Source organism: Camellia sinensis, chromosome 15 (assembly GCF_055761805.1).
Source record: "Camellia sinensis isolate YWXY chromosome 15, ASM5576180v1, whole genome shotgun sequence".
In the NCBI taxonomy this organism is placed as follows: Eukaryota; Viridiplantae; Streptophyta; class Magnoliopsida; order Ericales; family Theaceae; genus Camellia; species Camellia sinensis.
The window spans coordinates 7,943,779-8,087,957 of NC_138975.1; the positions used below are offsets into that span (position 1 = coordinate 7,943,779).

Here is a 144,179-nt window from a genome sequence, read left to right on the forward strand (position 1 = left end):
TATAGCAGTCTTGCTTACAACAAATGAAAACCCAATTTAAAATTGAAGAGAAACAGCAACAATAACAAGATGTTTTTACATATCTTTCTTGTTTTGATTAGTTTTTATACTTTTTTTGGTACATCCCAAAGTAATGTTTTTGGGAATGGTTCAGTTGTGTTTCAAGTGGGTGTGGTTCTTGATTTGGATTCAAAAGTAGGGAGAATGGGACTGAGCCACTTAAATATGGCTCTTAAGGATTTTTATTCGGTTCATGAAAATCACAAAACCAAGCTGGTCCTCCATGTTAGAGACTCCAAGGAACAGGTTATCGACGCTGCAGCTGCCGGTATGTATACTTTTACACATACATGTATAGCTTCTTTTCTTTCTTTTTTTTTTTTTTAAATAAAAAAAATGTTTTCCTAACACATAAGGTTATTCAATTGTTTTGTTTTGTGCACGGATATTGTATAATCATAAGTGACAAGTGGCCTTCTCATCAACGATCTATTGAGCTTCAGCCTTGTATCGCTTAAATTTGTGGAAAAGAAAAAGAAAAAAAAAAGTTCAGCTTTTGATTACCTTAAATGTTGCCCAAAATTGGCTCTTTACATCTTAAGTTTAGGTGTATTGCTTTAATTTGTGGAAAATTAAAAAAAAAAAGAAGTTTAGCTTTTGATCACCTTAACCCAAAATTGGCTCTTTACATCTTAAGTTTAGGTGTATGGTCTGGGTTCGAGCTTTATTCCAGCTTCTTGCTCTTATCAAAATAATAAGATAAAATAGATGTTCTAGAAACATGACAACGTGGCATGAAACCTAAAATTACCTATTAAAAAAAACCATTGGAATAACCAAAGAAGATGGAATAACTCCTACATTACAAGTGAGGCCCTTATGAGCAACAAGATACATTGTAAGAATCGACTAACAAATCCCTTTTGTTTTTGCACAAATTCGTTTTAAAAAATAAAAATAAAAATCAAAAGTTAGAGCTCTAGTTGCACTCTAGGCTGAGTAAAACTACACAAACTAAAATATCTTTATTTATTTATTTATTAATTGACGTGGCACTAATAGTTTTGAAATAGGTCCCATTTTAGTTTCTAAAATTTTATTATTATATGACACATCAATTAATAAGATTCGTTAATTTGTACGAACATTTTCCGTAGGCTAGGCTCCTCTTCGTGACCTGACTGTGATGAATCATATGATCAATTTAGAGCACACTAACTATTACTTCAAAAAAAATTCACCAAAATTTCATCCTTAAGTGTTATGTAAATACATGCAGCTATTGATTTGTTGAAAGATGTGGAGGTGGATGCAATAGTTGGTCCACAAAAATCAGCACAAGCCAATTTTGTGATGGATCTAGGAGATAGAGCTCATGTGCCTGTCATTTCTTTCTCTGCAACAAGTCCTTCTGTGCTTTCCCGAACTCAATACTTTGTCCAAACAGCTCTTAGCGATGACACTCAAGTTGGAGCCATTGCTGCCATCGTTGAGGCCTTCCTGTGGAGGGAAGTTGTCATTATAAACGAGGACACTGATTATGGGAACGGTGTAATTCCATATCTGTCGAACGCATTAAAAGAAACCGCGCGAATTTCCTATAGAAGCATCATTCCTCTTTCAGCGAGCGATGATTTTATTGAGAAAGAATTGTACAAGATGATGACAATACAAACGAGGGTATTTGTGGTGCACATGTCGCATTTTCTTGGCACTCGCCTATTCCTAAAAGCCAAGGAAATAGGAATGTTGAGCGAGGGCTATGTGTGGATCATCACCAATGGGTTGATGGACCTACTCTCTATGGATTCCAATGTCATAGAAGCAATGCAAGGTGTCTTGGGGGTCAAGCCTCGTGTTCCTCAATCCAGACGACTCGATTTCTTTCAAAATAATCCTAATTCTATGATCAAACGAGACGAGTCAAGCATTTTTGGGCTATGGGCATATGACACTATGTGGGCACTAGCTATGGCAGCAGAGAAAGTTGGATTGGAGACACCAATCAACAACATAGAGAACATTAGCACAAAGAATTCGATAAATCTATTTAATTTTAGAATCTCTCAAACAGGTCCTAAACTTCTTGAGGCAATGTTGGGGACAACATTTGAAGGACTAAGTGGTAAATTCTCTCTTCTTAATGGTCGCCTAAACCCATCACCATTCCAAATACTAAATGTAGTTGGAAACCAGGGTAGAGAGGTCGCGATATGGACACAATCCTCTGGTATTTCAAAGGAACTTAATGAAAACGAGACAAAAAATTGTTTCTCACAACCGAAGCAAAACTTTCACACAATTATATGGCCAGGAGGATCAACAAATGTACCAAAAGGCTGGGAATTTCCGGTGAGTGGTAAGAAGCTAAGAATTGCAGTGCCGGTGAGAGGATTTAATCAATTTGTGAAGATGGAAATAGATCCTCATACAAATACGACCATATTTGGTGGATTTTGTATAGAAATATTCAGGTCGGTAATTTCAGCATTGCCTTATGCTGTGCGATATGAGTTCGTTCCATTTGAGATAGCTGATGGTTCGACCTCTTTGAGTTACAATGATATGGTGTGTCAAGTTTCTCTCAAGGAGGTTAGTTCTACACTTACTATTATTGGGTAAATTACACCATTAGTTTCTGTTGTTGAAGTGAAGTGCTACTTTAATCCTTATAATTTCAGTTTGAATCTTAGACTTTCAATTTTGTTATAATGTGACCCCTCTGTCATGCATCGTTAACATTTTGAACTAAAAAAAAAAAAAACTGCAAGGAATAGTGGTGTAATTTATTCATTATATCAGTAGTCTTTATAATTTGTTTTGAATTTTATTTTAGTTCCTATAGTTATCATTCTTTTTCGTTCAAAATTATAACGGCAAATGACAGAGGGATCACAGTGCAATAAAATTGAAAGTATATGATTTAAATTGTTTAAATTAAAATTATAAGAACTAAAGTGATAATTCATGTAAACTAAAGGAACTAATCGTGTAATTTATCCTTAATTATTCTTCTAGGATATAACAAGGGTTAATAACAGTATGGTCCCCAAAATATATAATTTAGCACACTTCAAAGATCAATTAGTTCATTCACGTGGAATTAATTGTTGAAATTTGGTTATTTTTATTTTTTTTTTTAAATTTTTTGTTGGAAGTAGAAATATGATGGTGCAGTAGGAGACATTACAATCACAGCGAACAGATCATTCTATGTGGATTTTACATTGCCATTTACAGAAGGAGGGGTAACAATGGTAGTACCAATTACATATGAGGACACAAACAGTAAATGGACATTCTTGAAGCCTCTCAGTTGTGACTTGTGGCTAACCAGTATAGCTTTCTTCCTCTTCACTGGATTTGTTGTTTGGGTTCTGGAACACCGAGTCAACACTGATTTTCGAGGTCCACCTTCCCATCATGTTGGCTTGATCCTTTGGTTCCCCTTTTCAACTCTAGTTTTTGCTCACAGTTGAGTATTTTGTTTTACTTGCACAACGCAATTCAATATTTATAGTTTCTTAATTTTACCTTTAAATTTTTTAAATTGTGCCAATTTTAGTCTAGTGGATATTATCTGTTTAAAAATTGGACTGAAATTAGAAGACAAAACAATTTATTTGCTCTCCTCAAAGTGATTTAGGGTTGTGGTGAGTTTCTATTTATACAATAAAATTTCTCTCAGTCCACCTACATACAATTTTGATTTTTCCTCATTTCACACCACTTTAATCTTCCTAATATATCCTCATCTTTAACTTTCAAATTCCAACTCTAATCTTAATTTGTCAGTCATCACCACCTGTCAACTACCACCTCAGTCCCTCCCCTTCCCTCTTCTTGCCCATCCCCCTCTTGCCTAAAAAAATAAAATAAAAAAAAAATAAAAAAAATAAATAAAATTAAAATTTCTCACGAAGGGTGGCAGCCAGTGGTGATGGGATTGGGAGAGAATTTGTACCTATTGTTCTTAATGGTAATTTGCTTAAGAGGCACAATTATAATTCAAAGATTTAAAAAATAATGTGAAGGGAAGAAACACTATGATGTGCAAATAATTGATTGACGACTATTTCTTCAAAATTTTAATAGACCATTATCTCTGCCTAATTTGTCAATGATGTTATCAATTAAACTAAATTATCGCATGAATAAAATTGATACAACTGAAATTACAGATTCTAAATTAACACAAAAAACAAAATACAAAAACTACGAGTACATGTATTGCTTTCTTCCCATGAACCTCATATATATAAATGATTTTGTAGGAGAGAAACTAGTAAGCAACTTGGCTAGATTGGTGATGACAATATGGTTGTTTGTGGTGCTGATATTGAGCTCAAGCTACACTGCAAGTTTGTCAGCAAGATTAACGGTGCAGAAGCTTCGACCCACTGTGACTGACGTGAATGAACTCATCAAAAATGGGGACTACGTTGGGTACAGATCTGGATCGTTCATTGCTGATATCTTGAAGGACATGGGGTTTGATAAATCAAAGATCACACCTTGCAAATCTCGTGATGAATGTAATGAGGCTCTATCCAAAGGTAGTAATAATGGAGGCATATCAGCCTTGTTTGGTGTGGCTTCTTACAATAAACTTTTTGTATCAAGATACTGCGGTAAATACACCACAATTGGACCCGTCTATCAAACTGGCGGGTTCGGCTTTGTAAGTTTCTCTCTCCTCTATATTATATATATATATATATAAGTCTACATATTAAAAAACCAAACATAAAATTAGATACACAAAATAAATGGATGATGGTTTGATTTGTGTTTTCTATGTCATGTTCTGTGTTTAGCATGGAACTAAATCTTGTTAAAATTAATGTCATATTTACATTAGATACATTGGATATATTGCATGCATTGGATACATTGAGTTTATACATTCTTGGTATTCATGTATTTTATATTTATTAAGTACATTGTCTAGATTATATTAATATACATAGTTAATTGCAATGTTATTTAGTTTCATGAATCTTATTCATTGAACTTTTGTATAACCTTTTCTATATAAAAGGATGTAAGTCTATGGCCAAAATATATGAATCAATAAGTGAGAGAAAAATTCAATACATAATAATAGTTCATTTTAGAGAGAGTTTTATCAAAAGCTAATAAATCTTTCAATTTTTTTGGTTGATAAATTGAAACTTATCACATATTATGGCTCGATTTTATCAATTTGTCACAGGAGGCTTTAAAGGTTTTATAAAAACGAATGGAATTTCACATTGGGAAAAATTAGGATAGAGTGCGGGAATTATCTTATAATTGACTCAATTCTTAATTTTTATTGCACAATATGTAGTATTAGTCACTTATTTTCTAATGTTCAAATATAAAAAAATATTTTAATCACTATAGTTAAGGTTAATTATATTTTTTAGTACCCAAAGTATAAATCTTGTGTCAATTTGGTTTCAATATACAAAAATATTTCAATTTAGTTTCTAATGTTTAAATTGTATCAATCTAATCCCCAATGTATAAAAGTATTTCAATTAAGTCTTCCAATTTAATTGACTCTATAATTACCCATGTTATTCACTCTTACATTAATAGGTTTTCCCCAAAGAGTCTCCATTAGTAGCTGATGTCTCTAGAGCAGTAATCTCCAAAACAGAAGGTCTCAAGATTTTGGAATTTGAGAGACAGTTATTGGGAAATCCCGCCACATGTATAGTTCCAGAAATCAATACCAGCACCTCAAACAGCCTAACCCTCCAAAGTTTTGGAGGCCTCTTTGCTATTACTGGCTTTGTCACTGTTTTATGCCTTGTTGCATACATGTCCAAGTACATTTTTCAAAACAAAGATCTTTTCAAAACAGTATCAGATTCATGCCCACCAACTCCTTGGTCAAGATTTTGTGCACTTTGTAGACAATTTGATCAAAGAGACCTCACATCTTATCCCTTTAGCAAGAAGAGAGATAACCCAGATCATGATTTGGAATTTAATCATGTTGGTGATTCATCAAGTTGTAGTGATATGCCAAGCTTATCGAGAAATTGTAACTCCAATGGAATGGTTATTCCATTAGAAGTGGAGATGGAAAGTGCTAGTGAGGTTGTCGATTCGAACGTAGAAGATGCAGTTGTGGTGCATTTGCCAGAATAGCTATATTTCACACCAAGATGTACTTTTAGACTGTATTTAAATCTTGAATTTAATGTGAGATTTTAAGGAAAAGGTAATGGAAAAATGACAAAATTTTGAACTTTTTCCTTAACTTTTTTTTTTTTTGTACAAATTTCTATTTGAATTTAAAGTCTTATCGCTTTAATTTAGTAGAAAGGGAGAAAGCAGTGCGAGAAATCTAAGCAGTACAATGTGTAATGCCATTTTCCATGCATGATTGCAGATTGCTATATTGCTTTCTACATTTTGTCAAATTGTTTAGGTTGTTGGCAAATTTTTTCATTCTAATTTACACAGCCAACATTGCAAATAATTAAAGTGCATATCATGTAGTTTCTTGCATTTTAAATCTTTTGAATAGACAAGTAAAGATTACAAAAAAACCAAGCAAATTATATATGTGGTTCTTGTAATTTATTTTTGGGCAAATTACACTAACAGTTCTTATAATTTGGAATTTGTATCACTTTAGTCTTTAATTTTTGGAAAAATTATTTATAAGTTTTATTAGGAAGACTTATGCTACATATAGTCCTACTAAAAAACTTATGTTCCCATAAGTTCTGTGAGAAGTTTGTTGACACATTTACCCTCAATATTAGTTGTTAATATCATAAATAATAGTAAAACCATATATAGAAAATTGAATGTTACCATAGATCATATCTACATAAACGTAACGAAACGTGACACCTACATAAACGTAACGTGACACCTATGATTTATGGCAACATTCAACTTCCTATATAGGAAACTGAATGTTGCCATAGATCATATCTACATAAACGTAACGTAACGTGACACCTACATAAACGTAACGTGACACTTATGATCTATGGCAACATCCAATTTATTATATAGGAAATTGAATGTTGTCATAGATCATATTTATATGAAACGTAATGTGACACCAACATAAACCAGCAACATTTTCACATTCAATTTAAAAAAATAAAAACTCATTAAGTTTGCGAAACGTAACGTGACACGTTACGTTATGTTTATGTAGGTGTCACGTTACGTTACGTTTATGTAAGTGTCACGTCACGTTACGTTTATGAAGGATCTTGTGGAATACATTCATATCTAAACATGACTTGAGACTCTATAAGAAATTACACAGGACTTAGCCTTCCATAAGTGTTTGAAAAAGGACTTATAAATAAGTCTCCCTTAATTTTTCAATTGCGACACATTTGACGTTAAATTTTGAATTTTATTCCAAATAAGGATAATAGAAGATATTTCCTTTGCAAACGGTCAATTTCAAGGGTAAAGTTATCATATAACTTATTTTGTGTTGGTTAACTTCTATATTATTTGACATTTAATGGCCTTTTTTTTAATAAATAATACTGAAACTTTATTGGTTATAAAATTATATTTGGTTTGGTTTCAGAATCTATTTTTAGAATTTTTTTTCTATGAAACTAAAAATTAAATTAGTGAGAAAAATTAAAAACACATCAATTTTTTTCTTAATAATTTTATCTTTTGAGAGAGTAGAAATAATTTTTTAAAATTTATTTTTTGTTAAATTAATTTCTATTTTTTCAAAAGTCAAACGTGATGACAACTTTGATTTCATTATTAAACCAATCCTTTAAATTAAAAAAATTCAAAATAAAAACATTTCATATATCATACATATCAATTACATATTAAAAATCTAATAACCATTGATAACCATCCAAACATATCTATCACCAACAAATACGACCATTTATTACATGATAACCATAAAAAAAATCAACAAAAACAACCACCTATTACATGATTTTCATCAAAATACATACTAAAAATTAATTTGGTAAAAAAAATAAAAAATAAAAATATAACAAATTGATCATTTTTATATAATTTTATGTTTGATGAGTAGAAATAATTTTTAAAACTTCAAAAATAATTTTTTGACATTTAATTTTGTCAAACTATTTTATATTTTATCAAATTGATGACTTTGCCCTTGAAATAGAGCGATGGTGTCTTCAATTGTCATTATTTGAAATGAGATTCAAAATTTTGGATCAAATGTATCACAATTGAAAAGTCAATGACTAAAGTGACACAACCCGCAAACTACAGGAACTGTTAGTGTAATTCGTCTTTTATTTTTTGTGTAATTTGGTCCATACATTTTTAATTATATTGATTTTACGTTAATTTAGTTCAATTGATAATATCACTAAAAATTAGATATAAAAATTTAAGAAAAAAAATAATGCATTCAAAAAGGAGCGGACCCGCTTCAAATTAGACGTACATGATTATTATGGCCATTGATTTCATTCAAGTTTCTGAAAGGGCATTATTAATTGGACTAAAATGTGTCAATTTTTTTCTGTTTAATTTTGAATATAATTTAGCTTTTTGAGTAAAATTTGGAAAAAATTAAAATATGAAGGACCAAGTGAAAAAACAAATAAAATTTAAAGGTTAAAGTAAGAAAATAGCCAAATATAAGTGGGACAAAATGTAACTTACCCTTACAAAAACAGATTGCTTATTCTTATTACGACAACAACATAAAGTTGTTCCCCTCCCTCCTAATTTAATTTGAAGCAATGTTAGGAATACAAATTTTTTAACCAAAATTTCTAATAAACACTAACATGGGCGTGGACACTCCCCCACAGTCATACGAGTGTTTGATAGAAAATTTAGAATTTAACATTTTTATTTAATTTAAGGATTAGCATGACTCCATTCCACTTCGTGGGTTAGTTCGGTGAAGTTTGCGTATGTTAATTTATTTATGATTTGTTCATTTTACAAGTCTTTCTCAGAAACTCACAAAATTAATAATAAAAAATTAATAAAATTTGTTTAATTAGTAAAAAATTAATTAATTAAAATAATTTTATTTAATAATCAAGTGTCTAAACTAGCTTTTGTATACGTCATCTTTTTTTTTTGATCAGTAAAGAAAAATTTCATTAACAATATAAAATTAAAGGTACAGGAAGATGACATGCATCGAGAGAGATTCGGAAGTATAAAAATACCCCTACTACTACTACTCGCAACCATACAACCAACCCCTAAGCCTCTCGAATTTTTTTAAACAAAGTTAAGAAGAACTTAACTTAAAAAAAAAAAAAAAAAAAAAACATGAATCTCCAACAAAATCAACCCACCAAAAAAGAACCAAACTAGACTAACTAAACCAACTCCCAAGGCAGCCCGAACTAAAAACCCAATTAATCAGCCACCCAATATTTTAATCACCTACATCACTTCCAAAGCTGCTGTACACCACGCCTAAGCTGCCCACGCTGCCCACGCCTATTCTGCTCACACCTAACACCTATGCTGCTCCAACGCCCTCCTGCTGCACTGCACGCCCACCTGCTCACGCTCCTCTACTGTGCACGCACCACTGCTTCAGCCGAGGACCTCGCCATGGCTGGACATCACCAGGCTGGGCATCACCACTGCATCCTCATTGCCGAGACTCCACTCCTAACAGATACTTACTGCAAACTCATTGCAATCTCACCCACAGCACTCAATGCGAACTCACCCACTCCCGACAGAAACTCCACACCCAGCCACCCCTAAGATGCTGCAACTCCATCGGCTGAGTAGACCCCAAACCACCACCGGGAAGCCCGATGCTGCTCCACCTTCAGTCTCCTTAACTCACACCCACCGAACTCCACACACCCACCGAATACCGAATCTTCTTAACTCACACCCAGTACCCATGCCAGAGCCTCTGCTGCAGTCCACACCCATGCTGCTGCCAAAACTCCATAGCCAACAGGGCTTCCGCCAAACTCCACACACCCACCGAACACCGACCACCCGCTGGGACACCTCCATACAAATGATAGAATTTCACCCCTCAAACTCTCACTCGAGAAGGAGCGCTCGAGTGAAAACCGGAAAGAAGACACCCCTCAAACTCCTACTCGCCAAAAGCGCTCGAATGAAATTCATGAACGTCACCCGCAGCAACAAAAACACACCTAGATCGGAAAATGGGAGATTCAAGTTTATTGAAAGAAAAAAAAACGAGGTTATTGACAGAAAAAAACTAAAGAAGGCAGCCACGGAAATGAGCTAGGCCAGCCGACCGCCATAGCCAAAGGGGGCGGCCGGCCAGCCCAAAGAGAGGCCGGGGAAGGAGGTTTTTAGAGAGAGAAAGAGGGATGCGAGGTTTTTAGAGAGAGAAAGAGGGAGCTTTTGTATACGTCATCTAATCTCAGGATTTCGAAATTAATGACCGGATAAATATCCAGATCTCTTGGAATGATTTGAATTTGAAACACTAACCTCAATTAATTAATTATAACATCATAATTTTATGTGAGACTCATGGGATGTGTGCTACATATGAAGAGACAGTAAATAAAATATGAAGCAATAGTCATTCTAATATTATTGATAAATTCAATGATTTGAATGATCAAAGCATAGCCTGTTGTGTGTGCTGTTTTCTAACCACACTGCCAGACAGGTACTCAGTTGGAGAACACCGGCAGAATAGATTGCACCCGAACGACCTGTCACAGAAAGATGAGACTCTGGCGGTGGTTCGTCCATCCGGGGGCACTCCGACGATTAAGTCAATAATCAATATCTCTCAAAGATAGCCAATTGTGTTTAACTCATAAGCCATAATACAAAAAGTGTACCTTAGACCCACGAGGGTGCTTTTCTTTTATAGTCAGCACTGACATGATTCTCGTAGAAGCCTAGCTTCTCTTGGATTCTGGCTCAATGCTCATCCTGGACTCTCCAATAGATAAAGGTAAACTCCCTAAGAGTTTTATCCTTATCTAGGCTGAAGTCCTCTTCCATTCTAGGGCTCTTATAGCTTATCTGCTTATCCCGAATTCCAGTATCTCCGCAGATAACCTCGGCCTAGCCGAGATCATCTTGGCGTCATGACCAGGACACGTGGCACCTTAGCTGGCACTTCGATGCCACCTTGGCCACGTGTTGTCATTAACAAAAAATATATCCCCACAACTGCCCCCTAAGTTCTATTACCTCGGCATTCTGAGGTGATGAAACCTATATCATTCAACCATATAGCACGTCGGCTAAGCTTACTCTATCTTTCATTACCGAGGTCATCATCCGTAGGCTCCATATGATGAAGACCTGTAGTCTGTTTTGTCAATGCCTTAGAACCAAGAGCCAAGTTTTCCAAGTTTCTTAACCGAGATCGTTCCCTTAGCCGAGGTCTTTGCTTCATTAAATCAAGAACTTCAAGAGTTTCTACACGAGTATAAGCTGTCATGCACAGTAACTCAACCATTTTCGCCACGCGTCTTTTCCCTATTGAACCGTACCTGACATGCGGCATCAAGTCGCGTCGCTTCTGCGTGCGCCGCCTGACAAGCATGTTGTCTTAGGTACATTCAATATCACTTTGCTGCCTTTTCATGTTTTGATTAAAAATATCCCTCTCTCTCCGTCTTTTCACTTTTGCATCTTCGTTCTCACTCAAGCTTTCTCTCTCAAATCCTCCATTTCTGTTTTCGCGAAGCTTTCTGCGACTACTTTCATTTTTCCCCTTCGGCGAGGCTTGCAACGTTCTGCCACTCGTACCACCATCGTTCAACTTCGGCGTACCTCACACCGGCATCATTCCCTCTGGTAATTCACTGCTTTCCTCCTTATCAATTTATGCTTTACCTAAAAAACTCAACTGCATTATTTGCTGCCATTGCGAACCTGTTCATGTTCTTGATTATTAATTTGTGCATTGAATTCTATCATGTATTGAGCATGTTTGGTTCATGATTTTGCTTTTGCCCAATCTCTTCCTAAGCACACACACTTTGCTCTCATACTTGTTTATTTTGCCACTGTTCTTGGCCTCGCACCCTTGTACACATTTTGTTACAGTGTTCTTTGAATTCTTGCTCGTCTTCTTGAGTCTGAATTACTGCTGTTTTCTGTTTTCTTGTTGCATTTTCCAGATTTCTTGCCTTCAATTTTCTGCTTCTACATAGATTAGGCTTGGGTTTTGGTAGAGAAACCACAAAATTTTAGGAAAACTGAAACAAATTCCCTTTGATCTTGAAAAAACCCTTGCCCCACTTTCTATTTTGAGTTTAGCCAAGGTCCCTCAAAACCATACAAACCATTTTCTTTTGAATTCTCTCACCTTGCCCCTCTTAGCTGACATCATGGGTATGTTTAGGTGGAGGGTAGACACCCCAGAGAAGCTTGAATACTTTAGGCAAGAGTTCTCCATCCCTGTCGACGTTCATATTAGGTTGGCTAGGGAGGAGGACTCCATCATGCCTAAAGACAACTCCATGCCCTTCCCAGTAGTAGCCTTCATTGAATGCGGGCTTAGGCTCCCCTCTTAACATCCTTTTCCGCCAAGTCCTTCACTACTATAAGCTTAACCCAATGCAATTAGCCATTAACTCTTACAGAGTTATCAACAGTATCATTGTCTTAGTTAGCCGAGAAAACGCTAGGATAACCCTAGCCGATATCCAATACTGATATACAATGTGTGGCTTGAAGTCAGAAAAGGGTCTACCTTAAGTCGAGATCCACAGAATATAAACTCATCGCCGACCTCCCAGACTCCAACAAGGGTGCTGGAGACGATTACTTCATCGTCTCGGGCAACTGGGAGTTCCCACCAGATGATGATCTTCACCTCTACCCCTTAAGCTGAACAGTTTTAAGAGAGGGAAATGGTAAGAGCCAAGTGTCTCTTTTCTTGCTTTCTAGCCTTTGTTATCTTTTTGATAATTTTGTATGCTCTAATATTTGTTTTTTACTTGTAGTACTTCCTTAGCCTCCCAAGGACTTCAAGAAGCTGCTGGACTTGCCTGTTAATCAGCGCAAGGCTCCTCTGCTCCTGAACTACATCCCGACCTACAAGTCCATCCTCCCCGACGTCCCTAAGAAGAGCAAGTCTCCACCTTCAGCAACAACTCCCCCAACTACCTTATCACCAAGGCCTGACCAAGCCTCCACATCCATCCCAGCAGAACAACCATCAACTTCTGCCCCGCAACTGATTCCATCTTCTCAACGTCAACGCCGACGTCGAGCTCCGCTTCTTGCCCCCGCAAGCAGAACTCGTAGCCGAAGACGCCGAAGTACTGAGGCATCAGCTTATGATCTAGCCAACCCACCTACCGCACTTCTAGCGATCCGCTTTGGCACTAAAGTTACTGTTGTCGTTTCTGTCAACGCGATAGGGCAAAAAAAGGCCATTGCTAAAGACCTTCTTGCCAACATCCCCAATGTCATCACAGTGCAATTTTCACCTTCTCAGTCCCAACCGAAACCAAAGCCAAAGAGTTTTGAAAAAGGCCTAAACAAAGGCAACAGTGACTCAGATCGACTCTAAGGACACCTTGCTGATCTCAAAATGGCTGAGGCAGAAAAAAGTTCCTCTGCCGCCAAAAAGAGGCCCGCCAAGGCTGAACCCTCTGAATCCATCAAGTCAAAGAAGCCGGGTCGGACTCAGCAGCCACCTCGGGTTCTCTCAAATCAGATGACCCCTGGGCCCTCTCCATCACAATTGAGGATAAGCCAGTCAGAGCTGGTGACAGCGCCTCTGATATTGAGGTCGGCGTCGCCCTCTCCACTGCGTTGCTCCTTCCCAATGACCTCAACCGAATGGCCGAGGTCAGCGAATATGAAAATTTCTCTTTGATGGTTTAGTATTCTGTATAGGTAAATCTCTAACACTTGGTACTCTTCATTCTTTGTCTTTAAACTTAAAGATTTTACTACCTTTGTTCCTTGTATTTCTTCTAGGCAATCCAGCTTGCCCACTCCTTTGCGATGCAAGCAGAGGTAATGAAGAAGGAGCTAGTCCACAAGACCAAGGAGGCTGTTGGTTTGCTCAAGACCATAAATAAAGCCGAGGCCAAGATGAAAACATTGATAGATCAGGCCAAGGTAGCCAAACAAGCCCAAGACGAGGCCGAGGAAAGGGCAGGGGCTGCTGAGGCTGTCGCTGAGGTCCTCAAGGCCGAGAAGAAAGAGGCCGAGGCAAAAATGATCGAATCCCAAGCCAAACTCTGAGATGCCCTGGCCACAAAAGCCGCTAAGATCAAAGCGGCGAATGAGAAGGCCTATACCGAGGGGGCAGCCGACGTCCGTGAGGACTATAAAAAACAAGTCAGAGAGGCATGCAACAAGGGTTACACCCTTGGTTGGATGGCTACTCTGAAGGAGTTGGCTGTCCCCGAGGACTCTCCTCTTAGAGATGTAGGCCGACTTGCGCTGCCGTTCCTTTCCGCTTCAAGCCAATCCGAGGCTAAGGCTGGGAAAAAGAAGAAGAAGAAGAAGGAGAGGAGGCCGAAGACGAAGAGGCCGAGGTGGCTGATGCTAAAGTTCTTGCTGGGGCCAAGTTCCCAACTCTGAATGGGCAAGTCCTAGACTTGACTCAAGATGAGGAGGACGAGGTTTCAAAAGGTCCCTCACCCCAGAAGACAACAGCTGAGGTGCCAATCGCCGAGAGGAGCATTGATCAAACTCTGCAAGAGATTGACGCCGAGCTCGAGGCTGAGAAGGCTGCCAAGAAAAGTTCACAGTTGTTTTCTGAGGCTAAGACAAATCTTGCCGCCGACGCCGAGTAGTCTAGATACCAGTTGTTGCTTCTTTACTTTGTATTTCTTGTTTTTGGAGTTTATTGTAACTTTTTGGACAATGTTTTAACTTTAGTTTGGCCGACGTGCCCTTTTGTATCTAAACAACTTCCTTATCTGAATGCAAGTCCTCTTCCTTGAGTAAGTGTTGCTACTTGTCTTTTCTTTACTGTCTTGTATGATTCTATACTTAGAATAATTTGCATGTCTTCAAAGTACACCTTAACTGTGCAATTTCCTCGGGGTAAAATATTTTGGATATACCCACTGACTGTTTATCTCGACCATGGCTTAACACTTGAAAACATTTGTAAAAATATTTTCACAAGTGTTTATTTAAAACTTGCCACTTCACTTTCAATTATCAAGACTTCTGTCTTCAATTATCTCAAAGCTGGGTAATATGGTCATCTCGGCAACCAGGAATGTATTTCTTTGTAATATGACCTCGGCGTATCTTTAACTTGTAAATTTTTCTGAACTTTCAACAAGTCTTTAAGCCAACTCTTTTCAACAAGTGTTTAAGCCAACTCTAGCTTGTAAGATGTTTGACAAGCCTTCCCTTGTCCGGCTTTTAAACTTTCGTTATCATTCTCCAGCTCTCTGCTCCCTAATGTGAACTTAAGTTTCACTTATGTTCACATTAAGCATGTACCTATGATCTTGTTGCCGAGGTCAGATTCAAACAGAGACTGGCCGAGGTTATGAACCTCGATTTTTCTGTTAATCTAACTGACATGTACTTAGTATCATTCAAAGTTTTAATTCTGTTGACACATCAAATCTAGGTTAATCCAACTTAGTTCAACTCCATTATATGCAAGTATAATTTCAACTCTGCCCTATAATAAGTCTAAGTTATTCGTCATGTTTTCAATCAGAAACATCGCCAACTTAGTTCAACTCTATTATATGCAAGTATAATTCAACTCTGCCATATAATAAGTTTAAGTTATTCGTCATGTTTCAATCAGAAACATCGCCAACTTAACTCAACTCTATTGTATGCAAGTATAATTCAACTCTGCCATATAAGAAGTCTAAGTTATTCGTCATGTTTCAATCAGAAACATCGCCTAAGGATTGGTTAATCATTTTGCACAAGTTTGAAATTAAAAATCGAGCTAAAATTTTATTATTACTTTGGTTAATAACAAAAAAAATTAAAAAAAACAAAAAGAAATCTAATGATAGAAAAACTTCAGGTTGCAAGTATTCCAGGGTCTTGGCAACTCTTTGTCTTTACTGTCTTTAAGCCAATATGCTCTATTGCCCAGGACCGAGATGATTCTATAGGGTCCTTCCCAATTTGGGCCAAGCTTGCTCTCTCTGGGATCCTTTTTGTTGCCGACGACCTTTCTCAGGACGAGGTCCCCGACTTGAAACTCTCATGGGTTGACCTTCTTATTATAAGCCCTGGCAAGCTGCTGCTGGTATGCCCCTAGCTGAATTGCTACTTTCTTCCTTCTTTCTTCCAACAGATCCAGATCTCGGGCCAAGAATGCTTCATTGGTCCCATTTTCTACTCCCTGGGTTCTGATCCCTAGGATGCCGACCTCAAATAGAATAACTGCTTCTGTGCCATAAGCCATGGCAAATGGGGACTCCCCAGTTGATCTTCTCGGCGTAATCCGATATGCCTAGAGTACATTGGGCAACTCATCAACCCATTTTCCCTTTACAGCTTCCAGCCTCTTCTTGATCCCATCCAAGATAACCTTATGGGATGCTTCTGCTTGACCATTACTCTGAGGAAAGCTTGGAGTAGAGTAATAATTCTTGATTTTGTACTTTACACAGAAGTTTTTGATCAGCTTACTGTCAAACTGTGTTCCATTGTCTGCTATTATTGCCCTCGGGATCCCAAACCTAGTGATGATGTTCTTCCATATGAAGCTCTTTACATCAATATCTCGAATCTTTGCAAGGGGTTCAGTTTCCACCCACTTGGTGAAGTAATTTGTTGTCACTAGCAGGAACTTTCTTTGTCCAGTTGCTTAAGGCAATTGTCCAACAAGATCCATGCCCCATTGGGAAAATGGCTAAGGGCTGGACACTGGGTTCAAATCTGCTGTTGGTTGTTATATCAAAGGTGCAAACATCTGACACTTCTCACACTTTCTGACATAAGCTTCTGCATCTTTCTGTATGTAGGGCCACTAGTACCCCTGAGTAATGGCCCTATGAGCAAGTGACCTGCCCCCAGTGTGGCTTCCACATATTCCTTCGTGTATTTTATATAGGAAGTCTTCAACTTGTGAAGGATGTACACACCTCAAAAGGGGGCCAGTAAAAGATCTTCTGTAGAGATCTCCTTCTGCTGTCAGACTGAATCTTGCCGACTTCAGTCTGATCTTGTGTTCTTCTTTATGATCATCTGGTAGTTTCCCATCTCTATGGAATATGATTATCGCATCCATTCAACTTGGTCCTATCTCCATACACATTGCCTCATGCTCTATGTACAGTGGTTCTACACTTGGACCAGACAAGTAGTCAACCATTATTGTCCTTGTCTCTCCTGATTTCATTGCACTAGCCAGGTTGGCCAAGGCATCAGCATGGCTATTGTCATCTACAACAAGTTAGTCGAGATGACAATAGCCATGCTGATGCCTTAACCAACCTGGCCTCGGCAACAAGATCATAGGTACATGCTTAATATGAACATAAGTGAAACTTAAGTTCACATTAGGGAGCAGAGAGCTAGAGAATGATAAAAAAAGTTTAAAAGCCTGACAAGGGAAGGCTTGTCAAACATCTTGCAAGCTAGAGTTGGCTTAAACACTTGTTGAAAAGAGTTGGCTTAAAGACTTGTTGAAATTTCAGAAAAAATTACAAGTTAAAGATATGCCGAGGTCATATTACAAAGAAGTACATTCCTGGTTGCCGAGATGACCAGATTACCCAACTTTGAGATAATTGAAGATGGAAGTCTTGATAATTGAAAGTGAAGTGGCAAGTTTTAAATAAACACTTGTGAAAATATTTTTACAAACGTTTTCAAGTGTTAAGCCATGGCTGGGATAACAGTCAGCGGGTATATCAGAAGTATTTTACCCCGAGGAAATTGCATAGTTAAGGTGTACTTTGAAGACATGCAAATTATTCTAAGTATGTAATCATACAAGACAGTAAAGAAAACACAAGTATCAACACTTAGTCAAGAAAGAGGACTTGCATTCAGATAAGAAAGTTGTTCAGATACAAAAGGGCACGTCGGCCAAACTAAAGTTAAAACATTGTCCAAAAAGTGACAATAAACTCCAAAAACAAGAAATACAAAGTAAAGAAGCAACAACTAGTATCTAGACTACTCGGCGTCGGCGGCAAGATGTGTCTCAACCTCAGAAAACAACTGTGAACTTTTCTTGGCAACCTTCTCAGCCTCGAGTTCGACGTCAATCTCTTGTAGAGTTTGATCAATGCTCCTTTCGGTGATTGTGTAATAATCCCGATCCACAATTAGCCACTAATCGGTAGTTAAGAATGTTAATTAAGTGAATAAAAGAAATTATAGGTTTATTATGTGATTTGCATGATATTTGGCTTACTTTTTGTTACTTGTAAAAATATCTGTCTGGAATTCTGCTTTAATATGTAAATTGAAAGCCTTATCGGCATCTGAAATCGAAATTGACTCCACCAATATGTTATTTGGAATTTTTAGAACCATATGGCAAGTTTTATTAGAAATTGATTCAGAACGATTCATTAAGTTGCGTTTGGCAAGCCTTATGTTTTAATTAATGTATTTTAGGATCATAACTATCTATGTGAGCCCTTAAGCTCATTTGAGCTCATTCCTCTCATTCTTGAGTGCAAAATTCTGGAGATTCATCTTAGAGAGAGAGAGAGAGAGAGAGAGAGAGAGAGAGAGAGAGAGTGCAATTCTAGAGAGAGAAAGGGAGAGATTAAAGAGAAATTGAAGGTTATAGCTTGAATTGGTCAAAGATTGTGCTAGAACAAGAGTAATTCAAGACTCTAGGTAAGATTACAACCTCTAGATTGTGTAACTAAGTCATTTAACATGAAATTTCTTCAAGATTATGAGTTGATGTGTATATTGAGCTTAGAATAAAGATTTGAGTTGCAATTCATGCATGCATGTACATTTTCTTACAAATTGAGCATGATTTCCATGAATCCTCTCTTGCATGTTTGAAATTCATCTTCATTTAGGGAAATCATCAAGTTTCAAGTTGTTTTGTGGTGTTTGATCATGTTTTGAAAAGTTTGATACAAGAAAAATTCATGCATGCTGTGTTCATGAACATTCATCATGTTTTAAGTTGAGATTGTGAGTTTTTAACAAACTCTTGGGCCATGATTTTATGAAATAATTCTTAATTCATCATGTTTTACAAGTTTACTTTGTTATCTCAAGTTTTGGGGCCCAAGAGATGAGTTTTGAAGGTTGGAATTTGAATTTTGAGTTTGAAGGTGCAATCTGAAAATTCTAGAATTTGCATCTACGCTTGGGCGTGGGAGTTCACGCTCGAGCGACCACTCTGAGTGCGTGCACTCTGCTCGAGCGACCAAAAGTCCGCTTGAGCATGAATTGTAAGCTCCCAGAAGTTTCATGTTGTTTACAGATCACTCGAGCGAAAGAATGTGCGCTCGAGCGACCATTCACATTTTGCATGTCCGCTCGAGCGAGGAAAGCTACGCTCGAGCGTGGGCCTTATTTTCAGAAAATTTGACTAAGTGTTCCAAGACATGTTTTGGCATCCTCATTGCATCTTAGGCATTCCTAAGCCTTAATTAAGCCATAATAATGAGGTTATGAATTAGAAACACACTAAGAAAAGAATGTACTACGTTCCGAGACTGCAAGTGTGTGTGTTTTAGGCAATGTGTTAAGAAAGAATGAGAACCAATGTAATGAAAGCTAAGCCTTAATGGCCACTTGAATGTGTAATGATAAGACATGCTTGTGTTATGTATTTTGTAATTGTAGGTCAAGACTCGAGGATTGATTGACCATTGCTGGAACCACTGTGAGTAACATTTCTATAAAGATATGTTGATATGAATTATGTTCCAAATGAAATGTGATAAGCTATGATTTCTGAAATGATATCTGTTTACGTGAACTAACATCCCAAGTTTGAAATCTATTTTGGCATCTATAGATAGTCCCAAGTCATGGGGGACAGCATGAAAATGAGGGTCCATGACATACAAGTAATTACGAGATCTCGTTAGTCACTTCATTGTGGTGATATGTGTTTAATCGGTATCTAGAACCGATTACTCTAGTTGGAAGACGTTCTGTGATGTGTTCTATGGGATGTACCATTATTATGTTCTGATATGAGAATGATCATGCTTTGGTCTGTTTTCTGCTTATGATATATTTGGATTTCGTTCACCAAACCCTTTACTTTAATGTTATTCATTGGGCTTTAGCTCATTGTGTGTATATATATGTATAGGTGAGCATTCTGGAGCCCAAGCCTGAAGGCTTTTGTCTGGATCTGTGTTCTGTTGTCAGCCAACCATTGTACTTCACGTAGAGGTTCCCGAAGCATCCTGTGTTTAAGTTCTGTGGTTTCTGTTTATTTAAGACTTGATTTGATGTCGTTGGTTGTACTTAAAATACTGTAATGTGTGTGGGTATAATGTATGACTACCGGTTATGTATATAAAGTTTTAAATATTCTGTTTCATATAAGTCAGTACAGCTCATTGGACAACTATATTTTATGTATTTGCTTCCGCTAGCCCCCTTAATCTTGTTAATCTGTTCAGAGGCCTTCGGTAGTCCAAGGATTACTGGTCGGTTACGATGCTAAACCTATAGGGGCGCGTTTGGGTCGTGATAGATTGGCACATCGGCTGTTGTCTTCTGGGGTGAGGGACCTTTTGAAACCTCGTCCTCCTCATCTTGAGTCAAGTCTAGGACTTGCTCATTCAGAGTTGGGGACTTGGCCCCAACAGGAACTTCAACATCAACCACCTCGGCCTCTTCGTTTTCGGCCTCCTCTCCTTCTTCTTCTTCTTCCTCTCTAGCCTTCGCCTCGGATTGGCTTAAAGCGGAAAGGAACGGTAGCGCAAGTCGGCCAACATCTCTGAGAAGAGAGTCCTCGGGGATAGCCAACTCCTTCAGAGCAGCCATCCAACCAAGGGTGTAACCCTTGTTGCATGCCTCTCTGACTTGTTTTTTATAGTCCTCACGGACGTCGGCTGCCCCCTCGGCATAGGCCTTCTCGTCTGCCGCTTTGATCTCGGCTGCTTCTGTGGCTAGGGCATCTCGGAGTTCGGCTTGGGCTTCGATCATTTTTGCCTTGGCCTCTTTCTTCTCGGCCTTGAGGACCTCAGCGACAGCCTCAGTAGCCCCTGCCCTTTCCTTGGCCTTGTCTTGGGCTTGTTTGGCTGCCTGGGCCTGATCTATCAATGTTTTCATCTTGGCCTCGGCTTTATTTATGGTCTTGAGCAAACCAGCAGCCTCCTTGGTCTTGTGGACCAGCTTCTTCTTCATTACCTCTGTTTGCATCGCAAAGGAGTGGGCATGCTGGATTGCTTAGAAGAAATACAAAGAACAAAGTTAGTAAAATCTTTAAGTTTAAAGACAAAGAATGAAGAGTACCAAGTGTTAAAGATGTACCTGTATAGAATGCTGAACCATCAAAGTGAAATTTTCATATTCGCTGACCTCGGCCATTCGGTTGAGGTCATTGGGAAGGAGCAACGCAGTGGAGAGGGCGACGTCGACCTCAATATCAGAGGTGCTGCCACCAGCTTTGACTGGCTTATCCTCAATTGTGATGGAGGGGGCCCAGGGGTCATCTGATTTGAGAGAACCCGAGGTGGCTGCTGAGTTCGACCTCGACTTTTTTGACTTGGTGGATTCGGAGGGTTTAGCCTCGACGGGCCTCTTTTTGGCCGCGGAGGAACTTTTTTCTGCCTCAGCCATTTTTGAGATCAGCAAGGTGTCCTCAAAGTCAATCTGAGTCACCGTTGCCTTTACTTAGGCCTTTTTTAGCCTCTTTAGCTTTTGTTTGGGCTGGGACTGAGAAGGTGAAGATTGCATTGTGATGACATTAAGGATGTCGGCAAGAAGGCCTTCAGCAACGGCCTTTCTTTGCCTCATCGCGTCGGTAGAAACGACAACAGTAACTTTAGTGCCAAAGCGGATCGTTGGAAATGCGCTAGGTGGGTTGGCTAGATCGTAAGCCGATGCCTTAGTACTTCGGCGTCTTCGGCTACGAGTTCTGCCTACGGGGGCAAGAAGTGGAGCTCGACGTCGGCATTGACGCTAAGAAGATGGAATCAATTGTGGATCAGAAGTTGATGGTTGTTTTGCTGGGACAGATGTGGAGCCTTGGTCTAGCCTTGGTGATGAGGTAGTTGGGGGAGTTGTTGCTAAATGTGGAGACTTGCTCTTCTTAGGGATGTCAGGAAGGATGGACTTGTAGGTCGGGATGTAGTTGAGGAGCAGAGGAGCCTTGTGCTAATTAATAGGCAAGTCCTGCAACTTCTTGAAGTCCTTGTTGGAGAAGAATGTCTTGCGAAAGTCCTTGGGAGGCTAAGGAAGTACTACAAGTAAAAAATAGATATTAGAGCATACAAAATTATCAAAAAGATAATAAAGGCTAGAAAGCAAGAAAAGAGATACTTGGCTCTTACCCTTTCCCTCTCTGAAAACTGTTCGGCTTAAGGGGTAGAGGTGAAGATCATCATCTGGTGGGAACTCCCAGTTGCCCGAGACGATGAAGTAATAGTCTCCGGCACCTTGTTGGAGTTTGGGAGGTCGGCGTTGAGTTTGTATTCTGTGGATCTCGGCTTAAGGTAGTAGACGTAGCCCTTTTCTGACTTCAAGCCACATATTGTATAGCAGTATTGGATATCAACTAGGGTTATCCTAGCGTTTTCTCGGCTATCTAAGGCAATGATACCGTTGATAACTCTGTAAGAGTTAATGGCTAATTGCATCGGGTTAAGCTTATAGTAGTGAAGGACTTGGTGGAAAAGGATGTCAAGGGGGAGCCTAAGCCCGTATTCAATGAAGGCTACTACTGGGAAGGGCATGGAGTTGTCTTTGGGCATGATGGAATCCTCCTCCCCAGCCAACCTAATATGAACGTTGGCAGGGATGGAGAACTCTTGCCTAAAGTATTCGAGCTTCTCTGGGTTGTCTACCCTTCACCTAAACATACCCATGATGTCGGCTAAGAGGGGCAAGGTGAGAGAATTCAAAAGAAAATGGTTTGTATGGTTTTGAGGGACCTCAGCTAAACTCAAAATAGAAACTGGGGCAAGGGTTTTTTCAAGATCAAAGGGAATTTGTTTCAGTTTTTTGAAAATTTTGTGGTTTCTCTACCAAAACCCAAGCCTAATCTATGTAGAAGCGGAAAATTGAAGGCAATAAATCTGGAAAATGCAACAAGAAAATAGAAAACAACAGTAATTCAAACTCAAGAAGACGAGCAAGAATTCAAAGAACACTGTGACAAAATGTGTACAAGGGTGCGAGGCCAAGAATAATGGCAAAATAAACAAGTATGAGAGCAGTGGGTGTACTTAGGAAGAGATTGGGCAGAAGCGAAATCATGAAACAAACATGCTGAATACATGATAGAATTCAACGCACAAATTAATAATAAAGAACATGAACAGGTTCGTAATGGCAGCAAATAATATAGTTGAGTTTTTAGGTAAAGCACAAATTGATAAGGGGGAAAGCAGTGAATTACCAGAGGGAGTGACGTCGGTGTGAGGTACGCCAAAGTTGAACGATGGTGGTGTGAGTGGCAGAACGTTGAAAGACTCGCCGGAGGGGAAGAATGAAAGTAGTTGCAGAAAGCTTCGCGAAAACAGAAATGGAGGATTTGAGAGAGAAAGCTTAAGTGAGAACGAAGATACAAAAGTGAAAAGACAGAGAGAGAGGGATGTTTTTAATCAAAACACGAAAAGGCGGCAAAGTGATATTGAATGTGCCTAAGACGACATGCCTGTCAGACGGCCCACGCAGAAGCAAAACGACTTGATGGCGCGTGCTAGGTATGGTTCAATAGGGAAGAGATGCGTGGCGAAAACGATTGAGTTACTGTGCGTGACAGCTCATACGCACGTAGAAACTCTTGAAGTTCTTGATTTAATGAAGCAAAGACCTCGGCTAGGGGAATGATCTCGGTTAAGGAACTTGGAAAACTTGGCTCTTGGTTTTAAGGCATTGACAAAACAGACTACAGATCTTGGTCATATGGAGCCGACAAATGATGACCTCGGTAATGAAGGATAAAGTAAGCTTAGAGGACGTGCTATATGGTTGAATGATATAGGTTCCATCACCTCAGGATGCCGATGTAATAGAACCTAGGGGGCAGTTGTGGGGACATATTTTTTGTTAATGACAACATGTGGCCAAGGTGGCACCGAAGTGCCAGCCGAGGTGCCACGTGTCCTGGTCATGAAGCCGAGACTAGGACACGTGGCACATCGGCTAGCACTTCGGTGCCACCTTGGCCACGTGTTGTCATTAACAAAAAATATGTCCCCACACCTGTATACTTTGGACACAATGAAACTATGCCACTGACTAATCAACCATACTATTCCCTCCAGCAAGCAATCACAATATTTCTGGCACCACTTGGCTATAATAAATCCATGATACCACATCCCAAGGGAATAGTGACAAATTAAATTTTTTTCGTTATGTTTGGTTGAAAAATTTAAAAAGAAAAAAGAAAAAGTTAAATAAAATGTGAATGAATACTCACATTTCATCTAATTTCACATACATTTTTTTTTTCCCTTTCCTTTTTCAAATCTTTTCACAAATCGCTCAGCCAAACACAATTTTAAATTAATCGTAATCATAAAAATAGGAGGCTATCTTTTCATCTTTTTGCAAGACCAGATTGATAGATAACATGTCATTTGATTTGTCAACGTAGAAAAAGTTACTTTGTAAATACTGTTGGTTTCAGTTTTTTAAAAATTGATTTTTTTTAATTTTATATATATATATATTTTAATTTTAGTAAATATTTTTAAAATTTTGAACATTTTTTTTAGATGTGCCTTACTTAGATGTATTTAAAAAGTAAAATATTTGTGAAAAAATATTTTAAAAAATTAATAAATACACAAAAATATGAAAAATATATTGGATTTATATATCTATATAATAAGGGAGAGTGGTTTTTGAATTCTGATTGGACTGTTGTCCCTTTGTCAAAATATGAACCGTAGGATTAATTCAATCCAACAGCTAAAAAATGTCTAAGAGACATTATATTTCAATGGTGGATTAACAATGGTGATTCAATCCTACGGTGTGCAAGAGACAACTACATTTTCAAGAGCAGATAATTTTCAAGAGCAGATTCAATCCTACGGTGTTTCTTCTTCCCTTCCATCCATCTCTCTCTCTCTTTCTCTCTCTCTCTCTCTCTCTCTCTCTCTCATTCAAGAGCAGATCGGCGACTTCGCAGATGGAGAGTTTGTTGGGTGCTAGCCTTGCTAGATCGGTGGGTTCAAATTGGCGACATCCTAGCAACAAATCGGTGAGGTTTTCCGAATTCTTGACTGTTAGGTTTTTATTCTTGGCAACCCCGTTTGACAAAACTCCTTTCAGATGTATTTATTTTCGCACTTTTATTTCAGTGAGGCTATGAGTTTATTAGATGCAAATCCAAACCCGAATCGAACCATGCAGAGAAGTTTTGCGATGTTAATGCTTTCAAGATTGCCACTTCGCTGATTATTACGGGGGTCGAGCTGCCCGGTCAGCTCACGGCCGAAGCAAAATGCAAAATTGCATTCAAAATTGCATGTCCGTCGTTGCTCGCTCGAGCCAAGGAGTTCTCACTCGAGCTAGGGCTTGCTCGCTCGAGCCAAGGAATGCGCGCTCGAGCCAAGGATTGCGTCCATACAAAAACCTGAAAGAGTGTATTCCTCGCTCGAGCCAAGGATCCGTCACTCGAGCCAAGGCACTAGTAGAAATCATGAAAAATACACTCCTCGCTCGAGCCAGAAAAGCTTCGCTCGAGCGAGCCTCAGAATCCGAATTTTTCAAGGAGTTTGTTTTCTTCCAAATCTAGGATTACTTTTGGTTCTCTATAAATACTTGGTTTTCTCCCAAAACTAGGTAATTGATTGAAGTCCTCCAGATCTTCTTTTTGGTTCTTAAAGTTTATATCTGGGGATATTTTGTTTGTTTTCTTTGATGTTTTTATTGAGTCTTCAACTCATGATTTAAAGAGAGTACATCAAAGGTTTGTTTGTTATACACAAAAGAGAGAGTTATTCTTTAGTTGTGGATTCTGAAGAATTCGAGCCTGAAGCTTTGGTGGAATCCGGAGTGGCTCATCAGAAAGAAAATTCCATGGTGAAGATGGGGTTGGAAGAGGCACATAGAGGTTGGTTCAATTAGGCGTTGTGGATTTGCTAGGTAATTGAGAGTATACCTGTGTAATTCCTTTATATCTTCTTAGTGGATTGTTCTTGTGGCTGTTGCCCGTGGTTTTTTGATCACAGTTGGAGGTGTCCAATTGTGGTTTTTTCCACGTTAAATCGTTGTGTCTCTTCGTCTTGATTGTTTGATTGTTTGATTGAGATTGTTATATTCTGCTTAAAATTGATACATAATCACAAATTAACATCTAGGGGATTTCTAGATTTTTCAATGACTATATTTGTTCATTCCTCATGAAATCGTTTTTTTGTGAAATAAATCTATTATTTGAATGAACATAATTTTAAAAAAGATGTGTATTTGATGTATTTTCATTAGCAACAGTCCCACACAACATTACACACCTGATTTGATGGTCCAGGAGTTTGTAAAATAAAAGTAATGATGAGAGCCCCAATCCTTGAAGAAGATTACAGAAATGAGGGGACCCAAATCCAGTCTATATTCACTATGAATAAGCCTAGGACCCAGGGTCTCAAATTATGAAAAGAATGAGTGCGTGGTGAAAATTGAAATATCTCATTATGAAAAGAATGAGTGCGTGGTGAATAATCCTAATTTCTGAAAATTTTCACCCACCTTTTTCTTGGTGATCTTTCCAGAAAGAAAAATATCTCTCAGAGAACATAGCATTTTTTTAAACAACAAATACCAAGCAGAGAATCCATCAAATACACATCTTTTTTTAAATTATGTTGTGTGGGACTGTTGCTAGCAGCTGGAAAAGAAGAAGAGAACAAAGGGTTTGGAATCTGAAAAATTATTTTGTGTGGGACTGTTGCTAGCAGCTAGAAAAGAAGAAAAAAAAAATACAGGCAGGTTGGGTGCTCTCTGTTCAAGGGCTGGTTGAACTGTCAACCGACCTGCATTTTTTTAATTATCGCACCACCCCTATCCTTTCGTCAAAAATCATGCATCCGTCCAAAACTATTCAGGTCAGACCCAATGGTGAGATAGGTCGAACGAATCCATGATCGCCTAAACAGATTTTTTTTTTGTTTTTTTTGTTTGAAGCCACAGAGATCATCAATTGAAGAGTTGGTTGCACTTTTATGGATAATGTTTTCTTTGTGTGTATATATATGATTACAGATTTTTACTGATTTTTTTCTTTGTTTTTTTTTTTCCTGTGAGTATTGTTTTTCTTTAATTTTGGGTGCACTTTTATGGGTTTTGTTAATTTTGGGTGCACTTTTATAAACACATATATGAAGAGTTGGTTGGGTTTCACGAAACCCATTTACTTTGATTTACTCTATTGAATGGTTGTTACCAAAATGTTCGATAACCATTCTATATTCCTTACTTATTAAGTGTTTGATAAAATGCTTCAATGGAATTTACACACAACAAATCCAGTTGATGGTATCCTCTCTTATATTTTTGTTTTCGGTTTGATTTTGTGAAGAAATGGGAATCATCCCAATAATTTTTTAACTTGCTTTTGGATAATGGGAATCATTCAACTACCAATATTATTCTTCTGGGTCTGTGTTCTGTTATTTTTTTGCGATTTTTCTATGTGGGTTTTCTAAGTTTAGGCTTAAGTTACAATGATGTTGTGTATATTTTTTCTTTGTTAGGAATAGACATCATTTCTTCACTTTTCTAAATTCTATAAGTTTCAGATTCACTTTTGCTATAGAATTGTTGGTTTTCTTCTTCAACATTACCTTTGGTCAGGTAACTAATTACAAATTTTGCTAGAAAGTTGTGGCGGTTGTTTTTGATGGTCAAATTTTGGATGTTCTGTAAAATGCCTCAATTAAAATAGTTTACTTTCTTGTATAATTATACTTTTTTGTTGTTCAAATAGTCAGTGAATCTATCAAGCCAAGTAAATGACTAAACAATCTTTCCTATAGAGTGTTTGATTAACCATGCTTGAATGGACTTGGTGTTGGTAATGTGAATGTCCTAATTGATCAAAATTATCTTATAGTTTATTCTACATCCCCCCCCCCTCCACACACACACACACACACACACACACACACACACACACAAAAATAGTGAGTGAATCCATCATAGTTTATTCTACATTCCCCTTAAATAGTGAATGATACATGCCTTAGATATTTGGTAAGGTTAACAAAAATATAGGTATATTCAAATTGGTGAATCAATCAGTGGGAGTTGGATCTTATTTTTAATAATAAACAGTGGGTAATTTTTAGGGAGTTGATTTTAGATAATGGATATTGGATAATGGAGCTTGCTTGCTTATATTTTTTATTCTTCCTTTTGCTTCAGGTACATATGCTTTGGCTTGAAGGCGTGTTTGATTGGCTTTGTTTGCTACAATGGTTGATTAGGTAATTGGTCTTCCTTTCATTGATGGATTTGTAAATAATTTGTTACTTATCTATTGTTTAACTTGGCTTCATTTTACATGTTATGAAAATTAAGAATCTTAAATTTTTACTAGCTAGGCTTCATTTTATATGTTGGCTATCTTCTGGATTATTAGCTAGATGCAGTTTATGTTTTTTGTTCACAGACGGTAGAGAAGCAAGAACCAAGAAGAGCGAGTACTTGATTTTTTTATGCTAATAATTTGGGTCTTCTATTTTAATTTTTGAATTTCATACTATTTTGATGATAATCATTGTTTGATTTTATTATTTTTCAAAAACAAGATGTTTTATTCTTCCCTTTACTCCTGTGACTCTTAACTCAATATATTTTTGTTTCATTGGGTGAAAACCGTCTGTTATTTTTCACAGGAGCTGAGCCTATTCTTTCCTTTCTTTCTTTCTCTTCTTCTTATTTTTTTCTTTCTTCTTTTCCTCTCATTTTTTATTTTACTTTCAGAGTAAGGATTGTAAGTTCTGATAAAAAAATAAAACAAATTATGCTTTCAGCTTTGCCAGTTAAACAATGCTAAGATTGGCTCAATGAGGTTTAGAAAGAATTTGTAAAAAAAAAAAAAAAACAATAAAGATGTCTAGAGTAACAAAAGTCAGTTTTAAGCCAATTGGCTGTTTGATTTTTCTTCAAATATTTGGTTTTGGAACTACATTAATTCAGTAAACTATCTATGCTATTAGTTAGTCATCTTGGAGTAATGAGTGATGGCATAAATGTACTTTATGCTTGAAGCAGTTTAAACCTGCTTTATACTTTTAATTAGATGATTATGCATAATGGTACCTCATAAGTGAAGAAGAAGGTGGTTTCACTTTCAATTCTTAATGTTTTTTTCAACTATTCACTTCTGTATTTATTTATTTTATTTTATTTGGGTTAAAAAAATAAAGTTATCTGAAAATGATACTGTAGAAAATGATCCTGTACAAACATTATGGTACTTTGATTAATTGTTTTATTTCTTTTGTTTTGATTGCTATATTTCTATAAATCAATTTCTAATATCTGATTTCCCTCTTGCTGCAGTTCATCAATTTTTGACGCAGTTCATCAGTTTCTATAATGAAAGGTATTCAATTTTTTTTTTTATTTCTTTCATAATATTTTTCATTAAAGTTTTGATAAATATGTCATTTCCTTTCTCCCTCTAATCATTAGTTTTCTCCCAAATTTTAGTTTGTTATTTTCTGCTATTTTCATATTGTGTTGTGTTTTTTTGCTGGTGGTCATCAATTTCTAGGTTCTCAATATAATCAAAGGTATAACTCTCTCACACAATTTTTCTTTATTACATAAAAGATAGGCAAAATGGGACTAATGAGCAGTAAACCATGATAAAAAATAAAAAAAAAGTATTCCTCAAACTTTTTGCTTTCATTTGCTTTTTCCACTAGATTATTTTTCTTAATCTTTCTTTCTTTCTTATGGAGCTTAGTAAAGGGTGTTGTAGTAGTCTTTGTAGCTTTTCTGTTAGTGGTTTTGGTGAATGTTAAACTAGTGGAATGAAATTGAATGGATTAGTATGACCTATGCACTGTACACCAGATTTCTTTTCCCCTCATAAGAAAGTGTTGGCTTGGCCATTACATATTTTGGTGATTGTTGGGAGTATGTGTTGAAGATTTAAACCAAAAAGAAAATGTGCATAATGAGGATTGAAAAAAGAAAAGAAAAAGGAAGATAAACATAGATAAATCTCTTCTTTTTTCTTTTTTTTTTGGTGAACACACAGACTAATCTTAGTAACAAAATGCCTTTCTTAAGACAATATACGTTGGTAAATTTTGAGTTACTTTGGAAATAACTTTGTGCTAAGTTTTGGAATCCTCCATTGTCAAAATAAAAATTGATGTCTAATTGTCTTTTAAATTGGTTTTTCAGGATTTATAAATTTACATTTTATTTAAGAGAAAACTAAAGTTGTAAGTTCTTTTTTCCTCTCTATTTCTGTCTTCTCTTTTTTAACCTCTTGGAATATGAGGACAACAAAATCGTGGTGTAGAGTTTTTGTTGTCCCATTGTTCTTCTTGCCTGGTTTAGTTAGTAAAGGAAAACAAGTGTTTTCATTTTTTGTCAAGTACATAATAAAGGTAGTAAAACTAGACAAGGAAATATGTGAAGAAAGTGAGTTGGACTGTGTGTGATGGCAAGTGGTGTTTGATAAATGATAGATGCTTTTGAGCAGTTAGAAAGTTTATTACATACTATATGACGTTGATTTGAAAATAATGAACATTAGACATTTTTGCTTTAATCCATCTAATTAACTTTATTATTATTTTTCAAATTCAATTATTATTATTTTTAATTTCAGGTATCGATATTAGAATGGCTATTGAACGACTTTCAAATCCTTTTAACTTTGGCCAATTTTTAGGGCAACAATTTCATTTTTAAAATTTTCTTAGTTAATGTAATTGATGCCTTCTTACAAAAAGTACAAAATAAAGGAGAAATAATCTTGGGATTAATCTTCTCCTGTCCAATTTTATTACGGGTATACACTGTCATCCCAACATTAATCTTGGGACAAAATGTTTGGAGATATTCAGATTAATCTTGGGATTAATCCCAACATCAATTTTATAGCAATTGTCATCCCAACATTAATCTCAAAATGTTGTCATTGGGGTTTGAAGTAATATTTTCATGTCATAGAGGAGATATTATATGAATTTTTCTTTCCTCTTCGCAATGTTTTATTGATTTTGCAATGCTTGTTTTAATGATAGAAGAGTTTTCTTTTTCAATGATCTATTGTTTGATTGTTTTACCTGTTTTAATGATAGAGCTTTATTTATTTTCTATTTTTTTTAAATTAAGGTGTGAATTGTTTTACCTGTTTTAAGATATTATATAAATTTTTCTTTCCTCTCATTGCAATATACAATTGTTAATTTATGAAATTCCTCACTCTTTCATTTTTGATTTCATTGTTTTTACCAGTTACCAAACAAAAATTTCTGACTCTAGAGCAGGAACTGAACTGATTCTCACCAAGGTAATCTCTTTCTCCTTCTCTTTTTGCTCTGTTTTGTTACCCAAAAAAGGTATTATAGGTTTTTAATTCTTGGAACTCTAGAAAATGAAAACCTTAACATCATTTTGATAGGTAAGAAAACCCACCATTTTGATAGCAATTTGTTAGAAACCTTTTTTTATTTTTCAAGTCACTACCTCACTTCCTAGGGGTTTGTTTGGTTGCTCACTTCTAATTCTGTATAATCTGAACTGCGAACCCCAAATCTTGGCAAAACTTTACCTTTATGAAACATTCATATATGTGGATGTATGCTTAAGTATTTGGTTATAATCTTTGTTTTAAAAAATAGTATAGTTAATTTTATTTAATGAACCTTGGGTTTAATTTTAGTTAGATTTTGCCATTAACATTGATTTCAAAGAAGCAATTAGAACCTGTTTTTGAGTTTTGAGATCCTTGGGTTTCATTACTTTGGTTCTTCTATGTTGTGTGCTTTTGGATGATTCATGTAACATTTTTTTAATTAAGATAGTATTGTGTTATGTATAGTTCACAAGTTGAGGCTCAATTTTACCATCAATTGGCCAACTGACTTGACAAGAACGGATGAAAAAAAACTCACCCGCTTCTAATTGAATTATGATTTGCAACCTGTTTGGGATTTATGGTTTGAATGAGAGTGAAAAAAAATTGAGTCGACTCAGCCCTTTAGCTCTTTAAGGTGGGTGTGTGAATGAACTCTTTGGGGGTGGGTGTGTAAAAAAAAAATAAATTAAAATCTGTTTCGAAATTATAATTCTTAATTAAAAATTTAAAAATCACTATAAAATATTTTATCATTTTTTTAGATTTCTTTTTTGGTCAAAAATTAGAAAATTAACTAAGTTAGCAATTTTCAAATAGAGCCTAAATATAGTTGAGAAGAGTTTTATTGGGATATTTCAATGGTTGAGATCAGTTTTATTTAGTTGGGTTAGGTTAGGTTTTTTTTGAAAGAGAGTGAGAATCAAGGAGTTTTATTTGGGTTTTCTATTTGTGTAAAATGTGATATGATTTGTGTAAATGTGAGGGTGTGAGAATCTAGCATTTTTATTTGGGTTTTGATACGATAATCTATTTGTGTAAATGTGATATAGTCAGGATTTGAAACTCCAAACAAAGCCCCTCCTCTGCAACAAAGCATATAGCCTTACAAAGAAACCCAGGTAATATTTTATTTTTTTCTTATCAGCCCAGAAACTTTTCTTGCTGTAGAAACTTTTCATCCCATAAACTTTTCTTGCTGGTCTTCTCTCTCTCTCTCTATTCCAAGCTCATCATTGGTTAGTTGTGTACATATGTGTCAAAACCCTTTAATAGTATTTCTGCTAACTGTGTGTCTCTGTATCTAATTTTTTTGGCTTGCTAATCAGACATGCACACACTTACCCTTTTTTCTCTCTTTCATTTGCAATATTTTTTTTTGGTTCGGCAACCCCATGCTTTGCCATGCAGAAATCTGCAACTGACTAATCTTCCTCTAATTTACAGCAATTTTAGTATAATAGAAAAGAATTAGTTTCAACCAAACTATTAACATACAAGATAACAAAATTCATCCACTTTTCATCCACTAATCATCCTCTAATCTTCATCCATTTTTCATGAGATAACATGCAAGATAACAAAATTCCAAGAAATTGTTAAGTAATTGAAGGTAACAAAAAAAGGAACTCATATCCTATCGCGCTTCCATTATAGAAATGGTCAAATTATTTAGTGAACAATCTTTCGACGTGCCCTCATTTGAAGTCATCGTGAATAATCAAGCAATGTATTCACTGTGTATATATATAGATACTAGAATTCTATGCACACACAAAAAATGTATAACAATCTTGCATGGGTGATTTAAGGATAGTTCAAACTCCAAAAGACAATCAATTACATGTTTAAATTACAAGATTATTACGCTAAAAATTATTACAGAGAATGATAGATTGGTGGTTGGCATTTGAAGGGGTAAGATGAAAATAGCAAACATACATAGAAGAGGAGATTGAGAGATTACAAATATGATGGTTGAAATGTTTGCATAGAAGAAGGCAATAGGTGAGGTGAGAGATGGACACACATAGATGGACATGAGTGATGACCCATCACTATTGATTGTCCATATATAATGCAAAGGACTCCTAGATTGGGGACACACTAATAGACCTTCTTGAGGCTCCTTTAGCTTTACCATTCTATGTCAATAACTCAAATTTTTTTTAATGTTTTTTAATTTCCCAACAGTGGCTTCAAGACCCATCGTTCAATACCAAAATAGAGGTATTTTACATTGTCTCTTGAATTTCCCTTTCTTTGCTCTTGATCGCTGTTGTTGGTTAATTATGTTGTTTGGATTTGTTATTTGAATTCTGAATCATGAAGGATTTGTTGTTTGGATTTGTTGGCTGATAATATTTTGTATTACTTTTACGATTTCATGTACAACACACAGTGCTTCCCTTTTGCAATAGTCAGCCTTCTATTTGACATGTAACTTTATAGAGATATGTCCAATTTTGGAGTTAATAATAATGTAGTTTGGAGTTGAGCCCATCTCAATCTCAATTAAACAATGGATGTTTTATTTCTAGGCTTTTTAGTCTGCCAAAAATTTGCCAAATAGGTCTTTGTTTTCAAGCTTCTTTTTTTCTCCTTCCTTGAAAGTTCAAACATTGAGTTTGCATTTGCTTTGATTGTTTGAAAACTTTGTCCTTTACCTGCTCGCAAAACTTTTTTCTTTATTGTTGACTGTAAATGAAATAACATAACAGCAACTTAAAGATCGCATAAACACGTAATTAAACTAAAATAAAACTATTTGGGCATTAATTGAATTTCATTTGAAAACTCGCCTATGTTCTTATAAAGTTTAATTTCAAATGACTTCATTTGATTGGAAACTAACACAGCTTCTGTGAACTTAGATAGATGTTTTTGAGTTTGTTTCATGGTGGGTCACCAAAGCTCAACAATGGTTGTTTGCCTATGCCATTTTCTTGGTATAGAAATAGGGATTTTCAGGTTGAAGGCATAATTTCATCTCTATAATTCATAATTTATTTTTAAGACAAGAAGGGTTGGAATTACAATTATATTAAATTAATAATTGATAATTTATTAAATAGTATTGGGATTACAATTACATTCTAATCCCAACATTATTTACATCGTGCCTTCAGGCACGGGTATACGCTAGTATATATATATTTTCTATATATTTTTGGTATTTATTGAATTTTTTTAATGATTTTTTTACGAAAATTATATTTTTTAAGTGTATTTATGTTAAGTGTGTCTAAAAATTAAAGAAATACTTAAATATTAAAAAATTTCATTAAAACAAAAAAATACAAAAAATAAGAAAATAATTTTTTTAAAAAAACTGAAAACAAACATCGTGATTATTATTATTTGACTGCGAAAGAAGAAGTTCCTATGATGATCACCGCATAATTAATTAGTTAATCAATGTAGAGCATCTTTCCCAAAGCAAGCATGCATAGTGAATATATAAGAGCAACTCCAACCATACTCTTTATTTTTCACTTGCTAAAGTGCAAAAAAGTACACTATTTATTTTACCTAATTAGTTTAGCTATTGTGTGTTCCAACCATACTATTTATTTTAACTAGTCATTCAAACTAACTTAACCAATTTTCAAAATAAAAAATGATATATATATATATATATATTACTGTATTTTTCATACAATGCCACATACGCACCAAATGTTAATATGGTTGCCAATGTGACATTTGCGATAATATTTTTGAAAATAATATTTTTTAATATTAGTTTTAAAAATATTATAAAAAATAATTTTTAACTAATATTTAATTTCTTTTATAAAATGTATAGTATGTGAATATATACCAACATATGAATTTTGTGGAACCATCTGAAAGGGGAAGGAAGGGAAAAATAAAAGAAAACAATAAAGAATTTAAAAAAAAATAACAATACAAAGGAAGTTCTTCAATAATTGTAATTTATCAAATTAAGAACCGAAAGAACACAAATTAACTAATCAAAAACCTTACAAAGGTCAATGAATAAAATAAGGGGAAAAAAAAAATCATAAATAGCAAAGTTAGGAATAAACTTAAAAATAAATGAACTATTTCCAATTCAAGTTGTTACAAATCTCCATGTTGATGCCACAAATGCTCAACTAGGTCTGCTTGGAGTTTAGAATGAGTTTGTCTATCTCTGATGCGATGATGATTTTGAATGAATTCATAAAGCTCGGATGTGTGCTCGTGGGACACTGTTGGAGGGAGACTTTCCTCGATTGCATCATAATTACAGTCTATATTTTGTTCATTTCGCTCATCCTCAACAATCATGTTATGCTATATTATACATGCCTTCATAATAACTTTAAGGGATTTCAACTTTCCAAAAACGTGCAGGTCCTTTCACAATTGCAAAATAGGCTTGGAGCACTCCAAATGCTCGTTTGACATCCTTCCTTGCCGACTCTTGAGCTTTAGCAAAATGTATTTGCTTATTGTCTCGTGGAGATGGGATTGTTTTAACGAATATTGACCATTGAGGATTGTAGACATCCCGTTTTTGACTGTTCTCAAGACTCGGACATCATCATTTGTGCACTTGATGATTAGGATTGCATGTGTTCGTTTTGAGTGCTCGAAGTCCTTGGCGGAGTGCCCTGCTTTGAGCCTTGAAACTTTATCTGTTTTATGCCTTGTTTTGGACCAAAACCTTGTTATTTCTTGCCTAGAACCTTTGGTGACCTGTCGGCCACCACCATAGGCTGTCGGCCATGGATAATGGTTGTCGGCCAGGGGTGTGGCCGGTCGGCCACCAATGCCTTTTTCTAGATATTTGTTGACAGCTGTGCCAACTGTTGGCACAATGAGCTGCATCTCCCTACACGTGTATAGTGGGATGTTTCTAAGCTCAAATGGTGTTTTTCTATAAATAGGGGGGGTTCCTTCCCCATTTTGGAGGGTTAGCAATTTTGGAGCAAAATTCTCCATCTCTCTCTTGCAATTTTGTATACATTTACTCACAAATCCTTAGCTTTTGCCTATACCTCATAAACCAAATCTCCTTACCTTTGAGCTGAGTTTCTTTGGGACTCTCTTTGAGCTCTACCAAATGATTTTGGCTTGGTTTGGTGCCTAAAATTGAGCTTTGCTTCAAAGGTATAAAACTTGTCTTGTTTTCTTTGTTTCAAGATACTTTTTTTGCCATCTATTTAAATTGTTTTTGGCCTAGTTTTGAACTGTAAGAAGCTCTGTTTTGTGACTTAAAAGTGGTGGTTTGAGCCCTTTTTTTAGTTAGGGGTGGTTCACCCTTCTTATTTCTTTGCTTGTATAGCTTTTGTGCCTTTTATTCGTCACTTTCAAATTAATTTTCATTGGGACTTCTAACAACTGAATTTCACAGATTTTTTAGTGGAAAAAAAACTTATTTTGAAGTCCAAATTTGGAGGGGTTAACCTCCCCTCCTTGTGTCTTGTTTGCATGCCTAGTTAGCTTCACGTGTCAGCATATTTTTCTAGCTTAACTTAGCTCATGTCTAGCATGTTTTAGCCTCTGAAATAACCTGTTTTAGCTCTGTTTTGGGTTGGTTGGTTTGTTTGAGTCTTGCTTTGCATAGTTGTAGTGTAAGCCCATGTATTAGCTTAATGTTTTGGCTTTTTGTGACTTAAGTCCAGCAAGTTTTAGACCATATTTAGGACTGTTTTGCCTATATTTTTGGTTATTTGTTTCATTTGAGCCTTGCATGGCATGGTTGTAGTGTTAATTCCTTTACTAGCTTAGTGTTTTAAGGCTTTAACTATCATTGGCTTGAGTTGGTTGCATGTTTTGGTTCTTTTATCATTCATTTCCAGCATTTAATCAATCTCTGCAACCCCCCTCAATTCTTTACTTTTGATTTTCTTTGAAAGTGGTTTCAAACCACTTGTTTGCCTAAGTGTGAAATGGAGGTGATACACCTAATGGTTTAATCCCTTTGGGGGTTCATTACCGACCGTGTAGTGCCTCTTTCATGCCCAAAGAAAGTTGGGGTTTGACCCTCTTTCCTTTAGAAGACACTCACCAATGGACAAATGGATTAGTGAATGGTTTGGTAATTAAAATGAGTAAACAAAATTAGCAAGTAAAAGTGTGCAAGATAAGTGTTCTTTGTGTTGCATTGCAACGTTAATTTGAACACAAGGAAAATGGGACATTTCATACTTAAAGTGATGAAGTGTGTCATTTTCCTAGGTCACCACTACCCTTGATCATGCATGATAGGGCAGTGGTCATTTTGGTCTTGTTTGTGTATTTATTGAACTTGTACAAACTTGGTCCCTTAGCCATCATGCATGGAAATTGCTTGATTGATGGTTAGAGGGCCAAGAGTTTCTCTCCTTTGAGCTTGTGTGATGATAAGGAGGGCAAACAGTACAAACAACCTGTGAGAATACACTGTTTTGCTCTATTTTGCTCTCTGTTGTAGCATGGAAGTGTAAACCAGCAGTGGCTGACCGGCCACCAATGGTAGCCGACCGGCCACCATTGGTAGCTGACCGGCCCCTTGTCCCTCTTGTTAGCCATCAATGATTTTTGCACAATGTGATGGTAAAATGAAGCAGATGTGTTCTGGAAGTTGGCAGAATTTTCAGTGATTAGATGTGCAAACAGAGGCTTGCACTGGCAAAGCAGTGACTGTTTGGGTGTAGAATTGAGCATGCGCATGCATATCCACCACTTCCTAGGGCTAAGTAGTTGATTACTTAGTTTACTTGCAATTGACTTGTAATCCATTAATTAGTTAAGTAGTTAATTAGATGTGATGTAATTATTTAATTAATTATCTAGAATAGTTAAATACTTCGGGTTTTGTAATAATTAGCTTAATTATTAGTTTAACTAGCTAGTTAGCTTTTATTCATTCGAACCCTCTTTCGCGAGTGCGTAATGTTGTAATAAGTGTGCGTACGTGTGTGCATGTCTTCCAATCCCATGTCTTTCTCCCTTTTATTTAATCGCTTTTGATGGTTACATTAGGGATCAAATTTCAATTAGCATATCGCATGCTTGCATCCATTCATTTGCATTGCATGCACCCAGGCTCGCGCATCATTCAAACTGCATTGCCGTTTTAATATCTTCTTTGAATACGTGTTTAAACGCATGTTGTTCAAATCGATTCATATGCCATATTAGTAGTCGAGCCTATTAATTGCATTATTGCATGTGTTGCATTAAGCATATTGTATAGTTAGGATCATGCATCTTTCTAACTAGTTTCTGTTTTGGCCTGGAGTACTAGGTAAGTTTTTATGCTTTAGCATGCTTGTATGAGTGTGAATATTGCCATGATTAGCATGCTTTCCATGAGGCTATGTGCTTAAATGCTAAACTGCATGAATGCTTATTGTTTGAATTGGAACAATTCAACGAATGTGCGTTTTAAGCCCACTTTGATGAGTGGCAAATCATCATGTTTTAAGCCCACTATACTTGGTGGCAAATTCACAAACTCTAAGCCCACTTGAGGTGGCAAATTCAAACTATTTTCGCAAACAAACATGAGTTGAATTGTTCCAAGTCTTGCAAACTAGTCCATATTTGCTTGTGCGCATCACATAGTAAAGTTAGCTAATAACTGGAATAAGAACACCTAATGTTTATAAAAAATCATATCATGATTAGTAGAGGCCGATCTTTGATTGGGGCGAGCGAGGGTGCTCAATTCATGACCTTCCCCTCTCGTACCTAAGTTCCCAAGCTGAGGCAACTTTGGTGATGACAGACACGTGGCCTTCGGCATAAGTCAGGGTTTCCTAAATTTCTCGAAAACAAAAAATATTTAGGTGGCGACTCTGTATCTGGCAAAGCAGTCTAATTTTGGCACTTTTTGATTCAAAATCAATTTTCCAAAACGATTTTCCGGATTTGGACTCTTTGGTGATTATCAGTTTCATATTGCACTTGTGAGATTAGATTCAGAACCGCGGGAGTCCGAACTGTGAGGCCTTTCTTTTCAAACCTTCTGAAAGGCGAGGCACGAAAAAAGGCGAGTCCACAGTTTCTGGCGACTCTGCTGGGGATTTAGAGAATTTGACTCGAGCTCATAATATGTTGTTTTATCCACACTTTTGTGTTTCTTTGCATTTGCATTTGCATCAGTGCGCCTAAGTCACAGTGTTTGCCATCTGCTATTCCTGAGCGGTTTGTCGAAGGCTTGTTTGGAAAAGCTTGCCAAAAGGCTGAACAGTTGCGGGCTTTGCCACGATGGGAACACAACCCTTGGATCTGGACTACCATTGTACCGTTTGATCCTCCTTTCACTTTTCGGTGTTAGGTGTGAGAATATTAGGTAGTCTTTGTAACGCCCTCAAAATAATAACATTAAACCCATCAAATAAGGCATGCATTTGCATATAAACTAACCACATTCCTTTATTCCTTAGAGTTTCATTACATAAGTATTACATGTTAACATCATATCAAAATGCCCTACAGGCTTACAGCTTTCCAAGTTAACACTTGGTTACAACAAAAGAGTACTAACTCGTTTACACATTAAGCCCTAGGCTTGAAGTTACATGTAATACATCAAAAGTTAAGCGACAAAAGTATGTCCGCCACTAGCCTCCCAGCTATGTCCTTGGAGGTGGCATGCTTCCTGCACCTGAAAATGATATTCCCATATAGGGTGAGCCACAGCCCAGTAGAAATACACTAAACCAACCATGGACAATGACTAAAATATTAGCAATTGATAGATGGTCAACGCTGATACACGCACATAAATTACACATTTATGTCATACAACTTATGAGTCTAAGTTACCTTTCATTTTTCCCCTTTTCAACAGATAAGCATGCTAGCTCTATCATTATTTCCACAGATATGTATAAAAACTATATCTCACATTCAGATAAGCATAAAAGCTATATCCACATTCTCAACAGATATGTATAACAACAATATCCCACATTCACAGATAAGCATATAAGTTGTATCCACACTTCTCTAGACAAGCATATGAGCTGTGTCTACGGAGTTCATCCCCTATCTTCTCCCAACACTATCCGGTTTAGAGGTACATCCCCTATCTTCCCCTAAACCGCGGAGTACATCCCCTATCTCCTCCTCTACACATAACGTATATAAACACATTGGTTCTATATACAATCACCCAATACATACAATTAATGTATTCTATCAACCGTCAAATTCCATGACTCATTTCATTGATTAGTTTCAGTTTGCCTAATCATCATGCATTGTCTACAACAATCACGACTATCCTCCACCGATAGCCCAAAGCAGTTATTTCTAAACAGGAAATAAATGCACAAATAGATATTCAATCAACATTTCATTTCTTCATTTCTCCCAATTAATTATCCCAATTAATTAAACAATGTAATTAGGCCATTATCCATAATTACCATTTCAACCCTTAGGTCCCATTTTCATCAATGATTTAACATTCATTCAATTTCTCTATGCCAAACATGCATTCAGGTTTATTATGAATAAAACCCCAACTTTTGTAAAATTACACAAAAGCCCCAAATTTTCACAAAATTACCAAACCAAGCCCAACATCTCAAAATACTAAAATTTAAAGACAAAATCCATAGAGAGGAGTAGGATATCCCTACCTCGAAGTTTAAGCCCCAAAGGAGATGAAGACTCGAAGATCAACTTGCTCCAAATCCAAACTTTTTCAGATTAAATCGAAGCTCTCAACGCCCTCTATCTTTTTAATAAAGGCCCTAGGCTAGATTCACACCCTAGGGAGATCAAACCTTAGAGAGAGTGCAAGTTTAGAGAGAGAGAGGCTCGGATTAAGGGTTTAATCAAAGAAAGGGACTGAAAAAGTGATGTTTAAGACGCTGCTGTCCGCTGATATAAAACACGCTCGCTCGAGCGAAGGCTTGGTCGCTCGAGCGACCAGACACAGAAAACTCTCGCTCGAGCCAAGAAGTTCTCGATCGAGCGAAGAAAAATCCAGACCGCTCGAGCGAAGGAAGCTCGCTCGAGCCAAGAAAGACAGCTCTCAGGTCCAGAACCAGGTGCAACCGCTCGCTCGAGCGAGCCACTCTGGCTCGACCCACCAAATACGAACCCCACTCTCGCTCGAGCGACCAACTCCTCGCTCGAGCGAAGGTCCAAAATTCTGGGCAGCAACATTAGGCTCCCGAACACAACCAACCTGTAACAAACCTGCCTAACACATCCTATAACTCAAATACAAAGTACAAAGGATGCAAACACGATAATAAACAACAACCAACATCCACGGACACATGTCCGGATCACTGTACAACAAGGGTAAACCCGGGATCGCTATAACCTCCCCCCCTTAAAGAATTTCGCCCCCGAAATTAAGCACAAGTTTTCAAAAACAAGTTTTCCTTCATTTTAGACAATGTTAATTCAACAATTCGACCCATTACCGGTCATCCCATCCCTTTAACAAGAGACATATCACAATATGTAAACAACATATGTATTTTCAACATGCATCAACATTATGCACTATTTTTCCAATTTCAACAATATAATCAACATATATAATGTCACATTCAACTTCCATATGAGGCAAGTTCCAAAACATACTTCCAATAACCAAAACATTTTCAATGTTTCACAACTTAAGACATATATAAAAGCTCTTAAGTTCAACAAAATGTAAAATTTAAGTACAAGATTACATATCAACAAACAAGTCCGGATATTTCTCTCGGACTTCCAACTCACGTTCCCAAGTGGCTTCCTCCACTCCGTGATGTTTCCACAAGACTTTTACCAAAGGAATGGTCTTGCCACGCAGGACCTGATCCCGCCTATCCAAGACCCGAACCGGTCTCTCCTCATACGAGGCATCCTCATCTACCTCTAAATCAGTCCAATCCAACACATGTGATGGATCTGGCTCATACTTCCGAAGCATACTCACATGAAACACGTCATGCACTCCGGACAACTGTGGTGGTAAGGCTAATCGATAAGCAACCTCACCAATCCTCTCAAGGATCTCAAAAGGACCAATAAACCGAGGGGATAACTTCCTACTCTTCCCAAACCTCATCAAACCTCGCCTAGGTGATATCTTCAGAAAGACATGGTCACCTACCTCAAACGCCAAAGGCCTCCTCCTACGGTCGGCATAACTCTTTTGTCGACTCTGGGCTGTAACAAGCCTCCTACGGATAAGCTCAACTTTCTCCGTCGTCTCCCTAACCAACTCCGGACCCAACAAAGGTGCATCACCCACCTCGGCCCAACAAACTGGAGACCTACACGGTCGGCCATACAAGGCCTCAAACGGTGCCATACCGATGCTAGACTGAAAACTGTTGTTGTAGGCAAACTCTACCAAGGGCAAGTGCCTCTCCCACGTCCCACTGAAGTCCAGGACACAACCCCGAAGCATATCCTCGAGGATCTGAATAGTACGCTCGGACTGCCCGTCAGTCTGAGGATGATAAGCCGTACTAAAGGTCAACTTAGTGCCCAAGGCACTCTGCAAACTCTGCCACAACCTAGGAGTAAAACGAGGATCTCTATCTGAGACGATCGTCACTGGGACCCCGTGCAATCTCACTACGTCCCGCATATACAAATCGGCAAGATGATCTACCGAATCTCTCACGCGCATAGGAATGAAGTGCGCCGACTTAGTCAACCGATCTACAACCACCCAAATAGCATCACTACCCCGTTGAGTCCTCGGAAGACCTACAACGAAGTCCATAGTGACATGCTCCCACTTCCACTCGGCAATAGGCAAGGGTTGAACAAACCCGCTGGCCTCTGATGCTCGGCCTTCACTTGCTGGCAAGTAAGGCACTTGGATACGAAAACAGCCACATCTCTCTTCATACCCCGCCACCAAAACTGGCGACCCAAATCCTGATACATCTTAGTACCTCCCGGATGCACCGCAAGGCGCGAATGGTGAAACTCTCGGAGTACTTCCTCTCGGCAAGACTCCGGTACAAACAAACGGTCTCGGTATCTCACACTCAGGTCGGGATACACCGTCAAACCCTTCTCAACTTTCCCACTGGAGATCTTCTCTCGGAGGGATTCTACCTCAAGGTCACCTCTCTGTGCCTCTAACACTCTAATCACAAGTGTAGGCTGCGCAACAACAGAAAACAAGGCCGCAGCCTCAACAGATTCGCCCAGTAGCAAATCAAACTCGCCAAGCGCTCCCAACATCTCCCATTCCCGGATGGCTATACTAGCAAATCACTAATGGTCTTCCTACTAAGGGCATCGGCCACAACATTGGCCTTTCCCGGATGATAGTGCAACTCAAAATCATAATCCTCGATGAACTCCATCCACCTCCTCTGCCTCAAATTCAGGTCTCTCTGTGTAAACAGATACTTCAAACTCTTGTGATCCGAGAATACCTCGAACCTCTCACCATAAAGGTAGTGCCTCCAGATTTTCAAGGCAAAAATCACTGCTGCTAACTCTAGGTCGTGTGTGGGGTAATTCTTCTCGTGTATTTTCAACTGACGTGAGCCATAAGCTACCACTTTCCCTTCTTGCATCAACACACAACCCAAACCCTCTCGTGAGGCATCACAATAAACCGCATAACCCAACCCTCTCTCCGGAATAATCAACACCGGAGCGGTGGTCAATCTAACTTTCAACTCTTGAAACGACTTTTCACAAGTCTCACTCCACACAAACTTGACTCCCTTCTTAGTCAGTCTAGTCAACGGTGACGCTAGCCTGGAGAAATCTTTCACAAACCGACGGTAATACCCCGCTAATCCCAGAAAACTGCGGATCTCAAATACACTCTTAGGCTGTGCCCAATCTTGCACTGCCCCAACCTTGGATGTATCAACAGACACCCCTTCCCCGGATACCACGTGGCCTAAGAATTTGACTTCCCTCAGCCAGAACTCACACTTCCCAAACTTGGCATACAGCCTATGGGCTCTAAGCAACTCAAGCACTACTCTCAAGTGTGCCTCGTGCTCCTCCTTAGAAGGCGAATAGATAAGAATGTCGTCCACGAAGACGACCACAAATCGGTCTAAGAACTCCCGGAAAACCCGGTTCATCAAGTCCATAAAGACTGCCGGTGCATTGGTAAGCCCAAATGGCATCACCAGAAACTCGTAATGGCCATACCGCGTACGGAATGCCGTCTTCGGAATATCCTCTTCCCTGACCCTCAACTGGTGGTAACCCGATCTCAAGTCTATCTTAGAGAAACAACGGGAACCCTTCAACTGGTCAAACAAATCATCTATACGGGGCATAGGATACTTATTCTTAACCGTAGCCCGATTCAACTTCCGATAGTCAATACATAATCTCAAGGCACCATCTTTCTTTTTAACAAAGAGGGCCGGTGCTCCCCACGGCGAAACACTAGGGCGAACAAAGCCCTTATCTAGCAATTCCTGGAGCTGAACTTTCAACTCAACCAACTCTGCTGGAGCAAAACGGTAAAGTGCCATAGAAATCGGCGCCGTACCTGGCATTAAATCAATAGAGAACTCTATCTCTCGGTGAGGTGGCAAACTAACAAGATCTTCGGGAAAGACATCCGAATACTCACAAACCACCCTCGGCAACACAAGCTGGGTCTCACCACTCTCACCACTCTCAAAGCTAGCAAGTAGACTACTAAGTTCACTTCGCCCTCGCGAATCATACCCCGGTGGCAAAACACTACCAACCCGGTCTCCCAAGAAATGGAACCACTCCCCGCTCAAGGTACATAACGTAACCCTCTGGCGGTAGCAATCAATAACAGCCCGGTATGACGATAACCAGTCCATACCCAAAATAACATCAAAGCCCTTCATAGGCATGACAACAAACGGAAAAGGAAGCCTATAGTCGGCGACCTCTATATCACATCCTCTAACACCCTGTTTCAGGATCAACTCACCACCCAAAGGCGATACCACACAAATAGGAGATGCTAACTGTGCTAACTCCAATTCCAAAACCGATGCAAATGCAGCAGATACAAAAGAATGAGATGCACCCGTGTCTATCAACACACTAGCAACTGAGTTGCAAAACAGAAAAGTACCTCTCACTACTGATGGAGCCGGTACTAAATCCTGCGCGGTAACAGCATACACGCGCCCCGTAGGCCCCTGGTCTACCTGCTCACCTCTCGGAGCAAAAGACTGCTGCACAGACTGGGATGACGAAACTCCCGGATTGGCCCTCGAGGCCTGCACAGACTGAGCTGGCTGAAAACCCTGCGTCTGCCTAGAACCAGACGCTCTCGAAGTGACACTCAACTGTGGGCAAAACCTCTTCAGGTGCCCAGGTTGTCCACACTGATAACAAGTCAAGGGCTGTCCCCTGCCCAAACCCTGACTCTGCGATCTAGCTGAAGAAGAAGCAGCTTTCTGACCCCCACCCTTCTGCGGGCAAACTGAAACCTTGTGACCCAGCTGGCCACACTTGTAACAAGTGAATTCCCCCTGACTGCCTCTCCCCGAGCCTACACTCGGCACTGGAAAGGTTGATCTAGAGACTGCACCCTGAGACTGCTGAGGGTTATAACCCTTCTGTCTCCTGCCATCACTTTGACTATCCTGGCTCCTCTTGGAGCCCCTCTGTTCTTCCTCCTCCTCCTGCATCATAATCTCCATATGAGCAGCAGCATCAACTAGGTGTCTATACTCTCGAATGTAAGACCCACCAACTCTCAACTTGAGGCCCCGCCTCAACTTCCGCTCAAACTCATAGCAACGGCGTTCCTCAGACGCCACCAGTTCCGGTGCAAACCTGGACAGACTGGTAAAAGTAGCCTCAAACTCGGCCACTGACAAGCCCTGCTGTTTAAGCCGGCTAAACTGATCCCTCAGCTTCTCCCTAGCTGCTGCAGACAAAAACCTCTCCTGAAAAGCATTTATAAACGCCTCCCAAGTACCACCAACACGAGCCTTCTCGTACTTCCACCATTGACCCGCATCTCCCTTCAGCTGGAAGGATGCCAAGGTCACTTTCAGTGCTTCGTCCTCGATGCCAAGCATCTCGAACGTCTTACTCATCTGTTCTAACCACTCATCAGCCTTCAGTGGCTCCTTCGGATCCCCGATAAACTCGTCAAGATTAGACCGGAAGAACTCCCTCTTCAAGAAAGAAGGCCCTGTCTCAGCTGCCTGATTCCCAGCTCTAAGAATACCCAAAGCTCCTGCTATCTCTCTGGCCAAGGCACCCATAGCCTGCTGACCTACTGGCTCGACCACATTGGCCTGACCAACCCCCTCCTGTACTGCCGGAATCTCACCCGGTAACGGTGCTTCCTGCCTCGCAGGTCTACCACGCCTAGCTCCTCTTCCTCGTCCTGACATCCTAATAAAGGCAACACAGAACGTTAGCACATTCATAAATGTGCCGAAACTAAACACTCACGTCCTAATGCATGGACAACTGTAATTCACTCCACGTAAGCACATAAACACATAAGCACTTACGAATTTCATTTCCGGATAATGATAGTCCCGAGACGTTACTAGAGTTCCGATTAGAAACAGCATTGATCAAGTGCTTTTCCAACAAGACTCCCAGAAACTCAAGGATCCAATCAACATCCCAGAAATTAAATCCCATACCCACATAGTCACATAAGCATGTTATCAAATAAGCACATAGCATATGGTACTACATCTAAGTCTCTATCAAGCGAGACAAACCCATTGTGATACTAATCACTTCCCACGTACCTAAAGTATTCGAACCCGGTACGCTCTGATACCAAGTTGTAACGCCCTCAAAATAATAACATTAAACCCATCAAATAAGGCATGCATTTGCATATAAACTAACCACATTCCTTTATTCCTTAGAGTTTCATTACATAAGTATTACATGTTAACATCATATCAAAATGCCCTACAGGCTTACAGCTTTCCAAGTTAACACTTGGTTACAACAAAAGAGTACTAACTCGTTTACACATTAAGCCCTAGGCTTGAAGTTACATGTAATACATCAAAAGTTAAGCGACAAAAGTATGTCCGCCACTAGCCTCCCAGCTATGTCCTTGGAGGTGGCATGCTTCCTGCACCTGAAAATGATATTCCCATATAGGGTGAGCCACAGCCCAGTAGAAATACACTAAACCAACCATGGACAATGACTAAAATATTAGCAATTGATAGATGGTCAACGCTGATACACGCACATAAATTACACATTTATGTCATACAACTTATGAGTCTAAGTTACCTTTCATTTTTCCCCTTTTCAACAGATAAGCATGCTAGCTCTATCATTATTTCCACAGATATGTATAAAAACTATATCTCACATTCAGATAAGCATAAAAGCTATATCCACATTCTCAACAGATATGTATAACAACAATATCCCACATTCACAGATAAGCATATAAGTTGTATCCACACTTCTCTAGACAAGCATATGAGCTGTGTCTACGGAGTTCATCCCCTATCTTCTCCCAACACTATCCGGTTTAGAGGTACATCCCCTATCTTCCCCTAAACCGCGGAGTACATCCCCTATCTCCTCCTCTACACATAACGTATATAAACACATTGGTTCTATATACAATCACCCAATACATACAATTAATGTATTCTATCAACCGTCAAATTCCATGACTCATTTCATTGATTAGTTTCAGTTTGCCTAATCATCATGCATTGTCTACAACAATCACGACTATCCTCCACCGATAGCCCAAAGCAGTTATTTCTAAACAGGAAATAAATGCACAAATAGATATTCAATCAACATTTCATTTCTTCATTTCTCCCAATTAATTATCCCAATTAATTAAACAATGTAATTAGGCCATTATCCATAATTACCATTTCAACCCTTAGGTCCCATTTTCATCAATGATTTAACATTCATTCAATTTCTCTATGCCAAACATGCATTCAGGTTTATTATGAATAAAACCCCAACTTTTGTAAAATTACACAAAAGCCCCAAATTTTCACAAAATTACCAAACCAAGCCCAACATCTCAAAATACTAAAATTTAAAGACAAAATCCATAGAGAGGAGTAGGATATCCCTACCTCGAAGTTTAAGCCCCAAAGGAGATGAAGACTCGAAGATCAACTTGCTCCAAATCCAAACTTTTTCAGATTAAATCGAAGCTCTCAACGCCCTCTATCTTTTTAATAAAGGCCCTAGGCTAGATTCACACCCTAGGGAGATCAAACCTTAGAGAGAGTGCAAGTTTAGAGAGAGAGAGGCTCGGATTAAGGGTTTAATCAAAGAAAGGGACTGAAAAAGTGATGTTTAAGACGCTGCTGTCCGCTGATATAAAACACGCTCGCTCGAGCGAAGGCTTGGTCGCTCGAGCGACCAGACACAGAAAACTCTCGCTCGAGCCAAGAAGTTCTCGATCGAGCGAAGAAAAATCCAGACCGCTCGAGCGAAGGAAGCTCGCTCGAGCCAAGAAAGACAGCTCTCAGGTTCAGAACCAGGTGCAACCGCTCGCTCGAGCGAGCCACTCTGGCTCGACCCACCAAATACGAACCCCACTCTCGCTCGAGCGAAGGTCCAAAATTCTGGGCAGCAACACTAGGCTCCCGAACACAACCAACCTGTAACAAACCTGCCTAACACATCCTATAACTCAAATACAAAGTACAAAGGATGCAAACACGATAATAAACAACAACCAACATCCACGGACACATGTCCGGATCACTGTACAACAAGGGTAAACCCGGGATCGCTATAGTCTTGCTGAGGTACCCTTTTTTGACCAATCGACCTAGTTTCATATCGGAAACCGTAGAGACTGTTCCAAACTAGGACAGGTTGCTTACCCTAGTGTAGGAATTGTGTGAAATCACTTGTTTTGCGTAGTGAACCCCTAGCTCCTAACGAAATTAGGACAGGGTAACGTTACCCCATCATAGGGATGTTTTGGAGTGAAACTCTACAGGAATGTAAGTATCAGTTGCAAGTTTGGGTATCAGTTTTGGGGCAGAAATTAGTGTTAAGTATAGTTCTCCAGCTTATGATTGCAACTGCGTGTTGTTTGTGTCTGAGCTGAGGTGCTGTGCGGTTTCTGATTTTCTATTTCTTTTGCTTTCTTTTTTTCTTTGCAAGGTAGTTATTCACCATTGCTTTAGATGATTTTGTTACCCTCCAAGCACTTTGGACCCAAGTAAGGTGACTTTACCGATCCGGGGATCTTGTCAGAGGATAGCCAGTGTTTGCTTCACTCCCACCGGTTACCAGACAGAGGAGGGTTAGGCATAACTTACCGGTTCAACAGTCACCAATTGAGCAGTCACCACTTACTTCGCCTGTGCTTAGTCAGGCCCAGTCATCTGCTTATACTCCGGAAAGAGAGTATACACCAGTTTTGATAGCTCAAGATTCTGCAGTCAGCATGGAACATATGCTCCGTCAGCTCCAGCAGACTATTAAGACTATGCAGCTAGATGCTACCCGCCAAGCTGAGGTCACAGCCCACCAAGTCGAGATCACAGCCCGTCAAGCGGAATTGATAGATATGCTTCAGCAATAGCAACCGTAACTGGCAGTAGCCTCTGCGTCCCATGCACCCCCAGTGGGAGTTTTGGCACCCGGGGTCATGATTAATGTCCAGAAAAATGTGGGCATTCAGGCAGATCCGATCCCACCTCATCCAAGGCACCAGTTTATCAAATGGAGGAGCCATTTGAATTCGAGGTTAATCCCACAGCACTGAAGGTCAACAAGCTAGAAAAGCTCTTCAAACAGGGTCAGGGCGTGAATTCAATCCCTGATATTGAGGATGGCTATATAGATTCCGCAGTAACTCTGTCAGACAGATTCAAGATGTCGCATGTAGACCGGTTTGACGGCTCTGGGGATCCTATGGTCCATCTACAGCTATTCTCTGACATTTTACGACCAATGGGTCTTTTTAGACTACATAAGTTGTCGCTTTTTGGCAGGACCCTATCGGGTATAGTGGCCATCTGGTATGCCAAGCTTGAAGACTCTGTGAACAGAAACTGGGAGGAGACGGCTGAGGCCTTCATAGCACAATACTCTTACAATACTCAGATCGAGGTCACTACTCGTGATCTCAAAGCGACTCCTCAGGAGTCGAAGGAGGGTTTCTCGGATTTTGTGACTCGGTGGAGGGCTAAGGCCCTTATGATGACTATTCGACTGTCTGAAAAGGACCAAACCAGAATGGTGGTCCGTAACTTGCAAAGAAGACTATTACAGAAGATGATAGTCTTGCTTTTGTTTACATTTGCTGAGCTCCACGAAATAAGAGTTCAAATTGAGGATGCGATGAGGTAGGGGCTGATAGACCATGAGAAGGAACAGCCCAAAATGCCCTTTATACGTAGCTCCAATGCATCCACTACTGGTGGCACCTTTGCACGACCTTCGGATGTAAGCATGGTCACCACCACACATAAAACTGCCAACTCATTGGCCAACACCTCCAACACAACTTCCCAAACCTCAAGCCATCAAGCCCAAGGCCAGAGGGTCTTCACCCCACTCTATATGTCTCTATCCACAACCCTGAGGGTCCTAATCAAAAAGGGACATCTTAAGTCGTTAGAACAACGTCCACTGTTTGATCCTCTCCCTCCGAAACACAACTCAGCCAAATATTGTGCTTTTCACCAACAACATGGTCATGATATTGATCAGTACTTCAAATTATGTCATGAGATTCAAGATCTCATTGACAATAAGGTGATAACACCTCCCAAAAAACCCAACGTCACTACAAATCCTCTCCTACCACATAACCAAGCCCCTTCACCCAGGCAAATAAACCTTATCCATACACTGGCTGTCTCTTATGACCCCAATATATACATCACCCTTTCCCATCTATCTAAGTCGGCGTTGTTCATCCCAGACAGCCCAGACTTGTGCATGATGAACACGTCAACAATCCAAACTGAACCCATAGTGGTGACAGTGGAAGATGAAGGGAGGTCAGTCTTGGTGGAGAATGTCAGTCCGTTGCCCAAGGGCTCCGAGGACTTATCTAATGGGGTGCCAATCAATGAAGCAGAGCCGGAGGTGGTGTTGCTGACTGGGATGGAGGTCAGTGTAGTTCATGAAGATGGACCAAGTCAGGGATCTAGCTGACCTGGAGGAAGCTATAGACAATTTGCAGTTCTTTGATGAGCAAGATCAAGGAGATGTGCATATTGATTGGTTTGATTTGAATGGGTCAACAGACAATTCTGGGTGGCTAAGCGATGAACCCGATATAAATGAGAGAACTGAATCGAAGCTTGGAGAGCAAAAAGTGGGAACTTCAGCAATGGTCGGAACGGCCGAGAGGAAGGGTAAACTACCGGAAAGTACTGGTAAAGAACAATTGGCTAAGGAATTGGGCATTGTTAGCATTGTACATACAGAACAAGAACCCGCGCTGGAGCGGTTTGGGCAGGAAATGAGTGAAAGTGATCAGAAAGCTAGAATAGCTCAACGCCCTATGGGGAATGTTACTGCTGAGGGAACACTTAGGCTGGAACTGGAAAATTGCTTGTCGGTTGCCGGAGGTATGTGGTGGGAAGATGATGATCTGCATCTTGCCCACACTGATGAGGATTGGGGCCCAGAAAAAAGATGCTATTGGAGTTCTTGGTTTGTCTTCCCTTCAAAAGATGACAGCTGCTATGAGCATGCTCGCTTATGTAATAGCACAACGTTGACATCCTCCATTTCCCAAAACGACAAAAAGCCAGCAAAAGTCACCGGCTGTGTCATGTTATTGATGGTAAGTACCCATGTTCTCAAATAATAACATTCACATGTCCTTTAGTGTTGTCCATCTATGCCAACTATGAACATTCACATCTGTACCACTGATGTGAATGTCCATATGCACTTATGTTTTACAGATGTGAATGTTCACATCTGTACCACTGATGTGAATGTTCATATTCACTCATAATATACTACTGTGAATGTTCACAACAGTGCCACTGTTATTAATGTTCACATATGTTGACATTCCTATGTAAATGCTAAATAACATATGTCTTCGTTGTTTTGTTGAAGTATTGGTTGTGTGAGCACACAACCATCCTACAACCTCACAAGCCCAATGCCATTCCTCGCTGTGTCAAGTGAGATCTGATTGCTTTACAAAACAAGATGAAAACCACTTTTTTGGTTGATATTGGTTTTAATGAGGTGTGACCTCCAACTATTGATCAAAACATTCACATTATGACACCACCCAAATATATACGTTAAGTAACATAACTTTTTCATTTCAGGTTAATGCCAGTGAACTCTTTGCAACCCCAACAGAATTACAAAAGTTCAGGCATACAACATTGAAGGCGGAGCTCGAAATTTATGAACCAGCCACCACATCTCCCAACCTCTCTAACATCAAAGAAGAACAACACAATGGTAGTAACTCCCAATTTTTTAGGGATGGAGTTGAGCTAAATGACAGTAATGAGGACATTCACATTCCGTTTAGTAGCCCACATGATGAGAGAGCTATTGTCATAGCAAACACAAGCCAACTTGATATCATCGATGAGTTTGTCAGAAAATCGGAAGGCTTGGGACATCATAAGGCAATGGGAAGCAAAGTACAAACACCTTCAATTCTCATGGGAGTTAAGGGCAAGTGTCATAACTGATCTTGAACATAAATTGTTCAACTAGTCAAGCCCACCCAACATGAATACTGAAATAAAAAAGTGCATGGAGCAGAAGGATAAAGAAACTAAGCGCTTAAGGCAGCTGGTCATCGACTTAGAATGCGAGAAAACAATTCTTCAGGACCTTTACGATGACCAGTCAGTCCACATTGTCACACAGGCTGAGGTGCAGAAACAATCCCCTGCCCCAATGCAACACAATCTCAGCCTACTTTCTAGGGTGAAGCGTATAAAGGAGAAAGATCGAAAAGAACATCGCTTGCCTGACTTCCAGTACCCAGGCTTACCTAGCCAAAAATAGCCCCATATAGTCGAAATGGTTGAAGATGTAAACAAACACCCACTAGTGAAGGACCCAAAAAAATTATTGACCTTGACCAACAAGGTCAAAATATGGAGCAAGATGTCCAAACAAGACAAGCAAAAGGTCTAGGCTTTACAAAAGAGTGGATGTGATGAGTGAGTGACGGTACAAACACCTAATGTCAACATTCACATTCCATAATTGTGAATATTCACCACTGTGCTTATTTATTTGATTTGTTCAAAACTGTGCAATGTTAATATTCACATTGGTTTGTTTAAAATGCATAGGCTGCTTGTGTGGAAAGGAGACTCGAAGTCTACACACGTGTATTTTGATGACATTGTGAACCTTATCAAGAAGGAATTGATACACAACGATGTATGTCATTACGAAGATGATTCACTCTTCATGCATATACACACAGAGAAACACACACACACCTACAGCCACAGACACACAATGTTCACCCACCGTAAATAATATAATACGACCCTATGTTTGTGCAGCTCATAGATGCATATGCCGAACTATTACATGAACTACAAGAGGTGGTCAACCCAACTTTAGATGAAGCGCCATTCATCTTCACGAGCATGTGTTTGGTAAAATCTATCATTCCATTTTTGGTAATGTGAATTTAAAACTTCACAGTCCATTAATTATTTGTCCAATGTGTACAGAAAGTGACACGAGAGTACCATCCTCGCAAAAGAAGTAAACACATTGATGCACATGTGAAAAACTACCAAGGAGAGAGATACCTACTATTCCCATTGCACCATGACTTCCACTGGATGATAGTTGTGTATGATGCTAAAGACAATTTGTGGAGGCATTATAACTCATTGCGCCCAAGGATAGGCATACATGACCTGCATATCGACCAAGCACAGAAAGTTGTAAGTGGCTCTTTTTGTACATAAATATGACTTGTTGTCATGCGTTAAATTCCAAAAAATGAATATACACACACATATGTTCGTTGGTGCCTAATGTGAAATTCCCTACACAGAGGAAGTACATCGAGAACGTTGTGCGCGTTATTGGCGAGTCATCACCGCTATGCACTAAGTTAGCAGGCCAATATCCGTCACAACCAATCATATCAGTTGATGTCTATCCTCGATAGGGCGATGACTCGTACGCCTCACTACATTTTTTACAAATCCTTCATAATCATTATGCAAACACACATGTCAAGTGCTAAGCAAAACCATTTTGCATTTACAGGGTAGACTGCGGACCTACAGTATGTTACATCATGCGGGCGCACATATACTATGAAGAAATTGTTGGCAACCTCACTAGTTCTGAATGGTGTGGACTAAGAGACTTGTTAGTACATAGTTTTTTAAATCATAAGAAATCAGAATGTCACTAAAACCTATAGGTGGGGGGTGTCCACCTACAAACTAACCAACATTCGATATGAATGTTAATATCAATTGCTTTGACATGTTGACACAACAATTGATTGTAAATCAATGATATAACATCTATTAATGGGAAAAAGCCACTTGTGAATTTTGATCTACCTTTGGTGTTGTTATGTTATTTTATGCGATTATTTGAACCTGATTGTTCTATAATACACATATTTTGTGCAAGAATGTTCACATTATCTACATGACATCATTACGGATAACAATCACAGGTGTGGATATTCACATTTGTTCTTATTCATAATAGTTGTGAATGTTATTCATCTCTGCCAAATGTGAACATTCACTTATGATATTCATATGCACTAATGTTTTACAGAAGTGAATGTTCATAGTTACACCACTGATGTGAATGTTCATATTCACTTATGATATACTGTTGTGTTGTGATGTGCATAATTTATGCGATTGTTTGAACCCGATTGTTCTATAATACACATATTTTGTGCAGGAATGTACACATTGTCTACATGACATCATTACGGATAACATACACAGGTGTGAATATTCATATTTGTTTTTATTCATAACAGTTGTGAATGTTCACACTATGTCAATCTCTATGCATGTGAAAGTTCACATCACAGTTTTATATTCATGTCAATATTGACAGCAATAATGTAAAAAAGTTCAACCCATGTGCTAGTTTTCACATAATATGATTTTTTTACGCAAGTGTGAATGTCCATATCATGTATTCATGATTAAAACTACAACAAAATATTAGTTTGGCACCCAACAAGAAAAAGAAAAAACACAAATCAAATACTAAGTTTGCCAACCCATTATTATGTTTGCCAACACAACGTAATCTTATTATAACACAATGTTTGCCAACACAACACAATCTTATTTCAAAATTCAATATAAGAATCTCATGTAAAATACAATGTTGAAATGAAAAATGTACATCCTATATGGGCTTTTTGCATGATTTGCGATTATGGCTTCCCAACTTATCACATCTCCCACACCTTATTTGCTTCAGTTTCTCACCCCTTGATGGGATTTTATTCTTTTGCAGCCTTTCGGGTGGTCTTTTCATTGTTGATGGGTATATAGTGAAGTTCGTGGGATCAAAAGACGGCTTTTCCACCAATGGTATAGGGAATATGGCACCCGAATAGGCTGCACGATATGTCTCTACATGAAAGTAATGTTCCACACAATCATTGAGATTGTAACAGCTCTTCTGAATAGCAATCACAACATGGTCACATGGGAATCCGTTGATTTGCCATTTGAAGCAAGAACACGTACGCCTTGCAATATCAACTGTAACAGATGGTATCGAATGAACTTCAAACACATCCTCATTGGCTTTGCTAACTTGCCAAGACCTGTTGTCATTGAACGAATCAATAAGCATTGTTTTGAATGTAGGACAAATAAGCTCATTCTATTTGTTTGATTGGTCACGCCGTGTAAACATTTGCCGCATCAACTGAGTACTAATTGTGTCCACCATTTGAGTGATAGGAAGATGGCGTGCTTCTTTAATCCAATTATTAAATGACTCCGCCGCATTGAATGTCATCTCCCCATAATGCATGCCCCGGCACAACATCACAAATATTGTATAATACGAAATTTAATTTCTTCGAGACTGAATATGAAATTTCACATTGCCACAAAACATAACTGAAAATTCACATTGCTACCATTCTAAACTTGATAAGTGGAATACATTAGGAAACTACTATTACCTGAAGTATGAATTTGCCCAGTGCTCAGGTGCCAAGTCCTTGAAAAAATTATGTGCTCGTTGCTTACCCTTCTCTTTTAATTTCTCAAGCTTTTCATGGAACCCTACCACAGTTGGCTCGTAAGCATAGTCACCCAAACTACTAACTAGGTGATCCCTAAATCCATTATCAATTCCTTTCATCCAGTCTCTTAAATTGCTCTTTAAGTGTTGTAAGTAATAACCGTGGTGAGCCGATGGAAACACCTTTGGCATAGCTTCTAACAGACCAAGTTTGCGATCCGAAATAAAAGTAATCTGGCACTTACCATCAACAACCTTCCCAAGTTCGTGCAAGAACAACGATCAATTGGCTGTGGTCTTTGAATCAACAATCGCAAATGCAATAGGAAATAGACCTACAACACAACACCATTAAACAACTGTTCACAATATTCCAAAGTGAATAGAAAACAATATGAAGGAAACAGGTCATGTGAATGTTTATATCTACATTGTCCTATTACTATTGTTGTTTTTGGATTTGGGTTCGTAAACATCAATGACATTCACATTCATGTCCATTAATGGATAAACTCACATTAGTAGACACTGGTGTGAACATTCACATCAATGTATACTAATGTGAATGTTCACATTACTGTTAATTTCTCAATCAGTCATATTATGTTGTTGTTCACATCAATGTGTATTGATGTAAACATTGACACTAGTATAAATATAGAACACACTGTAATCATCTGTCATATGTCCACACTATGCTACTCAATGTGAATACTTACATGAATAGACAACTAAAAAAAATACTAACCATTGTTTCCATCTTTTGCCGTTGCCGCAAGTAGTTGACCTTTGTACTTTCTTTTGAGGAATGTTCCTTCCAGGAATAATAAAGGCCGACAAGAATTGAACCCAGAAATACACGCAGCGAATGATACAAAGAAACGACAAAACTGTTGACTACTCGCATCATAGTCAATGTTGACATAACTCCCTGGATTGTAACGCATCACAGCATCTGAATACCACCGCAACTGGCCAAACGATAATAAATGATCTCCATGAATAGTAACCTTTGCTTTCTCCACGCCCAACCATATCATGTGGTAACTCACATCTAGCCCATTATCCCTCTTCAAAATAGTCACCACCTCACATGGCCAAGTCAACGACTTGTCCCTCACAATTTTAGATATGGTAATCGACACCAAATCAAAACTAACTCGCAGATTCTTCGATGTTCGGACATTCGTACCACAACTATGCACATCACTGAACCTCTTGATGCAAAAAAAACCATTTGCTCGTTGTGCTCTACAATGTATAGCCCACAAACAGCCTCTCTCCTCGCTCATCGCACACACAACAGTAACCCTTGTTGTCTCGTTCTTGACATACGTAAACTGAAACCCATATTGGATAGCATACTTACATAAAACATCATGAAATTCTTGTGCACTTCTAACAAACCGTTGTCCCGCATACGTAATACCATTTGCCCAAGGGGCTGACAACAACACCTTCTCCTTATGGTGGCAAAATCTCCGTAGTGCATCAATTTCTTCCTCACCTCCCACACGCAACGACCCAGAGCTACTCGACTGACCAATATCACTTTTTAACTCAACGACAACTTCTACATGTTGTACCCCCATTGATTTAGCAAGGAATAACATGTTCTGAAATTCTTCCTCATTGTCCAAATCACACCTATTAATCCCAGGTAGCCGACAGAACAATGAAATAGAACCAGCAGACAACTCACCCCATTTTTCACACAAACACTCCACCAAACGCGAATAACACAATGCGCGGGCAACATTTATTACAGTTATATTGCAACCATATGTACACACCAACATCATAAAGGTATCCATCTCCTGTAAAAACACAATAATACAACAGTCAACAATAATATAAACGATATGAAAATTCACATTGTGCAAAATTAAATGCCTATGTGTATAGTTCAAGTGCTAAATCCATAATGAAAACTATCACCACCATCTTTACACAACATAAAACATTTTATAATATCAAAATAACACCACCACATTAAGGTGACAGTACACAACAAGCAAGCAACCCTCCATAACTTCACATTAACAAGATGTGAACATTCACATTGATACATATACTCTGAATTATATCACCTACATAGAGCCTCATTAAGCAAATATCAAAGTACAATGAGAACATCCACATTCTTCACATAGTATTAACAAGATGTGAACATTCACATTGATACATATACTTTGAATTATATCACCCACACAGAGCCTTATTAAGCAAACACCAAAGTAAAATGAGAACATCCACATTCTTCACATAATCTGAATGACCTCCCGTCCACAGGACCACGCAAAATGCATATAATTGAACAAACAGAACATCGGATCCATATCAATCAAAAAACAAAGCATCTGATCCATCGTACAAATCAAAACATAAGCTGAACATGTATTCATAACCAAAATGATATTAACCTTAATCATGTAATTCTACACTCATCGTGTAACTCGAAAACAACTGATTTGAACTAGTTATACTCCAGAAAATATGACAACCGAACACCGTCCAATTCGTCGTCTTTACTTGAAAATCTCTGAACCATACTACAACAGCAACAATGAAACCCTAGCACATCAAAGCCTTGAAACGAGCATGCAAAATAGAAACGTATCCATCTGAATTAGAATGATGATTAAAAGCGTGAAGATAGAAACTACCAAAACTGAATCAACGAAAGAAGAGGCAATGTGCTATGTGTATTAACACAATATATATATATATATATATGGGCATAATAGTCCAGGTAAAAATACAAAATTTGTAAAATGGACCTTATGGAATAAAAAGAAAAGTATATGGGACTAATCAGGTTATAATAATCCTTTGTGGACCTAATGGGTTATAACAACTCTAAAATGGATTTATCAATAAAAATCCCAATTAAAAATTAAAAAAAGGGACTGCTTCAATTTTTTTTATGCACATCTTAACACCTTGAAAAAATTTCTACTTTCGCCCATGTCGCGTTTAGAGAAAATTCTAAAACATAAAATAAATAAATAAATAAATAAAATTTAAAAAGGGGACTCTTTCTCATCAGGACAACACCAATAAGTTGCTCCCCTCCTAAGTCTTCGTTTAGGAAATGAGTTGATTTTTTAATTTTTTAACTTTTAGCCCGAGGCTAAAAAGTTTGTTTGGATTAGACTTTTTGGTTTTTTTATTTTTATTTTTGTGAGAGAAAAAGTGAAATGATTATGATTTGAATGTAACATTTTGTCTTATTTACTTTTAGCCTATTTTGTCTTTTTATGGAGATTTTAGCCCCAAATTGACATGTCAAATGAAGCCTAATTTAATTTAAGGATTAGGTTGTCTCCAACTGAGTTCGTTGGTTAGATCGGTGCAGTTCAGGTTTGTAAATTTATTGCAAGTCTCACTTTAGTAATTTGATTAGTTTGTTTTATACGCCTCTCTATGTACATCATCTATAAAAAAATATTTAAAATATATTTTTTAATAACTGAGCGTTGGAGTTAGCTCATACCTTAACTAATTTTGAGACCTTAAATTAATAACCCAACAAATCTCTAGTGATCCTTTAAGATGATTTGAACTTGAAACATCTTAAATCTTATCATCAATAAGTTAAGTGTAATTAGAAAATATTATGTGGACCCGACATATTTAACAAGTGTGTATGTGAAGATATAGTAAACAAAATATATGAAGCAATAGTCATTCTAATATTATTGATAAATTGAATAATTTAAATTATTAAAATAGTGCCAATAATGAGAAAAATTAGTATGTGATTGGGGCAACATGAAACTGTGTCATCCACTAATCACCAACACTATGTTTTCTTCTCTGGTACATCAACTCAAAATCGTGATCTCCTCCTCTCAACCAATCATAATAGCTCTAGATACCACCTAATTATAATAAACCCATGACACCAAATTCTAAAGGACTAGAGGCAAACTAATTCCTACAAATAAATCCTAATCATAAAAAAGGGAGGTTATCTTTTTGTGTTTTTGCAGAAGACCAAATTGATATCATATCATTTAATTTGTCTACGTAGAGAAGAAATTGCTAGGTAAATACCATTGTTATTGACTCCGAAATAACAACTTCCTATGATGTTCACCACACAATTAATTAATCAACGTAGAGAACCTCACCAAAATCAAGCATGCATAGTGTATATATATAGCAGTCTTGCTTACAACAAATGAAAACCTAATTTAAATTGAAGAGAAACAACAACAATAACGAGATATTTTTACATATCTTTCTTGTTTTGATTAGTTTTTATACTCTTTTTGGTACATCCCAAAGTAATGTTTTAGGGAATGGTTCAGTTGTGTTTCAAGTGGGTGTGGTTCTTGATTTGGATTCAAAAGTAGGGAGAATGGGACTGAGCCACTTAAATATGGCTCTTAAGGATTTTTATTCGGCTCATGAAAACCACAAAACCAGGTTGGTCCTCCATGTTAGAGATTCCAGGGAACAGGTTATCGATGCTGCAGCTGTTGGTATGTATACTTTTACATATACACGTATAGTTTCTTTTCTTTCTGTTCTTTTCTTCTTCATTTTTTAATAAAAAAAAATGATTCCCGAACACGTAAGTTTATTCAATTGTTTTGTTTTTTGCACGGATATTGTATAATTGTAAGTGGCAAGTGGCCTTGTTATCACGATCTATTGAGCTTCAGTCTTGTATTGCTTTAATTTGTGGGGGGAAAAAAAGGAGAAGTTTAGCTTTTGATCACCTTAAATGTTGCCCAAAATTGGCTCTTTACATCTTAAGTTTAGGTGTATGATCTGAGTTCAAGCTTTATTCCTCATTCTTGCTCTTATCAAAATAATAAAATAAAATAAATGTTCTATAAACATGACAACATTGCATGAAACCTAAAATTACCTATTTAAAAAAACCATTGGAATAACGGAAGAAGATGGAATAACTCCTACATTACAACTGAGGCCCTTATGAGCAACAAGACACATTGTAACAATCGACTAACAAATCCCTTTTGTTTTTGCACAAATTCATTTTAAAAAATCAAAATCAAAATCAAAAGTTAGAGCTCTAGTTGCACTCTAGGCTAAGTAAAACTATACAAACTAACAATTCTTATATATTTTTTTATTAACTGATGTGGCACTTAGTATATTTTTGAAATAGGTTCCGTTTTAGTATCTAAAATTTTATTATTATATGACACATCAAGTAATAAGATTTGTTAATTTGTACAAACATTTTCTGTAGGCTAGGCTCCTTTTCATGGCCTGATTATGATGAATCATATGATGAATTTAGAGCAAACTAACTATAACTTTAAAAAAATTTCACCAAATTTCCCCCCTTAAGGGTTATGTAAATACATGCAATTATTAATTTGTTGAAAGATGTGGAGGTGGATGCAATAGTTGGTCCACAAAAATCAGCACAAGCCAATTTTGTGATGGATCTAGGAGATAGAGGTCATGTGTCAATCATTTCTTTCTCTGCAACAAGTCCTTCTGTGCTTTCCTGAACTCAATACTTTGTCCAAACAGCTCTTAGCGATGACACCCAAGTTGGAGCCATTGCTGCCATTGTTGAGACGTTCCTATGGAGGGAAGTTGTCATTATAAATGAGGACACTGATTATAGGAACGGTGTAATTCCATATTTGTCGAATGCGTTAAAAGAAATCGTGCGAATTTCCTATAGAAACATCATTCCTCTTTCAGGAAGCGATGATTTTATTGAGAAAGAGTTGTACAAGATGATGGCAATGCAAATGAGGGTATTCTTGGTGCACATGTCGCATTTTCTTGGCACTTGCCTATTCCTAAAAGCCAAGGAAATAGGAATGTTGAGCGAGGGCCATGTGTGGATCATCACCAATGGGTTGATGGACCTACTCTCTATGGATTCCAATGTCATAGAAGCAATGCAAGGTGTCTTGGGGGTCAAACCTCATGTTCTCCAATCCAAACGACTTGATTTCTTTCAAAATAATCCTAATTCTACGATCAAACAAGACGAGTCAAGCATTTTTGGGCTATGGTCAGATGACACTATGTGGGCACTAGCTATGGCAGCAAAGAAAGTTGGATTGGAGGCGCCAATCAACAACATAGAGAACATTAGCACAATGAATTCGATAAACCTATTTAATTTTAGAATCTCTCAAACAAGTCCTAAACTTCTTGAGGCAATGTTGGGGACAACATTTGAAGGACTAAGAGGTAAATTCTTTCTTCTTAATGGTCAACTAAACCCATCACCATTCCAAATACTAAATGTAGTTGGAAATCAAGGTAGAGAGGTCGCGATATGGAGACAATCCTATGGTATTTCAAAGAAACTTAATGAAAATGCGACAAAAAGTTGTTTCTCATGTCCGAAGGAAAACTTTCACACAATTATATGGCCAGGAGGGTCAACAAATGTACCGGTGAGTGGTAAGAAGCTAGGAATTGAAGTGCCGATGAGCGGATTTAATCAATTTGCGAAGATGGAAGTTGTTAGGTTTTTATTATTGGCAATCCCATTTGACAAAACTCCTTTCAGTTGTAATTTTATTCGCTCTTGTCTTTCAGTGAGGATATGAGTTTTAGATGCGAATCCAACCCGAATTGTGCCTTGCAGAGAAGTTTTATGATGTTAATTCTTTCAAGATTGCCACTTCGCTGATTATGACCAGAATCGAGCTGCTCGGTCAGCTCGCGGGGGTCGAGGGGCCAGCGCCCCTTGGTGGGTCCGGGGCAGTGCCACGGCGGGGTTGAGGGGCAGCGCCCCAGAAGCAAAATGCAAAAATGCATTCCAAGTTGCCTGTCCGCTCGAGCGGACATTCCCCCGCTCGAGCGGAGAATGCTGAGTTCTAGAAGTTTATTCGCCTGCAAAAATACTGGATGTTGTTTTTTCCCGCTCGAGCGGAACTTTTCGCGCTCAAGCGTAGGTCCGCTCGAGCGGCCAATCCGACGCTCGAGCGGAGATCGCGGGACAGGTTTCTATAAATACGTGTTTTAGTCCAAATCTAGGATTACTTCTCCAGATCTTCTTCTTGAGTTCTAAGGTTTATATCTGGGGATATTTTGCTAGTTTTCTTTGATGTTTTGATTGAGTATTCAACTCATGGTTTAAAGCGTATACATCAAAGGATTATTTGTTTGTTCTACACAAAAGAGAGAGTCGTTCTTCGGTAGATTCTGAAGAATTCGGGCCTGAAGCTTTGGTGGATTCTGGAGTGGCTCATTGTCAAGACAATTATGAGGTGAAGACGAGGTTAGAAAAGACACATAGAGGTTGGTTCAATTCGGGCGTGGATTCGCTAGGTAATTGAGAGTACACCTGTGTAATTCCTTTATATCTTCTTAGTGGATTGTTTTGTTGCTGTTGCCCGTGGTTTTTTATCACAATTGGAGGTGTCCAATTGTGGTTTTTTCATGTAAAATCGTTGTGCCGATTTGTTTTAATTGTTTGATTGGGATTGTTGTTTACTGCTTAAAATTGATACATAATCACAAATCAACATCTAGGGGATTTCTAGATTTTTCAGAAATAGATCCTCATACAAATGTTACCGTATTTGGTGGATTTTGTATCGAAATATTCAGGTCTGTAATTTCAGCATTGCCTTATGCTGTGCGATATGAGTTTGTTCCATTTAAGATTGTTGATGGCTTGAGCTCTTTGAGTTACAATGATATGGTGTATCAAGTTTCTCTCAAGGAGGTGAGTTCTACACTAATGATTATTGGGTAAATTACATCATTAGTTTCTTTAGTTTAAGTGAAGTGCTACTTTAATACTTATAATTTCAGTTTGAATCTTAAACTTTCAATTTTTTTATAATGTGACCCCTTTGTCATGCATCGTTAACATTTTGAACTAAAAAAATAAAAATAAAATCATGTATGGAATTAAGATTTTTTTTTTTTAAAATGCAAGGAATAGTGTGTAATTTAATCATTATAGGGTGTAATTTATTCATTATATAATACAAGAAAATACACTTTTGGCGACCACTTTTGCCGACTAAAAATACTTTGGTCGCCAAAAGTTGTGGAATTGGCGACCAAAAAAATTAGTTGCGAATTACTTTTGCCAACTAAAAATGGACTTTTGCCGACTAAATTTTTAGTCGGCAAAAGTGCGATTTCCTGTAGTGTATATCAGTAGTCTTTATAATTTATTTTGAATTCTATTTTATTTCTTATAGTTCTGTGTTATTCTTTTTTCGTTCAAAATTATAACGGTAAGCGACAAAGAGATCATAGTGCAATAAAATTGAAAGTATATGATCTAAATTGTTTAAATTAAAATTACAAGAACTAAAGTGATAATTCACGTAAACTAAAGGTACTAATGGTGTAATTTATCCTTAATTAATCTTCTAGGATATAAAAAGGGTTAATAACGGTATAGTCCCCAAAATATGTAATTTATTATACTTTGAAGATCAATTAGTTTATTCATGTGGAATTAATTGTTGAAATTTGATTATTTTTATTTTTTTTAAAATTTTTTGTTGGAAGTAGAAATATGATGGTGCAGTAGGGGACATTACAATCACAGCGAACAGATCATTCTATGTGGATTTTACATTGCCATTTGCAGAAGGAGAGGTAACAATGGTAGTGCCAATTACATATGAGGACACAAATAGTAAATGGACATTCTTGAAGCCTCTCAGTAGTGACTTGTGGCTAACTTGCACTACAAGAAAATACACTTTTGGCGACTAATTTTTAAGTCACCAAAAGTATTGATTTTAGTCGCCGAAATACTTTGCCGACCAAAAATTTTGGTCGTTGGCTTTGTCGGGGATACATCGTCGCCGAAGGAAATAGCGACTAAAAAACGTTTAGTCGCCAAAAGTACTACAAAAATACCGACTAATATTTTAGTAGGCAAAAGTAACAGGTATTAGCGACGAAAAGAGCCTTAGTCGCTGATGACTGACATTGGCGACTAACATATTAGTGGCCCAAAGGGTGCATTAATTCGTTTAACTCACATCTTTAGCTACTAAATCTTTTGTCGCGAAAACTTATAATATGTACGGCGATGAAATTATTAGTCGCCAATAGTGCTATTTCAACTACTAAATGTTTTAGTCACGGAAAGGTTGATTCTTGTTTAGCTACTACACAGGTTAGTCACTTATGATTTTTTGATTCTATTTTGGCGACTAAAAATTTAGTCACCAAAAGTGTTTTGAGTTTTAGCTACTAGACAGTTAGTTGCCATAACTGTTTTCATTTCGTTTTGGCTACTAAATATTTAGTCGCCAATAGATTTATTTATTTTTGGCTACCAATTGTTTTGTCACCAAAAACCTCATTTTATATTTTTGTTTTGTTTTTTTCATTTTAATAAATTTTGTCAGAACCTATATGTATCCACCGCAACCTGTAATAGGTACACAACCTATATATAATATCACCTATTCTGTAATGATGTTTCACTTACAACCATCAAACAAAAAAAACACCTGCTAATGTAAACTTATATACAAACCAACTATATATATTCCAATTACAAATAATAATGTCATACATTCCAAATACGTTACCAAAACAATGTCCTCTATACTCAACATTTTTACTATACTATGCATTGTAAAATGACCATTTGCAAAGGTACAAATTACAATGGTAATATGTACCACGACAAAAGGTAATCTATATATACCACCAGAGCAATTAATACAAGCTCCAAAAATACTATGTACCCCGCCAAAAATTATATGTACGATGCATCCAAATTCCACACAAAAAGATTACGATGACAAAAAAACTTCCCAAATTTGCAAAACTGTGAATTATCTTCCGGGCAAAAAAAATAGAAGATCCACATGTCAATGCCAAAAGCCATCTACACAACAAAAACTACACCCATTAGTTCCATTGTAAACAAAAAGTTATAGCCATCTACAAAATAGAAATTGCAAGGATGTCAATTGTAATTGAAATTGTATTTAAATATAGTTTGAATTTAGGAATTTGAATATAGTTTCTTTACACTTTAAATTGTATTTAAAGTGCAAAGAAATTTCCCGAGTCAAGCATGAGCCCCAAGTCAAGTTTAGTCTAATGTGTAAATATATATATATTTTATTCATAAATGTACATATATAGAGATGCTTATAGAACATATATATTTGTAAGCTTTAATATATAAGCTTTAATATATTTTTATAACCTTTCTGGCGTTTTTCATGCCAACTCCCAATGTACACGTGCTAATTACGTCCCGTCTGTCCCCACAGGTCCTATTTGACACGAGGAAGCTACCCGTGCCATCCCTACAGTGGTTCGGGGGCTACTTTCAAATTTTGGCCCTCGAAGGCCTTTTTTTGGCTAAGTTTATGGCGCTTTCCACACCAACTCCCAACGTACACGTGCTAATTATGTCCCGTCTGTCCCCATAGGTTTTATTTGACATGAGGAAGGTACCCGTGCCATCCCTACAGTGGTTCGTGGGCTGCTTTCAATTTTCGGCCCTCGAAGGCCTTTTTTTGGCTAAGTTTATGGCGTTTTTCACGCCAACTCCCAACGAACACATGCTAACTACGTCCCGTCTGTCCCCACGGGTCCTATTTGACACAAGAAAACTACCCGTGCCATCCCTACAGTGGTTTCGGGGCTGCTTTCAAATTTCATCCCTCGAAGCCTTTTTTCGGCTAAGTTTATGGCGTTTTCCATGCCAACTCCCAACGTACACGTGCTAATTACGTCCCATCTGTCCCCACAGGTCCTATTTGACATGAGGAAGCTACCTGTGCCATCCCTATAGTGGTTCGGCGGCTGCTTTCAAATTTTGGCCCTCGAAGGCCTTTTTTCGGCTAAGTTTATGGCGTTTGTCACGCCAACTCTCAACGTACACGTGCTAATTACGTCCTGTCTGTCCCCATATGTCCTATTTAGCACGAGGAAGCTACCCGTGCCATCCCTACAGTGGTTCGGGGGCTGCTTTCAATTTTCGGCCCTTGAAGGCCTTTTTTCGGCTAAGTTTATGGCGTTTTTCACACCAACTCCCAACGTACACGTGCTAACTACATCCCGTATGTCCCCATGGGTCCTATTTGACGCAAGGAAGCTACTAGTGCCATTCCTATAGTGGTTCGGGGGCTGCTTTCAAATTTCGGCCCTCGAAGGCCTTTTTTCGACTAAGTTTATGGCGTTTTCCACCCCAACTCCCAACATACACGTGCTAACTACATCCCGTCTATCCACACAAGTTCTATTTGACATGAGGAAGCTACCCATGGCATCCCTACAGTGGTTCGGGGGTTGCTTTTAATTTTCGGCCCTCGAAGGCCTTTTTTCAGCTAAGTTTATGGCGTTTTTCACGCCAACTCCCAACGTACACATGGTAACTACGTCCCGTCTATCCCCATGGGTCCTATTTGATGCAAGGAAGCTACCCGTGCCATTCCTATAGTGGTTCGGGGGCTGCTTTCAAATTTCGGCCCTCGAAGGCCTTTTTTCGGCTAAGTTTATGGCGTTTTCCACGCCAACTCCCAACATACACGTGCTAAATACGTCCTGTCTGTCCCCACAAGTTCTATTTGACATGAGGAAGCTACCCATGGCATCCCTACAGTGGTTCGGGAGTTGCTTTCAATTTTCGGCCCTCGAAGGCCTTTTTCAGCTAAGTTTATGGCGTTTTTCACGCCAACTCCCAACGTACACGTGGTAACTACGTCCTGTCTGTCCCCACGGGTCCTATTTGACACAAGGAAGCTACCCGTGCCATCCCTATAGTGGTTCGGGGGCTGCTTTCAATTTTCATCCCTCGAAGGCCTTTTTTCAGCTAAATTTATGGCGTTTTTCACGCCAACTCCCAACGTACACGTGGTAACTACGTCTCGTCTGTCCCCACGGGTCCTATTTGACACAAGGAAGCTACCCGTGCCATCCCTATAGTGGTTCGAGGGCTGCTTTCAATTTTCGGCCCTCAAAGGCCTTTTTTCGGCTAAGTTAATTATGGCATTTTCCACGCCAACTCCTAACGTACATGTGGTAATTATGTCGCGTTTGTCCCCATAGGTCCTATTTGACACGAGGAAGCTACCCATGCCATCCCTACAGTGGTTCGGGGGCTACTTTCAATTTTCAGCCCTCGAAGGCCTTTTTTCGACCAAGTTTATGGCGTTTTCCACACCAACTCCCAACGTACACGTGCTAATTACGTCCCGTCTATCCCCACAGGTCCTATTTGACACGAGAAAGCTACCCATGCCATCCCTACAGTGGTTCGGGGGCTGCTTTCAATTTTCGGCACTCGAAGGCCTTTTTTCGGCTAAGTTTATGGCGTTTTTCACACCAACTCCCAACGTACACGTGCTAACTATGACCCGTCTGTCCCCACGGGTCCTATTTGACACAAGAAAGCTACCCGTGCCATCCCTACAGTGGTTCGGGGGCTGCTTTCAAATTTCGGCCCTCGAAGGCCTTTTTTCGACTAAGTTTTGGTAAGGCGACAACTAACATAGGAGATTAACTGAACTAATATATTTTTCCTATATGACAATAATGAAGCTCATAACTGTCCAACGTACTGAACATGGTCAATAGGGGGAAATAGACCCGGATTTATGTTGATTACAACCCAAATGAAATCATGATTCAATTCTTGAAATCATAATTGTCCAACGTACTGAACATGGTCAATAGGGGGAACACCTTCTAGATACTCTTTACTTTTTAGCCTATCTTTTATCATCATCCAACTCTTGTCCATTATTGGAACAGTACACATCAAGCAAAGATGAACCTGGGAATGGACGACAACTTGGAAAAATACTCTGTAATGGAAGAGAGCTTAAGTAAGTTTAGGGATTCGATTAGCATTGCTTTTTGAAGTGAACGAAATAATAATAACAGATTGGGATGTCTTGCCTATTTGTCAATTGCATATAGTTAGCTAATTTCACTAGTAACTTGGCATGTATTCATACGCAAATGTGACATACATTCACAATTCTATGTGAAGTCATCTTAGAGGGAGACATATAATTATAACCAAATTTAAAGAGAAATTAAATTTGATATTCAATATAGATTGGACTTGAATAGATCTCAACAAATACATTTTGTAAACATAAATTTTATGAAAATCAGATGGGTGAAACAAAAGTAATGAAATTTTAAAGTTTTGAAACATTTTAAAAAATAAAGTAATTGTTTTATACATTAATTTGGTTGTTATGCACAAATCACAAAGAACAAAGACCCAAAAAAAGTCCAGTTGGTGCGACTCCCATTGAAGATGCAATCGGCAGATGCTATTTTCCATATGTGAAACTAACACCTCCAAATATTAGTGTATTTGATACTATTTTTATGCATGATTCACAAATAAGAGTGTATTCAAGACTCTTTTAAACTGACACAAATAGAGTATGCAACTGAAGCTAATTAAACGGACACACTCCCATAATGATATTTGAAGATTCAGGGGCATATATAATACACAAATCTGGGCCATGCCCTCCTAATTTGGGCCATTCACTTAATCTGAATTTTGATGAAGTTGATGTTGGGTTGGTTAGTGACTCTTTGGTGGCGAACAGCCTCTACCTTCAGAATGAAAGTTATCATCATCAAGTGCACCTGTGAAATCTGAGTGACTAGACTCCTAGTTTTTTTAATGGTTGCACTACTTTGAATGTAAACCTTAGTTATATCCTCTGCTTAGTATTTTTGTTATTTTATTTTTATTTTTCCATTTCTACTACTAAATCCATAGTGGATGAGATGGGGTATTGAATGAGCAGCAGGTTATAGTAGGCTGGCCGCCACTACCCCGTCCAAGTGCTGCTAGTGTATGTAAAAATTGTAGATGTTTAAAAATGATTGGGGCTCTCTCTAGTTTTTTATAATGTAGTTGTAATTTTTGGATGATATTATTTTTATTTTAAATTTATAAGATATCTAATGTTCACAATCAAAATACTTATGATAAAGAGGCATTTTTTTTTTCTATCTTGATTGAGAGAAGTAAAGAGGTGTAGTGTAGGATGGGACAATTTTTTTATCCACTGAATGCATGTTTGCCCTCTTTCTAATTTTTCAAGAGTTTAAGATTAATGATAGAGTGTCTTGTTTGATAATTTAAGATGTAACCATTTTCATATACTTATAAACATATATAAAACCAAAAAAATTAAGGAACTTAATTTCCCCAATAAGTGACTTACAAACACCTGCAATGGAGAATACTTCCTTGTTTGATTTTCATTCTCAACGAACACATCAAACGTAACCAACTAATAAAGTATTTTTCCTATTACTCTAAATTTGAGTGTTTAATTACATTCAAAACATATGTTGTTCTAAATGGTGGGAACAACATAAATTGGATTTTAATTATCAGAGCAAAAAAAAAAAAAAAATTATAAGCAAATTGGAGTGAATTTTTTTCAAAAAAAGGTACCTTCAATCTCCAAAAAGCACACCAGAAGGGAACTGGAATGTCCCTTTAAGCTCCTTAGCTTACTTAGATTGCAGAGGCTTTCTCCTTGTGGTCTCAGGTCCTCTCACTAACACACAAAACAAGCTAAAACATTAATTACATTTCTCACCTCTGCATGCATATATATATATAGGGTTAGTTTGGAATATTCCTGAAACAGAGGCACATTTGGTGATATAGTTGAACAATCCAAAATCGATAATCCAAAATCCACAATTCGAAATTTCAACCAAACCCATTCACGAAATCAGAAAAAGCCCTAAAAAATTGTTTACGAAATAAACGGAAAATGAAAGGAAAAAAAACATGTGAAAACCCTATAGAAATCGTGAGAGAAGGAGATGGGAGAGACAACGAGCAATAGATACAAACAGACAGAGCAAATCGACAGAGAGGGAGAGAGACGATAGACACATACCTGTAATCAGTGGTGGGGCCGATTTGCAGTGGTCGTGGTGGCGAGCGCCGGTGGCCAGCGATGGTGATGATCGGCGGTGGTGAGCGATGGGTTTGGTATCGACTGCTCTGTATGTTGGTGTGTGAGACAAAACAGAACAAAAAAGTGTCTATTTAATATATATACTGGGTGCCAATATTAATGAGTTTCCCTCTAAAAAAATTTCGAAGCTTTACCGACTAAATGATTATTTGTCGCCAAATATCCTTAACAGCGACTAAAAATTGGTCACCAAAAGCATCCTATTTGGCTACTAAATTCAAAATTTCGTCGGCAATATTTAATATACAACGACTAACTTAGCTGTGGTCGTAAAAAAATCATCAAAAATACGCCCATTTTTGGGCGACAAAAGTGTTTTGTCGCAAAATGTTATTATACGCGACTAAATCAAATTTTAGTAGCGTAAAATGGTAACAAACAGCGACTAAAACTAAGTTTGGTCGCTAATAAGACTATATGGCGACTAAACTAATTTAGTAGCTAAAAAGATTCAATCAATGCCGACTAAATCAGGTTTTTAGTTGCCCAATCTGCTGTTTTTGGCGACTAAAATTGATTTGGTCGCCAATTTTAGTCGCCAAACATGCATTTTGTTGTAGTGTTGTATAGCTTTCTTCCTCTTCACTGTATTTGTTGTTCGGGTTATGGAACACCGAGTCAACATTGATTTTTGAGGTCCACCTCCCAATCATGTTGGCTTGATCCTTTGGTTCCCCTTTTCAACTCTAGTTCTTGCTCATAGTTGAGTATTTTGTTTTACTTGCACTACTCAATTCAATATTTATAGTTTCTTAATTTTACCTTTAAATTTTTTTAATTGTGCCAATTTTAGTATAGTGGATATTATCTGTTTAAAAATTGGACTGAAATTAGAAGACAAAACAATTTATTTGCTCTCCTCCAAGTGATTTAGGGTTGTGATGAGTTTCTATTTACACCATAAAGTTTCTCTCAGTTCACCCACACACAATTTTGATTTGTTCTCATTTCACACCACTTAATCTTCCTAATATATCCTCATCTTTAACTTTCAAATTCCAACTCTAATCTTAATTCATCAGTCATCACCACACCAAAAAAAAAAAAACAAAAAACAAAATTTAAAATTAAAATTAAAATTTCTAACGAAGGGTGGCAGCCAGTGGTGATTGGATTGGAAGAGAATGTGTACCTTTTGTTCTTAATGGTAATTTGCTTAAGAGGCACAATTATAATTCAAAATTTTAAAAAATAATGTGAAGCGAAGAAACACTATGATGTGCAAATAACTGATTGATGACTATTGCTTCAAAATTTAATAGACCATTATCTCTGTCTAATTTGTCAATGATGTTATCAATTAAACTAAATTATCACACGAATAAAATTGATACAATTAAATTACAGGTTCTAAATTAACACAAAAAACAGAACACAAAAACTACGAGTATATGTATTGCTTTCTTTCCATGAACCTCATATATATATATATATATATGGTTTTGTGGTAGAGAAAATAGTAAGCAACTTGGCTAGATTGGTGATGACAGTATGGTTGTTTGTGGTGCTGATATTGAGCTCAAGCTACACGGCAAGTTTGCTAGCAAGATTAACGGTGCAGAAGCTTCGACCCACTGTGACTGACGTGAATGAACTCATCAAAAATGGGGACTACGTTGGGTGCAGCTCTGGATCCTTCATTGCTGATATCTTTTTTTTTTTTTTTTGATCAGCAAAATAAAACTTCATTGACGAAAAAAGCATAATACATGAAAAAATACATCAACAAAGCAGGGGAGAGCAGAAAGTGTTAGGTTTTTTGTCACGCCCCCAAACCGCCCCTAGTAGTTTGGTGCCGTGATGGCCAGTAATCCGAGATTACCAAAGGCCGACTTACAAAATCACACACAATCAGAGTATAAAATATGGGGCTTACAAGTGCGGAAGCTACACATATACATATACAGAATCTAACAGTCCATGAGAGCCGTGCTTAAGTCCAATGAAATGACATACATCTTTATAAAGTCTTACAACTTAAATACAAGAAGGAAATGAAATACAAAACACATCTTGACCAAAAGGCTTCTCAAGCCGACATATACAAGTGCAAATGAAAAATAAGCCGAGAAGCATGATCTTCAAGATGGTGCAAAAATGCTAATCCAAAACATGTCGGCAATGCACCCAAAAACACATCGGCATCACGTCTAGGCCTCAATGCCCTCTTGTTCATCACCTACATATATATAGAGAGGGTGAGCTTGGATACTCAGTGAATGATATTAGAAATAAAGGTTTTGCATGATTGATATCCAAGATTTCTTTCAAAACAATACGTAGCATACTTTACAATCAAGAGGGAAATCAAGTTCATTGCCGGCCTTTCAAGTTCTTTGGATGTTATTACATCTACTTAATACAAGAGGGTGATGACAATTTCAAGACAAGAGTGCAGTTGCATTATAGTCCCCTGCAGCTAAGGACTTTCAAGACAAGAGTGCAGTTGCATTATAGTCCCCTGCAGCTAAGGACTTTCAAGACAAGAGTGCAGTTGCATTATAGTCCCCTGCAGCTAAGGACTTTCAAGAAATGTCATCAAAACAAGATAGTGTTTAATATACAAGTAGGGATAGTCATTCATGCTAGATCAAGTACTTTTCAAAACAAGGCAAGACGAGATTTACGAAAACAAGTGTAACATAGCTTTATTAAAAATACCACTCACTTAGTTTCTTCAAACGTCGGGGTCGAGACAAGCCCAAATCCTACAAACACATGGCAAAGCCTATTGAATGCACCTTCAACAAGTTTCGTATGTACACAAATGTTTTCGGAAAACATGCTGGGCACCAACCAGGTCCAGGCCGAGGTTCCACACCTCCTCGCCGAGGTGTGTTCCCGAGGGCCACATGCAAGGAAAAGAGGTCGGGAAACTCTGGGTTCCCCTCTGCTGATGAACATGAAGAACATGGGTGTGAAAACATGAAAAAATATGAATGCTCAATCATAATCTGACATCACAAATCTAGGATTTCCATGTTATGAGTTTGAAAACATGGACCTGGGTACCCATAGTTGAAAATCATGCAAGAACAAACACAAAACATGAGTCTAGGCAAAAAGCTTTCGGTTCAAAACATGACTTTTCTTGAAGAACACATGAATGTCATTTTCTCTTTCTAAAATCGAGCTTCAAAACGATGCATGGCTTACAAATCATATCCGATCATGCAATGCAATAACATGAACATAGAGAACATCATGAGCAGATCAAGAATCTAACCTTAGAACACGGATCTAACGGTTCGATCTCTAGGAATCAAGCTTGAAGATCTACTTCCTCACTCTAAAACTCTTTCTTCCTCCTAGAGCTTCTCTCTCTACAAGGCAAGTTTATGATACCAAATAATAGTTTTCTATACCCGGTTCTGGGGTTAACCCTCTGCTGAGACACATGGCGGCGACTGGTTGGGTTCTTCCTGAAAAGGTGGCTGACAGACCAGACAAAGCATGGTGGAAGAGTGTTCAACAAGCAAAGCGGTATGGGCTCTCTGACGAGGCAATGACATCGGCTAATAACAAGGCGTATTCGAAAAGCTACACGGAATGGCACTCCGGCGATGGGTGACATCGGCTAACAAAGGACTTCGGCAACTAAGGTGACAATGACCTCGGCTAGGAAGGACAACACTTGACTAAGCTGTGCCACATCTTGGCCTAGATGCGCCACACCTCGGCCTAGGTCATACCACTCCAGGACGAGATCACTTGGGTGCAAGGTAACATCTCGGCTAATGTGGTCAAGGCAAGGACGGAGGTCAACAAGGGGTTCCAAGATACTTCTAGACTGAGGATGACCTTGGCTTGGAATAACATCGGCTAGCATAACTCAGGCAGGGCGTAACCTAAGTTTCACATCAAGGAAGGAGCAAGACAAGCATACTACACTTAGACAAATCACAAGGCTTCAAAACAAGGCATGGATCACATTAGCTCAAGCGAAACAAGTCACAACATACACATGCAAACTTAACAAGTCATAATCATACCGATGCTCATGAACATGATGAGGACATAAAATGTGGGTTCCTACATTTTTATTCTTGACCATCCTGGTTGACAAAACTCCTTTCAGTTGTACTTGCTTTCGCACTTTTTATTTCAGTGAGGCTATAAGTTTTTAGATGCGAATCCAACCTGAATTATGCCTTGTAGAGATGTTTGTGATGTTAATACTTTCAAGATTGCCACTTCGCTGATTATGACGGGGATCGAGCTGCCCGGTCAGCTTGCGAGGGTCGAGGGGGCAGCGCCCCTTGGCGGGTCCGGGGCAACGCCCAGGCGGGGTCGAGGGGCAGCACCCCCGAAGCAAAATGCAAAATTGCATTCGAAGTTACATGTCCGCCCTTTCTTGCTCGAACGAAGGAGTTCTCGCTCGAGCGAAGGCTGCGTCTAGCAAAAAACCTGAGAAGGATGATGTACGCTCAAGCAAAGGTTATGTGGTTCGAGCAAAGCCACTTATGGAAAACACACGTTTTTGGTTCCTCGCTCGAGCGAGAGAGTCTTCGCTCGAGCGAGCTTCGCAGTCCCAGATTTCTATAAGTACGTGTTTCTGTCAGATTTTAGGATAACTGCTCCAGATCTTCTTTTTCGATATTAAGGTTTATATCTGAAGATATTTTGCTAGTTTTCTTTGATGTTTAATTGGGTATTCAACTCATGGGTTAAGAAGAATACATCAAAGGTTTGTTTGTTCATTCTATACAAAAGAGAGAGTTGTTCTTCGGTGGATTCTGAAGAATTTGAGTCTGAAGCTTTGGTGGATTCTGGAGTGGCTCATCATTAAGACAATTCCGAGGTGAAGACGGGGTTGGAAGAGACACATAGGGGTTGGTTCAATTTGGGCGCGGATTCGCTAGGTAATTGAGAGTATACCTTTGTAATTCCTTTATGTCTTTTTAGTGGATTATTTTGTGGCTTTTGCCCGTGGTTTTTTTATCACAATTGGAGGTGTCCAATTGTGATTTTTTCACGTAAAATCGTTGTGTCGATTTGTCTTGATTGTTTAATTGCGATTGTTGTTTACTGCTTAAAATTGTTACATAATCACAATCAACATCTAGGGGATTTCTAGATTTTTCAGAAAGCATCATAACTAACTTACCGATTCCAACTAGGATGGCACCGCAAAGAAAGCGCAATCATATGCTAGCTCTCAACCCAGGATTGGTGAGGAACCAATCAAAGACACCCAAAAAGAAGGACAACCAAAAGCTAACATAACTAGTTCAACTAGGTTGGCTGCTTTGTTGATGTTCAAAAATACTTTAACAAAGCAGCCAAGAGCTCCAAACAAACCAACAACCAGATCAAAACCAACACACAATCCAACCACCAAATACTTCAATCAGTAGCAGCAGCAGAATAATATCAGCAAAATATATATCAGCAACAGAGGACTAGCAGCAGAGCAATATCAGCAGAATACATATGCCACTAGACTTGCTCCAGATCATTCGACCTCCATTTCTAATACAGAACTCCACCTCTTCAGCACCAGAAGCAGCCTCATAACAGAAGCCTCAGAACATCAACACACACCAAAAGATCTGCCACTAAGCTGCTACATCTCCAGACTCATCCAGCCATCCACCATATAAACATAAAGTCTCAACCAGTAGTCCACCTTATAAACATAATCTAACCTGAGTCAAATTTTCCACAATATCATGCACTGAGTAGGGAACGCCATTCAGATTAGATTTCACTCACATCTCAACTCTAACCTTAACTATTTCACCAAGCTCATCCATTCTGAATTGACAGCCATTAAATATACAATGATTTCTTATTCTCCAAACTGACCACAGCATTGCAACTGGTACAAGTCTCCAAACCTTCAACACTGTCTTTTTGAATCTTGTTCCCAACCACAATTGCAACACACCTTCAACTGAAGCAGGGGTAACCCTTCATTGCTGATATCTTGAAGGACATGGGGTTTGACAAATCAAAGATCACACCTTGCAAATCTTGTAATGAATGCAACGAAGCTCTATCCAAAGGTCGTAAAAATGAAGGCATATCGGCCTTGTTTGGTGTGGCTCCTTACAATAAACTTTTTGTATCAAGAGATACAGCGGTAAATACACCACAATTGGATCCATTTATCGAACTGATGGGTTCGGCTTTGTAAGTTTCTCTCTCTTTTATAGTATATATATAAAAGTCTACATATTAAAAAACCAAACATAGAATTAGATACATAAAATAAATGGATGATGGTGTCATTCTTGTTTTCTGTGTCATGTTCTGTGTTTACCATGGAACTAAATCTTTCAATTTTTTTGGTTAATAAATTGAAACTTATCACATATTATGGTTTATCAATTTGTCACAGGAGGTTTTAAGGGTTTTATAAAAACGAATGGAATCTCACATTGGGAAAAATTAAGATAGAGGGTGGGAATTATCATATAATTGACTCAATTCTTAATTTTTATTGCAGAATATGTAGTATTGGTCACTTATTTTCTAATGTTCAAATATAAAAAATATTTTAATCACTATAGTTAAAGTTAATTATATTTTTAGCACCCAAAGTATAAATCTTTTGTCAATTTGGTCTCAATATACAAAAATATTTCAATTTAGTTTCTAATGTTCAAATTGTGTCAATCTAATCCCCAATGTATAAAAGTATTTCAATTAAGTCTCCCAATTTAATTGACTCTTACATTAATAGGTTTTCCCCAAAGAGTCTCCATTAGTAGCTGATGTCTCTAGAGCAGTAATCTCCAAAACGAAAGGTCTCAAGATTTTGGAATTTGAGAGACAGTTATTGGGAAATCCCACCGCATGTCTAGTTGCAGAAATCAATACTAGCACCTCAAACAGCCTAACCCTCCAAAGTTTTGGAGGCCTCTTTGTTATTACTGGCTTTGTCCTTGTTTTATGCCTTGTTGCATACATATCCAAGTACATTTTTCAAAACAAAGATCTTTTTAAAACAGTATCAGATTCATGCCCACCAACTCCTTGGTCAAGATTTTGTGCACTTCGTCGACAATTTGATCAAAGACACCTCACATCATATCCCTTTAGCAAGAAGAGAGATAACCCAGATCATGATTTGGAATTTAATCATGTTGGTGATTCATCAAGTTGTAGTGATATGCCAAGCTTATCGAGAAATTGTAACTCCAATGGAATGGTTATTCCATTAGAAGTGGAGATGGAAAGTGCTAGTGAGGTCGAACGTAGAAGATGTAGTTGTGGTTCATTTGCCAGAATAGCTATATTTGACACCAAAATGTACTTTTAGACTGTATTCAGGGCCGGCCTTGAAAATTCAAGGGCCCTAGGCGAGCTTATAAATTTGGGCCCCTTATACATACGCCAAAAAAAAAAAAAAAATTTGCTAGTGGCCACTCAAGTTTGCTTGAGTAAATTTGGGCCCTTTGTTTTTTCAATTGGACTAATTTTTTTATTTGTTTTTAATATAGGTCTGCAACATGTTTTTATTTGGGCATTTTATAGTGGGCTGTTTTATTTTGGAGGGCTTCTATTTTAGTGGGTTGTTTTGTTTTTGGGGGTTTCTAACAATAATTGGACTTTATTTAAAACTTGATAGTATAATGGATCTTCAAAATTTAGGGCCCTATTTTGGGCCAAATTTTGGGGGCCCTAGGCACAGGTCTTACTCACCTTAGCCCAGGGCCGGCCCTGACTGTATTTAGATTTTGAATTTAATGTGAGATTTTAAGGAAAAGGTAATGGAAAAGTGACAAAATTTTGAACTTTTTCCTTATCTTTTTCTTTTTCTTTTTTTGTACAAAATTCTATTCCAATTTAAAGCCTATCGCTTTAATTTAGTAGAAAGAGAGAAAGAAGTGAGAAATCTAAGCGGTACAATGTGTTATGCCATTTTTCATGCATGATTGCAGATTGCTATATTGCTTTTTACATTTTGTCAAATTGTTTTGGTTGTCGGCAAATTTTTTCATTCTAATTTACACAGCCAACATTGCAAATAATTAAAGTGCATATCATGTAGTTTCTTGCATTTTAAATCTTTTGAATAGACAAGTAAAGATTACAAAAAAACGAAGCAAATTATGTATGTGGTTCTTGTAATTTATTTTTGGAAGATTTACACTAATAGTCCTTATAGTTTAAAACTTGTATCACTTTAGTTTTTAACTTTTCAATTGTGACACATTTGACCTTGAATTTTAAATTTTGTTTCAAATAAAGACAATAAAAGATATTTCTTTTGCAAACGGTTCATTTCAAAGGCAAAGTCAGCATATAACTTATTTTATATTGATTAACTTCTATGTTGTTTGACATTTAATGACCCGTTTTTTTAATAATAAATAATGCTGAAACTTTCTTAGTTATAAAGTTATATTTGGTTTGAGAATCTATTTTTAGAATTTTTCTAAGAAACTAAAAATTAAATTAGTGAAAAAAATTAAAAACACATTATTTTTATATAATTTTATCTTTTGGGAGGGTAGAAATAATTTTTTAAAATAATTGTTTTAAAATTTATTTTTGTTAAATTAATTTCTATTTTTTCCAAAATCAAACGTGACGACAATTTTGATTTTATTATTAAACCAATCCATTAAATTAAAAATCCAAAACTAAAAACATTTCATATATTATACATATCAATTACACATTAAAAGCCTAATAACCATTGGTAACCATCCAAAAAATCTATCACCAACAAATACAACCATCTATTACATGATAACCATAAAAAAATGTCATAAAAAATAACCACTCATTACATGATCATCATCAAAACACATACTAAAAAATAATTTGGCAAAAAAATTAAAAATAAAAATGTAAAAAAATTATCATTTTTATATAATTTTATCTTTGATGAGTAGAAATAATTTTTTAAAATTCAAAAATAATTTTTTGACATTTAATTTTGTCAAATTAGTTTATATTTTATCAAATTGATGACTTCGCCCTTGAAATAGAGCGATGGGGGTCTTCAATTGTCCTTGTTTGAAATTAGATTCAAAATTTAAGGTCGACTGTATCATAATTGAAAAGTCAGAGATTAAAGTGACAAAACCCCCAAACTACAGGGACTGTTAGTGTAATTCGCTCTTTATTTTTGTGTAATTTGGTCCATGTTTTTTTTAATTATATTAATTTAGTCCAATTAATAATATCCATTAAAAAATTAGATATAGAAATTAGGCTGAAGCACCAATAAGTTTCAAAATATGATCTTATGAACTGTTTAGTCTCTTTTTAATTTTTTTTTTTTTAATTTTTTATGAATCCAAAGGTCCCATTAAAGTGAAAATTATATAAAAGGATAGTCATTTACATGTTTAGGTTTAATTTTTTCAGGATAAAAGTGAGTTTCTCAAAATATAAAATTACACATTTAGGCAATTTGTACTATGGAAGTTTTGAATTGTCCCTCATTCCAGAACAAATCTCACATTATGAACAAAAACTTAACTCTCTAATGTAACACTCCAATAATGTAACACTTCAATGTAACACACTAAAAAACTCACCGGTATACTTTTTCTAAACGTAACAACGTAACACTTAAAAAAAATATTTGGTGTACTTTTCCCAAACGTAACGCTCCAATGTAATACAAAAACAAAAACAAAAACAAAAAAATCTTTAGTGTACTTTTCTCAAACATAACACTCTAATTACTGTAATTCCAAATGTAACACTTCAATGTATTAAGGTGAGAGTGGCTATGTGGCTGAGATCTCATATAAGTGGTGTCTTATTCTTAGTGAACGATGTTGTTGTTAGGGAAAATCTATGATTCCCCACAAGTAAATCAATCAATGGGAATAAAAATTAATGCGGAAAAATTCAATCAAAAGCAACACAAGAATTTTTGCGTGGTTCCCTCAATGTGAGGTACGTGTACGGGATCAAAATCCGATTCCACTATCAACCAAATAAGTTCCAAACGATTACAAACGAGACACTAATGGTCTCACAAAACCACCCTTAGGTGAATTCCAAATAATCACAAATAAACAAAGAGGAAAGACCTCACCAAATAGAAGAATCAAAATCTTCAGAACCAGAGTTGTAGAAGACCCAAAATAATTAACCAAAATCAACTCCAGCCGCTTCAAAACAAAGTAGCAAACCAAAGCACCAATTCTTGAATTTGATGGCACCAATTCTTGAATTGACCAAGTCAAATACAAAGCAACAAAACAATACCAATTGAAACCCACCAAATTAAGTTATACGCCAAACACTCTCACCTAAAGCTTTGCTGCTGCCGCTTACGTTTTTTTTTTTGGGAAAAACAATACCCACAATAAATATATTGTGAATCTAGGGTTTATTATCAAAACTTTAGTTGTTTCCAAATTGGATTGGGTCTCCATAAATTAAATATAATATGTAAAAATATATTATAATTAATACTAAACCAAATTAAACTCTTTTTCCAAACCAATTGGGTCCCACACTCCAATAAGGAGATATACCCAACAATTCTCCCCCTACCTACTTAGGTAGAGATATCAACCATACCCGCCAAAGTTCGACACTTCAAATGTTTGTCCTCAACAAAGTCTTTGTCAACATATCCGAAATATTATCATCTGTGTGAACCTTTTCGAGTTGTAACAATTTCGAATCTAACACATCACGAATCCAATGGTATCTCACATCAATGTGTTTCGATCTCGAATGAAAAGTAGAATTTTTACTCAAGTGAATAGCACTTTGACTATCACAATAAAGCACATGCTTTTCTTACTTCAAACCCAACTCTTGCAAAAATTTCTTCAGCCATAACTCTTCTTTGCAAGCTTCCGTAATGGCAATAAATTCAGCTTCGGTAGTTGAGAGAGCAACACATTTTTGTAATTTAGATTGCCATGCCACAACTCCCCCTGCAAAAGTCATCAAATACCCCGAAGTAGATTTTCTAGAATCAACATCACCAGCCATGTCAGAATCTGTGAACCCATCAAGCATCGGCTTACCATCCCCAAAACACAAACACACCTTCGAAGTCCCTCGAAGATACCTTAAAATCCATTTTACCGCTGCCCAATGTTCTTTACCCGGATTAGAGAGAAAACGACTCACCACACCAACGGCGTGAGTAATATCCGGCCTTGTACAAACCATGGCGTATATCAAAGAAACAACTGCTGAAGCATAAGGAACTTTCAACATCTCTTCTTTGTCTTTCTCACTTGTAGGAGATTGATTCGAACTAAGCTTGAAGTGACCCACAAGTGGACAACCAACCGACTTTGCTTTATCCATGTTGAACCTCTCAAGAACTTTCTCAATGTAGCTTTCTTGAGACAACCAAATCAGCCCATCTTTGCGATCACGAACAATTTTCATACCAAGTATTTGCTTTGCCGGTCCCAAATCTTTCATAGCAAAAGACTTGCTCAACTCCAATTTCAACCTGTTTATCATGGTAGAATCTTGACCAACAATTAACATGTCATCAACATAAAGCAAAAGAATAATAAGTTTACCATCCGAAATTTTTTTCACAAACACACAATGGTCCGAAGTGGTTTTAGAAAAATCATTATTCATCATGAAAGAGTCAAATTTTTTGTACTATTGCCGTGGAGCTTGCTTGAGGCCATACAAACTTTTCTTCAATTTGCAAACAAATTTCTCTTTCCCTTTCTCTACAAAACCTTCCGTTTGCTCCATGTAAATTTCTTCTTCAAGGTCACCATGAAGAAATGCGGTCTTCACATCAAGTTGTTCAACTTCAAGGTTCATACTTGCAGCCATGCCAAGTACAACCTGAATAGAAGACATTTTTACAATCGGTGAGAAAATCTCGTCAAAGTCAATACCTTTCTTTTGCCTAAAGCCTTTCACAACAAGACGTGCTTTGTACCTCAGAGTCTTGCCATCATTCTTCAATTTGAAAACCCACTAATTTTTCAAAATTTTCCTTCCCTTAGGCAACTTCACTAAATCATAAGTCTGATTTTCAAGTAAAGAATTCATCTCCTCGTCCATGGCTTTTTTCCAATCATCTTTCTTTGCATGCTCAACTGTTTCTTGGTAGCTCTCAGGCTCCCTTTGATCGGAAATCAACACAAATTCATTGGGAGGATACTTTCTTGAAGGTTGTCGGTCCCTTGTAGATTTCCTCAACTCAAGTTGTGGTGGCGGTTCTTGAGTTGGATGTTCTTCCTCAATTTCTGGCTCAACCTCATTAGGATTAGCATCATCCTCTACATCTTCAATAGGTGGCTGCATATCTCCCCCGTTTTCATCATCAACTGAAGATGAAGGAGATAAATCCATGTCAATGAGATCACTAGTTTTTGGCTCTGGTTGATCACCTTTGCCAAAGTCTTCAATTGTTTGGTCTTCAAGAAACACAACATCACGGCTTCGAATGACTTTCTTATCGACCGAATCCCACAATCTATACCCAAATTCATCACGCCCATAGCCAAGAAAAATACATTGTCTTGACTTGTTATCAAGCTTGGACCTCTCATCTTTTGGAATATGAACAAAAGCTCGACAACCAAACACTCTCAAGTGCTCATAAGATACATCTTTGCCGGTCCAAACTCTTTCTGGAACATCACCATTCAAAGGATAGGAAGGTGACAATTGATCACGTCAACCGCTGTCTTCATTGCCTCACCCCAAAAGGATCTTGGCAATTTAGCTTGTGAAAGCAAACACCGTGTTCTTTCCACAATGGTGTTGTTCATCCTCTCGGCAACTCCATTTTGTTGAGGAGTCTTCTTAACTGTCCTTTGATGCCGAATACCTCGGCTGCGACAATACTCATCAAATGGCCCAATATATTCACCACCATTGTCTGATCGGATGCACTTCAATTTCTGTCCTGTTTCTCTTTCAACCATGGCCTGAAAATGCTTAAATACTTCTAAAACTTGATCTTTAGTTTTTAGTAGAAAAGTCCAAACTTTCCTTGAATAATCATCAATGAAAGTGACAAAATAAAGTGCACCACTATGTGTTCTAACTTTTAAAGGACCACAAACATCCGAATGAATCAACTCCAACACATTTTCTTTTCTAGAAGCAACATTTTTATGAAAAGAAACTCTATGTTGTTTACCCGCCAAACAATGAACACAAGTTTTAAGATGTGTACATTTCAAACCGGGTAGAAGCTCTTTCTTGAACAAAACTTGCAGCCCCTTTTCACTCATATGGCCAAGCCGCTAGTGCCACAATTCGGTAGAAGTATCATCTTGAAGTGCATTGACAACACCTTTACAAATTTTTCCTTGCATCGAATAAAGTGTATGAGTCTTCTTGCACTTAGCCACTACCAAGGAACCCTTTGTGAGCTTCCATATTCCATCACCAAATTTGTTGTTGTAGCCTTCATCATCTAGCTTCCCGGTAGAGATCAAATTGAGGCGAATGTCGAGAACATGCCTCATATCTTTAAGCAACAACTTGCAGCCCAAATTTGTTTCCAAGCAAACATCACCCATGCCAATAATCTTGGACAAACCTTTATTACCCATTTGAACAGAACCATAATCTCCTTTGGTGTAGGTAGTGAAGAAATCAACTCGAGAAGTCACATGAAAAGAAGCACCGGAATCAATCACCCAATTGCTCTCTTGGCCCACAAAATTGATACAATTATCTTCACAAATGACCATGAGATCATCGGTAGTAACTGCCGTTGTGTCTTCTTGCTTCTTATCCACACTTTTGTTACGCCTTTTCTCCTTGTTCTTGAGCTTTTGGCATTCTCGCTTCATGCGCCCTTTCTCATGGCAATAATAGCACTCAATGTCTTTCTTTGAAAAAGAACCATCTTTTGATTTGTCACGGCTTTGATCACGATCATGAGGAGTCTTACTCATCCCCCTTGTTTTTCTTCGGCCTCTCACAACGAATGCTTCCGAATGAGAGGAACCTGTTAATTTTCTTCTAGTTTCTTCATTCAACAGGCTACTAGTAATTTGGCCCACTGTGACAACTTCATCGGGCGCCGAATTACTAACGGTCACAACTAAAGTCTCCCAACTTTCAGGCAAAGAACTAAGTAGCATCAAAGCCTGCAACTTATCATTAAAAACAATTTTCATTGAAGCAAGTTGGTTAACAATACTCTTTATTTCATTCAGATGTTCCGGAATAGGGCTGCCCTCTTTATATTTTAAATTAACCAACTTACGAAACAGAAAAGCTTTATTTGTGGCTGATTTCCTATCATAAAGGCCTTCTAATTTTTTCCATAAATCATGTGCTGAAGTTTCAGTAGCAACATGATGAAACACACTGTCATCAATCCATTGACGGATAACCCTAACGGCTTTTCGATTAAGCTTATTCCATTCATCATCTTTCATACCCTCGGGTGTGCCACTATCACCCTTAATGGGTCCATACAAATCTTTACAAAATAATAGGTCCTCCATTTTAGTTTTCCAAGTTACCTAATTGCTTCCATTGAAGCTAGACATACGGCCCACATTCCCCTCCATTGATTTACACAAATAAATAAACTCAAATAGATCGTAAGCTCTAATACCAGTTGTTAGGGAAAATCTATGATTCCCCACAAGTAAATCAATCAATGGGAATAAAAATTAATGCGGAAAAATTAAATCAAAAGCAACACAAAAATTTTTACGTGGTTCCCTCAATGTGAGGTACGTCTACGGGATCGAAATCCGATTCCACTATCAACCAAATAAGTTCCAAACGATTACAAACGAGACACTAATGGTCTCACAAAACCACCCTTAGGTGAATTCCAAATAATCACAAATAAACAAAAAGGAAAGACCTCACCAAATAAAAGAATCAAAATCTTTAGAATCAGAGTTGTAGAAGACCCAAAATAATTAACCAAAATCAACTCCAGCCGCTTCAAAACAGAGTAGCAAACCAAAGCACCAATTCTTGAATTTGATGGCACCAATTCTTGAATTGACCAAGTCAAATACAAAGCAACAAAACAATACCAATTGAAACCCACCAAATTAAGTTATATACCAAGCACTCTCACCTAAAGCTTTGCTGCTGCCGCTCACTTTTATTTTTTTTTGGGAAAAACAATACCCACAATAAATATATTGTGAATCTAGGGTTTATTATCAAAACCTTAGTTGTTTCCAAATTGGATTAGGTTTCCACAAATTAAATATAATATATAAAAATATATTATAATTAATACTAAACCAAATTAAACTCTTTTTCCAAACCAATTGGGTCCCATACTCCAATAAGGAGGTATACCCAACGGTTGTTTTCAACTTTCAACAAGTTCGGAGGTGTCTTGGGTCTTCATGAGTTGTAGGTGGAGGAGTTGTCTTGGGTCTTCAACGATGTTGCTGTTTTTTTGCTGCTATTCATGAGTTGTAGGTGGAGCTGCTGTTTTCTGTTGTTTGCTCTGATCGGTTGTTTGCTATTATTGGTGGAGTGGCTGTTGTTTGCTCTGTTCTATTCAGTTGTTGATGTGTTCTGCTTGGCTGGGGTCATTTTTTTGCTCTACCCCGTTGGTTTTGTTGCTGTGGGTGGGGTGGTTGTGGGCTGTTTTCTGCTTTGTTGTTGTTGATGTTTTGGTTGCTGTTGGGGATGATTGTTGGGTGGAGTTTCATAGGGAAAATGGGTGTTTTGGTTTTTGGGTGACTCCATAAGAAGGTAGATTGGGGTTTTGTTTTAATTTGGAAGGAAGGGAGGGAGGGGAGGAGGGGGGGTTTTGTTGGGTTTGGTTTCTCACCAACCTTGGGGTCGAGCTTGTAGATGATTGGGCTCTCTGTTCGGTACCAACCTAGTTGGGATTGGGTAGTTTGCTATGATGCTTTGTGCTCTTCCCCTCTTTTATTGATGTACTTACATAAGTAATGTATGTGTTGTCATTAATAAATTTTTCTTTTTGCTGATAAAAAAAAAAAAAATGTAACACTTCAATGTAGCATATTCCAATATAACACACAAAAACACTAAAAAAAACTTCTTAGTGTAGTAACAATACAGTTTGAAATTACACATTTGACTAAAATTTACTAAGGAATATTTGTCCTCATATATTGGAATGGTTTAAAAATCTCACTTCCTTTCTTTTTTAATATTACATTGGAGTATTACGTTTAGGAAAAGTATACTAAGAATTTTTTTTTTTAATTTTTTTTTGTTGTTACATTGGAGCGTTACGTTTGGGAAAAATATACAATTTTTTTTTTGTGTTACATTAAAGTGTTACACTAAGAAATCTTTTTTGAGTGTTATATTGAAGTGTTACATTTGAAAAAAATACATCAAGGAGTTTTTTTTTTTTTTTTTTTGTGTTATATTAGAATGTTACACTAAGGAGTTTTTGTGTGTTATATTAGAATGTTACATTAAGGAGTTTTTTTAGAATATTATATTAGAGTGTTACATTTAGGAAAAGTACACTAAGGAGTTTTTTTTTTTTTTTTTTTTTTTTTTTACATTAGAGTGTTACACTAATGAGGTTTTTTAGAGTGTTATATTAGAATGTTACGTTTAGAAAAAAAAATACACTAAGGAGTTTTTTTGTGTATTACATTAGAGTAAGCTAAGGAGTTTTTTTGGAGTGCCATATTAGAGTGTTACGTTTGAGAAATTTATAGTAATGAATTTTTTTGTGTGTTACATTAGGGTATTGTACTAAGATTTTATTTTATTTTCTTAGTTTTACATTGGAATGTTACGTTTGAATGTTATATTGAAGTATTACACTTTTTAGTGGGTTAATACGCTTTGTAGATATGAAACCGACTATTTTTTATCAATTAAAATTTATGTAATCATTTTAGGCTAACACCAAATAGGTAATATCAACAATCCCTACAATCACTCCATGAAATCTCTAAAAAAAAATGGAAATGTTAAACCATAGCTTACCCACATACGTTCAAATCCAAAAAAAAAATATCAAAATCAAATCTTAAAACGAGGGCAAACAAGTAAACTCTAATATTATTAAATCAAATCAATAATATATACTACAAATAAAATGGACTAATTGGCTTATAAAAAAACATGTAAGACTAAATGGACTAATATTTTTTCAAATGAAATTTATGAGTAATTTTTTCTAAAAATTAAGGAAAAAATAATGCATTCGAAAGGAACGGACTCGTTTCCAATTGGATGTACATCGGCCTCGCAATCTTTTTGAGAAGAGCAAATGAATTATTATGGCCATTGATTTCACTCAAGTTTCTAAAGGGCATTATTAATTGGATTAAAATGTGCTATTTTTTATTTAATTTTGGACATAATTTAGTTTTTAGAGTAAAATTTAGAAAAAATTAAAACATAATGGGTTAAAGTGAACCCTCTATTTGGATATAACTTTCAAAAATTAATTCCACACCTTCTTTTGAAAACATATCTATCCGGTCATCCTCCCGGATGTTTCCCAGACGTTCGGCCGGTTGACCAGAACAATTTTTTTTTTTTTTTTGGCACTTGTTATTTTTATATTTTAAATAAAAAATATTTTCAGAATTTTTTATAAATTTTTTATGAGCTTTGAATATAATTTTAAGTTAAGCGTTTGGTTATAAGTTGTAAGTTTTTTAATCAAATATCATATGTCACATCAAAAATTTCAAACTCAATTCAAAACTGATAACCCAACAATTTTCTACATTTAAATCATAATTCCAAGATTTACAAACTCAAAATATAAATGTCTTCTCAATTCATAAACACTACCTAAATAAATTTTAAAAATCAAAGTGAAAAAATAACTAATTATAAATAGGACAAAATGTAACTTACAAAAACAGATTGCTTATTCTTACGACAACAACATAAAGTTGTTCCCCTCCCTCCTAATTTAATTTAAAGCAATGGTAGGAATGAAATTTTTTATCCAAAATTCTAATAAATACTCGTATGGGTGTGGGCACTCCCCCACACTCATATAAGTATTTGATAGAAAATTTAGAATCCCTAATATTTTTGTATAATTTAAGGATTAGCATGACTCCATTCCATTTCATGGGTTAGTTCGGTGGAGTTTGGGTATGTTAATTTATTTATGATTCATTCATTTTACAAGTCTCTCTCAATAGATTCTCACAAAAATAATAATAATACATTGATTAAATTTTTTTGATCAGTAAAAAATTAATTAATTAAAATAATTTTTTTTAATAACCAAGTGTTTAGACTAGCTTTTGTATGTCTTGTCCAATCTCGAGATCCTAAAATTAATGACCGAATAAATATCCAACGATCACTTGGAATGACTTAAATTTAAGATCTTAAATCTTATCTTCAATTAATTAATTATAACTTCATAATTTTATGTGAGGCCCATTGTATGTGTGCCACATATGAAGAGACAGCAAATAAAATATGAAGCAATAGTCATTCTAATATTATTGATAAATTCAATAGTTTGAATCATCCAAACATAACCTGTATACTTCGGACACAATGAAACTATGCCACTGACTGATCAACCATATTATTCCCTCCACCCAGCAATCACAATATTTCTGGCACCACTTGGCAATAATAAATCCATGATACCAAATCCCAAGAAACTTAGTGACAAATTAATTCTTTTTTATATTGTTTTTAATTAAGAGATCTTAATATATATATATATATATATATATATAAGTGAAAGATAAATAAATATTTACATTTCATCTAATTTTATATAATTTTTTTTTTCTATTTTTCTTTTTAAACTTCTTCCAAAATCTGTTAAACAAATATAGCGTTAAATTGACCGTAATCATAAAAATAGAAGGCTATCTTTTCGTCTTTTTGCGCAAGACCAGTTTGATAAGATATCATGTCATTTAAATTGACTGTAATCATAAAAAAAGGAGGCCATCTTTTCGTCTTTTTGCAAAAGACGAGATTGATAAGATATGATGTCATTTGATTTGTCAACGTAAAAAGAAATAACAAGTTCCTATAATGATCACCACACAATTAATTAATTAATCAACGTAGAGAATCTCGCCCAAAGGAAGCATGCATACTGTATACATAAGGCAGTCTTGCTTACAAACCCAATTAAAAAATGAAGAGAAACAATAAAAACAATAACAGGATGTTTTTGCATATCTTCCTTGTTTTGATTAGTTTGTGTGCTTTTCTTGGTACATCCCAATGTAATGTTTTTGGGAATAGTTCAGTTGTGTTTCAAGTGGGTATGGTTCTTGACTTGGATTCAATAGTAGGGTGAATAGGACTGAGCCACTTAAAAATGGCTCTTTCGAATTTTTATTCGGCTTGTGAAAATCACACAACCAACCTGGTCCTCCGTATTAGAGACTCCAAGGGCTATGTTATCAATGCTGCTGCTGCCGGTATAAATCCTTTTACATATACATACATATATATGTGCACAATTTGTATTGTTTCTTATTGGACAAATTACAACGGTAGTTTTTGTATTATGGTCATTATGTTATTTTAATCCATGTAATTTCATTTAGTTCCATTTTTATTTTGAATTTATAATTTTGTCTCAATTTAGTCTAATTAATTACAATTCTTAACATTTTTTTTATGAAAAATATACAAAAAAAGGTCGTGTGTTATATTTTTAAGGGTAAAATTATAAATTTACTCAACTCAATGAGTTAACCTCAGTCAATTTAGTGATAATTTTTCTTTGTTAGTATATTATTATACTTTGTATATAATTGTTATAGCATCAGCTTTCGGCGCCTTTGTGCCTTTGTTATCATTGTGTTTGTTCCTTTCGGCTAAAGCATTAGCCTTGCCTTTCGGTGCCTCGCGTCTCGCATGGCATGCCCAATATCAGTCTATAAATAGAGAGCTAAGCTCCCTTTGTATAAACACACAACAAATATATATACACATTTATTCATTTGCTCTCTCTCTCTATCAATTTATTTTACATGGTATCAGAGCCTCACATTTAGACAGATTGTTGCATCTCTCGAACTTCTCTGTCTTCTCTATTCAACCACACCAATCTCTTCGTCTCCTTACGACGAATCCATCGCCACCAAATTCATCACCGTCCGACCTTCCACGCGCCTCCACGCGCTGCCAGAAGTTCAGGCCACTCTCACCCTCGTTCTCCGACGCGCTCTACGCGCCTCTGCACTGTCCCGTGCTACTGTGCTCCGCGGCTTTCTCTGCTAACGTGAGCCGCGTGTTTCTGCGTCAGCCGACGTCAGCCCTACTGCTTTCGTGCGCCGCCTGCTGTCCTCTGCTATTGTGCGCCGGGCATTTCTCTGCTAACGTGCGCCGCGCACCTCTCTGCTTTCGTGCGCCGCCTGCTGTCTCCTGCTATTGTGCGCCGCGCACTCTCTGCTAACGTGCGCCGACCGAATTTCTGGTCCTATTTTTTGGTCCAGTCACTCTTTTCCCACTGATTTCGACCTTCTGAATTCACTGGTACCCTCAGATTTTTCAAATTCTACCTCTAAAGTACGCTTTTGCCCTCATGGATCGTCTCGACTCCTCTAACCACCCTATTTCCGTTGTTCTTGACGGGACTAACTATGTCTTATGGGCACAAGCTATGTCTGGGTTTCTCAAAGGAAAGAAACTTTGGCGCATCATCACTGGGGATGTGTGCAAACCCATCCATACAACCACCGAATCCGCTGCCACCACAACCACCGAATCCGCTGCCACCACAGACTCCGCTGCCAAATATATCGATCGTCTGGAGGATTGGGATAGTAAAAACTATCAGATCATTACCTGGTTTCGCAATACCTCTATCACATCTATCAGCCTTCAGTTTGGTCGGTTCCAACTTGACTCTGCTTCCTCTCCCGCCAAGGACATCTGGGATTTTTTACAAGAACGCTATCAGACTACTGGCCTTGCTCACCAATATCAGCTTCTGAGTCACCTTCACCGTATGCGCCAAGAACCAACTCAGACCATTAATGACTTCTTGTCCCAAATGTATTATGTTTGGGATCAACTCGCTCTTTCTGAACCTCCATGGGCTTGTACTAAGGATGCTGCCTTGTTTACCACTTACCGTGACCAACATCGCTTGGTTCAGTTTCTCATGGCTCTTACTTCCCGTTTTGAGCCCGTACGAGCTTCTCTCCTCCATCGCACTCCTTTACCCACTCTTGAGCAAGCAATTTCTGAACTCTTGTCAGAGGAAACTCGGTTTGGTACTCTCCATCCGCACCCTGTGGACTCTGTTCTTGCTACTCCCCAGACTAAGAGTTCTCATTCCCCTCCTTCACCACAGAAGTCAACCTTCTGCAACTACTGTCAAAATCGCAGTCTTCCGTCGACTCATCTTCTGGTTAATTGTCCTGTTCGCCTCTGTCGGTTTTGCAACAAGACTGGTCCTGGTCATCTCCAGCAAGATTGCTTCCGCAATCCCGCCCGTGCTTCTCGCAATGGTCCTTCCCCCGGGCATTTTTCCCGCAGCACCTCCCATGGTCGGTTCCAACGCACTGCTGCTGCTGCCTCAGAGGATGTACCTTCTCCTGTCCCTATAGATCCTTCCACTCCAGTCTTCTCTCACACAGATGTCGAAGCCATGTTTCAACATTTTTTGCAAAAATCTGGTACTCCTTCCTCTCCTGCCTTGTCTGTCACTGCAGGTAACACTTCCTGGTACTTTGACTCCGCTTGTTGTAATCACATGACCTTTGACTCTACTATTTTTACTCCTATCTCTATTACTCCTCATGTTCCTTCTATCCATACTGCTGATGGGTCTCTTCTGTCTGTGAGTCATGTTGGTTCTGTTTCCACCTCTCACTTATCTTTATCTCATGTCTATCTTATGCCTGCTCTCACTTTAAATCTTATCTCCATTAGTCAATTATGTGAGCATGGTCTAACTGTTACCTTTTCTCCTACTGGTTGTTTGGTGCAGGACCCTCGGACGAGGCAAACCCTTGGGATAGGCCGTAAGCATGGACGCCTCTACGAACTTATCCATCTTCATGTTCCGGATTCCTCTCAGATCACAGCTCCTACCACTACTACCACTGCTCCTCGTTTATCTCCTTTTCAGCTTTGGCACTATCGTTTAGGCCATCTTTCTGCTGGTCGTTTAAAAACTTTAATTTCTAGTGGTCAATTAGGTCCTGTCAGTTCTGATGCTTTAGATTGTGTGTCCTGTCAACTTGCTAAACAACCTGCTTTGTCGTTTAATAAAAGTGACTCTGTTTCTCTTGCACCATTTGATCTCATCCATTCTGATATTTGGGGACCCTCTCCTACTCCCACTATGGGCGGAGCCCGCTACTTTGTTGTTTTTATTGATGATTTTTCCCGTTTTACATGGTTGTTCCTTATGAAAACTCGCTCTGAGCTCAAACAACTTTATTACAATTTTGCTGCAATGGTTAACACACAATTTTCTAAAACTATTAAGATTTTTCGCTCCGACAATGCCATGGAATATAAAGATTTTGACTTTCTTTCCTTCCTTCAGAGTCATGGTACTCAACCTCATCGTTCCTGTCCCGGTACGTCTCAACAAAATGGCCGTGCTGAACGGAAACATCGGCATCTTCTCGACACTACTCGTGCTCTTCTTCTATCTTCCTCTTGTCCAGAACATTTTTGGGGAGAGGCAGCTCTCACTGCTGCTTACACTATCAATTGTATCCCTACACCTGTCATTCATAATCACACTCCTTATGAACGACTACACGGCACCCGTCCTCCTTACACCACCCTTCGGGTCTTTGGCTCTGCCTGTTTTGTTCTTCTCCAACCTCATGAACGTACCAAACTTGAACCTCGTTCCCGCCTTTGTTGCTTCTTGGGCTATGGTATTGAACATAAAGGGTATCGTTGTTGGGATCCTCTCTCCCAACGACTTCGTATCTCTCGTCATGTGGTCTTTTGGGAACACAAAATGTTTTCCTCTCTCTCTCTCTTCCGTTTGTCTGTTCCCTCCCCCTCTCTGTTTTTTACTGATCCTTTCACCGATCTGTTTTCTGATGATCTTCCTCCTCCACCCATGCCAACTTCTCTAGAGGTCGCCTTGCCTGCTGGACTGTCCCATGCTCCTGCTCCCTCTGATGGTCCTGCTCTTACTTCCTCGGCCTCCTCCTCTCCTGCTGAGTCTCTTCCACTGGCTCCTCCTCCGTCTGCTCGACCACGCCGGGTAACACAACCTTCTACTCGTCTTCGTGACTTTATTGTTGGTTCTACTGCTTTTTCTACTTATGAACCGACCTCCTATCGTGAGGCTCGCTCTAATCCTCTTTGGCAGCAAGCTATGACTACTGAATTGCAGGCCTTAGCCAAAACTCATACTTGGGATATTGTTGATCTTCCTCCTGGCAAGTCTGCCATTGGCTGCAAATGGGTATACAAAATCAAGACTTGTTCTGATGGATCTATTGAGCGCTACAAAGCCCGCCTTGTTGCCAAAGGCTTTAACCAAGAATATGGTATTGACTATGAAGAGACCTTTGCTCCTGTTGCTCGTCTCACCTCTGTTCGCAGCTTGATTGCTGTTGCTACCTCCCGCCACTGGGATCTTTATCAAATGGACGTCACCAATGCTTTTCTTAATGGTATTCTTCTTGAGGAAGTCTACATGCAACCTCCCCCTGGGTCTGATTATCCACCTCCTAAAGTCTGCAAACTTCGGCGTGCCTTATACGGTCTCAAACAAGCTCCCCGCACTTGGTTTGCCAAGTTCAGCTCTACTATTCATGACTGTGGCTTCACCTCCAGCTCTTATGATACTGCTCTTTTTATCCGGAAAACAGCTCAAGGGACCACCCTGCTTTTACTTTATGTGGATGACATGATTATCACCGGTGATGATGTTGATGGTATTCTTCACCTTAAACAGTTTCTTAGCCACCATTTCGAGATGAAAGACCTTGGTCCTCTCAGCTATTTCTTGGGTCTTGAAATCTTCCATGATTCTACGGGTTCTTTTATCTCTCAAGCTAAGTATACCTCTGATCTTCTCACCCGTGCTGGTCTTACGGATTGCAAGACTGCCTCCACTCCTCTCGAGCCTCAGAGTCGTCTTACCCCTCTTGATGGAACTCTTCTCTCTGATGCTACCCTATATCGACAGCTGGTTGGCAGTCTTGTCTATCTCACTGTTACTCGTCCTGATATTGCCTATGCAGTTCATATTGTCAGCCAGTTTATGTCGGCTCCTCGTACCCCTCATTATGCTGCTTTACTTCGTATCCTTCGGTATCTCAAAGGCACCATGTTTCATGGTCTTCATTATTCCGCCCGCTCCTCTCTCCAGCTTCGTGCTTTTTCCGATGCTGATTGGGCTGGAGATCCTACTGACCGCCGGTCTACTACTGGGTTCTGCTTTTTTTTGGGTGATTCTCTTATTTCTTGGCGCAGCAAGAAACAATCTCTTACTGCTCGTTCCAGTACTGAGGCCGAATACCGTGCTCTTGCTGATACTACTCAGGAACTTCTCTGGCTTCGTTGGCTTCTTACTGATCTGGGTGTTCCCTCCTCTGGTGCTACTGACCTTTTTTGTGACAATCACAGTGCTCTTCAAATTGCTCACAATGATGTTTTTCATGATCGCACCAAACATATTGAGATTGATTGTCATTTCATTCGCCAGCATGTTACCTGTGGTACTGTCCATCTTCTCCCTATTGCTTCTGTCGATCAACCCGCTGATATCTTCACTAAAGCTCATCCTCCTGGCCGCTTCACTGATCTTGTTTCCAAACTCAACTTGGTTGATGCTTTCCCTCCTTGAGTTTGCGGGGGGATGTTAGTATATTATTATACTTTGTATATAATTGTTATAGCATCAGCTTTCGGCGCCTTTGTGCCTTTGTTATCATTGTGTTTGTTCCTTTCGGCTAAAGCATTAGCCTTGCCTTTCGGTGCCTCGCGTCTCGCATGGCATGCCCAATATCAGTCTATAAATAGAGAGCTAAGCTCCCTTTGTATAAACACACAACAAATATATATACACATTTATTCATTTGCTCTCTCTCTCTATCAATTTATTTTACATTCTTAACGATATTATCAATTAAACCAAATCGATACAAAATTTAAAATTAAGAGTTAAAATTGAACCAATTGAAAATATAAGGATCAAAATGATATAAGAAATAAATTATAAAAACTACTGGTGTAATTTGTCCTTTTTTTTTTTTTTATATGTAACCTAAATGATTTCCAAATGCATAAGTTTATTCAATTGTTTTGTTGTGTGAATGGGTATTGTAAGCAAAGTCCTAATTATCACCAAGCATTGAGATTCAGCCCAGCGTGGTTTTAATTTGTGAGAAAAAAAAAAGAGTTTAAGTTTAGGTGTGATGTGGGTTCGAGCGCCATTCCCCCCATCTTGCTCTTATCAAAAAAAAAATAATAATAATAATAATAAAATAAAATAAATGTTCTAGAAACATGACAATGGTCAAAAACAACACATGAAACATAAAATTACCTATTAAAAAAACTGTCGAAGTGAAAGAAGTCAGAATAACTCCTACATTACAAAGTGAGGGCCTCATGAGCAAGAATTACATTGAAAGAATTGACTAACAATTCATTATTGATTTTTGTATGATTTGTATCTTCATTCCATCAATAAAGTTTTTCTTTGCTTATCAAAGAAAAAAAAAAAAAAGAATCGACTAACAATTCTTTTATTTTTACATCAATAAATTCGTTTAAAAGAAGAAGAAGAAGAAGAAGAAGAAAGGATCGAAAGCTAGAGCTCTAGTTGCACTCTAAGTTGAGTAATACTATACAAAATAACAAATCTTATAAAAAAAAAAAAATTATTCACTGATGTGGCACTTGTCATATTATTGATAATGATTCCCTTTTAGTTTATAAAATTCTATTATTGCATGACACATTAATTAGTATGTAACTAACTTTATAATTTTTTTGCAAATTACACAAGAAAATACAAGAAAATTTGAATGTCTATATAAGGAGTTATTTATAACTGAAATTTCAAAAAAAAATTATCTTTTTCTTACAAATTTTTTATCTTAATCACATGTTTGAAAAAATATATATTTTTCCTTTTCTTTCACTTCAATGTCTAACAGTTTTATTTCCATTAAAGTTTTTTTCTAATCAAACGGAGCCTAAATACATGCAGCTATTGATTTGTTGAAATATGTGAAGGTGGATGCAATAGTTGGTCCACAAAAATCAGCACAAGCCAATTTTGTGATGGGTGTAGGAGATAGAGCTCATGTGCCACTCATTTCTTTCTCTGCGACAAGTCCTTCTATGCTTTCCCGATCTCATCACTTTGTCCAAACAGCTCTTGGCGATGACACTCAAGTTGGCGCCATTGCAGCCATTGTTCCTGTGGAGCAGTGGCGATTCCAAGAATTATTGTCAGTGGTGTTAATCAAAAATTTAAATGACATATATACAAAAAAAATTCACATTAATTATATATGTCACCTATTTACAAAAAGTCAACAAATTAATTTAAATTCTCAAATTATAAACAAAAGGAATGTCAATATATTAATACTACTCTTTAAACAAAAAGACATGTTAATACATGAGTTTTTACACATGATCACGACGAGATTTCATATTTCGAAATCGTTGCATAATAAGCTCATTATCAACACTATCAAATACATCATTCTCAATATATATAACCAAACAATCATTCATCTATTGATCACCCAAAACAAGACTATAAAATAACATTTTTTTACATATATATTTAAACAAAAGTAGACATATCATTAAAAAAAAAAATCGAAAAGTAAAAAATTTCATTGGAAGGTTCAAAAAGTAGTGGGTGTGAAAAGCATGGGTTCAAAATTATAATTTAGTGAGTTCAGTTGTTGACTTTTGTCATAAATTTTAATATCTATATAATAATAATAAAATATTGTTGAGTGGTTCAGGTGACATCTAAGCAAAGGGTAGCGTCGCCCCTGTGAAGAGAAGTTGTCACTACAAGAAAAAACACATTTGGTGACTAAATTTTTAGTCGCCAAAAGTCAATTTTTAGTTGCCAAAAGTCGGTTTTTAAGTTTCCCCGACTAAATTTTTTAGTCGCTAGTTTGGTCGCTGGAAAACGGTTGGGAAAGGTATTGGTGACTAAAAAACTTTTAGTCGCTAAAAAGCAAATCTTTACCGACCAAAACTTTGGTCGGCAATAGGCAATTATATTTTTTAAATTATACATTTTAGTCGCCAATAGTCAATTATATTTTTTTAAATTATACATTTACCGACTAATGTTTTCGTCGCCAATACTCAAAGAATCGACGACCAAACAGATTTAGTCACCAATAGTGCTTTTTCTTGTAGTGTGTCATCATAAACAAGGACATTGATTATGGGAACGGAGTAATTCCACATCTGTTGAATGCATTAAAAGATATCACGCGAATTTCCTATAAAAGCATCATTCCTCCTTCAGTGAGCGATGAATTTATAAGAGTTGGACAAGATGATGACAATGCAAACGAGGGTATTTGTGGTGCACATGACATACTCTCTTGGCACTCGCCTATTCCTGAAAGCCAAGGAAACAGGAATGTTGAGCGAGGGCTACGTGTGGATCATCACTGATGGGTTGATGGACCTACTCTCTATGATTCCCAATGTCATAGAAGCAATGGAAGGTGTCTTGGGGTTAAGCCTCGCGTTCCCCAATCCAAACGACTTGATTTCTTTCAAAATAATCCAAATTCTTTGATTAAACAAGACGAGCCAAACATTTTTGGCTATGGGCATATGGCACTATGTGGGCACTAGCTATGGCAGCAAGGAAAGTTGGATTGAAGAAGCCAATCAACAACATAGAGAACATTAGCACAATGAATTCGATAAACCTATTTACTTTTAGAATCTCTCAAACAGGTCCTAAAGTTCTCGAGGCAATGTTCGGGACAGCATTTGAAGGACTAAGTAGTCAATTCTCTCTTCTTAATGGACAATTAAAGCCTTCACCATTCCAATACCAAATACAATTGGAAAGCGGGGTAGAGAGGTTGGGATATGGAGACTGTACGGGGAGGAAATAATTCTCCTCGTATAATCCTGTTGACCAAGTCCACGCTCCTCCGTACGACGTCGCTTTGTCACCTGAAAACACAAACGTGAGCTAGCCGGCGGGTGTGCGCCGGAAACCTCTCCGATGCCTAAGTCAGAAAACTTGACAAATAGACAAAGCTCTAAGTTCTCAGAAAGATTGTGTTCAATTACCTCCTCCAAGGTGATGCTTGTAGGCTTTTATAAGTTTCCCGTGGCACAATCCTGGTAAGACTTGTATTTCTCCATGCAGAGTCCTCCTAGGATTCATACTCCAAAGGATAATGCTTATCCTTTTACACCCTCCCCCACTTCTTAAACCAAGTGGGATGGTTTTCTCCATAGCCGAACTACCACACGACCGAAATAACACTGGCTATGCTGAGCCACAGAGAAGGCCGAACTATCCTTAGCTCGGTCTTCTCCTTTAACTCATTACTTCGGCTGCCCCGGTTCAACCTTGGTGTGCTTAGACCAAACTTCCAAGTAACAAGTTCTGACCGACTTAACCAGAGTGTGTTATGACCGGACTAATTCCGAAACCGGTCTTCCCAGAACATACTGCGACCGGACTAACTCTAAGATCGGCCCTACTCCGAGTTGTCTCTGGACCGGAGTAGCCTTACTCTTCCTTGGGCCGAAGCAACTATGTCTTCTTGAGCCGGAATAAACTCACCTCCTTGGGCCGAAGTAACTTTGTCTCCCCAAGGCCGGAGTAACCTTGCCCTCTAGGCCGGAGTATTCAGTACGGCCTTTTTACCTAGTCCTCTGCGTTTTGGGCCTCAAAACCCAACTCGAAGCTCGGCCCAATTTTTTCCAAAAATTACCCTCTCAATTGCCCCTTAATTCCATCTGTGCAACATGATTGGGATTACCAGCCTTCTGGCCGAGCTAGAGTTTGTTACGCTTTTTCAGCCGAGCTAAAAACCCTTTTAGCCTTTCCAGCCGAGCTAAGTTTACCTCGGGTATCACTATGTCCGGTCAAAACGTCTCTTCAATCACAGCGACTGTAACGCTTCCCATTCCAGTGACACGTGGCAAACTCTGATAAGCTGTGGCCAACTGTCATGCCGCCCTTCAAAATTTTTGTACTGTTCCCGCTTCTTTTTGCCGCATTTTTCTCTCCCTTCTTTCACAAAATAACCTTTTTACTCTTTCTCGAATTACTTCACCTTCCATTCTTCATTTTCTCTTCTCCTCTGTTTCCTGAGTTTTTGAGCTTTGAGCTTACTGTGTTCGTGCTTCCATTGCTGCTATTGCTCCATCTTCAGCTTCTTCTTCTCCAATCTGGTAAGCAAGCCTACCCTTCTCGCTTTTTTTATTTGTTTTTCCATCTGTTTTTGTTTTGTATGCTTTTTGCAAACATTTTTCTTCATTTGTCTGCTTTGCTTTTGTACTTTTATGAAGAAACCAGTAGAACCCATGAGTATATGTCCTATACCCTAGAGAAAACTCGATTTTGATCCAGAATCACGTCCCAACCGAACTAGGATACTGTTTGTGTTATGTATGTAGATAGATTTCAGAGAACAACCGAACTAGAACTTGTAGGAATATCAGTAGTTTCTTCTGAACCACTCTAGCCAAGATAAGATCACCGAAAAAACGTGCACATACCGAACTAGGTACTTCGGTCTATAACCGAGCTAAGCCTTTCGGGGCCAAGCCGGCTTTCTTAGCTCTTAAACCGAACTCAGAAAACCGCCCCTAGGGGTTCAACCGAAGTAACTTTCCTCATACTGCAACCGATTTAAGCCTTGGGACTAAACCAGCTTTCTTAGTTTTTTAGACCGAACTCAGAAAGCTGCCCCTAGACGTTAAACCGGTCTAAACTGCTCAAAACCGAGCTAACAAACCTTCTGATGGGCCGAGGTAGAACCAGCCCACTAAGCCGAAGTAGGATTTGTATATCTTGCTTATAATTTGTAGCGCGGTCCAACGATCTGTGCTTAACCCCTTTGTTTTCTACCTTGCAGACTTAGGTTGCCCAGGCACTCCTGCGTGTGCTCAACCGAGCTACCGAGCCAAATTTTTGTACCGAAATAATTTATTCGTAATTTATTCACCAGATGGGTAAGTATAGATATCTAGTCGAGACCCCTGGTGGCATGGCCGAATTTAGGGAAGATTACCAAATTCCTGACGACGTCCATCTGACGTTGGCCGAAAAAGATGCTACTCCCTGGGACAATGAAGGCTTCGTCCCTTTTACCCTTCAATCCATAATAGAAACCGGACTACGGTTTCCTGTCCAACCGCTAATCTGCGAATTTCTTAGACAGACTAGGTTATGCCCCACCCAACTGTCCACCAATACATATCGTATTATAATGGGAATAGCCGCATTAAACCACCAAACCGGACTAAATCTTGGCCTAGCCGAAATATTCCATCAGTATTCCATCGGCTCGAAGAATGCTGGGTGGGTCTATTACCTTAGGATCCGCCGCCGCCGAGAGAAGATAATTAAGCATACACCGGACAAAGACCTTAATGATGATGACTTCTTCTGGGTCTCTGGGAATTTTGAGGACTTTCAAGCCCAAATTCCTGGCCGACCTATAAATTGGAAAATGGGAGAACCTGGTAATTTAACTTCGGTCTTCTTCCTTGTATTTTATTTCGGCTCTCGTTTAGTCTATTAACCGAACTAACACTTGTCTTTTTGGCAGATTTCGCCCATCTTCATTCCTTATATAGTTACCCAAGCCTTGCAACGTTACGAGCCGCCCTACGGATTAAAGAAAGAAGTTGGGCAAAGCTTCTGAACTTTGAGCCGACCTACCGGTACAGCGGTCGTAGAAAGGCAAGAGTGACAGACTTCCTTCTTGAAGAAGCACCTGAACCGGACCCTACTTTGCCCGAAATAAGACTTGTCTAACTAACCGCTGAAGAAGAGATGGCGAAGAGAAGCAGAGTTAGGGCCCTTCTCACCGAAACAACTAGGCCCGAAGTAACGCCTCCCAGTCAATCGCAGCTTGCTGTTGTGGCCCTCCCTTCTCAACAGCCATCCTCTTCCCGCCGAACCAAACGTGCCCGAACTGCTGAAACCGAACAAGTTTTGGTTGATGAAGAACCTGCTATTCAGCCGAGCTTACCACCGAGCCCCCAACCGGAGTCCTTCGACCGAACCATCGGCTGCTGGGCACCGAAACTAACCTTCAACGACCGAGACATTCTAGACACAGACTCGGTTGTTGCTGAGAAAGACCACCTGTTGGCCATCAATCTGGCCAAGAGCGTGTGTCTGCCCAAAGACATGGAGCATCACCAAAAACAATTAACCACCGAGCTGAAGTCCATTCGGTCTGCGACTAAATCAATGATTCTGGTTAGTAACTTCGATCGAATTTCTATTTTTTCCTCTTTTTATTTTCAACTTTTTCTTCGGCTAAAAGGAAGTTGCTTTGTCAGGCCATTCAGAAGAACCAAATCACCCACAGGAGAGTGCTAGAGCTGAGGAAAGTGACCAGGCAAGCAGCGGCAGAAGCAGAGGCGAAGTCGGCCGAACTGGAAGAGGCCAGAAAGGAAATGGCCGAACTCCGAGGCGAGGTCGGCCGACTGACCGGAATGGTTAGTTCGGCCGAAGCTGAAAAACAAAAGACTGCCATTGCTCTGAAGGACAAGTACTTGCGTGAGCTGGTGAAGCTCGAAAGAAAGAAAGATGCCGAAATAAAGGAGAAGGTGAAGGAGGCTGACAAACAAGGCTTCAAGAGGGCAGAGGATGCTTATGCCCAACAATGTAATGCTGCCAAGGAGCTCTTTTTTAAGTGCGGCTGGAGGGGAGCCGTTGAGAAGCTCGGTCAAGATCCTCAGACCGAGGTTTTCAACCCTCCAGCCTACTTTATACCGAACTCCCTGATGGAATATGCCACGGCCATGCAACAGCAGTTCCTTGAGGGCTCAGATGATGAAGACTCTGATGAAGACTCTGCCCCTGAGGATACTTCGGTTGTGAATGCGGATCAGGTAGTTCGGTCGGAGCCCATGGTGGAAGATCTAACTATTGATCCACCAAGTGAAACCGTGGCTCCAGCCGAAACCATTCTTTCTTCTGAAAACGTCCTTGCGCCCGAAACCGGTCTTCGAGTTGACGCCGATGCTGCCTTTGACGCCGAGATCGAAGATCTTTTTTCTTGATTTTGTACTTTTTTGTTTTCTTTGCAACCGTACTAAGCCCCCTTTGTAATGACTTTTTTTTGAATGAAAATGTTACGCAACTCTTACTCCGGTTTTGATGTGTATGCCTGTGCTTTGTAATGTCTTCTATTACTCCAACTGTTATTCTGGTTTTAGCTTTTTAAACTATGCTTACCAGCCAACCACTCCTTAGCCGATGTACTTACTTCAGTTATGGAGTACAAAGTGTTGGTGTATTCTAGTCAACCACTCTTCAGTCTTACGCTTACTTCGGCTGAAGAGTAATAAGTGTTGGTTTATTCCAGCCAACCACTCTTCAGTCTTACGCTTACTTCGGCTGAAGAGTAATAAGTGTTGGTTTATTCCAGCCAACCACTCTTCAGCCTAACACTTACTTCGGCTGAAGAGCAACAAGTGTTGGTTTATTCCAGCCAACCACTCTTCAGCCCAACACTTACTTCGGCTGAAGAGTAACAAGTGTTGGTTTATTCCAGCCAACCACTCTTCAGCCCAACACTTACTTCGGCTGAAGAGTAACAAGTGTTGGTTTATTCCAGCCAACCACTCTTCAACCTAACACTTACTTCGGCTGAAGAGCAACAAGTGTTGGTTTATTCCAGCCAACCACTCTCCAGCCTAACATTTACTTCGGCTGAAGAGTAACAAGTGTTGGTTTATTCCAGCCAACCACTCTTCAGCCTAACACTTACTTCGGCTGAAGAGTAACAAGTGTTGGTTTATTCCAGCCAACCACTCTTCAGCCTAACACTTACTTCGGCTGAAGAGTAACAAGTGTTGGTTTATTCCAGCCAACCACTCTTCAGCCTAACACTTACTTCGGCTGAAGAGTAACAAGTGTTGGTTTATTCCAGCCAACCACTCTTCAGCCTAACACTTACTTCGGCTGAAGAGTAACAAGTGTTGGTTTATTCCAGCCAACCACTCTTCAGCCTAACACTTACTTCGGCTGAAGAGTAACAAGTGTTGGTTTATTCCAGCCAACCATTCTTCAGCCTAACACTTACTTCGGCTGAAGAGCGACAAGTGTTGGTTTATTCCAGCCAACCACTCTTCAGCCTAACACTTACTTCGGCTGAAGAGTAACAAGTGTTGGTTTATTCCAGCCAACCATTCTTCAGCCTAACACTTACTTCGGCTGAAGAGCAACAAGTGTTGGTTTATTCCAGCCAACCTCTAAGTTAGTTTTTCCGGCTAACTTAGAATGGAAGATGCTAGCAATGCGTCTAATATCTACTAAAGCTAATTTTTACAAGGAACAACTTGTGCTCAAAAAGAATTTCTCATTTTATTGAAGGAAGAGAAAGTTACATATGTTTGAGAAAGAAAAGCTAAAAGTAGAATAACTTGAGATTGGCCGTATTCCATGGCCTAGGGATTGCCTTGCCATCCTTGTCTTCTAGGTGGTATGCCCCTTTGCCTGCTAATCCAACCACCTTATAAGGACCTTCCCAATTTGGGCCTAACTTGCCGTCTCCTGGGACCAAGGTGTTTCCCATTACTTTGCGTAGTACCCAATCCCCAATCTTGAATTGTCTTGGATGGACCTTTTTGCTGTATTTTCTGATTAACTCTCGTTGGTATGAGGCGATGTGGACTAATGCCCTTTCTCTTCTTTCTTCTGCAAGGTTGAGTTCTAGGGCTATGGCTTCTCCATTTAAGTCTGGATCAAAATTTTCGCTTCGTATTGTGGGGAGGCCAATTTCTAGTGGGATCACTGCCTCCATTCCATAGGCTAAGGAGAATGGTGTTTCTCCAGTTGATCGCCGAGGAGTGGTGCGGTAAGCCCATAAGACGTGAGGAAGTTCATCCGCCCACTTGCCTTTTGCTTTTTCTAGCCTTTTCTTTAGTCCATCCAAGACGACTTTATTTGATGCTTCAGCCTGCCCATTTGCTTGAGGATATGCCGGTGTGGAATTGTAGAACTCTATCTTGTATTCTTCACAAAAGCCTCTAAAGATTCTGCCGTCGAACTGAGTTCCATTGTCTGAGATCAGTGCTTTTGGTATGCCAAACCGAGTGATAATATTCTGCCAAACAAACTTCTTCACATCTTTTTCTTTGATTGACGCCAATGCTTCTGCTTCCACCCACTTTGTGAAGTAGTCTGTTGCTGCGAGAAAGAATTTTCTGCCCCCGGGTGCTGTTGGAAGTGGTCCTACTATGTCCAAGCCCCACATTGCGAAAGGCCATGGGCTAGTTAAGGGTAGGAGTTCTCTTGCTGGTTGATGTATTTGGTGCGCGAATTTCTGGCATTTTTCACACTTCTTCACATATTTCTCTGAGTCTGTTTGCATATATGGCCACCAATATCCTTGCGAAATAGCCCTGTAAGCGAGCGACCTTCCCCCTTGATGACTTCCACATACCCCTTCGTGTATTTCGAACAGGAATGCTTCTACTTTGCTGGGATGAACGCACTTGAGGTAAGGTCCAGAGAATGACTTCTTGTATAATGCCAAAGATGGAGATAGCCAAAATCGCTGCGACTTTGCCCTTATTTTGTTGGCTTCTTTTTTCTCTTCTGGTAGGATGCCGTCTTTCAAGAACAGGATGATGGGATCCATCCAAGAAGGGCCTAATTCTGTGCAACATACTTCTTCTGCTTCGGGGTCTTCTATGCTTGGTCTTGGTAAGAAGTCGATGAGTAATGGATGAGGGATTGATGTATCTGCCATGGAGGCCAGGCCTGCTAGCTCATCCGCTCGGCTGTTTTCCTCCCTGCCAATTTGTTCTATCCTTACCACATCAAACTTCTTGATCTCTGTTCTGACTAACTCTTGGTACTTGGCCATTCTGTCGTCCTTTGCTTCATATTCGCCAGAGATTTGGTTTACCACCAGCAGAGAGTCACTGTACACCATCAGTTCGGTTGCTTTCATGAAGTGTGCCGACTTGAGTCCTGCGAGAAGCGCCTCATACTCTGCTTCATTGTTGGATGCTGGGAAGCCAAGGTTGATTGCTTGCTCTATAACCAGGCCGTCCGGAGAGATGAGGACTATGCCAAGCCCTGCACCATGTCGGTTGGATGCTCCATCCACAAAGAGCTTCCACATCTCTCCAACGAATAGTTTCCAGCAAGTGGAAGGATCAGATGATGTCGTGAGGTCAAGAATGGTGTTTTTTTCAAAGTCCAGGTTGGCTGTCTGTCCTTCGTCCTCTGTTTGAACTGCTGGTGAGCCTTGGTTTGTTTCTTCTTTGTTGTCCTTTGTATGGTCTGCCTTGGTGCTTGATTGACTACCTTCCACTAGGGGTTGCGCTATTCCGGCGTCAACTTCCGTCCCTAGTTCGGTTGTGTCAGTCAGGTCGACTGGGCAAATGTGATGACTTCCAGGAGTAAACTCTGCGACGAAGTCTGCCAAAGACTGGGCTTTTATTGCGGTCTTGGGTTGGAACTTAATGTCGAATTGTCCCAACTCTACTGCCCACTTCAGAATTCGCCCACTAAAGTTTGCCCTTTCAAACAGAGCTTTTAATGGAAAGGCTGTGAGGACGACTATGGTGTGGGCGTGAAAGTAATGCTCCAACTTTCTGGATGCCATCATTAATGCTAATGCTAGTTTCTCTAAGGGAAAGTACCTTGTTTCGGTTCCCAACAATGTCTTGCTGACATAAAAGATGGGCAAGTGTTGTATTCCTTCTGCACGAACCAACACTGCGCTAACTGCATGCTGAGAAACTACTAGGTACAAAAAGAGTTCTTCACCAGGTACTGGAGTAACAAGTAGTGGTGGGGAAGACATGTACTCCTTCAAGCTTTCTAGAGCTCGGTCGCATTCTTCATCCCACTTAAACTTGGCCTTTAAAGCTTGGAAGAATGGTCGTAGCCTGTCTGATGACCTGCTTATGAACCGGTTGAGTGCAGCCGCCATTCCAGTGAGATGCTGCACTTCTTTGACTGAGTTTGGTCTTTCCAGCTCCTGGATTGCTTTGATCTGAGAGGGGTCTGCTTCTATACCTCGGTTGGTCACCAGGAAGCCCAAGAATTTGCCAGATCCAACTCCGAATGCGCATTTGGACGCGTTGAGGCGCAGCTTGTGTTTCTTCAGGATCTGGAACATCTCGCCTAGATCTTTAAGATGGTCATTCTCATCCTTGCTTTTGACCACCATGTCGTCGATGTAAGCCTCCATTGTTCTGCCTAACAATGGTGCAAACATCTTGGTGACCATCCTTTGGAATGTCGCCCCTGCGTTCTTTAGGCCAAAGGGCATGACCTTGTAGCAATATAACCCCCTTGGTGTTGTGAAGGATGTGACCTCCTGGTCTGGTTCATGCATGGCGATCTGGTGGTAGCCTCTGTATGCATCCAAAAAGCTAAGTTGGTTATGCCCTGCCGTTAGGTCCACCAATTGATCTATCCTTGGTAGAGGGAAGCTATCTTTGGGGCACGCCTTGTTGACTGTTTTGTAGTCGACGCAGACACGCCATTTACCATTCTTTTTTGGCACTACGACTGTGTTGGAGATCCATCTTGGGTAGTGCACTTCCCTTATTGCTCCTGCCTCCAGCAGGTTGCCTACCTCTTCTGCCACTATTTCGGCGTGGTGGAGTGCCGATCTGCGTGTGCGTTGAATAACAGGTCTGGCGGATGGGTGGACATTGAGTTGGTGACTGATGAAGTTTGGATCAATGCCTGGCATGTCGTAAGGTGTCCAGGCAAACACTTCGATATTAGAGGTCAGGAATTCCAAGACCTCTAATCTCTCAGCGCTGGACAACGATGAGCCAAGCAAGAAGAACTTATCCGGGTTCTTCTCATCTATTTTTACCTCCACCAAGTCCTCCACCGCTTTCTGATCAGCCTCTTTGCCGACGTCCGCGAATAGTTCATTACTTTCTGGCTCTTCCACCGAATGAACGTATCCTTTGGCAGCTCGGCTTCCATTCGCTGTGGCGAAGCACTGTTTCGACATGATCTGATCGCCATAGACTTCTTCAATTATACCGGCGTCATTGGGGAACCGCATTACCTGATGGTATGATGACGCTACCGAACGCATGGCATGCAGCCATGTTCTGCCCAGGATGATGTTGTAGGTGGAGGGGACCTTCAATACCCAGAACTCCACTTGTTTTGTTACACTTCCTGCTCTGACTGGAAGGATTATTTTGCCGACAGGCCACTCTGGCATGGAGTTGAATCCAATCAGGGGAGAAACTGCAGGTGCCAAGTCTTTGTCTTGCAGCTTTAGTTGCTTGAATGTGTCGTAATACATGATCTCACATGAACTACCCTGGTCAATCAGAATCCGCTTGACGTCAAAATCCTTGACTCGGAGAGTGACAACCAGGGCATCATTATGGGGACAGTAAATTCGTTCCAAGTCCTTATCCGAAAAGGACATGACGTTTGTTGCCTCTGTCCTCCCCTTCTTGATGGCAGGTTGGGCACTTAATACTTCCCTAAAGTGCTCAGCCTTCTTGATTGAACCTCTGAGCTCGCATACGCGCTCAGGTTCAAAGACTCCATGAATTACATTGATAATGCCTTGAGGTGGTGCATCGATTGGCATTCTGTTGGGATGGTCATTATGCTCTTGGGGGGCCGGTTGCGCTCCTCCTTCAATGTATTTGTCTAAGTGGCCTGCTGCCACCAATTCTTCCAAGTGCTGTCTCAGTGGCGTGCAATTCTCAGTTCGGTGCCCCTTTTCTTTGTGAAAGGTGCACCGTGATCTGTCGTCGTAATTCTTCTGAGCTTCCCCTAGCTTGGCTGGCCACTTCACAAATGGCTCGTTTTTTATTTCGCTCAGAATCCGATATATTGGTTTTTTGAACACCGTTGTTATGGCAGTGCGGATTCTCAACCATCTTTTGTCTGGGTCTTCTCCGTTATCTCGTCTGCCACGCCCGTTTTTATTCTGCCGATCTACTGTATTGACCTTTGCTGAGGTCTTCTTTTCTGGTACTACGGTCGTGCTAGATTTTGCTTTTGCACGTGCGCCATCCTCTTCTACCCTGATGTGCTGATGCACTCTCTCCATCAGGGCCTCCATGGTGAGGGGTGGCGTCATGGTAATTGAATCTCTTAGTCGGTTCCCTACTGGTAGGCCTCTTTTATATTGCGCGATGGCTAGATTGGTGGGGCAGTCTCCAATCTGGTTGAATGTCTCCCAGTAGCGACTGTTGTAAGATCTGAGGGTCTCTTTTTCACCCATGTCGATGGAGAGTAACTGGTCTATCTCCACCGGTGTTTTAGTATTTGTCCGAAACCTTGTTACGAACGCTTCTGCCAATTGGGCCCAGGAGGCTATGCTGCCCTCTGGGAGTTTTTCGAACCAAGTCAAGCCTAGGTCGCCCAGACTTGATGGGAAGAGTATGCACATTAAGGCCTCGTTTCGCCTGTACACAGCCATGACTTGGCGAAAGTGGCTCAAGTGTGAATACGGGTCCGTCTTCCCTTCATATGTATTGAATTTCGGCTGAAGGAAGCCTGATGGTAGGGGTGCGTTTTCGATCGCTGGGACAAACGGCGAAGTCTGTAGTCTTGCCAATGCCTTGTCCGTTGGTTCGTAGGCCGGTCGCGGTATTGGCATTCCAACCTCGACGCTTCCATGCGTCCGAGGAGCCAACCGTTGTAAGGCCGAAACTCGGTGTGGATCTCTTGCCCTGGCATCCTCCTTGCATCGTGCTTTCTCTTCTAGCACGGTTCGTAAGTCGGATGACCTGGGCAGCTCTGTTTGTCTAGATCTGGTTTGGTGTGAATGTGAAGGCCAATACGTGCTTCCTTCAGTGTATGATCTTTCGGATCTCATCCTCTCAGACCTGGAGTGATGAGTTCTTGAAGACAAGGAGTGAGTGTCGCCTGTCCTGAGGCTTCTGCTCTCTCCTTGGGAGGGCGTAGTATTCCTAATACGATTCTCTGAGTGGCGAGGGGGCGTCTTGTGCTTGCGCCCCTCTCCTGTCGCCACATCTTTAGTCTTCATCTGGCGTTTCAAAGCCTCCATGTCCGCCGCCATCTTTCGAATTAGTTCATCTTGTTCCTTCACGCGATCTTCCAGGGCTTGAGGATCAATCCTCCTTCTTTGCCTGTCAGGACTTTGAGAGTGACGAGGGCTGCTATTCCGCCTTCCCCTGCCACTCCTCCTGGAATTATGTTGTTGGGGCTCCAAATCCGCCATGGGAGGGACAGAAGGTAATCCTTCACGCCTTGCTCCCCCCTCTGGAGTTAGTCCGTCGACGGCGGACTGCGGCAAGTCTTCAATGTGTGCCATTGAATGAGAAAAGGAGAAGCTTAGTCAAGAGGTTTTTGTTCTTGTCTGTTCTTCCCACAGACGGCGCCAATTGTACGAGGAGGAAATAATTCTCCTCGTATAATCCTGTTGACCAAGTCCACGCTCCTCCGTACGACGTCGCTTTGTCACCTGAAAACACAAACGTGAGCTAGCCGGCGGGTGTGCGCCGGAAACCTCTCCGATGCCTAAGTCAGAAAACTTGACAAATAGACAAAGCTCTAAGTTCTCAGAAAGATTGTGTTCAATTACCTCCTCCAAGGTGATGCTTGTAGGCTTTTATAAGTTTCCCGTGGCACAATCCTGGTAAGACTTGTATTTCTCCATGCAGAGTCCTCCTAGGATTCATACTCCAAAGGATAATGCTTATCCTTTTACACCCTCCCCCACTTCTTAAACCAAGTGGGATGGTTTTCTCCATAGCCGAACTACCACACGACCGAAATAACACTGGCTATGCTGAGCCACAGAGAAGGCCGAACTATCCTTAGCTCGGTCTTCTCCTTTAACTCATTACTTCGGCTGCCCCGGTTCAACCTTGGTGTGCTTAGACCAAACTTCCAAGTAACAAGTTCTGACCGACTTAACCAGAGTGTGTTACGACCGGACTAATTCCGAAACCGGTCTTCCCAGAACATACTGCGACCGGACTAACTCTAAGACCGGCCCTACTCCGAGTTGTCTCTGGACCGGAGTAGCCTTACTCTTCCTTGGGCCGAAGCAACTATGTCTTCTTGAGCCGGAATAAACTCACCTCCTTGGGCCGAAGTAACTTTGTCTCCCCAAGGCCGGAGTAACCTTGCCCTCTAGGCCGGAGTATTCAGTACGGCCTTTTTACCTAGTCCTCTGCGTTTTGGGCCTCAAAACCCAACTCGAAGCTCGGCCCAATTTTTCCCAAAAATTACCCTCTCAGAGACAATCCTATGGGATTTCAAAGAACTTCAATGAAAACACGACACAGAATTATTTCTCGCGTTCGAAGGAAAACTTTCACACAATTTTATGGCCCGGAGGATCAACAAATGTACCAAAAGGCTGGGAATTTCTGGTGAGCGGTAAGAAGCTAAGAATTGCAGTGCCAGTGAGACAAGGATTTAATCAATTTGTGAAGATGGAAATAGATCCTCGTACAAATGCTACAATATTCGGTGGATTCTGTATAGATATATTCCGTTCTGTAATTTCAGCATTGCCTTATGCTGTGCCATATGAGTTTGTTCCATTTGAGATTGCTGATGGCTCGAGCTCTTTGAGTTACAATGATATGGTGTATCAAATTTCTCTCGAGGAGGTTCGTTATACACTTTATTCTTGGGCAAATTATATCATTAGTTCCTATAATTTAAGCGAAGTGTTACTGTAATCCCTATAATTTCAATTTGAATCTTAGACTTTCAATTTTGTTATAATATGACGCATCTGTCATGCATCATTAACATTTTGATCTAAAAATAATAATAATAATGTCTAATCCTGAGGGACCAAAGTGGAATTAAAAAAAAAGAAAAAAGCTATAAGGATTACTAGTGTAATTTATTCATTACACCGGTAGTCTTTATAGTTTGTTTTGAATTTCATTTTAGTCATTATAGTTTTGTACATGATTTTTTTCATTCAAAATGCTAATGGTAAGCGGCAGAAAGACCACAGTGCAACAAAATTAAAAATGTTGGATTTAAATTGTTCAAAATGAAATTACAGTATTAAAGTGATAAATCCTTAAACTAAAGAAACTAATGGTGTAATTTACCCATAATTATTCTTCTAAGATATAATAAGGGTTAATAACAATATGGTCCCAAAATATATGATTTGTTATACTTTCGTCCTTCAATCTTTTGTTGTTTCTATTTTAGTTTACGAAGTATGCAATTTGATACAACTTGCTTCTTGACATTAACACCATTCAAAATTAGCAAATGGAGGAGGGATACTTTTAGAATTTTACATGAAACCTTAACAAAACCAAAAGGACTAAATACACAAATGTTCCCTAAAGTATGAACTTTGTTCCATTTTGGTCTCTAACATATGCACTTTATTTCCTTTTAGTCCCTAATCTTTTAATTATTTATTTTTTTGTAACTTATATAAATACTCCTCCTCCCACACTGATTTCAAGTGAAGCTATCTCAAGGGACTAAAGTGCAACAGATTGTATATTTCGAAGATCAATCAGTATATTCATGTGGAATTAATTGTTGCAATTTTATTTTTTTATTTTTGTTGGAAGTAGAACTATGATGGTGCCATGGGGGACAATACAATCACAGCAAACAGATCGTTCTATGTGGATTTTATATTGCCATTTGCAGGAGGGGTATCAATGATAGTGCCAATTACATATGAGGACATAAACAGTAAATGGATATTCTTGATTCTTGAAGCCTCTCAGTAGTGGCTTGTGGCTAACTTGTACAGCTTTCTTCCTCTTTACTGGATTTTTTGTTTGGATTCTAGAACACCGAGGCAACCCTGATTTTCGAGGTCCACCTTCCCATCATGTTGGCTTGATCCTTTAGTTCCCCTTTGCAACTCTAGTTTTTGCACACAGTTGATTAATTTTTTAACTTTTAGTACTCAATTCAATATCGGCAAATTACATCCATTTTCTCTATAGTTCACTTTTTGTGTCAATTCAATATATAATTTGAGCAAATTATCTTAAAATTTGGATAGCATACAGTGAATTTTAAAAGTTTAACATAATTACAGTTGGTTTTTTTCAGGTTTTAATTTGTTAGTTGTATTGATAAAAAAAATGATATTGTCATCATTTTTATATTGAAATATATATATTATCTTGTGATTTTTTTTTTATTTTTTTTTTTTGTAATCTTTATACAATTTGCATCAGTTTTTATTTTTTTAACCTTACTAAAAGAGAAATTAGTATAATTATGTCAAAATTGTAAGGCTCGATGTATTTTCTCAAAATCTTAAGAGAGTTTAATGTAATTTACCCTTATAATTTTAATTGCATCAATTTTAATGCTAAAATTTTTAATATTGGACTGAAATTAAAAGAAAATAATTCATTTACTCTCCTCAAAGTAATTTATGGGTATGAGCTTTCATGCCTGAATACTGCAGTAAATACACCACAACTGGACTCCCTTATGGGACAGTTATCAAATCGATCTAATTTTTTATATGAATAAAGTATATGAAGTGTCCAACAATATGAACGATTTAAATTATCAAAATAGAGATTATAGTAAGTTTCATGGGCCCAAATCATTCCCTCTAATCTAAATTTTAGACGGGAGAAAATCATCCTCCTTTATATCTCGAGATACGTTGTTTCTATCATTACGAGATTCATGGTCCATGAGCTTTAAATGATTTGTAGAAATTGCCAAAACAGCAAAGATATATATAAATATTACATTGATATAGGTATAGGTCCATGTCACCATGTTAGTGGGCCATCTAGTATAAATATATGGCTTCTAATGTTAATTTTTGTATCTTACAATCCTCACAAGTCTATATAGTATTTCTGTAAATATTTTTAATTCAACTTGGAATTAGAGATGACAATGGGGAAGATTTTTGCTTGTGGATTTCTCTGTCTGCTTTTTCTTACTGTTGCCTTCGGTGAGGAAGAAAATTCTCTTATTTTATTTATTTTATTTTTTTTATCAAAAATGATAAGATCTAGTAAGAAACAAACTGATTGTTTATAAAATTTTCATAATAGTGAGATTGTTCATTATAAAACAAACCTCCAAAAAACAAAAAAAAAAAAAAAAAATCACAATTATGTATATTTTTTAATTGAATAAAAGAGAGTATTATTTAATATTCAAAATTAATTGGGATGTGTTTGTTTGTTAATGTGATTGTGAAGGTGGTGAAAAGGAGTGCGATAAGCTGGTGAAGAACGGATTTGACGATTACGGTTGTGAGTGGGATACATGTGTGGATCTGTGTGAAGATTCATTTGAAGATTATAGGGATGTCCAAGTTCTGACCTCAACTTGCCTTTCTGACTCTCACAATTGTATTTGTCATATTAGATCTAAAATGATGTGTGATGATGATCATCTCCTATTTCCTCCGCCTCTCTCTCATCTCCATCCCTTGACAACAATGGTAATGGTGGTGGTGGCGGCGGAGGCAGAGACAGAGATGGTGGGGGTTTAAATTTTAGGCTCAAGTAAATGTTGACTTAGTTTGATGATGTTGAATGAAAGAAGAAATGTTATACACTGAATTTCTTCCCTTTTTTGCACAAAAATGAAGTACATGATGTTTAATGGGAGTTAAGTGCAATGGGGTCACACATAATAAATACATAATAAATATGATTCACGTATTTTATTTTTAAGTATGTAATTTGAAAAAACTAGAAATCCCCTAAATGTTGATTTGTGATTATGTATCAATTTTAAGCAGAATATAACAATCCCAATCAAACAATCAAGACAAAGAGACACAACGATTTTAACGTGGAAAAACCACAATTGGACACCTCCAACTGTGATTAAAAAAACCACGGGCAACAGCCACAAAACAATCCACTAAGAAGATTTAAAGGAATTACACAGGTATACTCTCAATTACCTAGCGAATCCACGCCTAATTGAACCAACCTCTATGTGCCTCTTCCAACCCCGTCTTCACCTCGGAATTTTCTTTACGATGAGCCACTTCGGAATCCACCAAAGCTTCAGGCTCGAATTCTTCAGAATCCACCGAAGAACAACTTTCTCTCTTTTGTGTATAACAAACCAAACCTTTGATGTACTCTTTTTAAACCATGAATTGAATACTCAATAAAAACATCAAAGAAACTAACAAAATATCTTCAGATATAAACCTTAAGATCCAAAAAGAAGTTCTGGAGAGGTCCCTCTAGTATTGGGAGAAATCCAACTATTTATAGAAAACCAAAGCAATCCTAGTTTCAGAAGAAAACCAACTCCTTTAACAAATCTGGAAATCTGAGATCGCGCGGTCCGCTCGAGCGCCCTTTTCCCCGCTCGAGCGGAGACTTCAAATTCTGTGATTTCATACAGGCTCCACGCTCGAGCGTCGGTTTTGCCGCTCGAGCGGCGAATCACACCATCTAGTACTTTTTCAGGCGACTGCAGAGATGCTGAGAGCTTCCAATCCACGCTCGAGCGTCCCTTTCCCCGCTCGAGCGGGAAGGCCAAAACTAGAAAAACTGGAAAAATATAACATGATCGAACAGGCAACTTTGAATGCATTTTTGCATTTTGCTTCGGGCCGCGAGCTGACCGGGCAGCTCGACTCCCGTAATAATCAGCGAAGTGGCAATCTTGAAAATATTTGCATCACAAACTTCTCTGAAAGGCTCAATTCGGGTTGGATTCGCATCTAAACACTCATAGCCTCACTGAAATAAATGTGCGAAAATAAATACAACTGAAAGGAGTTTTGTCAAACGGGATTGCCAAGAAATAAAACCTAACATAATTTTTTTTTTCTTTTTTGACAATAATGTTGCACATTTATTAGATGAGATTTGTTAAGTTCTAGTTTTTATCTTTTTTTACAATTTTCATTTTATTAATTGTACTAGATTGATATAATATAAAAAATTTAAAAACAAAATTAATATACTTAAAACTATAAAGACAAGCTGACTCCTCAAAATTGAATTCATGAATAACTTATAAATCTTATTCTAATTTTGCAAATCCCAAAAATCTATCTACTAATTGCCTAAAAGAAGACGCGTACGTGCGAATATGCTTAAGAGATACTGAGTAATAGTTTTGTTACAAACAAAGAATTGATTCATAGAATCAATCACAGATAAAACACAAAGGGTGGGACTCATCTCACAGAATTAATCAGAAACAAGACACAAATGGTTAGTCTCACATATAAATTTCACCCTTTATCTCTTACCAATAATTGATTATATGAACTATTTATCCTTAAATATTCTTATCAAAATTGATTCTGTAATCACTGTTGGATTATTTTCTTGATTCTATAAAAGGAACGAATGGATTTTATTTTATTTTTTTAAATGAGTTCAAATAGTTAAAAGATTAATATTGTGCATAAATAAATTTCTTACCAAATTTTTTTTATCGTTACATATAAATTGATGAGAACCATTGCATTTATGTCCACTGTCAAATAATTAATATGAAAATTTGATAAGAAATTCCATTTTACTAATCAAAAAGATTATTAACGGTTCCATGTAATCATACTAGCAACTCAATTTAATGTAAGTGGATTGCCATATTCGTTATTGGGATTAAGAAATGAAATTACTTTAAACACAACACATCAATAATCTTACTACAATTTTTTTCACAACACGTCAATAAAAGATTAAGTATAAAATTAAAATAAAATAAATTTAAAATTATACATTTTCAAATGACCGTAAATAAAATAAAATATTGACAGATATATCACCACAATAAAATTATAACACACTGCTGCACACCAAAAAAAAAAGAAAAAGAAAAAAAGAGTAGATAATCTGAGGCAGCGGAATAAATCACATGAGACTAGGTATCGTTTTAGTAGACAAGAATTCTAAAATCCACAAGAACACCCTTGAATCCACAACGAAGATAAAAGAAAAACTCTTTAAAATACTATTAATTGAATGAATCAAAGTTACATATGTTTATAGGCTTATTTATAAAAAAACTAAACCTAATACTTGTAGAAAAAGTAATTCTAAAATAAAATAGGAAATTTAAATTAATACAAATTAAGAAACCTAAGAGAATAGGAAACTAGGAAACCTAAATCAACACAAATTAGGAAACCTAAGAGACTAAAATTCTAAACTATTTAAAAGCCTAGTCAAAATCTAATTTCAAAATAATAAAATTAAAAAATATAAAAATTATATAATTTTGTTCTACATCTTTCTTGCCTTTTGTCGATCCAATTGTTTCAAAAAAATTTCAGCTACTTGTTCTACATCAGCCCCTTCCTCTTGGAGAGAACTCGACCTCAAGTTCGATTCTGGATAAAGGGGTTCTTCAGCATGATATTCATATAAATCAGCTACATTAAAAGTCTTGGAAATCTTCATGTCATCTGGTAGCTCAATCACATAAGCATTGTCATTGATTTTCTTTAACACTCTATATGAACCATACTTGCGATGCTTCAATTTGTTGTATGTGCTGACTGAAAATCTGTCTTTGCGCAAAAACACCATTACTGGATCTCGTTCCTTGAATAGTTTGGAGCGTCGATGGTTGTCTGCGGCTGCCTTATATTTGGTATTTGTTTCCTCCAGCTTCTATTGTACTTCTTCTTGAACTACTTGGGCTTGTTTGGCCATGGTTTCAGCGGCAGTACTCACTCCTGGATCTCGAGGCAAACGGAGCAAATCAACTACATGTTTTGGAGGCATGACATACACCAAAGAGAATGGTGACTTTCCTATGGCACTGTGAGCTGTGCTATTATATGTGAATTCTGCTTGAGGCAAAACAAGATTCCACTACTTTAGTTTGTCTCCACAAATGCTGCAAACCAAATTGCCCAAAGTCCTATTAGCCACCTTTGTTTGACCATCTGTTAGAGGATGCGCGGTTGAACTACGATTCAAGGGTGTGTTAAATATCTTCCACAAAGTCACCCAGAAGTGGCTAAGGAACTTGACATCACGATCTGAGGTAATGGATTGAGGACTCCATGCAAATGAACTACTCCTCGAAAGAATAATCGAGCCACATGAGAGGCGTCTGAAGTCTTTCGACAAGAAATAAAATGCGCTATCTTTGAAAACCTATCAACCACTACGAACATAGAATCAACTCCACATTGGGTACGAGGGAGTCCCAACACAAAGTCCATCGAGAACTCTTCCCAAATGTTGTTAGGAACAGGTAGAGGCATATAAAGGCCAGTATTCTGAGACTGCCCTTTGGATACCTGACAAATGTAACACTTCCTCACAAAATTGCCAACATCTCGCTTCTACTGAAGCCAGAAATATCGTTCTTCCATACTTGCGATAGTCTTGTCCCTGCCCAAATGTCCACTTAAGCCACTACCATGGAGATCCCGAATTAGTTTCTCTCGCAAAGAGGTATGGGGAATGCATAAGCGATTTTCTCGAAATAGATAGGCATCAATGATGTGGAAATCAGTGACTAGTTGCCTCTGAATACACTTTGCCCATATCTCCTTGAAGTCATCATCATCAGGATAAAGTTCTTTTAGGAACTTAAACCCTACAATCTCACGTGTCAATATGACTAATAAACTAGCCCGTCGACTAAAGGCATCCGCGACTCAATACGAAACCCCTGATTTATGGCGAATAGTAAAAGGAAATTTCTAAAGGAAAGTAGACCATCTTACATGCATGTTATCCAGGTGCTTCTGGCTATTGATAAACTTTAAGGCTTGATGATCAGTATACAACACAAACTCTCTCTATATCAAGTCATGTTCCCAATGCTTCAAAGCTCGAACCACTACATAAATTCTTGGTCATAAGTGCTCCACTTTTGTCGAGCTTCACTTAATTTTTTGCTGAAAAAGGCCACTGGTTTATGTTCTTAAGATAGGACAGCCCTGATGCCCACACCACTAGCATCACACTTTACCTCAAAAATCTTCTTAAAACTGGGCAAAGCTAGCACTGGTGCAATGCACAACTTCTCTTTGATCAACAAGAAGCTCTTTTCTACATCATCACCCCACAAGAATTTTCCTTTCTTCATGCACTCCGTGATTGGTGCCACAATAGTGCTAAAACTTTGAATGAAACGCCTATAAAACATAGTTGACCCATGGAAACTCCAAACATCACTAACAGTTTGGGTGTTCACCACTCTTGGATGGCTTGAGCCTTCTCTTGATCCACATGAATGCCGTCTGAACTAACTACATAACTCAAGATCAGCAAGCTACTTGTGAGGAAACTACACTTCTTAATGTTAACATACAACTTGCTTACCTCCAATGCTGTCAACACCTCCCGCAAATGGGCCATGTGGTCTTCCTCTAATTTACTGTAGATTAAGATGTCATCAAAATAAACCATGACAAATTTCCCAATGAAAGGTCGTAATACCTGATGCATAACTCGCATAAAGGTGCTGGGAGCATTAGAAAGGCCGAATGGCATAACCAACCATTCATACAAACTATCCTTAGTCTTGAATGTTGTTTTCCATTCATCCCCAGGACGGATTCGAATTTGATGGTACCCACTTCGCAGATCGATCTTTGAAAACCACTTTGATCCTTCTAGCATGTCCAACATATCATCTAGTCGGGGAATGGGAAATCTGTACTTGATGGTAATCTTGTTAATGGCTCGGCTGTCTACACACATTCACCAATTTCCGTCTGTCTTTGGCGTTAATAATGCCGAAATAGTGCATGGACTTAGGCTTTCACGAATAAGTCCCTTTCGCAGCAATTCTTCGACTTTCTCCCGTAGGATCTCACTCTCTTTTGGACTCATTCTATAGTGTGGTAGGTTTGGCAGACTTGCTCCTGGTATAAAATCAATCTGATGTTGAATGTCCTTCATGGGTGGAAGTTCATCTAGCAACTCATCAGCAGTAAACTCCTGGAATTCCTCCAACAATGGTTGAATTTTTTGAGGGATGGGTGTGACTGTGTTCTCCTTGGTCGCAAGTACCATTGTTTTCACAACCATAGCATATAACTTTTGTGAAGTTTTCGCATCTACCACAAACTCGGCCTCTAAACTAGTTATAGTGAGGAAAGACTTCGCTTCAACTTTCGGAGGCAGTGTGTTGCTTTAAGGGACTCATAGCAATTTTATGAGACCTCTAATTGAACACATAAGTGTTGTCTCACCCTCTAAATGTAATATCCACATCAAATTGCCAAGGTTTTCCAAGTAATACAGAACTAGCATCCATATCAACTACATCACATAATACATCAGATTTATAATGTTTGCCAATAGAAATAGGTACCTTACATACTTCGGTTATCTTGACAGTAGGTCCTTTTTTGATCCAGTCAATACTGTAGGAAGAGTGGTGTGGTTCAGGAGGCAACTTCAGGTGCACTACCAATCGTCTAGCCACAAAATTTTCACAACTTCCACTGTCCACAATAAAGTCACACACCTTTTGATTTATGGTACAACAAGAGCAAAAAATACTATGACGTTGACTGAGGTCCTGAGTTTTTGGTGTAAATAGAACCCTTTGAACTACACAGTTGACTCGTTCTCCTTCTTCTCTGGCGAGTTTAGCACCTTCATACTGATCACCCTCATATTCTGTGTCTTCATCATCCCCAATTTCATCTTTTTCTTCAACTAAATTAACAGTCCTTCTTTCTGGGCACATATTAGAGCGATGGCCAGGCTTGCCACATCTATAACACTTATCCGTTGCTGGTTTGGCATAAGGATTTGTGTTTCGAGGTGCCGCCCTGCTACTTGATCCAGTCATCTAGTTTCCTCCTCCACCAGCAGTACTCCTCTGCTGATTTACTGGAACAGTTGGTTAGGCAGCCCTTTTTCCTTAGTAGGAAATGACAAATCCAGAAGGTTCCAAAGATATCTAGAATAGGTTGTCTTGTGCTCCATTAGCTCGGCTTTGAGAGCCATATTATGTGCTTTATCCACAGTCCACACTACTGATAACCCCATCTTCTCTCGAATGGTTAATTTTAACCCATTGAGATACCGAGCTACACATTGTCTTTCGGTCTCATCAGATTATTGCGATCTGAAAGTCGACCAAATTCAGTTGTATAATTAAATACAGATCAGCTTCCTTAGGTACAATTTTGGTACAACTGAAACAAGTATTGATCATAATCTGGTGGTAAATATCTATCTTGGAGAAGTTGTTTCATCCGACGCCAAGTCCGTACAAATTCTTTCCCTTGTCGATGCCTATTTTTCTGCAATTGATCCCACCATACCGCAACACCTCCTTTTAGTTTGTATGCTACCAATTTCACCATCTTTGATTCTAGAACATCCATCATCCTGAAAAATCTCTCTACCTCTGAAAGCCAGTCAAGAAAATCATCAATATGCAGATTTCCATTGAACTATGAAAGATTTATCTCCATTCGGTACTCAGCAAACCCTTGTTGTTATTGTCTTCTGGGTTGATAGTTGGCTGGAAGTGGTTCAAACTCTGGTTCAAACTCCTCCTCACTATCAGATGGACAACGAAGGGGATGTCTAGAAGCATTCTAAACAGGTTGACCTCGGGTGAATCCTTCGGTGCACACTCTGTTCTGGTTAACAGGTTGGCCTTGGGTAACTCCCTCAACATGGACCCTATCAACCACTGGTGGCCTGTTGTTGGCATTGAGATTCAGGCCAATAAGCAGATCACGAATTTCATTCAATTGCTCTTGTTGTTTCTCATATGCAACCCATAGGGCCTCAACCCCACGATCACCGCCAGTAGGGTTTGCATGATCTACTCTGTCTTGTGCCATTGAGCCAGGTGGCTCCTTACTCTGATACCACTTGACGCAACGGAATAAATCACAAGAGACTAGATGTCGTTCTAGTAGACGAGAATTCTTGAATCCACAAAAACAGCCTTGGATCCACAAAGAAGATAAAAGAAAAACTCTTTAAAATACTATTAATTAAATGAATCAAAGTTACATATGTTTGTAGGCTTATTTATAAAAAAAAAAAAAAAAAACCTAAACCTAATACTTGTAGGAAAAGTAATTCTAAAATAAATTAGGAAACTTAAATCAACACAAACTAGGAAACCTAAGAGACTATAATAATAAACTATTTAAAATCCTAATCAAAATCTAATTCCAAAATGATAAAATTAAGAAATATAAAAATTATAGAATTTTTTTCTACATCTTTCTTGCCTTTTGTCTGTCCAATTGTACCAAGAAGTCTTCGGCTACTTGTTCTACATCATAATCTTAGTACCTTTAAATTGGATTACATTAATTGAAAAGTGTTAAGGATGCTAGGCTTTTATGGACTTTGATCATCTCCATTTTATGTAATTAATTGAGAATTTTCATTACGTATTTAATGATTATGAAATAAGAATATAAATTTATAGTAATTATTTTAAATTTAAAAAATTAAAAAAAATTAAAAAAAACATTACACTTATCATTGGACATTTACCGTTGACACAAGTGTGATCTGATCAAGTGGCCATCGATTTTCAATTAATGTGATTTTTTGCAAGAATGACATACTCGATGAGCCCTACACATTAAACGGTTCAAATTACTGATGCAGATTCCGTAATATGCCTATAAAAATTCAACAACACTTTCCAATTCAATATGGACCGGAGAGAATCCTCTTCCCATTGTTTCTATCATACAATATTCATGATTCATGACCTTTAAATGATTTGTGAAAATTAGTTGTATATAAATATTATATAGATATATATATATATATATATATATATAAAGGTCCATGTTATCATGGTAGTGGCCATCTGGTATTAAATATATGGCTCCTAATGTCATTTTTGTATCTTACAATCCTCTTAAGTCTATAGTATTTTAGTAAATATTTTTACTTCAATTTGGAATTAGAGACTTCAATGGGGAAGATTTTTGCTTGTGGCCTTCTCTACCTGCTTTTTCTTACTGTTGCATTCTGTAGTGACCCCAACTCTCGTGTATGTTTCTGGTATGCTTTCAGCTCCTCATTCTGTGCATTTAAATGCTTATTGTGAAATTTGATGTTAAATTAAGTTTGATTAAGTGAATCCTATGTTTATGAATGCATATTTGTCCAACAAGAGAAAGATCTGTTACAATTAGAATGTTTGGATCAGAAATTGAGAGCCGTGGAGGCTTGATAATCTGAAATTGATTTTACATATGAGATCGGCATAATTTTTAAGTTATAATAAGCATTGTTGTGAAAATTTGATTTGGGATGATTAAACTGATTAGTTTCCGTCTTTATTCAGTTTTATATAAATATCTTTGCCTTTGAATATTTGATGGAGAACCATCATAAGAGAAGCTCCTAAGGGAGAGAGAGAACTAGAGAGGAGAAGGGTTTGAAAGAAGTTTAAGGAAGGAGTTGGTTAGAAGGTTGTAGGAAGCTTGATTCAAGGTATGTCTAGGTTTTTTAAATTAACCCCTCTCTTTCATGGGGAAGAAATTCCTCTATGTTATTGTGTTAATGGTTGGTTGAGTTGTTATTTCTTGTGTTGAATTGATTAGAGATTGAATTATCTAGTGAGGTATCTAATGAGAATCTATCTTGTTTTCCTTAATTGTCAAATTTGAACCCATCTACTTGGCTACATGGTTGTGTGTTTGTGTGGATGGGTGAGGAAATTGGAGATAGTGTGGAATTGGGTTGTGTTCATAAGTTTAGAGATTAAAGACTTTAGTTATGTTAATTTGATGTATGTGTTGTAATTCTTATTCATGTGAGTTTTGGGACCACATGCTAGCAATTTATGGACTTGTCCTGAACCCTAAAAATGCCTACAAAAAATGAAACTTCTACTGAATTTCAGACTGCAAGATTCAGCAAATCGCCGCATGTGCGGGGGTCATGGCCACATGTGCGGGAACCCCAGCCGCACGTGCGGGAGTCATTGCCGCACGTGCAGGGAAATGAGGGATTTTGGACCTTTGGTTATTGTCTAAAAGGCACGTGCGGGCTTCACTGCCGCACATGCAGGACCAATCGCCGCACGTGCGGGGCCCACAGCCTCACGTGCGGCCCATGCTGGAAAAAATGGTTTGTTCTGTTTTGCGTGCCCGACCCTCAGATATTTTTAAAATTTGTATTTGATGCCTTCTGATATTTGTAAAATTCATTTGAAGAGAAGTGAGTCAAGAAATGATTCAACAAAGAAAAAGGAACTAATTGGTGAGTTATGTATGTGTGCAGGGCACACTCCGGGAAGGACTAACACGCCACCCTAGCACTATGAGTAGTAGTACTGTAATCGTACGTTTACTACCATTAATAATTCTTATTATTAACGCTCTGCTCTTTACAAGTAACTACGTCAACGTTTATGTTGTTTGGAAATCGGTGAGAACGTTGAAAGACTTTGTGTACATCAGCATGACTTTGGAACTACTCTGCATTCTGGTTATGGTTAATAGTTAGCATTAATGTGCTACAACCTGTAAGTTACTTATGACTCTGCATAAGAATTACATACGAATTATTAATATTATGTAATTGATTGACGGGAAGGAATTGTGAGTGTAAACCCCGCTTACGGAAACATGATATTTTGAATGTCCTATTATGGACTCCTATAATCTTGTTTGGTATGGTGCATGTTTTATGACATAGATATCTGCCTAGAAGGGATTATCGAAATGAATAATCGGATAGAACCACGGGTTGCCTTATACGTCAAAGAATTGAACATCAACAACATTGTTATATGACCCATGTTATGGTGTGAATTGGTCCGCTTTCATGAATAGTACTGTAATAACGCATGTGCTTCTGTAAACAATTATTATTAATGCTCTGTTATACGTAAGTCAACTGTGTTAATTTGTAACATACGCTTTACTTACAGCTAATGATTGCCATTAGCATTCTGTTATCGCATGTTAATTATGTAACTACATGAATGATTCAAAGAATGTAAATGAATGATGGAAAGGATGTGGATACTTTCATATGACTCTGGAACTCTGTAAGATTCTGGAACTAGCCTACTCTGATGATATCTGGGCCTATGGCCAATCTGTGTTTTCTAGTATGAAACAAAGTGCTGTACGAAACTAAGTGCTACAATGTGAGTCACCTCTAGAATCCATGCGAGACACCTCTTGAGCTCATACATGCATGAAAAGGACTTAATGCCAATCTGTTAAGGGCTTAATGCCATTCTGTTAAGGGCTTAATACCATTTTGAAAAGGGCTTAATGTCATTCTGTTTAAGGGCTTAATGCCACTTCGTTCAAAGGCTTAAAACCATTATGTTGAAAGGCTAGGCCTAAGGCCGTTCTGAAATTCATACAGAATCAGATTAACCACATGATCTCTGCATTTTATACTCGCATTGATATGCATTATGTTTTAAGTTAGGCATTAAATTGATTAAGTACTATTATTCACCAGGCCTGGCTTACTCTGTGTTTTGTGTGATTCTGTAGGTAATCCATCTGGAGGTCATTTTTAACCCGGGTGCTTGTCTCTCTGTTGTCAGCCTCAGGGGGTCTAGGCATTTAAATGAAGCCCGTGCATTTTTATGGAGCTTTGTTAAGCTTTCAACTTTGTGTTTTAATTGTCTGTCTAAAGTTGTAATGCGTATAACTCCTTCCATCCCCCAATGTTTTGTTATATGCCCAATTATGGGGCTGGGTCTGTAATTATATATGTATGCATAACTAATTTCTTAGATGCACGTTACTATGCGTCTATCTATCCGATGCAAAGTTTGTGATCCTGGCATGATAGTAATAGCTCAATGGATGTAGTTTTATGTTATTGTACGTTGTTAAATGCTTCCATTTAGGCCCCGTAAGTAATGTATATCAGGTTAAATGTCCGTTTATGAGTAGTTCATGCCCAAAACTTTTAAGGGCGAGTTTGGGGTGTGACACATTCGGTCTCTCTCTTTCTCTCTCAAATGCACATATACTTCAATTTTTTTACGATGAACAGAAAAAAACTCTTTCTTAGTTTATAGATTGGATGACAAATAATGAAAAAGAAAAACGCTTTTATTTAAGTTATTTTATTTCTAAGCCAAAGTGATTGTTTATAAAATTTTCTTAATACCAAAATTATTCATTATGATACAAACAAAACAAAACAAAACAAAAATTCACATGTATGTATATGAAAACCGATTAGTCCACATAATTTCTCCTCTCAAATTCCCCTAAATGACATGATAAGTAAAATTTGAAATTTTGACTCACACTCTAATATTCTCTCAAATCTCTCCTTACATGCATTTTGTCTTGCCATCACATTCGGAAGATTATAGAGGGTGAGAAATTAAATGTAACACGTCTATATATATATATATATATATAAAGGTATGCCCGTACCTAAAAGCATGGCATAAATAATATTAGGATTAAAATGTAGTTATAATTTATATGCATTATGTTAAAATTTGTGAAGTTTGTGTCATTTTTTTGATAAAGATACTGAAAAAAATATATTGAAATATTTTTTTTAAAAAAAAACTTGTAACAATTTTGCTTGTATTACATGCTTTGCAATAACAACTTCCCCTATCCTTAATGCAAAATAAGAAACAAACATATAAGATTTATAATATTCACCAATATTGCAAATCAAAATACAAGAGCAAGTAAAAAAAAAAAATTGTAAACACCGAATAAAAAACATAAATTAAAGCTATTGTATATTTGTTAACATTTTATACAAAACGTGAGTTAAAGCTATCCCAATTGTCCAAAATATGTATGCTTTACAAAAGATGTGTCAATAACATGTATTCAAACATGTGTTTGCCCAAACTTCCTCCTTATTGCTTTCCAAAAAGTCTTTGTATCAACTTGTATGTATCCCCAATGAGAAGCATGTACAACAATCTGGAAATTTGTGAAAACAAAAAAAATATAGATTAGTATATTTTTTGGAAATATACATATCAAAACACTTTGAGATTTGAAATTACCTTATTAAATCCCCATCGAAGCAAGCTAGTCATATTTCTCATTTTAAGCTCCATAGATTTTTTGATCCAATCCTACAAAAGTCCATATTTCAAATTATTATTAAATTGAAATTTTATAAAAAGTTATATAACGAATAGAAATAAATCTACACAGTTACCTTTTGATAAAATGTGATTTAATCTACATAGATATAGCGATCCCGGTTGTCCCTTTACTGTTCTGTTGTATTCCGGACTCGGTTCCATGATGTTGGTGGTGGTATACCTTGTTGTCATCCTTTAATTCCGTTTGATTGAGTTTTAGGATGTATTGGGCAGAGTTGTTACAGGTTGGTTGGGCTTTGGTTTCAATTCTTTGTTGCCTAGTTTTTAGGATGTCCGCTCGAGCGGGTCTTCTTGCGCTCGAGCGAAGTTTGCACGCTCCCAGTATTTTGGTGCTCTGCAGAACTTCTGCAGGCATGTTTTTCACGCTCGAGCGGGTTTCTTTGCGCTCGAGCGGTGGCGCTCGAGCGGGTACTCTGGCGCTCGAGCGGGTAATACTTTTTGGTATAAGTTCTGGGAGGGGGAAATTCACGCTCGAATGGACTGGTTTTCGCGCTCGAGTGGATGTACTTTATTCTTGTGTCTTGGCGCTCGAGCGGGCCTTCTTGCGCTCGAGCGTACCTAGTTTTTTGTTCTTGACGCTCGAGCGTTGTGTTCTCCGCTCGAGCGGGAATGTCGTATATCAGTTAGCAGCTGGGCATTTTAAAATCACTTTTTACATTCTCTCTCTCTCTCACTTTCTAAAAAGACATTTTGAGAGTTCCTCTCTCTAGAAACTCCCTTCTCTCTAGGGTTTGATCTAGTTAGAGTGTTTTCTTTTCCTTTGGCCTTTGTAAAAGTTGGGTTGATCGTCGAGGGCTACACATTGATCCGAGAATATTGAGTTTTGGAGCACGTTGAGTTTCTTCACCTTCTTTCCTTGAGCTCCGAATTTGAGGTAGGGATTCCTACTCACTCTTATGGTCTTTGACCTAGATTTTTGGTTGTTTTGATAAAGTGTTGAAGTTGGGTAATTTTGGGACTTAGGGTTTCAAAATGTTAAAAGAGGATTTGTTATTTTGAGTCTAAAATGTGTATTGTGGGTTCAAAATAATGATATCGTTATTGGTTGTTGATATTTGGACCATTGGGTCAATATTTGGAAATCGGGTGGAAAACCCTAATTTTGGGAAAATTGTGACTTCATGGAATTGAGTTGGAAATAATGAAATTGGTTCATTATATGGTTGAATAGTGGAGTTAGATTTATTAATCGCTCACTTTTGAAAACATTGATATTTTATCTGTTGGAGCTTTTATTATCTGTTTAGAAATAATTGCTTGGGCTACCGGTGGAGGGTAGTTTTGATTGTTGTAGACAATGCATGATGATTAGGCAAACTAAAACTAATCAATTGGATATGTCATAGAGTAAGACGGTTGATAGAATACATTAACGTTATGTATTGATTGATTGTGTATATGACCTTTGTGTATATACGTTGTGTGTGGGGGAGGAGATAGGGGATGTAGTCCACGGTTTAGAGGAAGATAGGGGATGGACCACTAAACCGGATGTTGTTTGGGAGGAGATAGGGGATGGACTCCATTGATACAGCTCATATGCTTGTCAGATAATGTGTTGATATAGCTCATATGCTTATCTTTGGAAGTGTTGATACAACTCATATGCTTATCTTTGGAAGTGTTGATATAGCTAATATGCATATCTGTTGAAATGTGGACACAGCTTGTATGCTTATCTGTTGAGATGTTGATGCAACTAGTATGTTTATCTATCGTAAAAATGGGAAATGTTTAATATGAGTCACTGTCTCATATAAGTGGTTGGCCAGGTTCTGAGCCGTTAATGTAAATTGTGAAATTGATAAGAAATGGAAATTGAAATGAAACATGAACATAGTGGTCATGAAATGGAAATGGGTTATGAATTGGTTTATGGAAATTGAACATTTATCAATTGCTAATGTCTTAGTCATTGCTCATACTGTGTTTAGCATATCTCTACTGGGCGTTGGCTCACCCTTTATGGGACATTATTTTCAGGTACAGGTAGTGTGCCACCTCCAAGGACATAGCTTGGATGATGATGAGAGTTAAAGACTCTTTTTTTGTTTATTTTGTTTGTATTACATGTATATCAAGCCAGGGGCTTATTTTGTACAGAGTTAGTACTCTTCTTTTGTGTAACCAGGTGTTGACTTGGAAAGCTGTAAGCCCATAGGGCATTTGCTTTTGTTGTTAACATGTAATACGGTTGTAAGAATTACTCTGATGAATAGAAATGGTTGGTTTTTTTTATATCAATGCATGTCTAAAGTGTTGGGTTTTATGTATTATTTTGAGGGCGTTACAATAGAACACTACAATAACACTTCAGGATAAACAATATTTGTAGTAGAATCCAATCTATCCAAACTATCTTTAGGGAGGAGAGAATACTTGTACGATCAAAGGATGTACATCTGGACAATGCCACATATAATTACCCATGGCTAAACACTGGTATGTGCAAATCAACCCCAACAAATTTCACAAATTGTCCTTGAGATTTATTAATGGTCAAGGCATATGTCAATCGGACTGGAAATTGACATCTTGTCATTTGGAAAGGTATTTCTGAAGAAGATGGTGTCAAAGATAGCCTTGGTATGAATGCCAAATTGCCAAACTTTTCTCTAGTTAAAATTTGAGCTTCAATTATGCAAGTGTCGCACCTAGTAACCATCAATCTTGTACCATTACATAACCCATCTTTCGGTGCAATGTTTCTCAACAATATTATAGGACAACCCACTTTTAACTCACTACAAGAATTTACACATTTGGCGACCAAAACAATTTTAGTTGCCAAAAATAGTCCTTTTGGCGACTAATTTTTTTTTTAGTCGCCAAAGGTTCAAATTTTGGCTACCATTTTAATTTAGTCACGAAACATATAGTTATAGGCAACTAAAAAACAATTAGTCACCAAAAGTTAATATTTTACGCTACTAATTCTAAGTTTAGTCGCAAAACAAGCTGATTTACCGACAAAAACATAGTTTAGTCACCAAATATAATGGACATTGTTTACACTTTTTGGTGACTAAACAATTTAGACAGTTTATATTTACTTTTTGTCGACAAAAAATAAAATTAGTAGCCAAAAGATACTTTTGGCTACCAATATATTAGTCGCTAATATGTAATCTTTTGGCTGCAAAACAGGTTGTCATTATTTAGTACTATTTAGCAACTAAAATGTGAAATAGTCGCTAAAAGTTGAAAAAAAAATTAGAGGGAAACCAATTTAATTTGGTGCTCGATATGTCTATCTCTCACGCACACATGATATACACTGTCTCAAACAAATTTCGCTCTCTTTCGACACTACCAAGCCTTATCCCGCTCACCACCGTTGTTGGCCGCCAGCGAGAGAGACCGTCGCACATTGCCACCGCCACCTGCAAAACACCAGAGCCACTTAATCACAGGTATGTTTCTCTTGCTCTATCGCTCTCGGTCTCTATCTCTACCTGTCGATGGAGCTCTCTCCCCCTCTCTGTGCATCTCGGTCTCCCTTTCTCTCTCTCCCTTCCTCTATTTCCCCATTTCTCACACTTGCCCTAGGGTTTTATATGATTTTTGTTGTTTAATTTTGTGTTGAATTTGAGTTAATATTGTGTTGATTTCCCACACTAGGTATAGGGTTTGTGTTGATTTTTACATAGAAACCCCAAATTCAAGCTAGATTGAGCAAGAATTTGGGACATGACTGGGCTATTCTAATTCTAAACTATTTAGTAACAGTAATGAACTTGTATAGAATGTATTGTCCACTTTCAGTCAAGATGGTAAGAAAACTGAAGCGAATGTGGGAAACCTAGATGGATTACGAACTTTACACCAAAATGTAGAACTTTGGCATTCATTTTTCTTTTCTATGATTTGATCCCTAGCTTCAAGCTCTGTATTACGGTTTTGTACTTATGAATTGTGTCATTTGCTTTCCATTAATTCCTGTTTCAGGTCCATGAATCTGTGACATTATGTTGTGAAATATAGGACCTGCGCTCTCTTTATGTTGTGTTGTGCTAATTAGTATCAAATAGATGCCTGGGAGTGAAATTAGGTTTGAATTGGTTTGACTTGTTTTCATATCAATCTCTCTCATTTGATTGTTCTCTTGAGCTATATCGAACCTATATTCATGTCCTTTTTGTTCAGCTAAGTGGATCTACTTGAAGAAACATTTAATTAAGTTATATGCTTTGTAATTAAGTTTGTTTGGGCCAAATATGTGTGTATTTTTGTTTGTCTTCATTCTCTAGTTTTGTTGACAAAAAGAAGGAAAATGGAACTGTTATGATGCTTTTAAAAACTTTGAAGGCCCCTGTTTGCAATTTTATTAGAGATTCTCAACTCAATATGTCTTTCAGGAATAGTAGTAATAAATTGGCTCTACATCTTGCCTTTCTCAAAACTCACTTTAGAAAAAAGATTCGTGTACGAGGTTGTCATACTTTGGCGGCCAATAATTGGTTGATCTTATATCTTCTTTTTTTTAGGGGGGGGGGGAGGAGGGATAAAATTGAACCAATTATCATGTTATGTTAATTAACAATTAACTTATGATATTCCCTTCATGATCCTTCTCTAAACTGCAGAGATTTCGTTACAGCTAGAGTGAAAATGGCTGGTCATCAGGTCACCTTGAAAGGTCCAGGGGTGATCAAGGAGATTTGTTTGGGGATTATAATCGGTCTGTCTGTTACCAGCGTGTGGAAGAAGAAACAGTGGGACATGAAGAAAAGAACCATGGGATTCAATGACTCGCACAATAAAGGTGAGATTAGCTTAGTTCTCCAAGAGTAATTGTTTTCGTGCCCTTCCTTATTTTATATACTTTTGTTAATAATTTTTCAGTAAGTTTAGGAATATGTAAACCAAACACAGAACCGGACCTAGAAACACATGAATGAACATGTTTCTACAAAATTAGTTGACAGTCTCACTTCTAAAAAATCAAGTTACATCAATGTATTTTTTGTCAAGTTCTGTGTTTAATGTTCATATTCCTTGACTTGCTGTTGTTTTTTTGGTCAAGTTGTGTTTGTTGTCATGCTTTGGATGTTTTTGGTAGCAAAGAGAAATAAATTTTCTGTCAATGAAACTTGAGAGTAGATACTTATTGTTATTGTGAAATTGTTTTAATCTCTTTTTGGTGACATTATCCCATTTTCCATGGTTTTGTCAAATGCTATAACTTAGTTGAGTATTATTTCTTACCTAATTTTCGATTTATTACTTCTAAACTCAAAGTCGATGGATTTCATATGTATTTATTTATATGGATCTCACTATCCTTATGTTACATACTTTCCTAAGGGTAAATTTCACTGACCTTCCCTAAGATTTGAAAAAAAATAACAGTGAACTCCACAAGTTTGGCATAATTACATTGGGATTCCTAAAAAATTTAATTTACATAACACTTAAAACCATTTTCATCAATAATTTATTCATATTTATGAAAAAATGATATTATCAACTCTTTAACACTGAAATGTTTATTTTACCTTGCTTCTCTTTGTATCTTTGCACTATTTGTATTAATTTCGGTACATTCTTACTAAGGTCTTGTTTGTCATAATCTAAAAACGTCAAAAAATCACTATCCTATTTAAGTCACATCATCTTATTTAAGTCACATCACCTCTCTACCACATCACTTCAAACCCAACCCATACTTAACCCATATTTCATAAAAAGTCAAAAAGTGCACTTATTTAGATCATCCCAAACAATTCCTAAATGTACCGAAATTAATGCTTATATTTTCTGTAAACTTTAGGAGAGGTCAGTGTAATTTATCCTTTTCTAAATGTATAGAGTATCCTTGTCAGACATTATACTTGGATGAGGATATGAGTATGAGATATGTAGCCAATGTGTCTAATTAGACATTCACCTACAAACACACTTACCAATTCGAGTTAATCGTAAAACTATACAAAAAATATGAATAAAATGCTTTCTGGCATATTGTGCACACCATTCTATTCTAGAAAATAAATGAAATTTGTTAAGAAATAGAAATATTTTGTAATGTACTTGAATATCATGATAAATTAAAGGAATCGGATACCTAGAGACAAACCTATGTATCTTTCTTTATTAAAATTTATTCAAACAAGGGCGTTAAGGAGACGAAAATGAAAAACAGCCCCAGAACCACCATACAGATATCACAACCAGCTTTCCCATGACAAATAGCACCTATGACAACAGACAGAATGTAATTAGCAAGTGTAGGTTAGTAGTTAGAGCTGAAAATGCCTTAAACTTAACCGGAAAAGGGCGTTAAGGGAGCAAAAATGCAAAACAGCCCCCAAACAACCATACGGATGTCACAACTAGATTCCTCACGACATATAGGACCTGTAACAACAGACGGAATGTAATTAGCACGTGTAGGTTGGGATTTAGAGCCGAAAATGCTTTAAACTTAATTGAAAAATGGCGTTGAGGGGGTGAAAATGTGAATCGGCACCTGAACCACCGCATGAATGTCACAACCAGCTTCCCAATGGAAATTACGACCAGTGACAATAGACGGACTGCCATTAGCACGTGTAGGTTGGGAGTTAGAACCGAAAATGCCTTTAACTTAACCGAAAAAGGGCGTTAAGGGGGCGGAAATGCAAAACAGCTCCCGAACCACCGTACGGATGTCACAACCAGCTTCCTCATGACATATAGGACTTGTGACAACAGATGGGATATAATTAGCACGTGTAAGTTGGGAGTTAGAGCCGAAAACGCCTTAAACTTCACCGAAAAAGGGCATTAAGGGGGTGAAAATACAAAACAGCCCCTGAATCACCAAACGAATGTCACAACCAGATTCCTGATGAAAAATAGGACCTGTGACAACAGACATAATGTAATTAGCACGTGTAGGTTGGGAGTTAGAGTCGAAAACGCCTTAAACTTAATCAAAAAAGGGCATTAAGGGGGCGAAAATACAAAACAGCCCCTAACCACCGTAAAGAAGTCACGACCAGATTCCTCACGACAAATAGGACCTGTGACAATAGACAAAATGTAATTAGCACGTGAAGCTTGGGAGTTAGAGCCGAAAACGCCATAAACTTAACCGAAAAAGGGCGCAAAGGGGGCGAAAATGCCAATCGGTCCCTGAACCACCGTAAGGATGTCACAACTAGCTTCCTCACTATAAATAGGACCAGTGACAATAGACGGACTGTCATTAGCACGTGTAGGTTGGGAGTTAGAGCCGAAAACGCCTTAAACTTAACTGAAAAAGGGCGTTAAGGGGGCAAAAATGCAAAACAACCCCCGAACCACCGTACGGATGTCACAGCCAGCTTCCTCATGACATATAGGACCTGTGACAATAGACAGAATGTAATTAGCACGTGTAGGTTGGGAGTTAGAGCCAAAAACGCCTTTAACTTAATCGAAATGGGGCGTTAAAGAGGCGAAAATGCAAAACAGCCCCTAAACCACCGTGCGAATGTCACAACCAGCTTCTCCATAACAAATACGACCTATGACAATAGGCAGAATGTAATTAGCACGTGTATTTTGGGAGTTAGAGCCGAAAACGCCGAAAACGCCTAAAACTTAACCAAAAAAGGGCATTATGGGGGCGAAAATGCAAAACAGCCCCCGAACCACTGTATGGATGTCACAGCCAGCTTCCTCATGACAAATAGGACTTGTGACAACCGACAGAATGTAATTAGCAAGTGTAGGTTGGGAGTTAGAGCCGAAAATGCTTTAAACTTAACCGAAAAAGGGCGTTAAGGAGGCAAAAATATGAATCGGCCCCCGAACCACCGTACGGATGTGACAACCAGCTTTTGTCAAATAACTTGTGCAATCCAACTGATAGTTACTGGCATGGCATATGGATCACCTTTTGTCGTGCTACATATTACGATGGTAATTTGTACCACGCCAAGTGGACATTTCACATGGTACTAAATATATTTTTTTTGTATATGGACGGTTGGATGTTTTTATGGTTCTCTATTTTGTGTGGAAGTATAATTTTAGTTTAAACAATAGTTTGTTTGTATGGAACTAGGGATAACCCGTGCCTGAAGGCACGGTCAATAATTTTTTTGGTACCACACGTGCTACGGAATTCAATTGTAATGACACTTAATACTTCACTCCAGCTTAATACTTCACAAATAAGAAGTTGAAATTGTTTATACACAGTAAACTGGCAAAAACATTCATGAATTTCAAATAACAAACTTCAAAATTACAGTCCAAATAATAAATTTTATATTATAGTGTAGCATAAGCAAAGAATAGAATCTAAAAATCTTTGCTAAAATTCAAGTCCAAACAACAAATTTTAGAATTCAATCCACGTCAAAATGGCACACGTATAGGAAACATTCAATAAAAGGATATTACTGAATTCGCATCATAACTGGTAACCTTTTCACTTTATCAAATTTCAATACCTTCAAGAAAAGGTGAACGAATATTTTGGTACAAAAGAGTAATCATCTTATCCAACTAAAAATAATAATAATTAATCGTCTAGTTTAGAATGAGAGCCAACCAACTACACACATAAAGAGAAGCAACGTAACCCAATGTTCCTAATACGGATCAGCCACCTGCAACAAAATCACTTGCTTAAATTCACTTTAAAAAACCATTAGCAATGAGAAATCACATCAAAATACATATGAGAAATCAACAAAATGATTCTTTAAAAGCAACTTTAATTTGACAAGAAAATGAACTCATTGCAGTAATAAAAATAATTTGAAGAACAATAACAAATGCATGAATAGCTTAACATAATATTATTGAATCAGATGATTTTTTGGTTTCAATTTGAACAATACCAAAAAAACTCAACAAACCCATGTTTAAGAGTGATAATTGCATGTTTCACAATTTTTTGCAATGACATTGTCATAGCAATGGGACTAAAGGCTTGGTTGAATTTGGTTTGGTTTGAACATTGTCATAGCAACAAATAATCTTCTTTCAATTTGTTTTGTAATTAATCCCTTTCTTTCAGCACAAAATTCATGTACTTCTCTGATAGCTCTGAATATATCAGTGGTAAGCATAATTTTGACCCCATCATTGGCTGAAACACACATGAAAAATAGCATTGAGCAAAGATTCTAAACATGAATGTAAGAGAGAAGTTTGCACAGGTTTTACATAGTGAAACCTATCAATAAAATGATAACCCTTGTATAGAAGTCTTCCTAGTTGAACCGGGGAGCAAATTTTAACAACAGCAAAAATATAAATTAGACAAACCTCTCCAAACATAGAACACGCATTAATGAACTTGCCATTTTTCCAATTATCTAAGCTCTGTAAATAGATCAAATAATAAAATTAAAATTAAAAAGCCCTAAAAAAACACAAACTATTCATTGCAAAATTCACGAAAAAATCAAAAATTTATGTCATCACTACTATAAAGCACAATATTTGTAATCTTTGAAAGACATGATGAGGCCACAATCTTAAATTCCCAACAATGCATGAAGCAACACATGACAAATTGCATGATGACAAATTAATTGAGAAAAAAAAACAGAGATGATGTGAAATGCATAGCTTGTATTGGCCACAACAAACACTAAAAATAATTTGGAAGGAAAAAATGAATCTGAATAATAATCCTGCAAGCAAAATCAATTTTTTACTTTGATATATAGGACCAATCATCACTTCACAAATAAAATCAAATGTTTTACATAGAAACAAAATGAAGATGCCACCTAATTACAACTGTATCAAATCATTCTCCCATTTTCTAATTTCTTGTATTTTGTCTTCTACAAAATGAATTGCTTCCTTAAACATTTAGAGTTTTCAAGTTTCTTATGTGGCTCAAGCCATCCCCAAACCCATCCAGAGAATAAAAAAAATTACCAAGATAAATTGTGGGAAAGTGAACCACAACATAGCTAAAACCAAAGCAAGTAAAACCAGTTAATAAAGATATTCAATCTTCTGACCGTACACCTAAACTGAGACTTGAAATAGCAAATGAGCTATACATAACCATAAAGAAAAGGACAATCAAAATACAACTAAATTATGTACAAAGCACAATCCCAAAGACAAAAACCCTCAACAAAATTCACAAAAAATTGCCATTATCATCACTTGCAAAGAGGTTGTGTGTGTGTGTGTGTGTGTGTGTGAGAGAGAGAGAGAGAGAGAGAGAGAGAGAGAGAGAGAGAGAGAGTAAAAGTAAGTGGAGCCCTTTCCGGTCTTCAAATTATGTTGTAAAGAAACTAACTTTTAAGGTAATCCCACTTACATCAAGACCAATAGAGCTCTTCTCCTCATTCAAGTCTAGGAATTCAAACTAAGTAGAGCTCTTTCTGGTCTTCAAGTCTAAGGGGAAGAGTGACATTTGTGATAGACAGAGGTACTGGTAAGCGAGAACCAGAGGTCTAGCATCAACACACATTTTTTTTCAACTTATACTTTTAACCGTCAGATGTTGATTAGGATTGATCTCAACCATTAAAAACAATTGTATCTCTAAGACAATTGTAGGACATTTTCAAAAACACTTGTGGTTCATTTTTGTTTTGTGGCTTGTTGAAATATATAACCCACTTTGAAATCAACCATCAAAAGTATTCTTATGCAATAACAACTTTTATTGCATCAACAAAGAAGCCATCGTAAAGGGCTTTGGATCAAGAGCTGGTGGGGAGGGGAAGAGTATGCAGATGTGAGAGAGTGAAAGGGGTATGTATATGTATGTATATACAACTATTTATAACAATTGCAAAAACTAAAGTCATCAAACACAAATAAAAGGTTCACTTTAAGGTTCTAACCACATTAAATCTTAACTCTTAAATATGATTTCAAAAGTTCAACTTTTAGCCTCTAAACACTTAATAAAACATTTAGAAAAATTGATCCAGCAAATATAATTAATTTCCAGCCAATAAAAAATTTCCTGAACATAAAATTTAGCATGTACCATAAATATTAACCATCCAGTTCATACTGATATTTTTGCCAACGTACATTTTTAATCATTTTAACTTATATCTCCTCTTTTAAACTAAATCAAATCCATTAATTTAATTGCAGACCATTTCCCGCTGTCGTATCCTCCATATCTTTCACTCACTGTTCTATTCATTTGTTTGCACTTTTTTTCTCCCTATACCTCCATTTCCCGACATCCCATAGCCTCATTGCACACCAAACCCTTTCTCTGCTTTTTGTTTAAGTTCTCTCTCACCCATGACATACCAATGCCATGAAAATGCATTTTCAAAAGTAGACCAACTAATATACTTCAAACAAAAGTAGCTCTTTGAATTGAAGCTTAAGGTGTTTAAATTTGGATTGAAATTTTTTCATAGTCACGATCAATCTAATTTTAAGATGTCTATATTATCCAAAATATTGCGCGCAAGATAAAAACTCAATGCAGTTTCGTTATCATGAAAGAGTAAAATATGAACAATTTATCAAATAAAATAGCACCAAGACCTAAAAAATGTATTTATGTGAGAAAAACATAATAATTGCTATAATTATACACTGAGTATCAAACAGAAAAGCTGCATTCTGGAAGAAAAAAATAACATGAAGATGAGGTTACTTCGTGCCTTATGCTAGTGACCATAGAAATTGAATGTCAACCGCAAACTAAATTGATCTAGACGTAAACCGTATTGCATAACCACCACCCTCACTGTATTCCCCTCCGAGAATATCATTTTAAATTTAGATAGGAATTTAAAAAGGAAAAAGAAAAAATGAGGGAAATATAAAGTTATTATGATTCAAACACAACCTTACATACGTAAGCAAAATTATTTTTGTTGATGAAATGGTACCAATACATGTTTTATAGAGGGACCAATTTGAGAAAGAGAATAGACAAATGCATACTCTTTACAACTATCAATTAGTAAGCAAATTGATATGTACGCAATTCCCCTAATATATTTTCTGCCACTGGGAATCCTTAAACCAGTTAATTGATCAAATGTAAAATTAACCGTAAAGATAGATATGTGATTTTTTTTTAATTATAATTCATAACTACACAACTCAGTGAGTAATAAGCCTGTGAAACTGGGCAAAACTTTGTCAAGCCAAAATATTATTTCTGCCACTCTACCCATTGGCAATATAAACTTACGTTTTTGCTTAATGTTGCCCCTAAGCCAAAATATTGGTTCTGCCACCAAACCCATTGACAATATAATTTAATTATGAGGCTAGGCTTGATTGTTCTAATGCTATATCCTGAAACCATAATGTTGAAACCATAATAGAAATATAAAATTAGAAAATATTGTTCTAATGTTATGTCCTGCGAAGACTAATATATTGAAAGCATAATAGAAATATAAAATTAGAATAAACCGCACCAAGAACAAAGAGACTGTCATTATGTTTAGGGGCCAAGTTTAAAACATTAACCAGCTTTTACGAAGAGTTGTCTCAGTTTACAGGTGATGCTACATTTCCTCCTACCAAAAGAGCAATAAGGAGGATGTGCTCCTAGTAGTGCTTGATCTACCCACTTGGCATCTATTGGGTTACTAAGTGGAGTAAATGATCTTTTGATCAAATCATAGAATCCAAAAATCAACTCAATAGAAAGGAATATTGATAAAATCATAGAATCCAAAAATCAACTCAATACAAACTGAGTGAATATTGTTTTGTGTCCTATACATGGCAGGATAACATACTGAGTGAATATTTATATACAAATTAAACAACATAGAAATTAAAGCTCTATTTCTTTCTCTTCAAAAAAGGCCTTATCAATTGGTTCAGCAATTAAAAACTAACCTCTCTGTATCTCATAATGGTTCATCAATTTTCATCTCTGTCTAACCATTTTCGTCAAATTTATTGTCTCTCGCAATAAAATCTATCAATTATGACCCACTTCAATTTAAAATATCAAATTTAGTAAATAATAATTTGAATCTGAATACATAAAGATATCCAGTTAAACTAACCTAGAACAATGAAACTCTCAACAACCAATCAGAGAATTCTAAGAAAATACAAAGACTTTTTGCTAATGAGATTAATTAAAGCGTGAACAGTATGATAACATAAATTCAAACCAATTAACTCATGAATTTAAAAATCAATTACCAAACCAAACCAAGCCTTAAGTCCCATCAATTAATTTAAAAAATCAACTCATGAATTCTATAAAAAAAAATTCGCTGAAATAGAAAAATGAAATGTGGTTTAGATTTAACTAAGACAAAATGTATAAATAAAAAATAAAAAAATAAACATAACAAAGAAAATCCATGAGGATCAAATCATTCATTTTGTTGTGCCCTTGGGTCAACATCCACTTATCCACATACAAGAAAAATAAAAACTCTCCCACATACAGGAACAAATCTAGTAGTCCATGCCTAAACTGATGACCATGACAAATTTGGTAAAAAAATTCTTATTTTTTGATGACTTGACAAATCTCGTAGTCCATGGCGTAACTCAGATTACACCTAATCCTACATTCCTAAACATGTATCAATGTCAGCATTAACAAAAGCATAACAATGAAAAGGATAACAAACTAAGTAAATATTAAATTAAACTGAGTGAATATTGTTGTGTGTCCTATACATGGCAAGATGACATATTGAGTGAATATTTATATACAAATTAAACAACATAGAAATTAAAGCTCTATTTCTTTCTCTAAAAAAAGGCCTCGTCAATTATCCAAAACTGCAATGTTATCCAAATTATATTTTACAACATCGGAGATGGGGAAAGTTTCTGCTTGAGAACATTAATTTATCCAGAAATTTAGTTCTAAGTTCTGTCCCTGTTTTTATATTAAGCATTTAAGAAATGGGGAAAAAAAATACTATAACTGAGGGTTCTTCGAAAAAGAAAGTAGTGTAAAACATTGCCTCTAAATTCACATACTACTCATCTCCCGTTCCTTCACCTTGTTGGTGGTATTAATGAAATGTCCAGATTCTTTTTGTCCTATAGTTAGATCCCTAGTTTATGTGACATATATAGGTCTATTGTCCTTGCACCATGTTGTAAGATGCTAAATGCTAACACATTCTACTTAAAAATCCACTAACATAGTGACGCATGATTCAAGTAAGATCTGACTTAATGGTTCCAGCTCAATCATTAACTGACAGTAAGAGGTAAATCTAGGAAATAGCTATGATTATAAATTTTTAATTGACATTTTTTCTTACTGAATTGGAAAAAAATAAAAAATATATCAAACTCCTACAAACCATTGAATAGAGATTGTAACGCCCTCAAAATAGTAACATTAAACCCATCAGATAAGACATGCATTTACATATAAACCAACCATATTCCTTTATTTCATTGAGTTTCATTACATAAGTATTACATGTTAACATCAAAACAAAATGCCCTACGGGCTTACAGCTTTCCAAGTTAACACTTGGTTTCAACAAAAGAATACTAACTCGTTTACACATTAAGCCCTTGGCTTGAAGTTACATGTAATACATCAAAAGTAAAACAACTACACTATGTCCGCCTCTAGCCTCCCAAGCTATGTCCTTGGAGGTGGCATGCTTCCTGCACCTGAAAATGATATTCCCATATAGGGTGAGCCACAGCCCAGTAGAAATGCACTAAACCAACCATGGACAATGACTAAAACATTAGCAATTGATAGTTGGTCAACACTGATACAATCACATAAATAACATATTTATGTCAACGACTTACAAGTCCCAATTACTTTTCATTTTCCCTTTAACAACAGATAAGCATACTAGCTCTATCATCATTCCACAGATATGTATAAAAACTATATCTCACATTCAGATAAGCATATAAGCTGTATCCACATTCTACAACAGATATGTATATCAACAATATCCACAGATAAGCATACAAGCTGTATCCACACTTCACAAAGATAAGCATATGAGCTCTATCTTCACTTCTCTAGACAAGCATATGAGCTGTGTCTACGGAGTTCATCCTCTATCTCCTCCCAATACCTATCCGGTTTAGAGGTACATCCCCTATCTTCCCCTAAACCGCGGAGTACATCCCCTATCTCCTCCTCTACACATAACGTATACAAACACAATGGTTCTATATACAATCACCCAATACATACAAATAATGTATTCTATCAACCGTCAAGTTCCATGACACATTTCATTGATTAGTTTCAGTTTACCTAATCATCATGCATTGTCTACAACAATCACGACTATCCACCACCGATAGCCCAAAGCAGTTATTTCTAAAACAGAAAATAAATGCACAAATGGATATTCAATCAACATTTCATTTCTTCATTCTTCTCAATTAATTATCCCAATTAATTAAACAATGTAGTTAGGGCAATTCCCATAATTAACATTTCAACCCTTAGGTCCCATTTTCATCAATGATTCAACAATCATTCCATTATTTTCATGCCAAACATGCATCTAGGTTTATTATGAATAAAACCCCAACTTTTGTAAAATTACACAAAAGTCCCAAACTTTCACAAAATTACAAAACCAAGCCCAACATCTCAAAATACCAAAATTTAAAGACAAAACCCATAGAGAGGAGTAGGATATCCCTACCTCAAATTCGGAGTCCCAAAGGAGAAGACGACAAAACCCAACGTGCTCCAAAACCCGAGATTTTCAGATTAAAATGAAGCCCTCGACGATCAACAACTTTTTTGTAAAGGCCAAAGGTGAGTAAATCACTCCTACTAGATCAAAACCTATAGAGAAGGTAAAGTCTAGAGTGAGAGGCTCAACAATGGTGATTTTGGAAAAGTAAGAGAGAGAAGATAAAGTGAAAAAGTGATTTGAAGAGTCACAAATTCGGGACTTTAACCCAGGCCTCCGCTCGAGCGTAAAACACCCCGCTCGAGCGTCCACTCACAGACTTCCGCTCGAGCGGCCAACCGCCTGCTCGAGCGCAGAATGCACTCGCCCAGCACTTTTGCAGAGCCAGGCCTCCGCTCGAGCTTCCAACCCTACGCTCGAGCGTACAACACTGCACAACAAAATACTGAAAGGGTGTAATCTTCGCTCGAGCGCCAACACCTCCGCTCGAGCGGACAGGCAAAAATCTGGGCAACTAGTTTTGGTTTCTAAACTCAACCAACCTGCAACACACCTGCCCAACACACCCTATAACTCAAATATGAAGTAAATAGGATGCAAACAAGATAATAAACAACTACCAACATCCACGGACACATGTCCGGATCACGGTATAACAAGGGTAAACCCGGGATCGCTATAGAGATGGTCACAAGCAGTAAATTTCTGGAATACTAAAATATCCTAAATGGAAATGCCCCAAAATAACCTCATTACCACCCAATAATTAGTAAGTCACTCACCTCTATAATAGAACCATGACCAATAGTAGGAAGAGATTGTTCAACAGAATGTTGTAGGTAATACGTAATTGGAAGCTAAAGATCATTCAAACTACAAACATGGTTTGAGCAGAAAACTATAAGATGATGCACTACATGTCCAATACAAAGAAGGTTCAAGGCAGTGTGAAAAAACTGAGGTTATTCATCCAT

General features: G+C 37.9%; 5 protein-coding genes across 5 annotated transcripts; 3 read left to right on the forward strand and 2 right to left on the reverse strand.

Annotated features, from left to right (window-relative positions):
* Nucleotides 1–225: 225 nt before the first annotated feature.
* LOC114288967 (glutamate receptor 2.7-like) lies at nucleotides 226–13,501 on the forward strand. Its single transcript, XM_082909974.1, has 6 exons — nucleotides 226–328; nucleotides 1,280–2,592; nucleotides 3,162–3,408; nucleotides 4,275–4,681; nucleotides 5,587–6,126; nucleotides 12,941–13,501. Exons 1-6 carry the CDS (start codon nucleotides 226–228, stop codon nucleotides 13,499–13,501), a joined length of 3,171 nt encoding a protein of 1,056 aa, XP_082766100.1.
* Nucleotides 13,502–55,861: 42,360 nt separating this feature from the next.
* LOC145813846 (uncharacterized) lies at nucleotides 55,862–56,908 on the reverse strand. Its single transcript, XM_082909975.1, has 2 exons — nucleotides 56,655–56,908; nucleotides 55,862–56,288 (listed from the first exon to the last, which is right to left on the reverse strand). Exons 1-2 carry the CDS (start codon nucleotides 56,906–56,908, stop codon nucleotides 55,862–55,864), a joined length of 681 nt encoding a protein of 226 aa, XP_082766101.1.
* A 90-nt stretch (nucleotides 56,909–56,998) lies between these two features.
* On the reverse strand, nucleotides 56,999–59,685 carry LOC145813847 (uncharacterized). Its single transcript, XM_082909976.1, has 4 exons — nucleotides 59,659–59,685; nucleotides 58,483–58,533; nucleotides 57,465–58,056; nucleotides 56,999–57,051 (listed from the first exon to the last, which is right to left on the reverse strand). The coding sequence occupies exons 1-4, from the start codon at nucleotides 59,683–59,685 to the stop codon at nucleotides 56,999–57,001; spliced, it is 723 nt and encodes a 240-aa protein (XP_082766102.1).
* LOC114267029 (glutamate receptor 2.7-like) lies at nucleotides 59,684–78,919 on the forward strand. The gene is made up of 9 exons (XM_082909977.1): nucleotides 59,684–59,690; nucleotides 61,021–61,206; nucleotides 62,237–63,197; nucleotides 64,286–64,403; nucleotides 65,210–65,408; nucleotides 66,314–66,350; nucleotides 73,024–73,272; nucleotides 77,466–77,559; nucleotides 78,341–78,919. Exons 1-9 carry the CDS (start codon nucleotides 59,684–59,686, stop codon nucleotides 78,917–78,919), a joined length of 2,430 nt encoding a protein of 809 aa, XP_082766103.1.
* Nucleotides 78,920–99,302: 20,383 nt separating this feature from the next.
* Nucleotides 99,303–103,716, forward strand: LOC145812778 (uncharacterized). Its single transcript, XM_082907998.1, has 3 exons — nucleotides 99,303–99,527; nucleotides 102,584–102,907; nucleotides 102,991–103,716. The coding sequence occupies exons 1-3, from the start codon at nucleotides 99,303–99,305 to the stop codon at nucleotides 103,714–103,716; spliced, it is 1,275 nt and encodes a 424-aa protein (XP_082764124.1).
* The last annotated feature ends 40,463 nt before the right edge of the window (nucleotides 103,717–144,179 follow it).

Coding starts and splice junctions, on each gene's coding strand:
- LOC114288967 (XM_082909974.1), top strand. CDS start 226: ATGGCTCTTAAGGATTTTTATTCGGTTCATGAAAATCACAAAACCAAG. Junction 329..1,279: donor TATCGACGCTGCAGCTGCCG/GTATGTATACTT, acceptor AAATACATGCAG/CTATTGATTTGTTGAAAGAT. Junction 6,127..12,940: donor ACGTAGAAGATGCAGTTGTG/GTGCATTTGCCA, acceptor GTACTTCCTTAG/CCTCCCAAGGACTTCAAGAA.
- LOC145813847 (XM_082909976.1), bottom strand. CDS start 59,685: ATGGGCGAAAGTAGAAATTTTTTCAAG. Junction 58,057..58,482: donor CATATGGTTGCAATATAACT/GTAATAAATGTT, acceptor TATGGGTTTCAG/TTTACGTATGTCAAGAACGA. Junction 57,052..57,464: donor GGCAAAAGATGGAAACAATG/GTTAGTATTTTT, acceptor GTTGTGTTGTAG/GTCTATTTCCTATTGCATTT.
- LOC114267029 (XM_082909977.1), top strand. Junction 64,404..65,209: donor ATCAAGTTTCTCTCAAGGAG/GTGAGTTCTACA, acceptor TGTTGGAAGTAG/AAATATGATGGTGCAGTAGG. Junction 66,351..73,023: donor AATATGTACCACGACAAAAG/GTAATCTATATA, acceptor CACAAAAAACAG/AACACAAAAACTACGAGTAT.
- LOC145813846 (XM_082909975.1), bottom strand. CDS start 56,908: ATGCCAAAGGTGTTTCCATCGGCTCACCACGGTTATTACTTACAACAC. Junction 56,289..56,654: donor TGGGCAAATTCATACTTCAG/GTAATAGTAGTT, acceptor CAATGACAACAG/GTCTTGGCAAGTTAGCAAAG.
- LOC145812778 (XM_082907998.1), top strand. CDS start 99,303: ATGGCAGCAAGGAAAGTTGGATTGAAGAAGCCAATCAACAACATAGAG. Junction 99,528..102,583: donor AAATACAATTGGAAAGCGGG/GTAGAGAGGTTG, acceptor CCTTCTCAACAG/CCATCCTCTTCCCGCCGAAC. Junction 102,908..102,990: donor CGACTAAATCAATGATTCTG/GTTAGTAACTTC, acceptor TTGCTTTGTCAG/GCCATTCAGAAGAACCAAAT.